The sequence below is a fragment of the Periplaneta americana genome, chromosome 1 (genome assembly GCF_040183065.1).
Source record: "Periplaneta americana isolate PAMFEO1 chromosome 1, P.americana_PAMFEO1_priV1, whole genome shotgun sequence".
Taxonomy (NCBI): Eukaryota; Metazoa; Arthropoda; class Insecta; order Blattodea; family Blattidae; genus Periplaneta; species Periplaneta americana.
The window spans coordinates 179,251,316-179,395,494 of record NC_091117.1 but is presented as its reverse complement, the minus strand read 5'-3'; the positions used below and the strand labels follow the sequence as shown (position 1 = coordinate 179,395,494).

The 144,179-nt window shown below is 35.3% G+C and overlaps 3 protein-coding genes and 1 non-coding gene across 8 annotated transcripts in view; 3 read left to right on the top strand and 1 right to left on the bottom strand.

The window, feature by feature from the left end:
- Positions 1-23,206, top strand: part of Egfr (epidermal growth factor receptor) — a 526,694-nt gene extending 503,488 nt beyond the window's left edge. For 4 of the 5 annotated variants that reach the window (XM_069833346.1, XM_069833326.1, XM_069833336.1 and 1 more), the window contains 8 exons: positions 348-487; positions 2,726-3,005; positions 4,532-4,817; positions 5,417-5,647; positions 8,073-8,365; positions 10,900-11,296; positions 15,612-15,797; positions 18,542-23,206. In XM_069833346.1, the coding sequence (XP_069689447.1) occupies positions 348-487; positions 2,726-3,005; positions 4,532-4,817; positions 5,417-5,647; positions 8,073-8,365; positions 10,900-11,296; positions 15,612-15,797; positions 18,542-18,873 (2,145 nt within the window). In that variant the 3' untranslated portion in view covers positions 18,874-23,206. The remainder of the gene's footprint in view (positions 1-347; positions 488-2,725; positions 3,006-4,531; positions 4,818-5,416; positions 5,648-8,072; positions 8,366-10,899; positions 11,297-15,611; positions 15,798-18,541) is intronic. The other variant, XM_069833364.1, reaches the window with a different exon arrangement.
- Positions 23,207-33,408: 10,202 nt separating this feature from the next.
- LOC138704913 (2-aminoadipate transaminase-like) lies at positions 33,409-70,258 on the top strand. The gene is made up of 7 exons (XM_069833316.1): positions 33,409-33,709; positions 55,998-56,113; positions 57,463-57,617; positions 59,952-60,113; positions 62,784-63,036; positions 66,454-66,568; positions 67,909-70,258. The coding sequence occupies exons 1-7, from the start codon at positions 33,539-33,541 to the stop codon at positions 68,227-68,229; spliced, it is 1,293 nt and encodes a 430-aa protein (XP_069689417.1). The 5' UTR covers positions 33,409-33,538; the 3' UTR covers positions 68,230-70,258.
- On the bottom strand, positions 67,075-67,147 carry TRNAN-GUU (transfer RNA asparagine (anticodon GUU)). Its single transcript has one exon. It is a non-coding gene; the product is annotated as a tRNA-Asn (tRNA).
- A 1,602-nt stretch (positions 70,259-71,860) lies between the features above and the next one.
- On the top strand, positions 71,861-104,566 carry LOC138704906 (2-aminoadipate transaminase-like). The gene is made up of 7 exons (XM_069833305.1): positions 71,861-72,189; positions 91,704-91,819; positions 94,128-94,282; positions 96,273-96,434; positions 97,828-98,080; positions 102,502-102,616; positions 104,207-104,566. The coding sequence occupies exons 1-7, from the start codon at positions 72,019-72,021 to the stop codon at positions 104,525-104,527; spliced, it is 1,293 nt and encodes a 430-aa protein (XP_069689406.1). The 5' UTR covers positions 71,861-72,018; the 3' UTR covers positions 104,528-104,566.
- The last annotated feature ends 39,613 nt before the right edge of the window (positions 104,567-144,179 follow it).

Sequence of the window (144,179 nt, the reverse complement as noted above, 5' to 3'; positions counted from 1 at the left end):
TTTTGTGCTCAGTGAACTCTCTTAATTTTGTGATATATTTTGTATAACTGATCTGAAGCACGAGCTTCTGTTTTTTCGGGTTGCAATGCCTAATGTAAATCAAGTGTAATGTATTAAATAAATAAATTTGAAATTTGAAACATTTTTCATGTGACAATTGCACTGCAGACTTGTTCACAAAAATTGTTACGAATAGAGCTGATCCTGCAACCCATGCCAACTACTGGTTAATACATGTAATACAATTTACGAAACTGTGTGATAGAGAGTTGTGATTAGCATTTTCTCTTATAGTCGTTAGTGCTATAATGAAGGAGCTCTACAAGATGTATTTGTTATCTTTTCAGGGTGGTACAAGAGGAGATAATGCAACGGCTTTTAACTGTACAGCTTCTTGCACTTCTGAAGTGCCCCACAAAATTTTCCCACAAGATGGCAATGAAGAACCATATTGTTCTGTGGAACCTGCTGGACAGTCTTATGTAATGTGAGTAAAATAATTCCGTAACATAGACTGATTCTTCAAAAGGTTGTTATAATATTATTTTCAAAATTCAAGTTTCCTGGTCTTATGTGGTTTAAACATTTTAATTATTGATCTCGTTTAGTAGTATTAATTTAGTCATTGGAAAGATTTCATACTATTGTATTAATTTTTATACTTCAGTATATTTCAGTTTAACTGTGTTGCTTGCTTAAGAAATTTTGTGCATTATTAAACATTGCTTTTGCATTACAATGAAGAATTACGCCACAGAAAGACTATGTTACCATACCCTCAAAATTACAACATAAAAAATCATTGTACATCTTACAGTTGAACACTTGGAAAATGTACTAAAATGAAATAATTTTCAATATCAGCATAATTCCATTTTTTTTTTATCTTAAGCTTATTTCGTTTATAGTAACTTAATCTTGTATTAAAAAATATCATCTTAATTTTTTTAAGTAAATGTAAGAGGAATAGTATCTCAAGAAATGTTGTTTCTTTAATACCGGTACATTTCAAATTAAAAAAAAAATGTGATATACAGGATGAAAGGGAACTGATGCACCAAAATTTAAGAGGTGATTCTACATTTTAAATGAAACAAAACTTTTATTACACTTTTCCTTCGATGAAACATGGTTAAGCAGGAAAAAAATAGTCTTTGCCCAATGTTTGCAGTGCTCTATTGCGGTAAAGGCCCGAGAGAAACGACTGATTGTTATACAAGCAGGTAGGTAAAAATAATCTGAACAGTTAATGTCTTATCTTTTTTTGCATATCAAACCATTTAGCCATGAATTTAAATTAAATAATTGCGAAAATCGTTAAAATAAATCTTGCAACGCAGCACACTGTTGCACATCACCGATTGAGTACAACAGAAGGTGAGGGGAAGGTAAGGAATGCAGGAGTGGTAGAGTTATTGTAGTAAACGTGATGTTGCCAAATGCTTCATAGAAACATAACGATTTCCTCTAAAACAGTGAATATTAAATAAAAAACTTATTTAGATTTTTTCAAATCTCTCGTCATGATCTATTACCAGTTTCATTTTGGTGCAGAAGTTACCATTCATCCTGTATATTGAAATGCAGTCATGATTACGTATAATACATATCTGAAATTATTACTCTGTATTTTTTTATATTATTGGTCACATTTTTTAAATACATAAAATTGCCATATCGAATAAAACTGTTCTTGTTAGTCATATTTATTTATTTATTTATTTATTTATTTATTTATTTCATCAATCATTGTTCACGTCATGGCGGATTAGATGTACTCCAGTTCTTAATCCGCCATCACTCTCTATACAAATATAACAGAAAATTAATACATTTGAACTTATAAGTTTCCTCTGATTACAATAATAATACTACTGATAATAAAAATAATACTAATAATGATAAAAATAATAATAATAATTAACTAATAAGTCTACCTCTTTTATTTAAAATTCCTACTCTCTTAAGAATTATTCTGTTACTTCATTGACTATTCTTCGTAGTTTCTTATCATGTAACTACTCCACATTTATAATTCCATCTCCATTAGAGCTTTGACTTTCTCTTCCCATCTAATTTTAACTCTAAACAGAAATTTTCCTATTTTATGTAGATTGCTTGCGTTTAGGTGACCATTAATTTTTTTATAAGCTACTATAGCGTTTATTTGTAGAAATTTTTTTATCCACCCAACTGTTTCTCAAATCATTCGTTGCCTGACACTTTAACGCAATATGCATTGCGTCTTCAGCTAGTCCACACAAAGGACATTTATCCTTCTCTACGTTCCCTCTTCTATTCTTGAATCTCCAGATACCTAATCTCCACCATGCCGCTCCCGTTCTCTCTTCCCTTGAATTTAGTCTAACATATTCTTCCTGTTCCCAAAACTGCTTCACCTCCCTATAGTATTTTAGTGATCCTAGGTCTTTCATATTACTAAAAATAGCTTGTCTTGAAATTTCGTTTGCCCTCTCTTTTACTATTCTTCCAATAGTTTTCGTGTTTATAGACCCTAGTTCTCTCTATAGCCAATTTAGACCTAATCTGTTTATTTCACTTTCCAGCTCTTTCAGCTAATTTGATTTCCAATTAGCGGCTTTCATACACAAGATACATGTTTTCATAACTGCCGAATCATTCCTACACAGAATATTACCTAAATATTTGATTTTTCTTTGTTAGTCATATATTAATGACAAGTTTTTGTCTTGGGAAAATGCAGTGGGGAAGCAGATAGTATGCCTGCCATTTTGGGAGGCGTGTTGGTGTGTGCGATTCTCTTCATGGTCTTCCTCATCGTGATATTCTGGAATTGGCGACAGCGAGCGAAAGCCAAAGAAAATGCTGTGAAGATGACTATGGTGTTGACGGGCTTGGAAGACAATGAACCGCTGCGGCCATCGAATGTGAAACCAAATCTTACCAAACTTCGTATAGTGAAGGAAGCAGAAATGCGGAAAGGTGGAATCTTGGGCTATGGCGCATTTGGTACTGTGTTCAAGGTGAGTTCAATTTTTTCTATTACATATGTTTGGTTAGCTTCCAGTGTCATCAAACATTACCAACTAAAACTTTTCTGAAATGCAATGATTTGACAGTCAGATTCAATACCCTAAGACAGCGTTTCTCAAACTATGGTCCGCAGATCACCTGTGGTCCTCGAGGTCTGCCCTTGTGGTCCTTCAAAAAAGGCAGAAGAAAAAATAAAATTCAAACGAATTACATATCACTCTATAGCTGAAAATCTCAGAGTTTGGAAGAGACACATGGCAGTAGCCTTTCACTTTTTCTCTCAGTAAGTTACTAACATTTTATGAAATTTATTACCCTATTCGTCTACTGACTTCCCACTCTACTCTCAACAACAAAAGAGGGATTTAAAGCACTATGAACGTGGTGTTTCCCGCCATATTTTCCCTGATGCCGCCCCCTGTAACCCAGCCAGGGACCACCCAAATTCATAACAGAGGACAGAACCTTTTCAAAATAATTTTGCCGACACCCAGTCTACACATTGAAATGGTCACATACTGTATGTCATACACCAATAATACAACTCTGAGGTCACAATTTTAAACTTATTTTCCAAGTAAATATGACGAATTTTCATGGGTTCGTGATCACTTTCATTGCGATATTGAAACTAACAAACCTTCATTGAGTGAAAGAGAACAGTTAATTGAACTCTCGAATGAGACCGGACTTAAAATGAAATTCTAAGCCGAAGATATGGTTAATTTCTGGACCGCATCACAAGTGAAAAGAGAATATAGTGAACTGTACAAGATGGTTTAGAGATTATAATTCAGTTTGCTTCTACGTATCTGTATGGGAAAGGGTTTTCATCACTAACTCTAATAAAAACAAAGTAGGCTACCGAAATCAACTCGATGTATGTGACGATCTCCGACTTGAGCTTACCAGCATATGTCCAAATATAGATCAACTGTGCAAGAATCAGCAGGCTCATCCATCTCATTAATATGAGTACCAACATTTATTTATTTATTTTTAGTTAATAAGTTAAAGGTTATCTAAGCTCTAATAGCCTCGAATTATTAAAGAAACAAAAATGAATTTTCTTCTATTAACATTACCGTAATTAGTTAATACTAATATAACATTAATTTAATTAAATTAATTTTAATTATTGATTCTATTTTAAAATATAACTATATTGATATTAAAATATACTACAAAAATGGTAAATTTGCTTTTGAAGGGAACAAAAGTAAGGTGGTCCGCGGAACTGTTCTGACTTAAAAAAGTGGTCCCCACTTCAAAAAACCTTGAGAAACGCTGCCCTAAGAAAATGATAGCTAGCAGAATTCAATAATTTGGATGTGGACAAGGAAAGGCCGGTAAATGCTATCTAGAATCATCTCCCCATTCAGGCACTGAATTCTTTTTCAGCCCTAAATCTATAAGAAAGTATCCTCTGGCTTTATTTCCATTCCAAGAGTACCTTGCTGAAGATTTTTAAATTCTAATATTTCTAAACGCAGGAATATTCTTGTTGTTTTTCCAGGGAGTGTGGGTGCCAGAAGGAGAAAATGTGAAGATCCCAGTAGCAATCAAGGTGCTTCGTGAAGGGACTGGTGCCAATACGAGCAAGGAGTTTCTGGAGGAAGCTTACATTATGGCAACAGTGGAACATCCCAACCTCCTAAAGCTGCTTGCCGTGTGTCTGACATCCCAGATGATGCTCGTCACACAGCTCATGCCTCTTGGATGTTTGCTTGATTATATCCGTACTAATCGTGACAAGATTGGGTCTAAACCTCTTCTTAACTGGTGCACACAGATTGCAAGAGGTAAAGTCATAACCTTTTTAAAACTGACATTTAGCCTACATGTTTTTTTTTAATTAATTTAACAATACCTTGGAACTGACAAAGTTTTTCAGTGTTAGTAAGATAATGTAATAACTGGAGAAGCTTTGAATGAAAACTGGTAGTAGAGCCCATAGTATGCGTAGGAAGCTCTATATCTTTCTTTCTTTCTTTCTTGATTCAGTGATCACTTAAAAATTTTAACCATCTCATTGATGCAGTGTTCTTCCACTGTCCGTTAAGCTACAGTGCAACTTGCTCCACTAGCCAAAAAGCTGTTCATGCCATAGTAAATCATGCGATTATGACTGTTTCTTTTCAAAATAGCTGATTCTCTTCCTTCCTCTCATCTCTAACTCCATAATTTTAACTTTCCCTCTGTTTCTATCACTCTAGTCGTCTCATTTTCTTCCTTCCCCCCTTCCTCACCCTCATAGTCACTCACACCTATCTGTACATAAGGATGAACGGAGGATTTCAGTTTCTTATTTCGTCACCCAGCATAACGCTCTAAAAGTCAGCCTAGTGTCATTGTATCTAACTTCTGATTGCATAAAAAATTAATTCTCCTCCTGTTGTAGGTATGGCATACTTGGAGGAGAAGCGATTGGTGCACAGGGATCTTGCAGCAAGAAACGTGTTGGTGCAGACACCGAACTGTGTGAAAATAACAGACTTTGGTCTTGCGAAGTTATTGGACATCAACGAGGATGAGTACAAGGCAGCAGGAGGGAAGATGCCCATCAAGTGGCTTGCTCTGGAATGTATTCAGCACAGGATATTCACGCACAAGAGTGATGTCTGGTCTTTTGGTAAGCTGTGCTTCATTTTCTTTAAACATTGTCCCTAGTTTTAATTAAGAGCATTTGGATAGGAAACCTAGTTTCCTTCCTCAAAATTTTTTATTTTTATTTCCCGATTGTAATAAATTATTGGAAAAACTGGATAATATGCACGGTAGACCAACGTCAGTAGTCTACATTGCTTGTTGGCCACTAATCACCAGGCCGTGCCGAGCCATGTTAAACAAAAGAAAATCGAAATGGTGGTAGTAAAATTCGCGACATATTCTTAAATAATTCACCCAATTAGGCAAGTGCAAGGTTTATGCAGTACAACAGCGGTGTCTTGGAATGCATTAAAAGAAAATGCAGATGTAGTAAGATCTTAAAATAGGTTATCACAACGAAATAAAGGGGGGAAAAGGTGTGTTTCAGGGAATATCATTCAAATGAAGGAAAGTAAATTTCTGGTTTATGTTCACCAAAGCATTAAGTACGTAATTATGACCGCGTTGTCGTTTTATTTGTGGTCTAGTGAAAATACCTCGGCTTTTACAAAGAAAACTTTTAGCGGACCTGAAATTATTCACCGTATTCATCATATTATTGTTTACCAATATTACGAAACAAAAGCTATCATAAGGGCCATGACCGACAGGATCATTTTGGCTGTCTGTACATGCGCGGACTTGGATAATAAAAACCTAAACTAACCAAATCTAACCTTCTTATAATATGCAGGATGTGTAACCGGAGCAAGAAGGGATTTTCTTGATTTGATCTGGAATGTACATGCGAAAATAAATTCAAGTAAGGATCACACTGCCATCACATGAGAGGTCCGCGCATGCACCATAGCAAAACTGTTCCTGTCGTGAGCCCCTCATCTAAGCCACGTAATCTACTCGCAATATTTACGTAAATACATCTTGTCACTAACAGTGGTTTATCTCTCAGGAATGTTCAGAACGAAGGAGGTAGGGGAAAAAAAAAAACAAACAAATTTCGCCTTCTAACTACGCCACACACCAACGTCATGTCCTTATGTTGGCGACATTGTGTATTTAGTTAAATTTGGTCGTAACTGTAATGGCATAGTTCAAAGCTACCGTAGCAAATTCTCCAGTTTAGGGAAATTATTTGTCCCTTCACGTGTGCTGTCTCTAGCTTTTCTCCTAAGTCATTGCCAGATGTCACACATATTATACAAATTAATTGTTGTAGTAAATATAATGTATTAGAATTTTTACTGAATGATAACAGTACTGTGTACTCACACGGACCACAAACTGAAATCATTGTCGACGACTGTGGGTCAGTATTAGCCATGGAACAACCACAGAATTGTCGCTGTTGGTGGTCGAGCGCAACTCACACAGTGCGACACCCCGACCACTTGCTGCCGTCATTGTATCCTTGGAAACAACAGATGCTTTCTTGGCAAATATCAAGCTTCAAGCGATCACAAAAAAGAAGTCCGCGTGTGGTCGGTTCTGCCGACAGCACAAACACACAAAAACTACAAAATAATCGCAAAGTTGTGGTCCATGTAAGTTGGGCCTAAATGTGAACAAAATGAATATACTGTATCTTCAAAATCCCTTGAAAAGATTTTCTTAATGATGTAGCAGTATTTGAAGGACTTATTGCAACATATTACTGGACCATATGCTGATAACTTTACAGAACATTTTAAAGGTTTCATACTATTTCATAAATTAATCTTTAATCGTTGTACAAAGTAAGAGGGAGGAATTTTCTTATGAAATTTCGGCCACTGTATGGGAGCAAAACCCACCCAACATTGTGATGAATTTGGGGAGCTACAATGTTAGCATAATTCAGTTATAACAGCTTGGGGGATCATTGATACCTTTGTAGTCTGTTTGATGATCATTCACGTATCCTGAGGTATGTGGACGTGAAGTCAGCTGGTCGATTTTGCACTTTCATGGACTGTTGCGCAACATATTACCACAGTCTAGTATATACAGCCACGAAGCTTGAGTTGTGAGGGTGCTAGGAACAATAGACTGTGCGGGTACTATTTCGCAATGTCTGTAATGAGGCAATAGTAGCGATCCTAGTGGTTAGCAACTATCTATGGATGCATATTTACTATGTATTGAGGTTCGTGACTGTATATACTAGACTGTGATATTACTACGTAAATTATACATTTATAAAGGAATGAATGAATACATGTTGTATCGTCTTCTCTTAGTGCATAGTAAATGACTTCGTTTATGTATTACATTTAAACAGTAGTTAAATAAAATGAACTATAAACATTAATATTAATCACAACGTGATGAAGCAGCTGAATTATTGCGAAATATGTAAGACTTATGTGGGAAAATGTCTCATCTTCGTAACGTCATGTTTTGCTTTTGATGTAAGATATGCCAAAACTCATGCGTCAGTTCAGTAAAAATATTCGTGATTCTGTCTCCAGGTGTGACTGTGTGGGAACTCTTGACGTATGGTGAACGTCCGTATGAGAATGTTCCTGCACGGGATGTGCCAGAACTACTGGAAAAGGGGGAGAGATTACCTCAACCATCGATCTGTACAATAGACGTATACATGATAATGATCAAATGCTGGATGCTGGATGCAGAGAGTCGCCCCAGTTTCAAAGAGCTTGCTGATGAATTTGCAAAGATGGCCCGTGATCCTGGTCGGTATCTTGTGATCCAAGGTGATCGTTTCATGCGTCTTCCATCATATTCATCTCAGGTACGCAATGTAAGTTGACCCTTCTTTACTATTGGTACTTTCTGGATTCACTTGAATGTTTCAATCTCTGATACCTGCTTCTCCTGCATTTTGGTTCTGTTTGCATGCACATGTTCCTTCATAGGAAATTGGTAGAAGGGTGGTTCACCAGATTGCACCAAATACAGATAAAATCTATAATTTTATTATACCTATGAAGAAGGCTGTTTTCTAGAACATCTTGTGCATTATTTCTGATATGTGAAATTATGTTTTGTGAGTCTTTTCAAAAAGGTTAATGAAGTACAGTAGAGTATCGATTATCTGAAACAATTGGGGACGGGGTGTTCGGATAACTGATCATTTACGAAAACAAATTGTGTCGGTGTCATAGGAATAGTATGAAACAAAGAAATACTGATATTAAACACAAAACTGTACATACAGTATAAATTTTGTATCACACGTCTTACAAATAACACAGAAAACTGACTAGCCTAGTTTGACAAGTTCAAAACGGCCATTAAAGTAGGCCTACAGTTTAGAAAAAGAAGTCCAAACTTCTTTTTTGCTTCAGAGTTGAGATTTTTTTTTGGCCGCTAAATCTCGCAAACAGCTCTAGCAAAACTTCTACATGGCGCGCGTGCAAATTCAAATTTGCCAACTGGAATGCTTTCGGTTAACCGATGTTTCAGTTGATTGGTATTCAGACAATCGATGATCCACTGTATATAATAAGTAATAACCATATAAACCAAAGACGAGTCTAATATAGTATTGAGAGCCTAAAAAGTTACATTTGTGATTAAGTTCATGAAGCAAAAAAATAATACCAGTGATATATTTGCCCCACTATAGGTTCTTGTAATTAGTGCTCGGATTTTTGGGTGCTAAAAATCGGGAAAACATTTAATTATGTTTGCATTATTTTATGTGAACATAAACAATATACAGGACCCACCAGTATAAATTATACTGTTTTGCCAACTTCTTAAGGATTACAGTACACAATTAAATTCATCCTCAAGTTGTTCACTACAAATGACTGGCGATTATCGCGGAACACTGCCTTGTATTCGGAAAAAGAGCACTTTTGCCATTGAGGAACAACATGTTCTTCCTATAGACATGTTTGTGATTGGAAACGGAAAAAGAAATAATTGCTTCCAGAATCAGCGTTATGATAACTTACAAGGCACTCATAAATACCTCCTCCCCTGTCCCCCACAAGTTTAAGAGTCAAGGTCATAACCATGCCTTTAGAGGCTTCTGCCACAAGCCTCCTCACTGAACTCTCCATCCTGAATGACTGCTAACAGTCAACTTACTATATGGAAGGAACGGAGTGAAACTAAGTGTTACAATACATCGTTATTGCGAACTTAGAGGCTTATTGTTACTAGGTATGATAACTCAAATTCTTTGGGTAGGCTAAGCCTCAAAAGCCCTTATGAGCTTCTGCACTGGTGATGATCAGTAATTTTCAATTAAATCTAGTTTGTGAAGAATGAACATTTTGGTGGCAGTTGATGTCAGATGTTTAAGAATTTTGCAAATTATTTGAAATGGAACGTTTTTCATACCTGATTTTGTTTATGGGCCATTTGCAAAATTTGTATAACAGATGGACGATAGAGAACATCAAAATTAAAGTACTATTTAGTGCATATTTTGCATGTATTAATATAGTACAATTCTCTGCCATAGTAATCAACCACTGTACACTCACCTTGCTTTACAGCACTGTTTTGAATGACGTAACAGACATAACATGGAGTAACAGATCTGACAGGTAACAGACTTGACAAAGCAAACAAGCATGTGCTAACCTAAAATTTTTTTGCTTAAAAATCTTCACAATAGCAACTGAACTACTGGATACATGTACTATTATGTCCTCTTGATCTTGACTTTATATGTTGTTATTTGTGAAAAACACAACACAAACAGATCTGACAGAGTAAAAATGCACGCTTAGACTAAAACATAAAGCACACAAACTCACCAAATCAAAATGGGTGAACATAGCGGTACAATCAAAAAGGGTCTTTGTGCATCATCTTGGCTTGTGCTTACATCTGTGGGATTTCTTTTTCAACTGTGTATCCATAGGAACAGAATGGTGTAACAGACCTGACTGACTTACTAGACTAGAGTAATTATGTAATCATATTTAAGGAAATATAAACTCAGACATAAATGAAGAAGTTTTGATAATATCAAATGTTTCTTTAATTTTTTTCTCAATTACATTTTTAAACAAACCTTTATCTGGACATAATAATGCTCCATTTTAAAAACTTAAGTAGTATGGACACGGCATTTTAGTTGTCACTATGAGAATTTTATTTTATTCTCGTGAAATATTTCACATGCAGGAAATAATTCTTGTGACGTTCACTACATTAGTACTGAAACTACTCACTGTTAGGAATTTATAACTCTATCGTTATAAATGCAATAATGGGAAGGGTAAGAATTGATGGACGTCATTTGTTATACAAATTCTGCAAATGACCCTTATAACTCTCACAGAAAATATAACAATTGTGTCTCTTGCACAGGATGAAAAGGAGCTGATCTGCAATTCATCGTCTGCCATTGACGGCCCTGAAGCCCTGGTGGATGCAGATGAGTACCTGCAGCCCAAGTCACGTGCCCCGCTGGCACCCACGCTTACCATGTCTGCATCCAGCACCTCATCGTCGCCACCTCGCACTCCCATCAAGACGTGCTGGCCTGCTGGCACCCCTGTACCTGCCGAATCTCCCACGCCACAGAACCAGCAGAACTGGGATCGAGAGTTGATGCGGTATGCAAGCGGACACCCTGAGGATCCCCGTGCTGCAGTGATGCGGCACCTTAATGGGCAGCCTGCACACCACCACCACCACCACCATGGATCTGACAGCAGCAGCTCCCGCTATTGCAGTGACCCCCTCAAGATGGTCGGCAACAGAGGTCAGTTGCTTATTGTGCTCACTTATAATGCAATTATTTATTTATTTATTTACCAGAGCTTCCTCAAATTAGAGGCTGTCATTAGACAAAGCATACAAAACAAAAAAGTAACAAATATATGATGACAGATAAGAGTGAGAAAAATGACAAACAAGTAAACAAACAAACAAACAAACAAACAATGGCAGTTAACAGAATAAGAAAGTTACAAACAAGTAAAGAAGCAATGAAAGCTAACAAGAAAAAGAAAATGAATTAGAGTCCATATAGATGGTTCCGTAAGAGTTTGACTGACTCTCTAATTATGAGGAGGGCCAGTTCATTTAGAAAAGATTTGTGTAGTCTTACAGAATTGAGAAGAGAAGTTAGGTATCGTTCCTCTTGCTCCAAACATCAATCCCGTGACACTTATATTGTGAAGTTGATATTTATCTTTATAATACAGGATGGTTGGAATGTAGATTGCTCGTTTCTCCTTGTGTACGTCTTCAGGCTGTCCTTTATATGTTTCAAACCTGATGGTGGGGTTGATGATCACACCCTGAGATAGGGATTTGCTATATGTTTCAAACCTGATGGTGGGGTTGATGATCATACCCTGTGACAGGGATTCGCTAATGGCGATTATGCCAATGTATCTGTTACTACCATTTTCGGCAGTTCTGTGGACTTCTTCATAGACGGTGTATTTTACTTTTCTAAGAGCATCGGCCAGTTTTGTTCTAATTGCATGGTGCCTATGTATACGCAATGTTTCACTATAAGGGCAGGCTCCCAGGACATGTCCAAGGGTTTCTATATGACTGAGGCATTGCCTGCAGTGGTTGTCCTGAGACTTACCAGGTATGGCTCTTATAGCACTTACATTGGTAGTCAGTTTGATAGCCTCCTTCCATTCACTGCTAGTCATTCCATCAGGCTTAGTTATCCATTTGTTAGAGGGTATGAATTCAGTATTAGTTTAGAAATTACAATTGAGGAAAAAAATTGTGATGTCACACTTACTATTACTGTTCTTCTCAGTAGTTGGTCACCATCACATTTGCTCCTGGATCCTGGATTGTCGGATTCAAACCTCGGCAATTGCAAAGGTGTTTTAATGACGATAGAAATCGGTCTCATAACTACTGTATATTGAAAGAGAAATAGAGCTCATATCGTAGATTTACAACATGTAAAAGAGTCCTTTCCCTAAATGACATGGTTTCAAATAAAATGTATCAGCTATTTGTCGGCCGTATCAAAATTAACAATTGTTAGTCAATATTCTTGCCTCTCATTTTACCATCGTAGGTAATGAATTCCGCTGTATAAGCCCTTACCTCAAAATTAGAATGCTTCACATTTTCAAAATAGCAAGTCCTGGAAGATATAAAATATCCTTATTTGAAGGTGGTAACAACCAATAAACAAATCAGTTTATCTTTGAAATCACAATAAAGTTGCCGCAACTTTCATAAAATTGTCTCCTGATGACAAGAAGTGATGTCTTATATAACTAGGTTTGGAATTTCAAGGCACTAAAATTTGCATATTTAGGCGCATAAATGGGTTCTAAAAATAATAATAATATATGCACTTAAAATGTTATAAGAGAGCCTCAATTTTTTTTTATTTCTACTGAAATTTAAATAATTAATAATAAACGATTGGAGTAAAAAATTTAGTCATATTATATTATTATTAAATCACCAAATAATAGAGGCACAAAGTATTATAAATTCTTAAATATTGAAATATTTAATAAAAAGGTAATGAAAAAAAAAAAATAAATAAAACATTTTCATTCACCATTGAGTTAAAGATTTATTCATATTAAATTATTGAATCACCAAATAATAGGATTACAAAACATTATCAGTTCATCAGTATTAAATTATTTCAAGAAAAACTAATACAAGTAACTGAAATAAAAAATAAAACACTACATTTACAATTTACTTCTCAATACATAATAATAAATCATCTCCAAACACTGCACTTTCATCTTTACAGGTTAGGGTGGCATGGCTAAACTGAATTATATTTATGATTTCAATTCCATTGGAGAGATCTAGGTTAAAAGATGAACTTCACAAAAAATGTTTCAAACCTGGCAGTGATACTAGAGATGGGGATCAATAGTAGTTTGGGAATTATTCTAGAGGGAAAAAATCAAATATTAGGGTAATATTTTGTCGAAGAATGATTCAGCGATCATGAAAAAATGTAGCTTATAATATATGGAAGTCACAAATTGAAAATAAAATTGGTTGAAAGAGCTTGAATTGGAGTTAAACAGATAAGGACTAAATTGGCTATAAAGATAATTAGGGATATTAAACATAAGGACTATTGGAAGAATGGTGAAAGAGAGGACACACGATATTTTGAGACAGGATATGTTTCATAACATAAAGGACCTAGGATCACTAAAATATTATAGGGACATTAAAACGATTTGGAAACAGAATATAGTAGAAAAAATTCAAGAGAAGAGAGAACAGGAGTGACATGATGGAGATTAGTTATCTGAGACTTAAGAATAAAAGTGGGAATGTAGAAAAAGATAAATTTCCCTTATGCAGACAAGCAGAAGACGCAATACATTTATATATTATCTTTAAATTGTGCGGCAACAAATGATTCGAGAATATTTTGCTGGATAAAATATGTTTGAAAATCAACACTACAGTTGCATACAAAAAAGAACGGTCCCATAAATGCTAACAATCAGAATAAATTAGAAAAATCCCTCTTTAGAGTTAAAATTAGATGGAAAGAGAAGTTTTAACCTCTGTCTGAAGTGAGATTATAGATCTGATCTGATATAAAGCTATGTAAAGTAGGCCTATACAATTAAAATATCTAAAGGTATCATTTCGAATAACAAAATAATTTTAATCTTGTTATGGAAGCGAGGTGTTTACCATAGAAATAGACTAGATAGAAATATGGAGTAGGCGGTAATAGTGTATAAGTAATTGAATTAATATTGAATTAAAAAAAATGCTAATGGTTTAAATGGAAGGATTCAGTATTTTTATTATGTGATGTTGGAGAGTTGTATAAATTGGTTAGGAAAATAAAGATATTAGAATAGTGACTAAAAAATTAATAGTATTATAATTTTAACCTAAAAATGTTAAACAGAGATACTTGTAATCTACCTGTACTTATAATAACTACTGACTACTTATAATAACTTCTCGGGTTTCCAGCCAGGTCATAAGTTGGTGATCCACCTGTTACCTGTACTTATGTTGTCATACTCATTACTCATTGTACAGTGAGTGATGGCCGATTGAGAACTGGACTGCATCTAATCCACCATAACCATCCTTACAGAATGATGAAGTAATAAATTAATAAAAAAAAGTCTAATTATTATTTTATTGTCGGACCATCGGATCTGTGCCCTTTCAATGCTGTCGTTATTCTTGGAAAAGTTAACGCCTGTACTCTCTTCATTCCACCAGCTTTCCTCCCACCACGTTAAACAGCAGGCCACGAACCTTGCCGAATAGGGATGATGCCAAACTTCCGTCAAACGGTGTCATAAATAATTGGTCTTCTTTCTGCATGGTATAATATTCTTGTATCTTTCTTCTTAAAATACATCGGTTCATATCATCTACAAGAAATAAAAGTTCCCTTGGTCTGTTCTTCTCTGGTGATTCTAGCTTTTCACCTCCTGCACAGACTCCCTCTCTCCTGATTTTCTTTATTAGGAGCTCTGATCTGTCTATATAAATTACATAAAATGTTGTATTATTAGTATTAGTTAAGTAAGTAATTTTAATACGTAATCAATTGAAATAAAATAAGCCTCACCTGTGATAGCAGCTGCTCTTTCCGTTGCCTTATTTATAGAAAACAGATATTGACCTGTTTGTTTCTTTTCATCGCAAAATGCTATTACGTGGATACTTGCTTAATAATATTTCTTTCGCCACTCCATGCTACAGTATTCATGTTGAGTTGACAACATTGGACTGCAAATGCAAATAAACTGTCCCGCAAGAAGGCCAAAATTATGAGTAATGGGGGAGAGAGATAGAAAAGAGAGAGATAGGAATGCAGGGAGAGAAATGAATTACTGAGGCTGAGAAGGAATCAGAGTTCAGTTCGCATATCTTACGAGGGCACAGATCCGATGGTCCGACAATATATGTACAGTGGACATAGAAGTCGGGAATGTCATGGAGATCAGAACTGAATATGCAGATCCTACAGAACAGTAAATTTTATAATCCTGTTCATGCAACCTTTACACTGCTGTGATACATTTGAGGACCGGTCTTCAAGTTTCAATTTCTGTGCTATCTAATTGCAGATTGTGACACTCTTCAAGATGATTGTTTTGACTCTGGAATGGTGAGCAGCAACAGTCGTGAGGCACAAGTTGGAGATCTGAAGCTGGATCTGCCTCTCGATGAGGATGATTACCTAATGCCTTCTGCTCAGCAGACCCAAAATAACACAACATATATGGATCTTATCGGCGACTCTAAACTTCCAGGTATGTTAGATGTTAGACTCTTAGCTGTGCAGTATGATTGAGTATTAGTGGTCTCACTAAGTTAACAGATTTTTATACTTGTGCTGTACCGGCATTTATCTATGCCCTTTAATAGTACATAGACACATTTTCTACAATATTGATTCAAGCGTTGTTTCAAAAGTAAAGCAATGTCTCATGTTTTTCTCGAAAATTACTTTAAGTATTAAATTTAAATTTGTATAATTATGTGTGTTTGCCTTTTCGACAAAGAAGCTTATCTTCACAATTTCGCGTATTTTTTTTTTTTTTTTATTTTAATGCACCAGTCCTGAAGAAAAATCAGCTGATTCATGTTCTTCTCTCATCATGGTCTTCCTGTAGTCCTCTGTCCTCCCGGATTATATAAAAAGACTACCTTAGCTGGTCGGGAGTCTTCCATTCTTGCCAAATGCCCAGTCCATCTCAAACGATCAGTTTTTATTATTGTAATGATGTTTGGCTCTTTATATAGTTCATACAGTTCTGCATTGTATTGTATTCTCCATTCATCGTTTATTTGTACTGGTCCAAAAATTGCTGTTAGTATTTTCTCTCAAAGATGTTTCACCATCATCATCATCATCATCATCATCATCCTCGTCGTCGTCGTCATCATCATCATCATCATCATCATCATCATCATCATCATCAAGGTTTGGGCCATTTGGTCCGTCCTTCTCAGAGAAATTGATCTTCCCATCTATTATAAGATCTACCTATACTGGGGTATAGTTCAAAAGTAACTTTGGGAACCTGTCTTCATGCATACGTTCAATATGTTCTTTCCAGTCTTCTTTAGATTGTAATAATTTGTCATTGAGGTTAAAAATCTTAAGTTCAGCACATATGTCTTCAGATCTTTTATGATCTAAGAGAGTAAACCCCGCAACCGATCTCAAAAGTCTCATCTCTGCAGCCTCTATCTTCCTTCTGTCTGATTTATTCAAAGTCCAGTTCTCGCTGCCGTATGCGAGCATAGGGACTGACATAACTTTATAAAACGTAAGTTGTGTGGACTTCAAAGTTTTACGTCCTAAGATCCTTCTTATAGTGCCACACATTACTTGGAACTTATTCACTTTATAAGTTATATCATTTTTCTGGCAGATATTTAATCTGTTTATATCTTGTTTATTAAGGGTCCAAGTTTCTGAGGCATAGGTAAGCACTGGTCTAATCAAAGTTTTGTGTATTATGATTTTACTTTTAGTAGTCAATACTTTAGATTTAATGTCTTATGAGGTCATGATAACATCTATTTGCACAGATTATTCTTTCCTTAATTTCAAGACTTATGTTATTTCTTTGATCAATCAAGGAACCCAGGCATATAAAACTGTTAACACACTCGAAGATGACTATAACTATGTGTGTGTGTTCTGCCTTTGCTTATCATACAATTAAATGGGGAAACTAATAAATCATATTTTCATTAACGTTTTCGGTACTTATGTACCATCTTCAGATGTATGTATATAATGCTAATTGTTAACCAAGCCTCTAGGTGCATGTGTCGCAAACTTAAATAATCAGTGGTTTTGTGCGTACTGTGCTATATCGATGAAGTGTTGCCATGGTTGAATAAATAATTACCTAGCTCTTATATACTAATTGTTGGTACAACATACTATCAAAATTAAAATTAAAAATTAAATGTTTCAGTCACTGTTAAAACACTATTTAAAACTGTTTAAAAACACATAGTTCGTGCATCACTTTAAATATATGAAGTTGGTGATCACTTGTTGTGCGGTGTTTGTCGATGTGAAGTTGAATGAGGCAGTTGTGGTCTTGTTTGTTAGCGTTGAGCTAGACGCGGTATCGTTGACATGGCTATGTTTGCTGAAAGTGATGTTGTGGCACTTCTATAATAGTTAATGGCATTGCTGTAATTTGTACCCATAGATGTATTGTTAAAACAAATTGAAGGTTGTCAAGTCCATGGATTTAGTATCGCCTGGCATGTCTGTAACAATGATTAAGTATTACTTTATGAATTTGAAATTGAGAATATTTAAAATTGTTAATTTGGAAATTCCTTTAACTGGTGTTGGTTTTGGTTAACTGCTAGGGGTGATGCCTGTTATGTAAGAAAAGTAACTTACAGTTTTACCGCGTGTTGGTCTGCTCGTGCTTGATGCTAGGCTGATACTAAAGCGGTGGGCTTGCTCACAGTACATTTAAGTTGTGTTGTCTGTTACCGGAAGTGGAGGGGGAATCGGCGAGAGCTGTGTGTGCGATTGTTTAGGCGGGAATAATTTGAATAAATTGAAAAGTGGATTATTTATGTTAGCTATTTGTTCATTTAGTAGGGGTTTTCCTGAGTTGTGTTCTTTTATGATATGAAATTGTTCAGCTGTTTCTATTGTGGGGTCATTTGTGATTTTTAGTATTTTCAGAGTGTCGTTGATATTTGCGAGTTCGTGGTTTTCATCTATGAGGTGTTGAGCGAATTTAGATCTGTTTCTATTATAAACGAAGTCAGAGGTGTGTTCACGGAATCTTATTTTGAAGTTACGCCGAGTCTGTCCTATATATGTTTTGGTGCAATTTTTGCATAATTTCCAAACTTGATATAGTCAGATGCAATGTTTATTCTTTTTGGAATAGCTATCATGTATTTCCCCTCATTAATTTGTAGTCCTATTTTCTTTGCCTATAGTGTTTATATTAGTACAAAAATAAATATTGCTGTTTTTAAAAAAGTTTAATTTTTATTTTAGACAATGCTGAGCCCAGGAATGGAGGCTTCAGAAATTACCCAGATTTCTTCCAGCTGGGTGGCAAAACCAAAACAAGTGTCGACAACCCAGAATATCACATAATGAACACGGATGTTCCTGTGCATCCCACTGCAGAAACCCTAGGAATACCAACAGCGGCAGATGCGACCCAGCCACCATGCAACGGGAATATAGTTGGACAGCGACCGTACGTCACACAACAGAAGTCATCAGAAGAGGAGTCAGACCACGAATACTACAATGACTTTGATAGGTTACAGCGCGAACTGCAGCCTCTGAAGCCTCTGCGGAGAAATGAGACGACTGTGTGACAATTAAGTGAACCTGTCGGGGAAGAACCAGCTATCAGCGAGGACACGCACACTCCATCTCAAGAATGTGTAATACATGGAGAACCGAGGGAGGTGTAACTGCCAGAATCCTTTGAAGGCAGACGTAAGACTGTGTTCTGTGTTATATATAACCAGGAAAGCGTCTAAAGGTGGCTCCATCTACTTAAAAAGAATTGTTGATATGTTGGAATTGTCATTACGTTCTCAAGACAGTTTTGGCTGAAGTGAAGTGATACAGACGTTGGAAAACTTGTTCTTGTGAAAGTAAATGTCCATTTATAACATTGCCAATTAGTGTGATGGACACAGAATAAGTTGGCAATGTGTCTTCCCCCCCAGGTTTTTTACTGGAATCGATCTGTCGTGTGATTGACTGAGAGATAAAGAACTCTCTAGTAAAATAATACAAAAGACTAAGGAATTGTTCCTATAAAGCTTCTCCATATTGTAGCAATGCAAACAGAAACAAAAAATAATTTTTAAGGGAAAGATTAATGTGTTGAAATTCATAGAACTTGGTAAGGCAAACATACTGATGATAATTATTATTATTAAATATTTTCAAGAGTATCAGTAAGGTACTCTGAAATTTTAAAATCAATTTATAGTTCAAACAAGTCCTATCGTGCCATTGTTGTGGCTTGTATATTGTTTTATATAAAGACGTAGAATTTTATGTGTTAAAGTCAAGATGCATGAAAATCGCATGTGAATTTGTTAGGATAAGTTTTTAAATCTCAAAAAATGTTCTCAGGTAAGGTGGTGTGCAAATGGAAATTTATTTAAAATGATAGTCAATAATAGTTACCTTTCAGGTATCGATATGTAATGTTGCTGTAATAATTGTGATGTTTTTTTAAAGCTTTTGCTGTATGTAGGTCTAATTATCAGAATGGGATTCTTACACTATCACATTTTAATTTTCATAATTTGTGTAGTAAATTCCGATAACTTGATAACAATGAAATATGATAAATAAAATCAGATTAATATTTCAGTTAATTTTTTCATAGTTTATTTATGAAACGTCGACCTGGAGATGGAATTAATATTACAAAAAAATGCTATATGCATTTATGATCATTAACATACCGATATGCTTTTCTGACCAAGGTTTTAATTAAAAATTTGCATGGAATTTTTAGCGAATATAGCTGAAATATCTCAGTTGTGGGTACAAGAATAATGAAACTAAGTTGTATTCTTGTTTTGTAAATAATTCCAAATTATGTGTTATCAAAGTATATCATCAAGTTCTTTCTGTCTAACTCCATTTTATAGCAACTTTATCTAGAAAATCTCCATTATAAAATAGACTAAATAACACTAGGAACAAAGAAATTGGAACAGAAGTGTTTGAACAAGTTCTGTCACACTAGAGATAGTTTTAAGCCTCATTCTGCATATCAGCAAAAGGTAAAGTAGTTTAAATTTAGCAAAAAAAAGTGTGTTTTAATTTACTTTATCCGTTTATGCAAACCAGCTATAACGGCTGGGGGGGGGGCTCATCGTGCTAACCTCACAATACCTCCATTCTGGTTGGATGATCGTCCACCTCTGCTTCGGCATGTGTCGGTGAGGCCAGCAGCTGGCTGGTCGGTCTTGGCCCTTTGTGGGCTGTAGCGCCACAGATTATTATTATAATTTACTTTATATTTTAAGATTATAAAGATTTATGTTGATAGTCACAAAATTTTTAATCAATGGCCCCCGCCTGTCTCAAACTATTTCTGTTGAAGCACACTGCCTTGCAATTGAGACTTTTGACTGTGATACTTTTTATATTAATACGATATGTAATATTCAGTTTGAAATATTATGTAAAGTTGAGAGAGCATATTGTCTCTCTCTTTCTCTCTCTCTGATTCTTTGGGACCAACATACTTAGGAGACGAGGGACTCTACTTCCATTCCATTTGCAGAGAGATATGGAGGAAGCAATGGAAAGTATGCATATAGTAGTATAGGGAAAATAATTCGAAATGTATAGGATAAAATGAAGCCCTTGTCATTACAAGAATCCATAGCAACCTGTTTGAGATTTGGTGTATTAGAAATAAGTTCGCATTTATTCACAGTACAACACTAGTAATATGATCTTTCATTGTAATTGGTAATAGTATTACGTTTGAAATTACTATCTTTCTTCTGATGTTAGTATGTAATGAAATAAATTTAATGCTGGTAAGTGAAAATAATTTTCTCAGATATTGCTATGAATGGAAAAAATATAATGTTACAATTAATGTTACAATTTTGTGATTTCTGGAATTATTGATTTGAAATCATTTTCCAGTGCCAGTTGTTATTTGGTTGGAAAAAATACAGTAATTGAAACAGAAGCTATCTATATAATATATACTTTTAAATACATTGTTTATTCTCTAGCGTCTATTTGTGCTTTCTGGTTGTGCTAACTGACGACTTTACACATGAATAATGTGACACTGAAACTTGTGTTCAGCCCAACGACAATCCTGATATATTATATTTTGAAGATTGGTTAATTAATAACCCAGCACACTCGCATCCATACAAATTTCCAGATTCAGGACATCCAGGTAACATTTCTTCTTCAAGGAAAATTCCCCGAGAGCTGAGCCCGGGAATCGAACTCATGACCTCCAGATCTAGAAGCCAGCATGCTGACCACCAGACCATGGGGGCAGTCAGGAGAGATATGATATAGTTAAAATTGAGAACATTATTTAATTAAAAAATATTTTCTGTACTATACTCATTTAATAATTACGAGTACCTGTAATGCATTTTATCCTGATTTTATAAATTTTAATGTTCTGTTCATTTAATATCTCTTTGAGCATTTTTTACTCCCCGTGTTATAATGTTATTTTATATTTTGCGAGATGCAAAAATATTTACGATTTGTGTAATTTACTATTGTTTTTATTATTATTAAGAATAAAATCCTTCTGTCTTCAGTGGTGTAGCTTACTCCACGTTGTATCTAGTGATTCAGAGAGTTTTCATTAATGAAGCTCAAACATGAGTCAAAAAATACTTTATCGAAAATATAATGTATTATGGTACTTCATATTTTTTAGAATATTCAGATTCGAACATAGGCCTTTAATATTTATATTATTATAACATGCTTAGCTTTTGATGTCTCGTAACAACTTTACAACAAAAGGAATCATTATATTAGAATTATAATTTATTTGTTTCTTTTATAGTTTTCTGAATTGTTTTAAAGTATGTTCTTGTGCCTTGCAGTTATTTGTAGAGGTCCAATATGCTACAGATTAATTTCCTTCTTCCTTTTTGATTTGTGTATCAGATCATTATTATTATTATTATTATTATTATTATTATTATTATTATTATTATTATTACTACTACTACTCCTATTATTATTATTATTATTATTATTATTATTATTATTATTATTATTATTATTATTATTATTATTATTATTATTATTATAGCCTACTGCTATTGTTGTAGGTTAGAGATTTACTTAGCCTACGTCAGAATAGATTAATTTTGCGTAAATTCTGGATCCAGTTTATTATCTATGTATGATCTTTTACTGTAATGGTTAATGGCCAAATCACTGTTATGTGCTGTATTAATTATTGTTCTATGGTATTTGTTAAGAAGTCGCTGCGATGCTTGTGATGCAGAGAGATATGGCAAGAGCTGTTATAATACACCAGATTCTTTGTGTGTTGCTGTGGAATTTCTGTATTGAGTAGGGTTTGTTTGTACAGTCTGAATTTTTAAAACGAAGAAAGTTTTGCTTCAAAAATGCTGAAATTTAAATATCATTCCATTTTGTGAAAGAGCGTTTTTTTATTGACTTTTTAAAATGGATAAGAATAGTGCCATTATATTTCCAATCGTAGTAAGGATTTGGTCTTGTACAATTTTTATACACAGTTTAGTTTACTTACTGAACCACATAACTTAAAGTACTCGTATATCATGAACATATTTTAAATAAAATTCCTGTTATAAAGTTAAGTATTGGAATATTGTTATTATGAAATAGTTTAAAGAAATAAACTGTGTATCTTCCACTATACAGAGGAGATGTTCATACATTCCTCTTTTGTTAGGATTTTCGTAGCAAGTGAAAAAGGGAAAGAAATTATGGTGATAGTTGCTGTAGTAGCATCTCACACCCAATGGGCCCGATTACCTGATCTAGTAGTAGCTTAGAGGAGTCATGTAGCTAAGAACCATCCAAAAAATACGACAAAAAGGATATGGCTGAGACTTGGCACTGTCTTGACATGCAGTACAAAGAGGTGATTTTGGCAAGAGGCAAAAAACAAAAAAACAAAAATGACATTATCTTTGCTATTGGAAGTGGTAGTTGCGTGTATTGAATCTCATTGTCAACCTTTATCCACCACGTGTTAAATTTATTTCCGTAAATTCCATGCTGATAAAGTCAAGTTTCCACGCGAACTACAAAAATTGAATAAATCATACGACTCAACATTCAAAGTTTTTAGTCCAATACAAATATAACACATGGTTGATAGAGATGAGTTATGACTATGAGAAAGCCATGTATCATGTAATTTTCTTTGTTTCTTCCACATACCAATCAGAAAATGTTTGTATATACCTATAAAGATCAGTCATTTTCATACTGTCAGAATGTTTGTAAAATAAATTTGAATCTTTGTAGCATTTATTTTGGTAACGAATTGCTAATATTTTGTACTCTTGTTTGTTATATGTTATGAACGCCAGAGTCGACAGCTGCATTTCAGGGTCAAAAATCTCCCTAAGAAATCATATTTCACAAAGATCATCAAATGTATCGGTTGTGGATTACTATATTTGTAATAAAGTTATGTTAAATAATTTATCTCTTTTTGTTATTTTGAGACCCTTATGATACATGAGTGATGGTAAGTATACTGAAGAGTTTTATTTTTCATAATGACTTCTTTGTTAATGCAAGATGGACATTTAATGGAATGGTTTTGGTTCATTTTTTATCCATTTCATAGAATGTTCATATTGAAAATTGGGAAATTATAATTCTGTGCCCATGTTTTGTCTTGCGGTTGTGTCCTCTAATCGTCTGAAAGCTCTAATAACTGATTTTCTTAGTATTGTTAGGAATGATTTATGTGTCTCGCATCTTTTTTCAACTTCTTCCTTAGAGAACTTTGAATGTGAAGATTGTTTTGATAATCTGGTAATTCATTGAATCTGAATGAAATACTTAGATATCTTAGAGTTCTGTAAGTAGTGAGCTGTTTTGTTTTGCAGCTTTAGAGAGTGCAAAATATTTTCTTTCATTGTTAAAAATCTAACACCACCTCTTACTAGTTTCGAGGATCCAGGTCCACCAAAAAGTCTATAGTAAAATATTTTCTTTCATTGTTAAAAATCTAACATCTCTTATTAGTTTCGAGGATCCAGGTCCACCAAAAAATCTATAGTAAAATATTTTCTTTCACTGTTAAAAACCTAACACCACCTCTTACTAGTTTCGAGGATCCAGGTCCACCAAAAAGTCTATAGTAAAATATTTTCTTTCATTGTTAAAAATCTTACATCATCTCTTATTAGTTTCGAGGATCCAGGTCCACCAAAAAGTCTATAGTAAAATATTTTCTTTCATTATTAAAAATCTAACGCCACCTTTTACTAGTTTCGAGGATCCAGGTCCACCAAGAAGTCTATAGTAAAATATTTTCTTTCATTATTAAAAATCTAACGCCACCTTTTACTAGTTTCGAGGATCCAGGTCCACCAAAAAGTCTATAGTAAAATATTTTCTTTCATTGTTAAAATCTAACATCATCTCTTATTAGTTTCGAGGATCCAGGTCCACCAAAAAGTCTATAGTAAAATATTTCCTTTCATTGTTAAAAATCTAACACCACCTCTTATTAGTTTCGAGGATCCAGGTCCACCAAAAAGTCTATAGTAAAATATTTTCTTTCACTGTTAAAAATCTAACACCACCTCTTACTAGTTTCGAGGATTCAGGTCCACCAAAAAGTCTATAGTAAAATATTTTCTTTCAGTGTTAAAAATCTAACACCACCTCATATTAGTTTCGAGGATCCAGGTCTACCAAAAAGTCTATAGTAAAATATTTTCTTTCATTGTTAAAAATCTAACACCACCTCTAGTTTCGAGGATCCAGGTCCACCAAAAAGTCTATAGTAAAATATTTTCTTTCAGTGTTAAAAATCTAACACCACCTCTTATTAGTTTCGAGGATCCAGGTCCACCAAAAAGTCTATAGTAAAACATTTTCTTTCATTGTTAAAAATCTAACACCACCTCTTACTAGTTTCGAGGATCCAGGTGTACCAAACGAGAAAAGGGGAATGCATATTTTCCGCGCAAAACCAGAGAGAAATAAGTTAAGCTTGTACTTGCAAACTCCGATACCAATATTATCATTGCTGCCAATCTCGTTGTAACCAGGCTTTGCAGCATGGATCTGTGCCAGGCACTACATCTTCTCCCGTCCATTTCAGCATCTGAAACGTACCAGGCACAGTTTACCGCTTTCGTTTGTAAATGCTTGGGTAGCTGTATACAACCCCATTTACTATCTCAATTCCTTACTGCTCGCACTCTTGTCTCTCCTCCCACTTTGTTGGAATAAGTTTCTTGGAGGGAAGGATGCAAAAATAAGTTAAAACCCCTTTCGGTTTCTTAAAATACTTTGTTTAAGAATGCTTTCCTTTCAGTATATTTCTAATTGCAGTGCGAAACTGTAAACCTGTCAAGTGTTATCGTGTTATGTAATGATGTGGAGAAATTAATTGAGGGGTTCTAACGACAGAGAGAGCTATAGCACTTTGATACGAAATGGAAATAAATTGGGTTTTCTAAATCATTGTATTGAGTCATTATTTGTACAATAAAGGGTAACTTTTTTCTTCTTCTTTTTTTTTTAGTTATTTAACGACGCTGTATCAACTACTAGGTTATTTAGCGTCGATGAGATTGGTGATAGCGAGATGATATTTGGCGAGATGAGGCCGAGGATTCGCCATAGATTACCTTGCATTCACATTACGGTTGGGGAAAACTTCGGAAAAAACCCAACCAGGTAATCAGCCCAAGCGGGGATCGAACCTGCGCCCGAACGCAACTTCAGACCGGCAGGCAAGCGCCTTAACCGACTGAGCCACGCCGGTGGCTTTTTTCTTCTTAACTTAGTGTTAACTGAGTGGGCTACAGCGTGGAAGAGGGCTAGCCTTGCATTCGGGAGGTCCGGGATTCCATCCAGCAATCCTAACCAAGATTTTTCATGGTTTCCTCAGTTATTTCCAGGCAAATGCCGGGATTGTACCTCTTCAAAGTCCGGCCATGGATGGCGATCCTTCCCTTAATCCTTTCATATGTGTGAGTGAATGGTGTGTAATGTCTTAAATGTTTGTGTTGTATCGGAGGTGGCCCTGGCATTGAGCTGATCCCTCATCCGGGGAGGCCCTCCACGTCCTTGTGTGATAAAAAAAGTACGTATGTGATCCATAGATTAATTCCTCTTCCTGACAGGTCACGACCTTGTAAGGCCCGTGTGGCGTGGGTCGTATAACTGAACCTAAAAGGGAGAGGTTAAACTAAGGTAAGGAAAGAAAGAAAAAAAAAAAACTTGTTAGGTAAATTATGCAAAAGAAAAAATATAAATGTCAATATGAATAGCATTGATTATGACCTTGGATGGTATACAGTAATTAATACAAAAATTAAGGAAAACCACAAATTTTATACTCGTGCATCATATAGTTTTATCCTGGTTAAATACTGTTGCCCGAGTGTAAATCATGCTAACAGGCTTACATGTCAACTACAGATAAACAACTTCATATCTCTTCTGTGTTATTGGTAAACACCATGAAAAATTGGAGGAATATGTGACATTATGCCATGAGATCTTTTAACTTCAGGGCTGATATGGGTATTCTGTGTGAATAGAGTGTGGTATATCCTCAAGAAGTTCAGTCATATAAGAATCATCAGCTTCGGGGTCTCTCGTGGTTTTGGAGCGACGACCTGGCAACTTCTTGTGAAGAGTTCCAATCCTTGCCACGCTTCCATGTCAGAATAGGTGTGTTTGAAGAAGAGTATGCCTGGTTGTTTATCAAATTTTACAGCACTTATTTTTCTAACATTAAAGCTAACACCAGTTACTGCAACATCACTCTTTACTATTTTACTGTTCAACTGCTGAAAATCCCTGAAATCTTCAGTCATCATTGGAATGATCTCAAACGAGGTTTTGACTCTGGGATTTTCACAACTTCATACCACAGGTCAGGTGTGTAAATATGATCTGTTTTTCAGATTTTCTTTTCTGTTGTGCCAAAATCTCGGTTACTGGGTAAATAGGTATGTCCAGGAACAAGGAAATAATGTCGAATGGAGTCATAGAGTCCTTTGACATTGAGTGAATAATACACATTAAAAACTATTATTTTGTTTTGTCCAGTGCAAGAGTCTGAGAAAAAATCAACTTTCTCTCATAATGAATATAACATATGTATTACAATGTGAGGACAAAATTCAAATGTAGGTTTACTAGCATAAAAGAAGAGGGATGTAAAAGCAACAATTACATTTTAAGTTATTTTCTTATAACTGATAATCCAATCTATAACATTTCTATATTGGCACGTCTGCAACTCACATAGCAGATATCAGTAAGTGAGCAGTTGAGAGCAGAAGTGGTATACGTCAAAAATGGGTAATGGGGGTTAAAGTAAACATTCTGTAAAATGCAGCGCAAAGTAGCAATTAATATTAAATTTATTTAAACTATTAGTAGTCAGTGGATAGTACGAAGGACATATTAATTGCTACTTTGCGCTGCATTTTACAGAATTTTTTCTTTAAACCTCATTACATAATGTTGGCTTACACCACTTCTGCTCTGAACTGCTCAAGTGGCATTGCTCCTTCGCTCACTCAAAATGCTGAGAAGGGCACATTCAAGAACTTAGAACAACTGCTGCAGAAAGAGCGAGAGTTTTGCCACGTGATTCTAGTTCATAGGATAGATGCAAGATGGCATGAGAATACTGAAAATTGCCAAAACCAGAGCCTTATTCAGTTACAAGCCGGAGCATGGGTAGGTTTGGCAACGCTGAGTGGAGCCGGGAGATTCTAAAGTGATTTTGATGTAATTGTGCTTGCTCATTGCTTTCGTTGTACGTAACGTGTATTTTTTCAATATTACTTTATGCACAAAAGTAAGATCAAGATTCAGAGTAGTGATGTAAATTATTACGGGTTCAAAAATAGTGTTTTATTGCCGCTATACTTCAGAATATGGCGTAAGTATGCTACTTACATACAAAGACTGCCACTTAAAATAATTACAAAAAACATGTTTTTTTATTGACAGTAAAAAGGTAAATAAATAAATAAAAAAGATATTCCTTGCACCGAAAATAATAAAATCAATAATACAATAAAGACCTAAGTTCCTACGCAGTATTCTTAAGTTCCATTCCATTAACAAATTTATGGCTAGTAAATTGACAATGTTTTGCCGCTTTATGTTGTTTCACCTCTGACGTGAAAGATCTAGGATATCATACACATTTTAATTTCATGTGATTATCTCTCGTGCTTTTTTTTTTTTATAAATATTTCGTATGCCCAGGAAGCCAGTTTTAGTTTGAACCTGCCATTCATCATAACAATACTGTTATCCTAAATTATTTGTTATAAACTTTTAAAATGTAATTTTAAATAAATATAACTACAGAAAACTAGCTAAGAATGTAAATTATGCAAATAAAATAAAAATGTAAACAGAGGAAACTATTGACATATTATAATAAAGTATAAGGATGTAGATACAGTTAGGCCAAGTATAAAGATCTATGAAAAAAAATGCAGAAACATACTGTCAACCTAATACGTAACAAATCACATCATTACCTATTAAATATGTGCCAATTAGCGTAAACTCGGTAAACTTTAAATCCTGTAAAAACTAAGTGAAAAGTAACAAGTTTATAACTAATTTATTACAAAAGAAATAATATTAATAAACAAACCTTGAAAACCAACAAAGCGAGTGTATGCATCTACAAATTCTAGGTAGTTCTGACGTATATCAGGCATTCCGAATCTTCAACTTACGGGATTACAAAACAGCTGTTTACAATGAACTTGAAAATCAACGGTGTAACTTTATTGATATAGCAGGCGAGACCCAACAATTTGGCTAGAATTCTGATACATCACAAACCACACGTAAGACTATAAAAATGTAGTTTATACAATATTTAATATTTAGAAGAATTGTCAATCACTTTGTCATTAATAATAACCGTAAAAATTGCCAAAGACTGCAACCATATTTTCATTTATTGTCTTGTTTTTATCGCCAACACGCATTTAGTTTATAATACATCAACAATTATCGTTTGATACGACAGCGAACATAATTCCATCGATACACACTTATAATGTAACATTAATTTACATTGAAAATCGACATTAGCACAAACATGTTCTGTATCGTAGGCCTCCGTTTGACAGTTAATTACAATGTTGCCGACATATGGCTCCGGATTGTAACTGAAGAAAGCTCTGCCAAAACTCAATTTTTCATGGTTTGTGGCATAGCTCTCTCTCTCTCTGTGTCTGTCTGTCTCTCTCTCTCTCACTAGACCCTTCAATTCAGTTATCACTGTTAAAACTTCGACTTTCAATATTAACAGATTATTACAAGCAGTGGCGTGCATTCTGGGTAGGCTAGGTCTGCTGCGCCTACCCAGACAGACAAGAAGAAATTTATTAAATTTGTATTTAAAAGTAATACTGTTAATTTAAGAAAGTCTGCAGAGTCCTTAACTAATTTCAGCAAACTTTGGCTTGGCATCCTATTTTCATTTCCTTTTGGCTGGTACTGTACGTCGCATTTGAATTATTGTCCGCTGTGTGCGCGCCCTCGCTTCATCTTTCGTCACTGGAGAGTTGGTCTGCTCGGCTTGCTGTGCCTACCTGGCCCTGCAGTGAGCGTAGTGTTTCCCTTCATAGTCAGTACATTAGAACAGCTGGCGCATGCGCCCTGATTTACGTGTCTTGTCCATTGCCGTAATACGCTAGGCTGGTAGGCGCTAATGAAAGCGCTTTTGGTGATGAAATTACTGTATTATAGTGTTTATTTGAACTTCTGGTGGTAAAGTGAGTGTGTTATAGAGTTTATTTAAACAAAGTGAGGTATAACTAGTGCGATATTGTTGTAATATGGCAGAAGATCACGGTATAATTGAACATATTTTTAAAAAGCCTTTCGGTTGTAGATCATTTAGCGAAAAAGTTGAAATTGTAACTGTGGGGGGAAGACCAGTGCCGGCGCTTCCGAACTTAAAGTTTTTACATAAAGAAAAGGGTAGAGAATATTTACGTTATTTCAATGTGAACCAATATGTGAAAACTAATTGGCTAACCGGATGCTGTCATCTTAATAAATTATTTTGTTGGTCATGCTTATTATTTTGTAACGAACAAAGTGTGTGGAACAAAGAGGGTTATAATAATTTAAATAATCTCAGCAATGCCATTGTCAAACACGAACGATCGCAGCGTCATTTGCGTTCGGTTGTTCAGCTTTCTTGTTTTGGAAGTGTTCGTATTGACACCCAACTTGATGAACAATTGAAATCGGATGTGGCGCGTCACAATGAAATGGTGGAGAAGAACAGAGAAATATTGAAACGCCTAATCGACACAGCGTGCTTCTTAGCCATGCAAGAACTGCCGTTGAGAGGGCATGGCGAAAGTGAAGATTCACTTAACAAAGGCAACTAGCCTATATAGAACTTTTACATTTGTTGAGCAGCTACGACACTACTCTTCGAGAACATCTAGAGTCGTCTACAACATTTAAGGGCACATTGAACAGAATTAAAAATGACCTGATAACTGCTATCAGTGGCGTGTTGATGGAATCTATTAAGAATGACATTTCCATGGCCCAGCATGTTGCAATTATTTTAGATGAAACATCCGATGTAAGCAACAAATCACAACTATCCACCACTCTCAGGTATGTCCATGACCAGACAGCACAGGTTCAAGAAACGTTTATTTCCTTCGTTGATGTGAGTGCAGATAGATCCGCTAATGGTTTATTTAATCATGTAATGGACATAGTGCGATCTTATCATATCAGAGACAAATTAGTTGGTCAAACATATGACGGTGCGGCAGTGATGGCTGGAGAAATAAATGGACTTAAAACCAAAGTTCAAGACATTTATCCTAGAGCTCTATTTGTTCATTGTTTCAGTCATGTCCTAAATCTAGTCTCATCTCAGTCAGCTATGAGTATTAAGGAGTGCCGGATTTTTTCAAACATTAAATGGACTAAGCAGCTTCTTCTCCAAGTCTATAAAACGCGCGCATGCTCTTACTGAATATTCCAACAGAATAATTCCAAGAAATGCACCTACAAGATGGAATTTCTCTTCCAGAATAGTCAATGTTGTAAAGGAGAACCGTGAATTGCTGGTGGACTTTTTTAAAAATATAGGCTACTCAGCAACTCATCAGATTGGGAAAGTGAAACTGTTGCTCTTGCGCGTGGATATTTGTCTTTCCTTTCAGAGTTTGAGACCAAATTTCTTCTAAATGTGTTATCAAAGATCTTTGCATACACTGACATTCTGTACAACATTCTTCAAACGAAGCATTTGGATATTCTGTATTGTGTAGAAAAGGTTAATGAAACAAAACGTATTGTTCTACATGAGAGAGACAGATTTGATGCATTATGGAGTGATGTTTGTAATGAAGTCGAATGTGAAGAAGTGCAGCGAAAAACAAAATGCCTGGAAAATGATGTCATAAAATACAGGAGAATATTTTTTTAAATAATAGACATTGTGACAAACCATATTACAGATAGGTTTGGAAATCTCCCTCAGTTGGAATTTATTTCATTGCTTGATCCAACCAAATTTGCCTTATAAATTAAAATTTCCTAATTCCGCCCTGGATGCGCTGAATGTAAAGTACAGTGCAATGTTTGACATAGTCCGTCTAAAAATGAATTGACAGTCCTATATTCAATGGAGGCGTTTCGTGGAAAATACCCTCATGAACTGGTAACACATTTAGAATCAAAACAACTCCACACAGCATTTGTCGAATTGTACAAATTGACCCTACTGGTTTTGACCATACCAAGCACATCTGCATCTGCTGAGAGGTCATTTTCTGCCCTTAAGCGGATTAAATCATTTCAAAGTTCAACTCAAGGGTAAGAAAGATTGAGCAGTCTAGCCTTGATGTCCATTGAGAAGAAAAAGCTGAAAGAAATCCGAAAATCCCCTACATTTCACAGCGATGTCATTGAGGAGTATTCTAAAAAGGAATGCAGAATGGAGTTCACCTTCAAGTAAATAAGGTATGATTTATTGAATTACTAATTTATTTTATCATTAGTTTCCGAAGGTTTCTGTTTTCTTACCCTCCTTCTGGCTGCTGCTCTAGTTTGGTCAGAACTCACTAAAATTATATCAAAATATCAATATGTTCGAGATATTGTAAGTTGTATACCTATGTAGCATGCAAACATGAAGAGCCTACCCTAATGCAATAGGATCCGCACGCCACTGATTACAAGTAACTTCGTGTTAAATAATTGACTTACACGGCATTTAAATAGCCTATTCACAAAAACGGCAAAGTGCTGAAGTTAACAGATCTGGCAAATTCAACTTGGATGTTTATTATGAAAAACAACTGGTTGTGTGGATAAGATATAGGCTATGGAGAATACCTCATTCTTTTTCCAATGTGTTCTGTTCTGAGGTAAACATTACGGATTTCGAGTAGATTTGCGTCCGCCGCAAGGAATTCGAGACCACAGCTCGAAACCTGGGTACGCTATAAAATGTTCCATAGGCCTATAAAACAATTCAGCCAGTGTGGGTTTGGGAATGCGCCTAGTTTGGGGGTTAGCGCAATATATCGTAAAAGGTCGCAGTGCTGGGTCATAGTGCCCAACTGTCGAAACTTCCATTCCATTCATAGCCTATTAAAAGGATGGCATCTGATCGCTCACCACGGCAAGGTTGGATGACGGAATATTGGACGAATGAGAAAAAAATAGATGGAGGGAATAAATGATAAAGAAAGAGTTTGGTTCAGAAAGGAATAAAACCCAGCCCTTGGAATGAGAAAGAAAGAAGAATTTGTGTAAATTGATGGAAAACAAATTTATTTATCCGATAACATTGCAACGTCACAATCCTTTAGCAACACGTAAGGCCCTCTTAAAACGTCATCATAGAATTCTGTTTTGATCGTTCGACTCGTACCCTGGTTCCACTTCAGTAATATGTTGTAAATTTATGATAGTGTCATACTGTCCAAAACGGCAGTCATATCTAGAAAAGTCTGATGTAAGATATCATGTTTGTGACAGCTGTTCCCTTTTTCCCATGTAGTTTTTCTCCCTCCATACTGATGTTTTATTGCTACAATAGCCATTAGTTGTCACTATCCAGTGGTATTTTTTTAGCCTATATAATCAGCTGTGGCAGCAGTGGGAACGCAAGAACGTTCGCATTTGTCGTAGCAAACCTACTCATAGTTCTGAAGACCGGCTCTGTGTGTAACGTGAAGCGACTGCTGTGGTTTTGTTTTCGTTATAGAAATAACAATGGCCGATGCTGACAAAATTCAGGATCCACACTTGTATCATTTGTTCGATGGCGAACCAATATATAACGTGTACAAAGCTGATATTACTAATTTATCAGCGGGAATGCCTGGCCCAGATCTACTGAAACACTGCATTGATATGTTTCAACAAGCTACTGCAGACAGAATGGTAAGTGAATTGAATCTACAGTACACTTGTGTTTTCATTTTCATTTCATTTATTATATTCCATATAGGCCTATCTTATATTATCGGTAATCCGCAAGGGACCGCGTCGGTCTTTTACAAGGTATCTAGTCTATGTGACGAGGTTAGTGGGTTAGTTGAGGGGATATCCAAGTGACGTCAGGCCGAGGATCTTAAATCGTTGAAATCTTTTCACATATTCCTCGGTCACACGTCACTTAGATAGCCCCTCAACTATCCCACTAACCTTGTCACACATCTTGTAAAATACCGGCGGTCCCTTGCTAATTACCACATTAGCATTGATGTGGAACAAGTCAAGAGTTATAGGCTACAATTTTTAGCGAGATGAGATGATACCGAGGATTACCTGATATTTGTCTTACGGTTTGGGAAAACCTAACTAGGTAATCAGCCCAAATAGGAGTCTGATCCAATGCCGAGCGCAGCTTCGGATCAGCAGGCAAGCGAGTCTGCCGACTGAGCTACGCCGGTGGCTCTGAAGATATGTAGTATTACATAGCAAGCAGATTCACCAGTTATGCTATACAAAAATGCGACACACAACAAGCAGATTAATTCGATTTATAAGCATGTACAGTTCATCAATTGAGATATATAAAATATTATATAATACATCAAATTTTTTTTCTAATATATGATTTCTATTTTTAACATATACATTTTTCTTTATTATTTAAACAATTACTTCGATTCACATTGTTGCAATATTGTTTGACACTTAGAATTACATGTAGGTCTAACTAAACTTGTTTTCATTTCGTTATTATTATTATTATTATTATTATTATTATTATTATTATTATTATTATTATTATTAATTGTATATTGTTCTTTTATTTCTGCAATTTTTATATTGCAATTCTAATACTGGTTGAGTGGAAGAGAAGGCTTTAAGGCCTTAACTATGCCAGTAGAAATAAATAAATGAATGAATGAATGAATGAATGAATGAATGAATGAATGAATGAATGAACGAATTAATTAATTAAATGAATGGATTAATTAATTGAATGAATAAATTAGTGAATTAATAAGTTAGTAAATTAATGAATTATAAATTAATAAAAAATAAACAAATTAATTAATTAATTTGAGGGCTTAATGTGAAACTAACTTAACTACTGTCGATATTTTATTCACAACAAAATTCTCAACAGCCACTACGCTTATTTCAGAACTATACCGTCATGTTTTGTAGACTGTTCGGAATTGAGTTACGATTTTTGTGACCAAGTCGAAGAAGGAATTATTATCAATTTGTGTAAAGATCGAAAAATGTCAATTTTTGTAGTTACGTTAGTTTCACACTAAGCCCTCGAATTAATTCAATTTATAAGCATAAACAATAAATCATTAGAGCTATACAAAACTATAAATACATAGCAAGTAGATTAATTCAATTTACAAGTTTAACCAATTCATCAGTTGAGCTGTATAACATTATATACAATACATAGCAAGAAGATTAATTCAATTTACAAGCAAAAACAATATTGATCAATTTATTGTGTAGAAGGTATGAGCATGTAGAAATTTGATTAATTCTGTTCTGAACCCTTTTTCTTGGATCTTTAGAGCTTTAAGGTAATTGGGCAGTTCATTGAAGATCGTAATACAAACAGTGAAGTACAGTTGTCAAAAGAAAAAGTGGCCGCTCTCTTGAAGCAAAGTTCTCTTCGGGTATATATATTCGCTACAATTCGGTGACAGGCGATGTTACATGTTGTTGGACCACGTTGCCTGATATCTACAATTATAATTAAAGTATTTTCCGTGTTACTTGATAGCGTAATGGTACCGTTGCGGATTTTTATTCGTGAGGTCCTGCGTTCGAATACAGTCTCGTTCTTTTTATGTTCTTTTTTGTTTTGTTTTTAAGACAGGAAAAATATACATAATTGCTCCTTTCTCTTTTACGATTATTTTAGTAATTAACATCAGGATCATTAATGTAGACTATTATGGCATGCCTTTTCATTATGACATTGTGACTGCAAATGGAAAGAAAAAAGATTTTATTCTCAGCAGAAATATCGTTCGTGGCATAAATAAAACAAATTTACTGGCGTCTGCCTTAGAACATTCAAACAATTAAGCGTTCAAAAAGGAAACAAAAAACCACACTTCAATATTTAATCTATTTTCCCGTTATCTCGATCACATCTTGCAGTCGAGTGGGCATGCAATCGACTAGTCTTTGCAAATAGCGACTGTTCTTAGACACGACATTGCAGGCATTCTGGACATACATAAGTATTCTGCCCATGGGCAGGTCTTTCATTGCAAAACCAGCATTCTCCACTCTTTCCTATTTTCTGCCTTCCTCTTAGTCTCTACATATGATTCACATATCCTAATGTTGTCTATTATTCTTCTCAACCAGAGACCCAACCAATTCCTTTTTCTCTTTCTAATTAGTTTCAGCATCATTCTTTCTTCACCCACTTTATCCAACACACCTTAATTTCTTATTCTGTCTGGGTCCACACCTGTGGAGTACCGGTTAGCGCGTCTGGCCGCGAAACCAGGTGGCCCGGGTTCGATTCCCGGTCGGGGCAAGTTATCTGGTTGAGGTTTTTCCGGGATTTTCCCTCAACCCAATATGAGCAAATGCTGGGTAACTTTCGGTGCTGGACCCCGGACTCATTTCACCGGCATTGTCACCTTCATCTCATTCAGACGCTAAATAACCAAAGCTGTTGATAAAGCGTCGTAAAATAACTACTACTACTATTCTGTCTGTCCACTTCACACGTTCCGTTCTTATCCACATTTCAAATGCTTCTATTCGTTTCTCTTCATTTCGTCGTTATGTCCATGTTTCTTCCCCATACAATGCCATACTCCACACAAAGCATTTCACTAGTCTCTTCCTTAGTTCTTTCCCAGAGGTCTGAAAAAGATGCTCCTTGTCCTATTAAAAGCTTCCTTTGCTCATGTTTGCAGTTTTTTTTTTTGGAAGGATAAATGCGGTAACTTCCCGTTGCTTTCCGCACACCACTGTCTCTTTCGCATCTTATTAGATCCCAGGGGGCCCAAGCGTGGAGATTAGGAGAGTGGATTTGACTAATTCGGCCCTCTGGACTTCACCGAAATTCACCGCAAGGGTTAAATATTAGTTATATCAGGATGTTAGGCCCTATCAGAGACCGGGAAATCCCAATTAGCCTTTGCCCCCTCGCATCCTGGATCATCAGAAAATCTTGTAGGGGGATTGGACCAATTTTTCCGCAAGTGTTTCCATCCTTGTGCCCTCGTAGCTCAGCGGTAGAACGTCGGAATTTAGATGTCGACGTCTCAGGTTTAATTCCTCGTTACTCCTTTTCATTTTATTGTGGTTCAAGATAGTATAATGTAATAATATAGAAAGAAAAACTAACACCAGTATTATGTAACTGTATTGTTCCAAACCTAATATTAAATTTATGTTATTTATATCGCTAAAGAATGATAACTGAATATAAATTATAACTTGAATATTATTTATGTCGCTAAAGAACGATAACAATATAAATAACTTTAATATTATTTATGCAGTATCACTAAAGAACGATAATAGAATATAAATGCTAAATATCGGTTTATTTAATTAATATAAGATATTGTATAATATATATTTAATTATCTAAAGAAAATAACCTATTTTACAAAGAAAAATGGTTATTTGTATTATAATAATTACTTTCTTAAAATACAGATTATTTACATCGTGACAGAAAAATAACAGAATATAAATAACTTGAATAATATTTATAACGCTAAAAAACGAAAACAGAATATAAATGATAAGTTGCATATTACTTATATCGCTAAAGAACGATAACAGATTATAAAAAAAAAACGTGAATGTTATTCATATCGTTAAAGAACGATAACAGAATACAAATGATGACTTTAATCTTATTTATATCTCTAAAGAACGATAACAGAATACAAAAAATTATAATTTGAATATTATTTATATCGCTAAAAGAACGACAACAAAATATAAATAACTTGATATCGATAAAGAACTATAACAGAATATAAATGATAATTTTAATATTATTTATATCGCTAAAGAACGATTAAAAAATAAAATGAAAACTTGAAGGCCCGAACCCACAACCTTCGAATCATTAAGCAAGAACTCTACTGCTACTCTACGAGACGCAGATAGGGAATTATTCCATAGTTTCGGAACTACTTCTACAAGCACATGCATCGTGAAACATCACCGTGATTCGAAGTGGACAGAAAATATTCGCTGTTCACGAGTGCGGCCACTTTTTTTTGACAACTGTACATATAGGCCTATAAAAGTTCAGACTAACAATGGTAGATGGAAATCTGACTTGTGTTTTGTATTAAAATTATGAATGTTTTGATTAGTACAAAATCTATCTTGGTTTTTACCCCCGCGGTGGCTGAGTCATCAGACCTCCAACTTGTCACGCAGGCTGCCTGGGTTTGAGTCCCGGTCAGGTCTGGGATTTTTCATTGATAAATCCTTAGTGACACTTGTGGCGGACAAGGTCGCGGTTCGGGTTTTTCTAGGGGGTCTCTCGTTTTTCCCCATATTAGGCATCTACATCATTCTGTCACCATTTCGCCACCATTTCATAGCATTTCCCGATCGTCGGCTAGCGACGCGACGTACGGAGGGGCTGGCCTAGGGACGAGAGGGGGGGTTACCTTCTCGAAACCTGGGTACGCAGCGAACCTTAGTGTAGTCAGCCGGTGTGGGTTGGGAATGCGCCTAGTTTGAGGGTTAGCGCAATAGATCGTAACAGGTCGCAGTGCTGGGCCATAGTGCCCCCTTTCCGTAAAATCCATTCCATACCGTTGATGTAAACACAAGTAGCAACGTCCGAAACACTGTGGAAGGAGTGAAATTGATCATTTATACTTCTCCCTCCTTGTGACTTACGAGTAATACAGTATATTCTATGTGTGTTTCCAGTTCAGATGATTTTTGTCCAACTCTAAACCAAGAATCTTTGTGCTTATAGAATCCTTGAGATCAATTTCATTTAATCTAACACTGTTGGAAAACTGAGCACTATTTTGTGTAGTACTAAATTTGACTAGACAGGTTTTTATCAGCATTAAGTGTCAGTTTATTTTCACTGAACCATTCATTCGTTAGATTTAGCACCGTGTTGTCGCAGATAAGTTGTAGTATACATTGTATAGTAACCTCGTTTAATTATTAGGCAGCGGCATTCCTTTTAAGATTTGTAGGTCTTTATTGCATGCACCGATAATAAAATGAAAATGCGACGTTGTCACGTCTTGTTTGTTGCTTGCTATATATTAATTTAACATGGAACAAGACACACTGCTAAAATTTGCAACTCTGGTTTATATATACACTCCGCGTGGAGTATTGGAGCGGCCTTCAAAAGACTTGACGACAATGGTCATAATGGTCATAATTAAAATTATTGAAACTACAAAGCTTCCGTCCATACACTCCGCGTGGAGTATTGGAGCGGCCTTCAAAAGACTTGACGACAATGGACAGCGCGACACAATTAAAATTATTGAAACTACAAAGCTTCCGTCCCCTTTGACACCGCTAGCCTACTAATTGAACGTGGCTACTTTATATACAATGTAGGCTCCGTATTCCAGCTACTACCTATAAACTGGAATGAGGTTGTCTGATTCGAAGTATATGTGACGTCACGGCGCTGGTACAGATACCGTGCTCCAACCACGAGAAAATCTCCAGGGAATGAAGGGAAGGGGGATGATGCTGTGAATGAATGTTGATGTCATAAGATCACACACGTGGATACTCTTGTCTCTATTGGCTAGCTCTCACAGCACAAACCATAACATTGATACAGACATATTGATACTACCTTAGTTACAAAATTAGGTCACAGTTAATCTCCTGGTCTTTTAATCTCTTCATACAGGAAATAACATATGCAGGAGAGCGCATGGTTTTTAAACTGGCGTTATAACGGTAATATTATTTATCTACTTCGTTCCAATAGACGACGCAATAGTAAGCACATTCCTTTCACGGTTGATCTCCTGGTTGGAGAACAGTACGTTTGTATACAGAACAGTTACGCATTCTCTGCCCTCTTCCTCTAGGTCTAGATACAAAGTCAAAACCGGATCGCAGTCATAATGAATAGTCTTATCGATCACTGCTCTTACTAGTCGTATTATTTAAGTAACTGCAACTCTGTGGCTGATTGAAGATTCATTGCAGAGGTAAAATGCCTTACGTAAGACGCTCAAGCATGTAATATTGCAGGGCATAGTTGAGGATATTTGAACTAATATTTTCACTGTCAATATAGACAATATTACATATTAATTGTGTAAAATTAACTTAAAAGTGACAATAAACAATGCATTGAAAGACACTGCAATACCAAAAGGCGCAGAAAGTGTGTTGAATGTAACCCAAAAGAACCAGTACCATCACAATCTGAAAATTATGAAGATATTAACTCGACGTTTAGCATGGATTTGTGTAGCCTACCATGATGTTTAGTGTCAAAATCCCACTCAATAAATGAAATAATCTACATTTAGGGAATTTATAGAAAAGTACATAGAAAATTAGTGGGTTTTTAGTGATGAGCGACAATATCCTAATGAAACATTAAAAAATATCAGACAATAGGAATATCTTGTACTACAGCATGCACCAATAACGTCATGTGCTATTGAAAGAATTTCTTGCAATAAAAAATAATTTCAAGTGACATCCGCGTATGTTCAAGTTCCGTAACTTACGAATGCACGTTATTCTCACTGCAAAGATCACGACGAAAATGAACATCACGGCTCAAGCATGTGTTTACTAGTAGGCCTATAGCTTCAGAATGTCGGGAGTTGACTGTACTCCACGAACATGCAACAATGAAGCGACGTGTTTGTTCATATCCTAAACCGTTGCATTACTTGTGTTCGGCGTACTATAGACCTATACCTAATGTGTCTTTAACTTCAGTCTTTAGGCAGCTAGAATACGGAGCTACTGGGTGTTCAGTTCAAAGTGTGTCATGGCTCGCTGTATGCCGTGATGTGGCTAGTCGATTAGCCTAGAGAATTCAATCTTCCTACACTTCCGCAGAGGTGTATTACTTACGTGCCAGAGAAGCTGCCTAGCAAGTACGGCGTTCATTCAGAAGAGTACTTACCGATGGGTACGGTAACGCCGGTAGTGGCAGGAATGTGAACTGTTTCGAAACATGTACTCAGGTGAGTTTTTCTTACTGTCGGGATATGGGGAGAGGGTTAAGACGATTACTTACGTATTTGTTGACATTAACTTCGACGGTCAACATGGACACGGAGCATTTGATTTGTGTTGTGGAATGTTGCCGTACGCAACCGATGATGATAAATACCCTGCGTACGACTTGGCCGCGCAAAACACAGTTCGAAAGAGGTTATGGTAGCACACAGACCGTACAGACCGCCATCTGTTGCTACGACGTTTAAGTTATATCGTACACGTTCTCAAATTCAGATTTAACGCCTTGATTAATAGGCAACTTCTCTGACACAAAATCTGAAACTCGCTTCAAATCGCTGACTCTTCAACAGTGACGTCATGACACACTTTGAAATGAACACTCAGTATATATATCCTTTGTTTCTTTCTTTGTATTGGTGTTGGCCGGGTTTCATTTGAACGCTCTAATATTGTGTTAGAGCAAGAAAGAAAATGGCGAAATTCTGTAGGGGAGATAAATTGCATCCATTTTTAAAAAAAGAATGCATAATTTGATATTCACTAATGGTCTTACAGGAATGAATGAATACAGACCATCTCTACAAAGAAAAGGAATTCTGGGAACATTTTTAAAGCGTTTGAGATTAATTTTTTTCGCAGAAACAGGTTTTCTAGTCTAATGATCACGAGCGATTAGTTACGACGAATGCCGTTTTGTTTAGAGCCTTACATAATTTATGCTTATTACTGAAAACAGAATCTTCGGCTTCCATCGTCTCGTCGACGAGAGTGATACTTGCGGTAGAGAAGACCGAAGGAGTATCGGCGGTAGTCGAGAGATAGCGAGCTTCGAAACTGCGCTTAATCGTGGGTTCGAATCCTGCTATGATGAGTTTTGACATAGAACAGGCATGTTCAGCGCATGCATTTGTAAGTCTTAATCGAGGTGACACAGTGACGTAGAATCTTATCTTGAAAGATATCCTACGTCAGGCATCGCAAAACGTTGCAAATTCATGACGCAATATAAATACTACAGTAGCCGCTACACACAAAGTGAAGACAGGGGTTGGGTGCATTGGTCGCAGTAAGTTAGACAGCAGAGGCGGTTTGTGATCGCCACTACCTTCCGAGTTCATAACAAATAAATAACAAGAGAAACAGGAAATGAATATCTTTTTAGGATTATATTATTTTCATCTGCATTCTTTTATTTTTTGACTAGCCGTACCCGTGCGCTCCGCTGCACCCGTTAGAAATAAATATAAAGTAATTACATAATTAAAATAGGACGTTTGATCCAGGGAACATTCGTGTTTGATAGAAGGATAAATCGTTTAATATGTTACTTAATTTAAATTGTATTTAAAATATTAAAATGCGATCATTTTGATCCAGAGACCACTCATTTGGTGCAATGACAATTCCTTTAACATGTTATTAATTGTTATTACTAATTATTTTTGGAAAAGCGAAAATTAACAGAAAAATTTTGGCTACAGATTTATTATTATGTTTGTATTATATTATATTATATTATATTATATTATATTATATTATATTATATTATATTATATTATATTATATTATATTATATTATATTATATTATATTATATTATTTTTTTTCCTCTATTGTGCTAAAACAGCATGTTCCATTGCATACAATATTTGCAATACTACATGCTATGTTTATGTTACGTATTACATAGTTCATAGTTGATATTCATATAGCAGTACACTATTGTGATATACAGAGTCGGTTAAAATAGATATTACAATCCAAAAATTAAAATAAATAAAAATTATCTACTCTACACAATATATGATGAAGTAGCAATTATAAATCTTATGCTTAAGTACATTACAAATCCACAATTAATTAATACATTACAAATACACATTACACATCCACAATTAAATTATCTATGTACTATATAGAATCAATCCGCTCGCCAGTTACAAAGCTTATGCCTGAATGCATTATCAGAAAAATTTTGTACAAGTGTTACAATATTACATACTATGTTTATATTATTAATCGAATTTGATATATGTAGAATAGTTCATAGTTATCTAGCAATACACTATTGTAATAGATAGAGTTAAATTTAAATTATACCTTGCAAATTAAAAATTTAACATATATACTACAAATCCACAATTTAAATTGTACCTTACAAATTCACAATTTAAAATATTATACTTTACAAATCCACAAATTTAAAATATGCATTACAAATCCACAATTTAATTTATACATTACAAATCCACAAATTTAAAATATGTATTACAAATCCACAATTTAAATTGTACCTTACAATTTCACAATTTAAAATATTATACATTACAAATCCATAATTAAATTGTACCTTACAAATTCATCCACAATTTAAATTGCACCTTACAAATTCACAATTAAAATATTATACATTACAAATCCATAAATTAAATAAAATTTTCTACTCTATACAATGGATGATAAGCTAGCTTATGCTTAAATACATTACAAGACAACGTTGTACAAGTGTTTTAACATATTTATATGCTATTTTTACGTTAAATACATGTTCACAGTCATTTAACAATACACTATTGCAACAGACGGAGTCATATTTGAATTGTACATCACAGATCCACAATTTAAAATCTTATAATTGTATGCTTATTTGGATTCATGTTTACAAAGTGTTGTACTTATTATATTATATTATATTATATTATATTATATTATATTATATTATATTATATTATATTATATTATATTATATTATATTATATTATATTATATTATATTATATTATGTAAAAAGTGTGTTGATAACGGATGTACTCGAATTAGAAAGTTTTTAATTTGTTGTGGGAGCTCTTGAATCTCAGGAGGAACAGCTTTTACAACATCGCAACATAATCTGCTTGGCTCATTACCCAATTTTTTTGCATTGCATTTATTGCATATATATTTTATGTATTTTAACACGATTCAATTGAGCATAGTTAAAATTTGAATTATAAAATAATGCATTGCTAAGCTAACGTACTATTACTGCATACTAAATCAATACACTCTCGTTGTTAGTTAATTCTCTGAGATAAAAACATTATTTTAAGAAATACAGGAAATGAATATACAGAATAACCTATCAAGTTTTCTGTGCATAAGAAGCTATTTTAATCTTACCTGTCCTCAATTCACTCACAAGTTACTGTAATAACATTATAGCATTATGTCCATCCAGAGAAACTACACTTTCCAATTATGAGATAATAATTAATTATACAAATCGGTTAATTTAGCTTCCTATATTACTTCATACAAACACAGAAACATTGTCTGTAGGCTATGTTTCATAGCTTTCGATTGTTGTGTCCAAGGCCCCTTATAGACGAAGTCATTTGTTTTTTATTTCAATACACCGCCTTAGATGGCAGTTATTTTAATTTTAAAACTCATTTATCTCATTAAATATCAGTCCTATCAAACTTTTTCAAAGAATAAAACTTATCAGAAATCATTTTTAAAGAAACGTTTGTTATTTAACATTTTTCACAAAAATCAATAATAAGCGAGATATTTCGATTTATTTAATTAAGGCCACCTTATAACACCCTTTTAAATAACGTATTTTGAATGCCATATAGCCTAAAGTCTAAGTTACAACGAACTTAATTTATATTCCAATTTTCATCGAAATCCGTTCAGCCATTATCGCGTGAAAAGGTAACAAACATACAGACAGACAGACAGACAGACATACATACAAAAAAAGCGATTTTCGGTTTCAGGATGGTTAATTATATATGTTAACACCAATTATTTTTAGAAAATCGAAAATTACCAGAAAGTTTTGGCTACAGATTTATTATTAGTATAGATTACAATACTGTATTTCTATTGAAAAATTATGGGTTGCCACATAAGTAGCCACTGCCAATTGTGCACGAAGGCTGATATCTGTTAAGCGTGTCGTCTTTGATTTTAATATGTTTAATTTTGAAAAAAAAAAAAATATATATATATATATATATATATATATATTCACAAATATACGTAGAACCGAACATAGCTGCGATTGTGGCAGCAAATAATCTAAGATGTGGATATTTAGAGCAGACAATATTTTTTTAATACATCTGAAGCAACACAATCCTTGTGCTTGCTTTTCACAAAGATGTCACTTTGGAGATCAGCAACCTCAAATTGTAAGTCTGGTCGTATTTTCAGAATGGGTGTGTTGAAAGAATTTGCGAATAGAGAGAAATCATTTTCCATTTGCTTAAAATCACAAAATCTTCTATCTCTAAATTCTGAAAGTAATGTTTCCAGGATGTCGCAGTATTTATCTGTTCTTGAATCAGAAACATTTGAAAGTGACTCCAGACAAGTAAAATGATGAAACTCGTTTTCTTTCGATTGCACTTTCCAAACATTTATCATCATGGAAATAGTAATATGCGTTACAAGTGCGGTATGTTGATGTTTTCATGTTCGAGGAAAAGATTGAAAAAGCGAAACGTAGTTGAGCTTTTCTTAATTTCCGAGAACATGAAAACAAACATATCGCTCGTGTATCGTACATTATTTTGTGCGAAGATCGTTTATTACATACCTGAAAGTGGAATTTCTAATTAGTTGCAATGAAATCTCCATCTTGGTTTTTGTTCAATGACTGCAATTTTGGAAAACAAAAATATCTCTCTTCAACGTTGTTGCTATAAAATGTTTTCTGTGTTTACTATATTGCAGCAGGCCGTGATATACGTCTGTCTTTTTTTTCGCCAGTCTATAAATGCGAACTTAAAACAAATGGTAAGGTTATGTAATGATTTATTTTTCATTTTAATATTTTAACAATATTATTTATATAACATATTGCAGTAATAACATCGGCATCTGGAATGTTGTTGATTTTTTCACAGCTTCCTTAATGTTACTTGCATCACGAATGAAATAACTTTAGTGGAGTAGTAGACTTTACTTAATTTTTGCAAATATTTAAAAACAACAATTAACAGTGCAATTTAGGTGAAATTGCAGTGGTAAGTTTCCAATTTATAATTATTACTATGTTAAACGTCTCTAAAAATAATATGTTAAAAGCCTAAAGCAGTAAAATGAATGTCGCGCTTAAGCGGTAAGAAGAGGGAAATTGTTATGTGTGTTACGTTGGGAATACTGAATGTGGTATTTCACACTTACCGCGTATTGGTTCTGTGCGGAAAACAAGCAAATACGCACGATCTCGCACAAAATATTTCACCGCGTCATACATGTCAACTATGTTCTGATCACGTCCTTGAAGTCGGCAGTTTAGTTTGTTCAACTGTTCCGAAATATCTGTTATGAACGCCAAATCACGATTCAGATAATATTGGATAACAGAATGAGGTTGACAGTACAGACAACGCTAGAGGAAGGAGTTCAGCGCAGAGAGGGGTGTTGTCACGTGGAACTTCCGTCAGAGTTCAGGCGCTATTTCACGAAACACAATTTTGCGATGCCTGTCCTATGTAGTGTTCCACTTCATTTAAAGCAGACCTGCACAAGGTTTGCGCTCTCCGAGCCGGCTCACAGCTCATGAGCGGAATGCAGACATTAGCTGCGCTCTGTATAAGGGTGGACTGGAAGAAGGGGTGATATCGTACAAAATATACACGAAACGAAGTACTATTACGAGGTTAATGAATATTTTCTGTCCACTTCGGATCACTGTGATGTTTCACGATGCATGTGCTTGTAGAAGTAGTTCCGAAACTATGGAATAATTCCCTATCTGCGTCTCGTAGAGTAGCAGTAGAGTACTTGCTTAATGATTCGAAGGTTGTGGGTTCGGGCCTTCAAGTTTTCATTTTATTTTTTAATCGTTCTTTAGCGATATAAATAATATTCAAATTATCATTCATATTCTGTTATAGTTCTTTATCGATATCAAGTTATTTATATTTTGTTGTCGTTCTTTTAGCGATATAAATAATATTCAAATTATATTTTTTTGTATTCTGTTATCGTTCTTTAGAGATATAAATAATATTAAAGTCATCATTTGTATTCTGTTATCGTTCTTTAACGATATGAATAACATTCACGTTTTTTTTATAATCTGTTATCGTTCTTTAGCGATATAAGTAATATTCATGTTATCATTTATGTTCTGTTTTCGTTCTCTAGCGTTATAAATAATATTCAAGTTATTTGTATTCTCTTATTGTTCTTTCCCGACATAAATAATCTGTATTTTATGTAAGTAATTATTATAATACAAATAACCATTTTTCTTTGTGAAATAGGTTACTTTATTTAAATAATTATATATTATATAATATCTTATATTAATCAAAAAACCGATATTTATCATTTATATTCTGTTATCGTTCTTTAGTGATACTGTATAAATAATATTAAAGTTATAATTTATATTGAGTTATCATTCTTTAGCGATATAAATAACATACATTTAATATTAGGTTTGGAACAACAGTTGCATAATACTGGTGTTAGTTTTTCTTTTTATATTATTACAGTATATTATCTTGAACCACAATAAAATGGAAAGGAGTGACGAGGAATTGAACCTGAGATGTTGACATCTAAATTCCGACGTTCTTCCGCTGAGCTACGAGAATACAAGTGTGGGAACATTTACGGAAAAATTGGTCCAATCCCTCTCCAAGATTTTCTGATGATTTGTAGAAGCTAGTCCAGGATGCGGGGGGCAAAAGATAATTGGGATTTCCCGATATCTGGTCGGGTCAAACATCCTGATAGAACTAATATTTAACCCTTGCGGTGAATTTCGGTGAAGTCCGGAGGGCCCAATTATTCAAATCCACTCTTCTCATCTCCACGCTTGCGTCCCCTGGGATCTAATAAGATTCGAAAGAGACAGTGGTGTACGGAAAGCAACGGGAAGTTACCGCATTTATCCCTCCCAAGAAAAACTACAAACATGAACAAAGGAAGCTTTTAATAGAAAAAGGAACATCTTCTGCGGATCTCTGGAAAAAGAACTAAGGAAGAGACTAGTGAAATTCTTTGTGTGGAGTGTGAGATTGTATGGGGAAGAAACATGGACATTACGACGGAATGAAGAGAAACGAATAGAAGCATTTGAAATGTGGATGTGGAGAAGAATGGAGCGTGTGAAGTGGACAGACAGAATAAGAAACGAAGTTGTGTTGGAAAAAGTGAATGAAGAAAGAATGATGCTGGAACTGATTAGAAAGAGAAATAGGAATTGGTTGGGTCTCTGGTTGAGAAGAATAATAGACGACATTAGGATATGTGGATCATATGCGGAGAGCAAGAGGAAGGCAGAAAATAGAAAAGATTGGAGAACGCTGGGTTTTCAATGAAAGACCTTCCCATGGTCATAATATGTATGTATGTATGTATGTATGTATGTATGTATGTATGTATGTATGTATGTATGTATGTATGTATGTATGTATGTATGTGTGTGTGTGTGTGTGTGTGTGTATGTATGTATGTATGGTTGTCCAGAATGCTGGAATATCTTGTCTAAGAACAGTCGCTATTTGCAAAGACTAGTCGATTCCATGCCCAATCGACTGCAAGATATGATCGAGATAAGGGGAAGATAGACTAAATACTGAATCGTGGCTTTTTGTTTTGTTTTTTAACGCTTAATTGTTTGAATGTTCTGAGGCAGACGTCACTAAGTTTGTTTCATTTACGCCACGAAAGATATTTTTGTTGAGAATAAAATCTTTTTTCTTTCCATTTGTAGCCACAATGTCATAATGATAGTCATGGCATAATACATTCATGAATCTGATGTTAATTACTAAAATGATCGTAAACGAGAAAGGAGGAATTATGTATATTTTGTCTCTCTATTTCTTAAAAACAAAACAAAAAGTACATAAAAAGCACAAGGTTGTATTCGAACGCAGGACCACACGAATAAGAGGCGGGAACGCTACCATTAAGCTATCAAATAACACACAGAGTACTTTCATTATAATTATAGATATCAGGCAACGTGGTCCAACAACATGTAACATTGCCTGTCTCCGAATTGTAGCGAAGATACCCGAAGGGAACTTTGATTCAAGAGAGCGGCCACTTTTTCTTTTGACAACTGTACAATATCATTTTGTTATATTTTTATTTATCAGTACATCAAAACGAGGTTTTATGCGGTTGGCAGCTGAAAGGAACAGTAGCTTACTGATCGTAATGAAACATCAGTTACAGATGTTCGATGTCTGCCTTTAATTAAAGTTGATTATAGAAAACAGTTGCTCACAAATATAAATGTTGAGCCAAACACAGCAATCATTTTCACAGCCAGCCTGTGTAGTCGTGGATATTATTGCTAATGTTTAGTCTTGTAAAACTCAACCAGGCTAGTACTATTATTCAAACGATCTTTAGCCCTTAGGTCACATTGAAGATCAATAAGTTCGAGCTGTAAATCGTTAAATGTTGTGTTCCGTCTTTTAGATTCCTCCATACTGTACTGTAACTGTAGCAATAGATAAGCAACGTGAACAGTCTGCCTTTATTAAAGTTGATTATAGAAAATAGTTGCTCACGAATATAAATGTTGAGCCAAACACAGCAATCATTTTCACAGCCAGCCTGTGTAGTCGTGGATATTATTGCTAATGTTTAGTCTTGTAAAACTCAACCAGGCTAGTAGTATTATTCAAACGATCTTTAGCCCTTGGGTCACATTGAAGATCAATAAGTTCGAGCTGTAAATCGTTAAACGTTAAATGTTATGTTCCGTCTTTTAGATTTCTCCATACTGTACTGTAGCAGTAGGTAAGCAACGTGAAACAGTTACTGAGGATAGGCCTACACACTGCACTCCACTAGGTAACTGAGTGGTCGTTTCCCTCTCGTCTACCTATAGCAAGTCTATGTCATTCTGACGTATCTTCCGCTCCGTTTCGGCGAGCGGTAAACACGGCTCTCCCGCTCCGAAGGAGCGCGCGCGCTCGTTGAACGCTGTTTGTGCAGGTATGATTTAAAGGTTATAAATTCCCGAGCTTAACATGCCTCACATACAACTATGTCTTTCTCCTCATAAGATATTGGGGGAGGGAAAAGTCGGCGCGGGAAGCTGCAAAATCGACTCATGGTCATTGCATTATTTCCTTTGTTTTCTGTCCGACACGGTAAGAGAGAGTTTCTCTCCAGATTTTCCTCAAGTGTAAATCGAATATTAAGTAATCTTCGGACAATCTTACTATTACCAATTGCAACGATGTTATATAGTCACATGTAGTATGATTCTGCGTCGTTAATAACAGATTCAACAAAGATCGGAGGATGAAAGTTTTGCTGAGGTTCTTCCGTTAACATAACGTCACAAATTTTATATCAACACTCCATAATATCACCTAGTATTCAAACTCGATCTTCTATTTTGGGTTGGCCTGTTAGATCTGCTACTGATTTTGAAACCGCATGGCCCAGAACTGTGGCATCTCCGGGCTGCAAATACATTTCTTGAGGTTCTTCAGCACTAGCACAATATCGTAAATTGTGTGCACTGGGAAGAAAGGATGGTGTGAGAGACCTCAAGGAATGGATTTACAGATACCACAAGTCTGAACTTGGGTATTGGACAGTAGTGGCAAAAAAACCGGACCGACCCTTGTAGCTGATTTTAGAGCCTTGTTCACAGTGACAGCACGATAGACTGGCAACTAAGACTTTCGTGGTTCGAATCCTGCCTGGGAAGAAACTTTTTTTTTGTTCCTTATTCAAATTTATTCCCAATACTTTTCGATTGCAGCGATATTTTATTACTTAATTAACTTATTATTCCCAGAACATGAATTTTACCAGCTTATTTTCTAATGGCTTTCGAAATGGGCTACGTCAGCAGTCGAAACTACAGCAGTTTCAATAGATTACTCGCCATCTTGTGAATGCGGGCGTGGCACGTTCAGTGTCTGATTTCGGGGACTTCGATTATTCCGTCGATCCGACTTTTTTGCCACTACTCTACATTAAAATATACCGTATTACATTATTGTCTATCTAATGTATTCGAATAAATTCTATTTCAACTTAAATATTGAATAGAAACAAAATTAATCTCATAAATACCATTAGGTCTATGTTATGGAACCGTTATTATTATTATTATTATTATTATTATTATTATTATTATTATTATTATTATTATTATCATCGTTAATATTATCATAATTTCTCAGAGTTTAGGTTGAAATTGAATTGGAATGGAATATACGGGAGGGGGGCATATGGCCTAGCACTACGACTAACCTTCAAACTAGGCGCATTTCCAAACCAACATTGGCTGACTACACTAAGGTTCGCTGCGTACTCAGGTTTCGAGCAGGCACCCCCCTCGTCCCTAGGCCAGCCGGCGATCGTGGAATTCTATGGTATCATGACGAAATGGAGAAATGATGACGAAATGATGTAGATGTCTAATATGGGGGAAAACGGTAGAACCCCGAGTAAAACCCCAACTGCGGTCTTGTCCGCTACAAGTATCATTATGGACTTTCAATGAAAATTTCCAGACCTGATCTGGACTCGAAGCCTGCGTGACACGTTGAAGATCTGACCACTCAGCCATAGCAGAGGTCCAGGGTTTAGGTCAATAAACAATTTTTTCCAGTTACAAATTGTAGGCCTAGTTGTGGGTTACACCTTCTAACTTCGTCGTTCTCTAGGTTAATAATTCAGGATTTTGAACTATTATTCTTCATTCTATATATGTTCCTTTGTTCTTCTATTTTATTATCATCATCATCATCATCATCATCATCATCATCATCATCATCAATTGCCTGTCGAGCAATAGGCCTGGTGGTCTGTTTTAGGGGTTTCTTGCGTACTACCCTCGCTAATATTCTCTCTATATATTGTACCACACGTGTTGAAATATATTTAACTATTTATTACTTACTTACTTCCTTACTTACTTACTTACTTACTGGCTTTTAAGGAACCCGGAGGTTCATTGCCGCACTCACATAAGCCCGCCATTGGTCCCTATCCTGAGCAAGATTAATCCATTCTCTATCATCATATCCCACCTCCCTCAAATCTATTTTAATATCTTCCCATCTACGTCTCGGTCTCCCTAAAGGTCTTTTTCCCTCCGGCCTCCCAACTAACACTCTATATGCATTTCTGGATTCGCCCATACGTGCTACATGCCCTGCCCATCTCAAACGTATGGATTTAATGTTCCTAATTATGTCAGGTGAAGAATATAATGCGTGCAGTTCTGTTTTGTGTAACTCCATTCTCCTGTAACTTCATCCCTTTTAGCCCCAAATATTTTCCTAAGCACCTTATTCTCAAACACCCTTAACCTATGTTCCTCTCTCAAAGTGAGAGTCCAACCATAAAGAAGAACAGGTAATATAACTGTTTTATAAATTCTAACTTTCAGATTTTTTTGACAGCAGACTGGATGATAAAAGTTTCTCAACCGAATAATAACAGGCATTTCCCATATTTATTCTGTGTTTAATTTCCTCCCGAGTATCATTTATATTTGTTACTGTTGCTCCAAGATATTTGAACTTCTCCACCTCTTCAAAAGATAAATTTCCAGTTTTTATATTTCCATTTCGTACACCATTCTCGTTATGAGACATAATCATATACTTTGTCTTTTCGGGATTTACTTCCAAACCTATCTCTTTACTTGCTTCCAGTAAAATTCCCGTGTTTTCCCTAATCGTTTGTGGATTTTCTCCTAACATATTCACGTCATCCGCATAGACAAGCAGCTGATGTAACCCGTTCAATTCCAAACCCTCTCTGTTATCGTATTTAACTATTGATTTCCTGTGGAAAATAATACATACATCCTAGATTCTATTATGTATGTTAAAATTCAATGCCAATTTCTTATGACATCTTCGATATGAAGGTTAAAAAGAGCGGTTGATAAGGAGCACATTTGTCTAACACCATTATATATTTGTGTGTCAGTATGAGAATATTTATTTTTACTCTCAATTTGTATAATCGTTTCTATATAAAGACTTTGAATTGCTCTTTATAGCATGATTGGAGAAGCCTCAGTTTTGCCACAAGTAATTACGATATACTTTATCACAAGCCTTGAAGTAAGTGTCATTCCATGGGAACTGATGTAACTTCAGAGAGCAATAAGGAAAATGTATGTTATTTCATTCTGTCCTCTGCAAAATATAATTTAAGTAACTGAAATTAACTGACGAAACATTTCTGGAATTCGTTCATTTTTTCAAGGTTTATAACTTTATAGTCTGCTTGTGACTGAATATATATCTACAAGCACGTGCGCACACACACACAAACACACCCTACCACTTTTGTTCAATACTTATGGTGCTTCTGAGGTCGTCAGAAGAATACGCCTACCAGGTTTCATACTTTTTTCTTGTTTCAAGCATGGTAGGCCTAAAGATAAAATCAGAGTAGGATCTAAGCTTACCATTTCTAAAGTCACCTTTTGCTCCGAGAAGGAAAATTTCCGTAATTTTTTTGTTCGAGTATCTAATATATGTTGTTGTTTTCTAATGCCAGGCGTTTGACAATAAATTCATTTGACCTCTTGCACTCCAATATTTTTCAAAGATATTATCATGGTCAGCCACTGAAGCACAGATTTTGAGGTGTTCCGAATCCATTTCTTGGTTTGAGTTGCACAATGGGCAGTTAGGGGACTGATATATTCCAATTCTATGCAGATGTCTGGCTAAACAATCATGGTCTGTTGCCAGTCTAAATGCAGCTACAGACGATTTTCGTGGTAAATCGGGAATTAACTGTGGATTATGATGCAGATATATATTAAACTATCTCATTAAAGGAATAATATATCTGTAATCACTAAATTCATTTTTTCGTCCTATTTTAAAATTATAATAGCTTCCTCCAGTTCCTGTTTTCCAACATTCATTTGAAAGCTGTGGGATTATATTCAAGGCCAGGTGTTTCACTACAAACTCAGCCTTCCTCTTACTTTCCGCATACGATCCATACACTAGCTTCTGGTAACCTATTTCTGCCCCGAACACCTGTTCACAGTTCCTTTCAGTGCATATTTCAGTAGGCAAATTTTTCTTATATATTATTATGATGTACCGAAGTACATATATGATATTAACGTGCAGATATTCTGCGTCATCATATGCTGAAAGATGAGTGGAACGGACATGTGTGTGGACATTGTGCCACTGTCATACATCTATGACGCAGTGCATAAGGGTAGGACACTAGAGGGAACCCAAGAGGTGGAACTTAAACTGAGAGGATTCGATCCGACATCGGGATTGGAATCCGGTGTGGCTTAGTGGATAGAGCATCAGTACGTAGAGCTGAAAACCCGGGTTCAAATCCCGTGCCGGAGAGAATTTTTCTCCGTTCCACTCATCTTTCATCAACTTTTTCTTAGCCTGTGACTTAGCTAATTCTTTTCTCTCCTCCTGATCATTTTCAGCATTATTCTTTCTTCATCCAATCTTTCTGGCACAGTTTCATTTTCCACTTCGTCCATTTCACACATTCTATTCTTCATATCCACATTTCAAATGCTTCTAGTCGTTTCTCTTCACTTCGCCGTTAGGTCCATGTTGCCTCACTCCACACAAAGCACATCACTAGTGTCCTTCTCAATTATTTTTCCAAGGATCTTACTTTTTCTATTAGAAGCTTCCTTCGCCATTGCTATCTTCTTTTTTGGTATCCTGGCATCAGCTAATGTAACTGCTTATAGTACACCCCAAATATTTGAAGCTGTCCACTTGTTACATCGTCATCATGATCGTGATCATTGTCTCTTCTTCTTCTTCTTCTTCTTCTTCTTCTTCTTCTTCTTATATATTTCACTGCTTGCTTGTTCCTTTTTACAGCATATTCTTCCATCTCTTTTCCGGTCGTCCCACGTGTTGTTTTTTTCTGAAGGAAATGCATGCTCATTCAAACATAAACAGATAGGCCTCATTGACTTCTCTGTAATTAATTATAATTATTAACTTGTTTGTGTTACTGGGTTGATTGAATCAGCGATTAAATGCTTTACATTTTATGCGCAATACTTGATGATATATGGAAGCGGAACGCGACAGAAGTTTTTCTTCTTATTCTTCTTTAAGCGCCTGACCAAAACGATCTTGTTTTGATCAAGAGGCAAATATAAATTTACACAAGTTGAGTAATTTCCATTTAATTATCAGGAAATATGTTATATAAATCCCATTCATTGAACGATTATGTCTTCATTTCTTTGAGTTAGTATTTTAATATGATGAAAGATGAATGGAGCGGAGAAAAATTTTCTCCGGCACCGGGACTCTAACCCGTGTTTTCAGTTCTACGTGCTGACGCTTTATCCACTAACCCACACCGGATTCCACTGTGAAAGACATTGTAAGTTGTATATTGAGCTATGGACAGGGAGCTTGTACTTATCTGATTTGTACGTCTATGCCTGCTGAACACGTTGTCACGTCTCTCACGCCAGAATATTAACAATTTAAGCATGCATTCTTATTTAATTTAACGAAAACCTTTTTGCTAGATGTATCTACTGATGTAATTGTTTTCGTAATTTTAATAACGATATAAGCAGTATAACGCAAATAAAATAAGGAAAGAAATATTTTTTTCCTTGGATTACTATCGAGTTTGGACCCTATGTTGTATGGACTTTTTTGATCCTGTAGTGTAGGCCGTCCCCGACGACTGTTAAAAGGACGGCACTTACACCCCTTACACCCTGTATAATGAACTGTTCCAAGTAGGTTATGTATATTCGCACATGCGAACTCCCTTTGTGAACAAGAATGGACTCATGGACAGTGTTACATTGTTGTTTGTTAATATGACGTAAGCATTTCCATGTTAACGTCAGTGTCATTTCCGTTTCACAAATTCCTTTAATTTTTTGTTAGCATTGGTCACGTATACATGTTATATTGATTTGCAGTACAGTACACAATGTTTTCTGTTGATTTATTAATGTTTCTGGTATTCATTATTAGTTTAATTTAGTTTAGTTTAATTTTAATGGCTATTATATCAATAATATGGTGACTTCTGTTGCAGGCGAAGGAAGAAAAGGACGCCTTCTTGTTCCAGTATGGTCTTACGTCAGGTTTATGGGAGTTTCGGGAAGAGTTGGCAAAGTTTCTTACTATCAAATATGGCGAAACAGTGCATAGGTATGTTAAAATTGTGTTACGGAACATCGTAATTGTTGTGCGAGGTTTTTCGGAATTTGCACCGTAACTTAGTTATAATAATAATAATAATAATAATAATAATAATAATAATAATAATAATAGTTTTATTTTCCCTGGCAGAGTTAAGGCCATCAGGCCTTCTCTTCCACTCAACCAGGATAAAATCACATACAAAAAAATACATACCGGTATACAAATATTAACTTAAAAATAATAATAAACATAATTAAGTAAAAAAGAGAGATTGAATACATATACACAATCAGTATTAACTTTAAAATAACAATAATAAAAAAATATATATAGGCCTATATAATAAAAAAAGAGACTGAATACATAATCTCAAATAGGAAAATACATCTAGTATATAGTATTAACTTAAAAAAAAGAATTAATACAATAATATAACAGAATTAATATTATGATATCAAAAGTTTCGGAGTTGCATATCTGCTCCATCATCAGGGAAGGTAGGCAAAGAGGAACGGAGAAACCTACCCAGTCCTGGAAAATAATTCTTGGTAACGGATTCAACAGATAGGTTTCTCTCTTCTATTTTCCCTGCCTTCCCTGATGATATAGCTGACATGTAACTACGAAACTTTAGATAGCCTATGTCAACATCTGTCACTCTGCCAATACCCAAAAATCCGTTCACAATGTGAATGTCTCAAATTATGCATCACCATAATTGTTTTCAAAATTGCTGTTCCCGAAAGTTGAGAATTAACAAAGGCTGGCATGAGCGTATAATCTGATTCGAGTCCTCAAGGGGAAGCAGTTTTCTCATGGAACTTCGTCCACTGCATGGGACTGGTCCCCATTTAGTTTCGTGATGAATTTATGAAACGACAAGTAGCGAAATCCGGTTTCGAAAACCGGCTGTACCGGCTAGAGAGAATCATCGTGCTGACCACACGTTACCCAGGTTCTGGTTGGATGATCGTTCACCTCTACTGAGGCACGTGGCGGTGAGGACAGGAGTCAGCTGGTTGACTTTGGCCCTTCGGGGGCATATTATTATTATTGTTATTGTTATTATTATTATTATTATTACTATTATTATTATTATTATTATTATTATTATTATTATTATTATTATTCTACTCATGGGTAGAACGCATGGCGGGGGTAGAACGCTTCAGATCGCGCAAGATAAGCGCGGAATGAAATCTCCGCCATTGTTACAATAGCAATTATCCTTCCTCCTCTGCTGGCAATGTTTACATCTCCTGTCAGATATTATATAACGAAGTATAGGCTTAATATGACTGATGCTATTTGCCAAGCTGGGTTAAAAAGCCTGTTTAATGTAACTTTACTTGCAGGCAGAACCTTATCCTGACTTGTGGTGCAACACATGGTTTACTGATGGTGCTAACAACTCTTCTTCAACCAAACGGCATTATTTTTGTTGAAGAAGCAACTTATATGATTGCTTTAGACGTACTGAAGCAGTTTACTGGAATGAAAATAGTTACAGGTAACTTTTAAATAATTGTGAGATGTGAATTTGAAGTGTAGGGAAACTTATTTGATTCATTAAAGTATTCACAGAAACTCATGACTGAAGTTTCAGTTAAGTTTGACTTGCCCTAACAACACATCTGTCCTCTTAAATACTTTGAAAGCTGTGGTTTTTGAAGACCTATTCTCTTCTGTTATCCTATAATTTTTCTTGCTTTGTCTGTAAGGATATGTACACGTTGGAGCGACGATAAACGATAAAAGAAGCAGCGATGCTATATCAGAGAGAATTGAAGCATGCATTGTCATTGAGGTGTGCATATTGGAGTTACAATAAAAGCAAAGATACACCATAAAAACGATGAAAAAGAACAATTCCATTTCCTTCGCTCTTGTCGTTCATATGATCTCTGATTAAGATAATATTAATCTGTACAATGACCGGTGGTTATCAATATATCCTAATATTTATCGATTTATTATTATTTCGGCATATTAAATTAATTATCATAGATATTGACAAATTGTTCAGATGTGTATTTATTCGTGATACGTTATGTGATCACAAGAACCAATCACAACACAGTGAATTTATACTAGCTTTGGGATGAGTAACGGGTTCAGTTTTGTACGTATTTAAGTTATATTAGCCTTGACCCTAGCAGCTGATATTTCCTGTCTTCTTTCATTAAGTGGATGTATAGAATATCTTCTACTGACAAATAAAAATGTTCGCTTCCCGCGTCCTCGTTGCTCCGATATGAACACTTGATTCTTTGATAATACCAAAGCGTCGCTAGGTCATTTCTTCTATCGTTTATCGTTGCTCCAACGTGTACCTACCCTTAGAGATCGCTGTGATCTCATGAGACACCTGAAGTTTCGTGCTTTTAGACTCTTAGGGTCGTATTCATAGACATTTCGCAGCACGCGCTAGGAGCGTACTAAGCTAGCCCCGGCTATCCACTGGTTACTATAAAAAAAAGGTCCCGTCGCTCTAATTTCCGGCAGCCAATCGCGTTGCAGGTCGGCTGCATTTAAACGTGTGCGTCCTGTGATTCGCTGATTCATTTCTTAAGGCTCGATAAATACTTAATATAATCGCCCGCCATTTTAGCTCTTTCGTTGGCGTTCGCAGAAAGCACACGAAGACGTTATTTGCCGCTCAATTATTTGCTGAATTACATTGCGTTTGATTTATTATCATAGGAGCTACGACATGATAATGTTTAACGGTGTGGCAAATAGATTCCTCGTATGGTAGCTCGGCAACGTAAGAACAAAAATGGCGAACGATACTACCTACCTAGACTTTATAGAGCCTTCACTTTCTAAGACGTAAGCAAAGAGGAGGAGTCACGCCGGAAATAACAGCGTCGGGACTAAAACTCAAATCATGTCCTATCGTTAACACCGGTTTATGAATACGAAAAACGCTGACAATCCACCCAAAGCCCGCGCTAAAAATGTCTATGAATACTGCCCTTGTGGCTGTGTTGTGAAGAAGAAGTTAGGACTTCCAACCGTGTATGGAGATTTAATATCTCTATTTTTCTAACTTTCTTTTTGCTTTATCCGTCAGAGATCTCTGCAGTTTCAAGATTTTAGGCTTTAAAACTGGTTGTATTTTGTGAGGAAGAATTAAGGATTTCTAAACGTGTTGAGTGAGATTTAATATTTTCGTCCCAACATCAGAGATCTCTACTGTCTCATGAGACTCCATAGTTTCGAGATTTTAGGCTTTGTGTGTTTTGTGTGGTAGAGTTTTATTGAAGATTTCCAAACGTGTGTTGAGATTTAATATTTCCACTCCAATGTTGCATGCTTTCTTGTTTGTGACACATGTCATATTAGCATCCTGTCTCCTAACTTAATCGGCGCATTGATTTCTGGGGTAAGTTAAACATTGTCGAACATCATCTACACGATTTTGAGGCATTGCAGACCTATATTTACTGTACCACTATCGTCATCGGGTTGTTTCCAGATTTTTTTACTAACGACAGAATTGTAAGCTTGCTTCGATCATCACGGCACGTCAAATTATTCTTTGAAATGCCATTTGCTTTTCAACCAAGAAATTTGTAATTCAGTAAATTTTAACCAAACTGCACAAGAGTCTTTGCTAATTTATCACTACATAGTCTGCATTAAAAAAAGACGATAATGAACAGTCGACAGTCTTATTTCAACTTTGACCATCTAAACTGATTCTTCCGGAACCACTACGATAAAAAGTATAATATCAAGTTTACACGGACTTCCGCATGGAAGTTATAACTGATGACTTTGTATAATATACCAAAGTTACGAGTACATTTCAAACATTAATGTTGTGTTTTTATTTCAGTTCCCATAGATTTAAAAGGACTTGATGTAGAAGCTATGGAGAAGATCGTAAGAGATGAAAAAACCAAGGGTTCGTGGACCGAAAGTGAGGAAAAACCATTCTGGGCCATGTTCTACACTGTAACAGTATTTCACAACCCTACTGGAAGAACACTGCCAAAAGGTAAGATTTTTTTTACAAAGTTTATCATGAACGAAAATATAAAATTATGATATAAGATTATCATATACATGTCCCTATTGAAATGTACAGCAGGCAGTTTGTTCAGATTGTGATTATGCAGTACAAAACTATGTGATTTTGGTCTACGATTCTGATATAATTTACTAAGAAACAAATACAATTTCCACTTTAAATAATTTGACTGACATTTTCTATGGTCACACTGCAAGGAGATAACAAAATAGTACAGTATTTTACAACTGGAGAATATTCTTTTCAAATACACCCTAGTTTACACTCATAAGTAATTATTTCATTGCCGTTGAAGTCAGTGAATGTTCATTTCGTGCAGAGTTAGCGAAGTCTCCCAATTTTAATACTGGTCAGGACAATGTTTGTTGTTTATAATCATCAACACTGTCAAAATATGCGAACTTTCATATTTAAAATGCTTCAACAGTTGCCTAATTGAAGACACCATCTTTGTTGAAAATTATTTAGGTATAAAAATGAATAATACGAGTAACTGATCTTTCTTGATATTAGTAATCAGTTTTATGGGTGAGGCCATGGAAATGTAGCGAGATATGAAAAGGATTCGATGAAGTGATAAGTGATGACAAACTGTGACATGTAGGCACTAAATTAATAAAAATAGGCTAGCAAGAAAGCAGTAAAATGCTTGAAATAGGCATTTATGTAGGCACTAAAACACAAAAGAGGCTGCTAATGGGCACTTATTACAATTCAATAAAACTATTTTCAAGTTAATCTTTGTTAGGCTCTTTACAATGCGCAATGCTACTGTCATGAAAACCATGTACAGCAATATATTTTTCTAAATTCTCCACTGCAAAGGATCTTCTATCACTAAGAATGTTCTGAAATACAGTGCCCTGCAATGTTCAACATAAGAGAGGCAACCAAGATATTATAAAATTCATCTTATTCTATATGAAAAACTAATCGCAATATATCGGCTAAAAACTTTAAGCGGTTAAAACATGAAGGGGTGGGAGTGGAGGACTGCAAATATTTTCATAACAGGTCCGAACAAACAAGATAGGTCTTCTTTTGCAGAGCGAACATCGGTGAATATCGAACTTCGCCATACTCGACAAACTTGAACCGAACATATACTGTTTTCGCTGTAAGAAAAATCCTAATCTAAATACAAGCACATGGCTGTCATACCCGTGATTGGCTCACAGTCGAAACACCCACACGACGCAGGAAAATATTATCCGTATTTGGAAACTATCATCTTGTATTATTTGAAAATAAAAAATTGAATTCCAGTTGTTAAATACAATGAAACTAACTCATATGTAAAACGATATGTAAAAGAAAAGCTACTTTTATATTTTGTTATTTAGTATGAACGCGGGTGAATACCAACAGTAATACCGAGATAGTCTGTTCTTGTAACCAGCCGGCGTCACTTAAGCTCGTAGTTATTCACGTAAGCACGTGGTACTGTAGTATGGCTTCTGCATCCTCGGTGTGTGTGGTTATTAAACATAAGAATGGAAACCCTCTAAAAAGCGGAGAAAAAAACAAATAGTCTTAAATGTATGTAACAACTTAAATGTATGTAATAGGCTGCAAAACGGTATTTGTCGAATACAGGGGGGAGAGCCATTAATCCTTCCCATTGGAGGCTTTAAGGAACCAACCTGGACAAATACCCAATGTCCCATCCCTACCTTCCCGTGGTGCAGCTGTTAGTAAGCATAATTTTACAAGCTGAACTAAAGGGAGGGGCTACTCATCAATTAGCACTGGTCAGCTTGATGAGTTAATGACCGAATTTGGTATAATTTTCCTCTATTCAATACCTAATTCTCTCTTTACCCTTTCCTATCCAGTCCTCTGACTGAACTCTACTTTCTTCGACCCCGACAGTATTAAAGCATTCGAGGCCTAGGGGTTCATTACACCTTCATTCCTACCCTTCCTACTTTTCTGTTCCCAGTGCTGACCTGCTTTGGCACTAAAATCGTCCTCCAGTGGCTTAAGGAGGGAAAGTTGGTGATCAACAAGATCTCCCAACTAGGTCCAGTGGACCCGTCGACCAACAGCAGGTGTGGTCCTCCAGACATTCTGGGTGTTGTATGTGAATGAAGTAGCCACCAAAACATTAAAATATGGTGTTCACTTAAATCGGCTACAACCTGCCATTTTCAATATCTTTGAAAAATATTGGAGTGCAAGAGGTCAAATGACTTTATTGTCAAATGCCTGGCATTAGAAAATAACAGATGTATGTAATAACTAAGCGTTTCCGATCATTTCTTTCTTGTCTGAAATTGTTTATTTTGGTCTATTCTACCATCATTTAGGGTCGAATAATTACAGTAATTATAAAGTAAATGTTTCCTAAGCAAATGAATGCATAGTAGTGAGGTTAGGCCTACTTGACGAGTAACGGGAAATGTTTAACATGAAACAGAATGTACAACAGTAGGCGGGAATATGTACTGAGAATCTACGGCGCCAAACAGCGGCCAATGAAGCCTCACTTCAGTCACGTGCTATTGTTTATATTAGGATTTTTCTTACAGCGAAAAGATTATAGCGCTGTAATTCACGAAGCTGGTAGGGACCGAAAATACGCCGTCTAATCATGATTCGGTTGACAGTTTGCAACTCATGCTGCTTAATTTTCAGACCGTTGTGATGCACTGGTTAGAGCAGCACGCAGTCTGGATTTCCTCGTGGTGTGTGACGACGTGTATAACCTCTTATACTACGGGAATGATCCACATCCGCCCAAAAGGCTGTTTTCTCACGATGCGGTTTTAGAGGGCTACTCGGGAGGCCATGTCATATCCAACTGTTCCTTCTCCAAGATAATGGCGCCCGGGGCGAGGGTTGGCTGGATTGAGGCTCCTGCAAGACTTGCAAATATTTTTCGTTCTTCGTAAGTAATAGTAGACTTACATTCTGGCTGTCTATATATTATGTTACCATCAATGTCTGCATAATATTTAATGCATTGCTTTAAAAGTAGATGCATTGTGTGATCACTTATTCTGGTCTTAATGTTTGAATGTTTGCTGAACCTTGTGTCTTGATGGTTCATGTACATCTCTGGTTTTACAATATTCGGTTTTCTGTAAACACGTTTCAAATTGAAATCTCTATAGACTGCGAACACTTTTCACATTCAATGTGTATATTTTCACAGTCTGTAAACAAGATAAATATTCCATGTTGAATCTTTCGTACACTACTTTTAACACTTGAATATAAATAATTGATTAAATGGCGATCTTACTCGTGTTAATTATGTAAGCATGTGTGGCTTACAGCTGTTTCGGTGTTACTCGACATCATCCTCAGAGCCTACTAGATCTCGGCGCTATCTCAACTTCGCTGCCTGTTGTGTGGGTGCGTTCGTGTGATGAACACTCAACACACTATAACAATATGAAATATACAGACACACTAAAACACACCCTAATCAAATTCTCAACACAGAGATCAATTTCAGAACACACACACTATTTGACACAACTCATCACACGAACGCACCCACACAACAGGCAGCGAACTTGAGATAGCGCCGAGATCTTGTAAACTCTGAGGATGGTGTCAAGTAACACCGAAACAACTGTAAGCCACACATGCTTACATAATTAACACGAGTAAGATCGCCATTTAATTAAGTATTTAAAATAAATATGTATTTCGAGGTTACCTGCAGTAGATTGTAATAATGAACAAAATATTGGCATTTTAATTGTGCCAGTTTTGGCAAATATCGCATTTCCAATTGGCCCTACTAAAGTAGTCTTGCATTATATTCTTACAGAATCCACAACGATTCCTTCATAGTTCCAACTCGAGCCAGTCAACTCTGACACGTCTCGAAAGACGGCATAGCCTTTCTCTTTCCGTCCCTCTTTCATAAACAGATCTATTACTATGTCAAAAGACTCGCTTACATTACATTAACCATTAATTATCCAAATAATGTATGAGTATTACAGCATAATAGACATGTTACGAGCATATTTCTATTAATAGTCTTATCCATATTATTTTGAAAATAACAGTATCATCATATTCAACATGTTCACATTCAGATATAAAAAGTGAAATATAAAAAGAAAACACAACGAATAAGGTAAATGGCAGTTTTCTGGCGCTACCGCTATTCATACGATAAATGTTTAAATCGCATTATTAATTGGAAATCCAAACGACAATTCTACAGTTACCCGCGGGACACGTAAACACCCGATACATTATTATTTTGTAACGTAGCTTGGGCAGCATTTATTGCACTAATTTCGAAGTCCGGCAAGATGAATTGTGGAGTTAACTCCTAGTTCATACCTTGTGCTGCAGTTTTAAAAATATTGGAATGTATATTTCTACATGTACTTTCATCTTTTCTAACGGAAAGTGTTATAGGGCCTACACTTGTAAGTGGGAAAAGTTCCTCAAACGGAATTCCATTGACTATGTTTGTTCAGTTGGCAAAAACTGACGGGGTATTTTCGTATTTATATACATTAGGCATAGCTAATAAAATGGACGAAATAGTGGACCAAATTTGTTGCACGTAATAATGTTGGACGACAAAATATAGACAAGATATCCTTGGATGTAACATTTTGGACGTAATTTGTAGTGGACGTTGTACCTGTGGACAAAATGTCTTTGAACACAAAAAAGTGGGTGAAATGTTAGTGAACGGAACGTCCTGGAGCGTTATTAATTGCAACATGTTACATACAGACAGAAACAAACGAAATACATGTTTATACTTTTCTCAAATAGAATTTATATTGATTGAAACTCTGCTAAGAGGCAATGAAATATATTATATAACAATTTATTGTGGATTGAGAGATAAAGAAAGGCATTTTAGATTTTGTAGGAAATCGAATCCTAGTCCTATTTGTGACGAGCTATCAGACAACTGACCAGAGATGTGTTTGGGTAACCGTCAGGATATATATATATATATATATATATATATATATATATATATATATATATATATATATATATATATATATATATATATATATATATCAGTAGCAGCTGGTGGTCAAAATATTGAGTGTGCTACAATCTCTACATCGGCCTACTGTATACACTTATAGGCATTTATCTTAATTTGAGACTCGCCTAGTGACGAAATATGAAGTCCATACAATGTTCCTTCCTTCTGCAGAACTTGTCAATAATTACCCTGGTGTTAAACGTTAAACCCCTCCATCTTGGACATTATACTCTTTTCTATTGACAGTATTGCAAGAGCAGTGAGGCGATCCTGGGACACAGTGTTCCTTAAAAACGTTTTTATGCGTTTCAAGCAAGAAAACCATCTCTCTGGCTCAACAGTGGTCATTGGTATTGTAACAAAAATATTTAACAACTTCGTTACTTCACAAAATGGATCCTGTGAATTGTTGGAGGCTATGTATTGTAACAATTGAACAGTTCCATCTATATTTCGGAAGTCGAGTCTTCTGTATAGAACGCCGTGTCTTTAAATTCTTTTGTTCAATATAGTATAGCTGTTGACGGCAACTTCAAGTTCACGTTCAGGAAAATTATGAAAAAAATTGCCAAAAAAATTCGCTGTTTAACAATTTTGTTGCGTCTAGGTAGCTTAAAGATTGGAAACGATGAGCAGTTTCCTGAATTATACGGTCACATACTTCCTTGGCTTCAATTTTCGGATTTCATTTTCCGTCGCTTGCTGACTGATTCAGGAGGAACCTCAAAAAACTGGTAGATGGCAGCAGCAGTCGGACACTTGAATTACCAAATACATACTTTGTATATAGTTCCGAGTTCTTCCACAAGCAAGCATTCTTTCATTACGCTTTACTTTTTTCAATCTCAAAGCTGTGTTGTGCTGAAGCTGACTACAGCACTTCCCCGATTAAAAATAGCCAATCAGAACAGTTATTTCAGCTTCGCGCATGCGCATTAATTGTCTACATTCTCATGTAGAGTTTTGAGTAGCACAACGTACCCCCTGAGGCACCAAAGAGCGAAGAGCGAAGACTAAACATTCTATAACGCGTCATGAACATAACCACGGGAAATTGTCAAATGACAGATCAGATACTATGGTGGTATTGCAAATACATTATTTGAGAAAAAATTATCATTGTGCTGTAGCACTGTAGCACATAAGGACGGGCCGCCACTGGTATATATGTATATGTATATATATCACCTGATAGAGGTAAGGCCATGAGGCCTTCTCTTCCTTTCTACCAGGGGATTACAACTAAAAGTATCTTTGTAACATAAACAAATGTATGCTAGAACTACTATAAATAGAATATATTGCATCTTTTATTTGCAGAGGATACCTGAGGAGTGGAGGAGGCGTGAACCAGTACATGGCAGGTGTTATAACTAGTATACTAGAACTGGGATTGGAGGAAAAGTTATTAGACCGTTTTGTGAAGACATTAAAGGTATTGTATAATAATTGCATTTTGTCCAAAAAACCTGTTTTGAGATATAAACATTTTTACTTTCACTATAAAAATCATAATTCTAATTTTCATACAAATGTGAATGAAAATAACGTAAGATTAGATGGAGATATCACGGCTATACCAAACGGAAGAGAACTGTTTCTTATTTAGAACTGCGCTTTCAGCTAAAAAAAAAAAATGCCGTTTTTGGAGTTATCATGTTCTGATGAAACACTATAGAAAGGTCTAATCATATTCTTTCTCATCAGCCATGAAATAATAAAGTACACAGTGCGGAAACTGGATAGAGGAACTGATGCTAATAAGAAATAATTGTTCTTTTTTTATAATAAGAATACATTTGTACTGTCTGCAGAATTTCTTCAAATAATATTTCGTGAAAGACAACGGAATGAAAATAAGTAATATATAGCCTATGCAAATCAAGATTTCAGGTATAACTCCCTGTAAAGTTGATTTGAATAATTTCGAGGGAAAAATTCTTCCGGGGCCGGGTATCGAACCCGGGACCTTTGGTTTAACGTACCAACGCTCTACCAACTGAGCTACCCGGGAACTCTACCCGACACCGATCCAATTTTTCCCTCTATATCCACAGACCTCAAAGTGGGCTGACAACCGTCAAGCAACCAACTTCGAGTGCACACTAACTCCGTGTGACTTAAATTGTGGTTTTCTGTTAACGAACAGTGACGTGTATTATGCAAATCAAGATAACTCCCTGTAAAGTTGATTTGAATAATTTCGAGGGAAAAATTGTTCCGGGGCCGGGTATCGAACCCGGGACCTTTGGTTTAACGTACCAACGCTCTACCAACCATATAGCCTATAATATATAGCACGTATGGGCGAACCCAGAAATGCATATAGAGTGTTAGTTGGGAGACCGAAAGGAAAAAGACCTTCGGGGAGGCCGAGCACAGGATAGGGACCGATGGCGGGCTTATGTGAGGGCGGCAATGAACCTTAAAAGCCATTTGTAAGTACGAGTAAGTAATAGCCTATTATCTTTAATATACTATTATTACTATTTAGAAATTTCTGTAATGACCTAATTGCAAAGCATGCTGAGTTTTGTCCATTTCCCAGAGTCGTTTTATTTCATTTGATAATGACATATTTATTAGTTTAATGCATATTTTAAATTTAATTATCACTATTACTTTTTATTATTATTATTTTCATCATTGTCGCCATGCTCATAATAATCATTAATTAATTTATCGGAGAATGTAACGTCAAATTTGAATCCATTTTGCAGTTGAATATACCAGCATTCCTCTCACATTCTCATTTTGTGTTATCTGAATGTTTAGGAACGAATGGCTGTAGTATGTTCAACGCTGGCCGAATATCTTCCAAGCAACTGTTCCTTCATTAAGCCAGAGGGCGGTTATTTCGTGTGGGTCACCGTTCCAGAACATGCAGATATGGACATATTTGTTCCTTGGTGCCAGAAGCATTATAAGATATCTGCGATTCCAGGCACAAAGTTTTCTGTGAATGGAAAGTGCAAGAATTATTTAAGGATTTCAATTTCTTTTCATAAGAAGGAGGTATTAAAAGACTCTATTAAAAGGCTCTGCACTGCTCTTTTACATTATCTAACTACAAATGAAATTACAGCCGGTGTATAACGTGCATAATCTTGGGAAGAATGTTTCTGAAATTATTCTTCCCAGTAGTCCTATTAGGGGTTATCATAATTATTATAGATCCTAGGTTCTTGGGTTCATAGTAGGCCGAGAGCGGTTTTTAAGGGCGTATATCTTCTTGTAGCATTACATTCGTAAATGTAATTCAACTCTTCCAAACTAAGAGAATTTCAGAAAATTCTTACTACTGGAAATAGTCAACTAAATATGAATATAAAATAAATCTTGGAAAGATTGACATTGATTTTGCAATTGTTGATGTCGAGTTTTAGTATGTTGGCATAATTGTTGAAACTCGTCAGAACCAAATTTCGGACTCTATATATATGTATATTGACGACATAATAACAGCTGTGCAGTCATGGTACTTTTTCTCTTGACCGTACACTTCCATCCCATATTTCTCTCACTTAAAATATATTTTACTCTCCTCTTTTTATTCCTCCGACAATCATTTAATGGATGTTTCTATGTTAAGGAAAAAGTAAATAAATTGTTTTGATTCACCCTTCAATTGTAAAACAAGGTTGATTTATTTAAAGAAAACCTTAATAACTTACCTCAACCTCATATCTCCATAAAGATTCCGGTATTTTTCCGAACATTAATTTTCGACATAGATGCCTTGGCTTAGCTTTTATACATTACCCTCTTACATGAGCGAGTTTACTCGACTACGAAAGGACAAAGCACCTTTCAAAGTGCAGGCTTACATCTTACGGTGTTTCTTCTTCCGATCCTGCAGTGAAACGCCTCCTCTAGATTCTTACCCCCTTACGTTGTAGCTATTAGGTTACGTCATTTTCGACTTTTCCTCTTTAAAATTTGCTAGAGCTTCTTCAGTGGAGTAGCGAAACCCGGAATGAGACAAATGGCCAACAGGCTTGGAGCTCACATATTCAGTTTTTCTCGGCCCCGAATTCCCTTGAATTGAATTGAAAGAGGTGAATTGGGAGGACAAATTTAAAAGGTACGCAAAACGCGTCCTTGCAAGGGTTCGGGGCTGCAAGAAACTAAATATGTGAGTTCCAAGCCTGTTGGCCACTAGTCTCACTCCGGGTTACGCTGCTCCACTGAAGGAGCTCTAGAAAATTTTGAAGGGGAAAACCGAAAATGGATGTAACCTCTTAGGTACCACATACGCGAGGGGGACGGAAATGTGATCAAAATGATCACGGGACGGGACGAGGATGAGATGGCTGGTGTAAATCTCCACATTGAAATGAACTGTGTCATTTCGCAGTGCAGGAGGAGTCGAGAAGACTCTGTCGTCTGTTGTTCGATGACAAGGCAGGTGAAGACCGTCAGGAGAGACGCCTTGAATTCTGAATCTGCAAATTGAAAGGTTCCCTGTCCTTTCGCATTGCGACTACATGAGTGACGTTGCACATGTATTTCATAATTTTATAGACTCTGAACTAGGGCATTAAGTTGTTTGTTAGAAAAAGGGGAACTTATGGGGAAGGGCATATAGGTCCGTGGCCCATTTCTCTGCAAGGACGCGTTTTTATGTATCTTTTAAAGTTCCTCCTGCTATTTTCCTCTGTTTCAATTCACAAACTATATACACACATACAGGTTGAACTGTAAATAATATCATTCATTTCAGGGGGTTAGTCTTTGATATATTTCAAACAAAGTTTCATACAATTTTGCTCGTTTTTGCTTCCTTTTTGAGATAAAACTGTGAAATATTTTATAGCGTGTTTTAGGAAAGCTATTGATTTACTTCCCAATATGCTCAGTTAATTTAAGAGAGCAATGTATTATGATAATAAATGATTAAAAGGATTTTAATTTTGTCTTTCAAATGTGCAGTAATTTCATCCGAATAAATGTAACTTTTCATTCTAAAAGGTATTTTTTATATTTTATATTTTTTCGGATTAAATTGCTACACATTTAAAGGAGAAACTATATTTCCATATGTATTAAAATGCTACTTAAGGAATTCAATGATGAAATAAATAAAATTACGACTTAAGAACATTATTTCAAAACTTTTGTTGCTGTTTTCTGTCCGTTAACTTGTTAATTCTGGGATGAATTGAAATGAAAGTCAAACAGAATTAGTCAGAAAGTTGCAGGCGGTTTCTGTGTTTAGTTTTAAGCACAGTGATGGCAGATGCGATTTCACAAAGATATGTGATGAAAAAACAAAGAAGAAATCTGATTGCTATTTCCCGTAAATTTGTTGCTGAGCAACTGTGGTTTATTTGAACTTTATAGGATGAATATAATTATAATTCTATCTGTCGTTCTTATAGTAAACACTATGAAGCATTAAAAAATATTGTGATTTGCTTATATGTGTCTTCCTGTTAATGTTTTATCATAATTTTGTAAAAAAAATTATCTGAACTTACAACTATATTGAACTTCACGAGATTTGTTCTAAAATCCTTACGCATTTAAAACTATGAAGGGTTGGAAGGGGAGAGTGAGAGAGGCCAGCGAGCTTGAAGAGGCTAATTCGAGCGAGATGGACAGATCCGCTTCTTCAAAGCAGACTTCCGTTCTTGTCACGCTCGACAAACAGGAACAGAATATAGCTCTTGAAATGCAGATGTTAGTAGGTCTACAAACTTCAACGCAGTTTTTCCATTTGAGACCTCGCTCTTCAATGGAACTATTTATAACTTTGAAAATGTCATTGCTGGTAGTGTAAGTAATTCAGAAATGCTTAAAATTTTTTGATTATATCATTTTGGTCACAATCAATATATCGTACCTACGTTAGTAAAACGCTGTTCTGGGATGTCTATAGATTCATCTAATTGTAATAAACAAAAATTTCGATTCTTCAACTTTTTCAGTAAGTGCGTTTCTGTATCTTTCGCTATATCAGATATTCGCCTTTCAGTTTTATCATTCGACAGTGGAATGTTTTTTTTTTTTTTCATTTCACTTTTCCTAGCCTGTCCTAATTACAAGCAGCAATCAAAGAAGCTTTAGTTCTTCGCCAAGGGAATACGATTTTTTTTTTTACAATTGGCTATTTTTAATTATATTAAATAGGATGCCGTCATAAGTGAAGTATCAGTGGTTGAAACTTGAGGAAATAGTTTTATTTTCTATTTTAAGTGCATCTTTTTTACTCATGAAGAATTCAATGTTGACTAAATCGGAATGTTTTATGTTGAGATGCCGAAAAAGTCGCGATGGCTTCATTGCTCCATTTCCAGAACAGCAGCACAAATGACACCTTTAGGTCTTGGCAATTGGTCAGTATCAGGGCATTATTTCATCGGCCAAATTTATTTCTGTTTCAGTATATATTTTGTATACCTAGATTTATTAATTGTATGTTAATGGAAGTTATGGTTGGATTCAAGCAATCAGAAGGAGTATGCTCATTGTCTCAATTCTTGCATTGAATATTATTATCGAGAGACTATGTTTACAATAATTAAGAGTCCCTCGATTATTCAGTGTAATATGACAGTCTGATAGATATTAATATATTCAACTGTGATAGTGTTATCGAGAAACTCTATTTCCACAAGGTCTTTCCGCTGTAGCTCTGCTGCCCTCTGTAGTGATGTTTCATTACTATAGTAGTGTTTTATGATATCTGTCGTTAGATGTCACTATCCAGTTGGTTTTTTTTTTATTTATGTAATCAGCTGTGGCAGCAGCAGGAATGCCAGAACATCGGAAGTGCAGTCTACGTAATTTTCTAGTTATATTGCGCATTCGCCATAGTTCTAAGGGTCGGCGGTGTTACGTGAAGCGACTGCATGTGACTTTGTTTTCGATATAGGAATAACAATGGCCGACGCAGACAAGATTCAGGATCCACACTTGTATCATTTGTTCGATGGTGAACCAGTGCTTAATGTGTATAAAGCTGATATTACTAATTTATCAGCGGGAACGCCTGGCCCAGACCTACTGAAACACTGCATTGATATGTTTCAACAAGCCACTGTAGACAGAATGGTAAGTTCATTGAACCTGCACGATGTTGTTATTGCAGACAAATAGTACTGTTTATTTAAATAAATGTTTATGTAGCAAAGTAATGATTTGTGGTGAAACTTTTCGCATGGTAACTGTTTATAGGAGACCTTTCTTACAAGTTTTAAGTACATAAAACTAATAATTATGTGTTACGTAATACACAGTTTACATAAAATAATGCAGGTAACAAAATTCTCAATCTAATTGTTAAACAGAACAACGTAATAATGTTTTCGTAACATATTAGCAAAAACCGGTGGATTTTTGTGGATTGGCTGTACGTAGGCATTGTTGTCAAGTGTGTGCGCGTGCGCTACTTTCAGTTTTTGTTTTTATGGCGAGTATGCAACAATAGGCTCGTTGCAGAGTTGGGTAAGTTATTTTTTAAAAGAGTTAAAGTTACCAGGAAAAGTAACTTAGTTTCAGTTACCAGCGTTACAGTTACTTTCATATGAATAAAAATTAAAATATATGTTCCCTATAACTTGTATGTGTGAAATAATGGATGCCTATCAATTAGGTATGCAAAAAATGAACTTTAATAAATTGACAATATTATAGTTTATTTTATACGAAACTTAAAAACAAATACAAATCTAATTTCTTTGATATTGCCTAATAATGTGACTACTTGTGGATGAGATCTTACAGTAAGTTAAACATATCTAATCTAGAAACAATGTTTTGGTAATGAGTTGAAGATTTATCCCAAGAGTTAAGGGTGGCTTGTTCTGAGGTTGAGTCACTACTGATATTATCTGGGATTCGAAAGATACCAGTCAAGACATAGGCTGATTGTGAGCAAAAGCGTTAACAGTCGCCCGAGAGAAGTCTGCGCGGAAAGTTACAAAATCGATTCATTGTCATTGCATTAGTAGCATTCTTTGCAGTCCAACATAAGAGATTGGTATAAATGTACTTGTCCACGGAGCTAGTTTTCTGTCCATTGCAATGAATTTCCAGCGCAAGGTCACTATTGCACCGTGTAAACTGCACAGCGGGCTGCTAGATTGCAGAGGCTATGAGGAAAAAGCGCACAAATTACCTCTGGCTTGCAATACGATCCTTGCGTCATGTACACAGCGTTAAGGAAAGTGCGGCGCTACCTCCTCCTGGCATGATCAAGTTAGATAATATTGCAGCTGGCGCAGCAAGTCTTCTTCTGTACGGTGCTAGATATTCCGTTGTGTTTATTGAAGAAAACTGTAGAAGAAATGGAAAGTATTCTAAGTATTGATATAAATGATAATATATATATTGTATTATTTATACAGGGTGTCCACCATGAACCTGACACATTTGAAATTGCTGTATAATTCATACTGCTTAGGGTAAAAAGAAAAGAATGCATGCAATATCAAGAGTAACTCATCAAGTTTTATTAAAAAAATTAGTACACCTCAACATGAGATCCTCTCGTTGCACGAAGAACATCTAGCCTGAATTCAATTTCCTGCCGGTCTTCTGAAGCATCTCGGGCGTAACGGAATTGACGGCATCTCTTATGCGGCCGCGTAGCTATTGAAGATCACGAATTTTGTGGCCTGTATACACTTTGTTCTTGACATATCCCCACAAGAAAAAGTCTAGAGGGGTAATATCCGGTGATCGAGGTGGCCATCTTGTCGGTCCATCACGCCCAATCCAGCGACCGGGAAATTGTGTGTCGAGAAATTCTCGAACGATCAGCCTCCAATGTGGTGGGGCGCCGTCCTGTTGAAAGATGACGTTCGGTTGCAAATGCATTAACTGAGGCACAACAAATTGATCCAACATGTCGAGGTAGGTATTGCGCGTAACGGTTTGTTCTGCAAAGGAAAAGGGGCCGATGATCAAATTGTGCATCAATCCGCACCACACATTTAATTTCGGGCTGTCACGAATGTGTTCCACAATGCAGCGTGGGTTTTCTGACCCCCAAATACGCGCATTATGTGTGTTGACTTTGCCCGATAAATGAAAAGTGGCCTCATCAGAAAAAGCAATGCGAGTTAAAAATGTTGGGTCTTCATCAATGTGCTGTAACATGTCGATAGCAAATGCCTGCCTCTTATTACCGTCATCTGGTTTCAGTTCATGAACCAACTGCAATTTGTATGCATGAAACCCAAGAGAGCGATGCAGTATCTTATGTACCGTGGACTTCGGCATCTGCAGTTCTCATCCCGCTTGTCGAACTGACTTGCGTGGACTTCGTTCATACGCCTGTCTCACTGCTGTTACACGCTCCTCTGATACGCGCACATTACCGCCACCATGCAATTTCACCACACTTCCCGTTGCCAAAAAGTGCTGTTTCCATGTCTTAATGGTGTTCCGTGATGGTGGGTCCTTCTGGAACACGCGCCGAAAGTTGCGTTGCACTTGAATCACCGAATTTGTTTCAGCATACCACCAGATCGCTTGTGCTCGCTCTTCCGCTGTCGCCATTTTGACTTAAGCTACCGCAGCGCCACGTACAACCTCTCGCGCGGGTTTTTAAAAATAGCCAACGAAATTTCCACAGTTTCTCTACATATTGCAATGCATGTTACCAACTTATTTCCATTCATTGATTTTTGACAGCCAAATGAAATGTGTCAAGTTCATGGTGGACACACTGTATAATGTATGACCTAAATCCTCATTTATTATAGTGTATGATATATTTATATATACAGGGTGCTTAAAAAGTGTCGCATATTTTATAGGAGGTAGTATAGGTCGAAACTAGAAAAAAAGTTTCTCTAAACATGTGTCCGGAAATAAACATCTGTTGAGACATGGCCCATATATCACATTTATGATTTACATCAACACACTCCCAGGTCCGGACGTTTCGCCTCTCTCTGAGCGCTACTGTGCGTTTAACCCGCAATGGGAGGGACAATATTTTCTATGATGCGTTCAATTGCGGGAGTAGGATGAGACAGGTACCTGTAGGTCGCTCAAGCTAACACGAATCGCCCAGCCCTGCACTAACCCATTAATATTAAATATTAGAGGTTCATATACGTATAATGTGTAGGAATGGTTCTAATATTGTGAATTGTCATACAGTATAATCAAGAATATTTCTTATTTTATTGAACAGTTTGTCTTACATTTTCACTTTATTTGTTTACTGTCAAAATGCAAACATTACAATGGACACGTGAACGAGTAGTCTACACTGTGACTGTGAGTGCTACAAGATCAAATAGAACGCTCTTGCGCCAGAGAATCCAGCGCGAATTTAATAGCAACATGTAAACATGTGCTGGAAGATCTTCCTGACAGCTTCTAGCGCTATACAAAAAATTGCAAATAGCGTGCTATTGTGACCATGTGTGTAAACGTGATGTGATATTTCTGTTGCGCTATTAAAAATAGAGAGTTTCTCTCGAGAAATTCCTCAACTGTAAGACGAAAATCAGGTAATCTTCAAACCTACTTGCTATTACCAGTTGCAACGACGTTAGATAAATAAGTTCAACAAAGGTCGGAGGATAAAAGTTTTCCTGGGGTTTTTCCGTTTACCATACATCTCAGATTTCATTTCATCAACACTCCATGTCAACTCATTTTCCTCATTTCGTACCATTTCATGTCACAACACATGGCGTCTAAGCTTTGATGATAGGCCTACTGGATGGAGATTGCAAACCAAATAGGCTAAACCTATCTCTGTAACCTTCATTACGATGGACTGATGGATGCCAGTGGGGACATCTACTATTGACACTCGATCTGCTATATTGGATTGAATCGTAGGTCTGCTGACTGATTTTGAAAACTGCATAACCATCATCTTCCCTCACATCATATCTTCTTCCCAAGAGTCAGTGTACACAGTTTACCATATTGTTCCAGTGCAGTTTGGCCTCTGTTGTCCACTTCTCTTTTAGAATTATAGAATTTTTTTGTGTAACTTTTCTGTATAATATTTGAAACTATGCTTCATTCTAATAGGTTTTATGCGTAGGCTAAAGTTATTGTTGGACATTCCTTGTCGAAACTGTGTGATTGCAAATTAAATTAGTAGGCCTAAATACTGAATGGCCGAGGGCACCAATCTCGGTTAGAATGAGTGATTAGATACCGATGGTTAACTAATAATAATAAAAACCGATGCACCATCGATTTCGTTTGGTTACGAAACCGCGGTTAGTTGCCACGTGTTTATTTCGCCATTATTCCTCTCCGAAGCAATTCATCATAGTATTCAGAGGGCAGTAACTAGTTGATTTTTCGAATCGGTATTATAAAATATTGCATAAATTGTATTTCGTCGTTGTTCCTGCACTAACTCCTATGTGACATATTTATCGATTTTCAGATTTTTGCTCTATAAAATAACTTAAATAGTGATATAGCAAATAATAAAATCTCCTATATACTACTGCCATAGAATGAATAAATGTGTTTTTCTTCCTACTGAACAATTTTATATTTTGCAAACAGGAGATATTGCAGGAACAACGATGATTTATTCGTGTACATATGAACGTATTTTCTATTTATAATCCCTTGAAATAAGTAGTTACGGAAAGATAATAAATGAAAGAGGGAGAGCACCAGATTTCAGCGTATACGGCAATTAATTTCCACTCGATCTTGTTGAGAAATACTATAAAGGGATAATGGAAAGTAAACAAACTGATCGCATGACAGTGATACAAAAAGAAGATTGTTGGAAAAAAGTGTCGCTTGAATCCTGCTGCGTGCCTCGCAAGTTGCTCGTAATTCCAAATGCAGTATACGTACAATTTTCTCGTGTGCTTTATACGTGATGCAGCAACATTTTAAAATCCTATTGTTTGTTTATGCGTATTCTTTAGGCGTTAAATACAGAAGAAAACCCAAAATAACTTGAAAACGGGCTGTGAATGTTTAAAGAGAAAATGTACGGAAAGTCACCAAACCATAGTCCAAAATTCACTAGATTCCTTAATATCAATGGATAAAGTTTTATTTTTGTCGCTAGAGGATCCTGTAAAATCGTTAAATCACTATTTAAGCAATAGAAAAGTTAAAAGAAATTGTCTCCGAAAAACCGTTATAAAATCGCTAAATTAACAACGCTGACTATAAGTTTAGACGTAAGTTAGAGTTCGTGTGAACATAACCTCAAAGACTATATCTTGGCATTCTTCATCACTTAATAGATTTAAATAAAACCTAGGCTTCGCTAAGTCTCGTTCCTGAATGTTGTTTCTTCTGTGAACATTATTTAATATCATATTCTCAAATAAACAATCTTCAATGCCTCCAAATGCTATGGCTGACGCAGTTATTATTTTTTTTTCTTTACCGTATTCAACCGCTCAGAAGTGGGCAAAAACTCTCTCGTACTATATATACCGTTATTATAGTCACCTTATTCTGTTACGTGGCATTAGAATATACCGTATCAAGAAACACGTTATTGCGAAAAATCCTCTATCACCATACTTCATCTTGGATTCACTTTCACGGTAGCTACTTTACTGCTCGCATACGACCGGCTAGTAAATTCTCATGATTAGCGTCGTTTAACTCGTAACCGAGTTTGGTGCCACAGAGAAAGAATAATGCATGGTTAACTAATAGCTATTACTTAAACGGTCCTAACCGAGATTCGTGCACTCGGACAATGTATTAAAATGTCATTTTGAATATTGGACACAAACAGAATTCATCTCGTAAGTGCTATTATGTTATGAAACCATCATCATCATCATCATCTGCCAGAGTTTAAATTAATAAATTGTGTTTTCTTCCTTGACTTCATCGTTCATTAAGTAAACATTTTGAAGTGATATAAATCGTCATTCGTTCTATATAGGCTATATGTTCGTAGCAACTCCTAGGCCTATATTGTTCTATTTTATTGTAAGTTTAAAATGTTTAATATTCTTATTATTTCTTGAATATCTTCATTTCCTTGTCTGTACATCAGACTCTATCCTGCAACAAATCTTTAAGATTTCATTTCTACCACTTGCAATATTCTTATTGAACCTTTATGCAGAGTCCGACATTTGAAATCCTACAACAGCACTACTGAAGCTTCTTAGAATATAAGTAGGGTTTCCTTACGTACTTCCTTCGTTAATATTCTCCCGACTGTGCTACAAATGTTGAAATATAGATTAACCTATTGATCGACTGTGAAAAGTAATGCATACGTTTTAATTTTTTATTATGTATTTCAAAATTTGTTGCAATGGGATACAATGGGATTTAAGAGAAAGGTTGGAAGACTTAGAATTTGCAGATGATATTTGTCTGTTGTCATCAACAATTAGTGATGTGAAAGGAAAGTTGATGGATCGCCCCCCCCCCAAAAAAAAAAAAAAAGATTGCTGGTCTAAACATAAACGTAAGGAAAGCTAAAGAAATGAGGGTAAATGCAAAAACAAATGAGAAATTTGTTTTAGTAGAAGAAGAGACAGAACAACGGAGAATTTTTTTACGTACCTAGGAAGTATAGTTACCAAAGATGGTGGGTCAGATGAAGATGTTAAGCAAAGAATTATAAAACAAATGGAGCTTTCAGACAGCTATATCCAGTATGGAAGAACAGAAACATCTAGGCCTATAGGATGATTAAATTAAAAATCTTTAACACAAGGTCAGTACTTCTGTATGCATGTGAAACTTGGAGAGTTACCACTAATATCACCAACTTTTTACAGACTTTCATAAATCGCTGTCTAAGATGTACAGGGACATAATTTTATTTTTACTTACATTTCTAATATTAACCTGGCTATACCTTTGAATTAACGGTTGAGAACCGGAAATACCGATTGCTACCCCCTTCCACGACTGGAGTTCGATGATACTGCGTAAGATACAAACAAATCACTGTACTAGGTACATGAGGGAAGAAAAGTAGTTCATCTATTTACGTAAACAGAGAAATATGGCGATTTTGAGTTTGATAATTTTCATTAGGTTTTTGTTTAATCAAAATACAGTACTGTATTAACAATAAGTGTTTTTACTCACGAATTGAGCTATCCATTCGGACGTATTCATTATGCAGAGTATATATTATACTGTTTACAGCACATTAGCGTACAATATAGACAATGAAGTTAAATTGAAAAATAATCATAATATGGATATTTAAACACATTTTTTAAAAATGTTGGTCGTTCATTTCGATACAGGCTTCAGTTCTTTTGTGCATATTATCGCACTATAGACTATTGCACCTAATTCCAATTACCAGTTTCGGCCTTCGTACCAGTAACTCATGTTGAAATAATTCTGTACCTACTCTATAAAAGAGTACCTTACGTACTGTAAATTCAATCTTCACTTCTGCCCGATCCGAAAAGATAAAATTACTCAGACATACTGTCTATATTGTCCGTCCAAGTGGTTTTGTCGTAGAAAGGGAGGAAATTACGTGACAGTTAATTACTTAACGAAGCCCTTTTATTTAAGTTATTTTAAACAGTTGTATAATATTACGTAGACGTCCAATTCCTAACAGAAATTAATGTTCTCAGGAAAGAGCTGAGACAGCCCAGCCACTAGCTGGCGAATAAAAGCTGGTGGGGGAAACCGGGATACGACGTAGGTAAATGGACGACAGTACCTGTGCGAAAATGATTCAATATTGAAAGCTCTTTCGTCACTGGAAAACGCGAACATGTTTTTGGAACGTACTGTTTACTATGACCATAAGGCTGCTATGACTGTATATGTGGTCTTGGATCTGTATGGAGGACAGTTGAACTCCATTAGTAGAAGGGGTGGGAGTGAAGTACATTCAAAAACCTCAGATACTATAAAAATCGAAGTAAAAATAAAATGATGCCCCTGTATAATGAACATTAGGCGGCCAGATACTACAGTGACATCAAAAACGTTTTCCTTACATTTTTATTGTAGCTTGCTTTTTGACTACACCATGCAGACACGTGCTTATAAACCGAGGTAACCATCTCGCTGTGCTGTGTACAGTCTGAAGCGGCACAACATTCAGTTGCTGTGTGTCTGTTGCCGACGTAACGTAGAGTGGTATAGTGTGTTTCGAAGAAATGGTTGCTTTTCTTATTGAAGCATACTTCAAGGATGGAGATGGAAACTGGAAGTATAATATTGAAGACTGTGAAGAACAGTTTGTTTCTCGTTTTCCGCAGATATCTTAATAATTTGGTTAGTAAATTTAGAGAAACCGGATGCACAGAACGAAAAAGATACGTTGGAAAGGCTACAAAACAAACACAAGATTTAGTTGCGAATGTAAAAGAAAAAATGCAGAATAGTCCTCATAAGTCTTTAAGGAGATTGGCTGTAGAAATGGGCATTTCTTGCGAAATTCTTAAATAAAATTATTAATTTTTAAATTTATATCTCGAGAGATTCATTTTGTTTCTTTTATTTCATATCTACATGTCGGTATTAGGCACATAGCTTTTTCGGTTTCTCCAGACTTAAGGGTATATGTACGTGAATGACCGCAAATATTATCAGAAAATACAGGCTATAAATTTCTAAAATTTTATAAGAAAATGAACTCACAATTGAACAAAAATTACAAGGTACCACATCAAGACTTATTAGAACTTAAATATCTGATGAAAGTATAAAAAAGGTTACTAATAATATTTTTCAAACCAGTTTTATCAAAGTATGAAAAAAAAAATTTGCAGTTACATCATTTGGTAACCATAACATTGTTATGGTCTCTCTGATATCTTTAATATTTTCCCTGCATGTAATAAACACTTATTTCTGAAAAGTAGACTACTCTCAGACATGTAGAGTTGTTTATTTTAATACAGTTAATTTTTCATTTGTCCTATATAAAATATATTAAAATTTACATAATGTTTTGTGACCTAGTTTTTCTATTTTCAAAGAAAGAGCATTATTGTAGTCTACCTGTTGCATAACTGCATGTTAAATCAGTGTACAAAATTTCAGAATTTGATCTCTAATGCTTATGGAGTTATGAAATAATATGTGTGAAAATTTTCAAATTCTGGAAAATTTAATTTAAAGTAAAAATTGAATTCTAAAAAATATTATTAGTAACCTTTTTATACTTTTATCAGATATTTAATAAGCCTCGGAATAGGACTGATTCTCTGGCATGACCACAGCAAAGGAATAAGGTTTTGAGATTTGGCACTTGGAACGTAACTAGTCTTTATAGAACAGGAGGGGTAACATTAGTAGCAAAAGAACTAGCTAGATATAGAATAGACTTCGTGGGAGTACACGAGGTTAGGTTAGATGGGAATGGCATATCACAAATAGGAGATTACTTGTTGTATTATGGGGAAGGAAACAATAATCACCAATTAGGAACAGGATTCTTTGTTCATAAAAGAATAAAATCAGCAGTAAAAAAGGTCGAATTTATCAGTGACCGGTTATCATATTTAGTGCTTAAGGGTAGATGGTGCGACATCATAGTTATAAATGCTCACGCCCCTACAGAAGAAAAAGACGACCATATAAAGGATAGCTTCTATGAGGAATTGGAACATACTTTTGATCAGTTCCCTAGATATCACATGAAAATTTTATTGGGGGATTTCAACGCTAACGAAGGACGGGAGGATATTTTTACTTTTAGACCAACTATTGGAAAAGAGAGCCTACACGCAATTCGTAGTGACAATGGAGTTAGATTAGTCAACTTTGCCACATCGAAAAATTTAATTGTCAAAAGTACAACATTCCCCCATAAGGATATACATAAATATACTTGGACTTCTCCAGATGGATTGACACACAACCAAATAGATCACATCTTGATAGATAAACGGAGACATACTAGTATAGTAGATATTCGAACTTTCAGGGGTGCAGACTGTAATCTGACCATTATTTGGTGATTGGAGAATTAAGAGAAAGATTATCAGTAGCCAAGCGAGTAGAACAGCAAGTTAATATTACTAAATTCAATATTTTGAAATTAAAGAACGGGGAAGCTAAGCAAAATTATCAGATCGAAATTTCGAATAGGTTTGTCACTTAGAAAGTTCCGACGAAGTTGAGAAAGAATTAGATGTTAATAGTCTGTGGGAAAATATCAGAGATAGTATCAAAATTGCAGCTGAGCAGAACATAGGTTATTATGAAAATAAGAAAAAGAAACCGTGGTTTGATGAAGATTGTTGCATGGTAGTAGAAAGAAGGAAACAGGCAAAATTTAAATCCTTACACGATCCAGTAGAGGAGAAGAGAGATAATTATTTCAATGAAAGACGGGAAGCAAGTCGTACACTTAGGTATAAAAAGAGAGGTTACTTGAAGGAAAAACTGAATGAGATAGAAACAAATAGTAAGAATAAAAATATTCGAGATTTATATAAGGGTATAAAGGGATTTAAGAAGGGATATCAGCCAAGGGTAAACGTGATCAAGGATGAGAATGGTGACTTGCTTGCAGACTCTCCATCAATCCTAAACAGATGGAAAAACTATTTTGCGCAACTACTAAATGTACATAGGCCAAATAGAAATGATCGGGACGAAATTGAAATACAAACTGCTGAGCCATTTATACCCGAACCCACGCTTTCAGAAGTCGAAATTGCGATAGAAAATCTGAAAAAGTACAAGTCTCCAGGTATCGATCAAATTCCAGCAGAATTAATACAAGAGGGTGGAAGTGCATTATATAGCGAAATTTATAAACTTGTACTTGCTATTTGGGAAAAGGAAATTGTACCAGAACAATGGAAGGAGTCCATAATTGTACCTATTTTTAAAAAGAGGGACAAAACCAACTGTGGTAACTTTCGAGGAATATCACTTTTGTTGACGTCGTACAAAATTTTGTCCAGTATTCTTTTGAGAAGATTAACTCCGTACGTAGATGAAATTATTGGGGATCATCAGTGTGGTTTTTGGCGTAATAGATCGACTATTGATCAGATTTTTTGTATTCGACAGATAATGGAGAAAAAAATGGGAGTATAAGGGTACAGTACATCAGTTACTCATAGATTTCAAAAAGGCATATGATTCGGTTAAGAGGGAAGTATTATATGATATTCTTATTGAATTTGGTATTCCCAAGAAACTAGTTCGATTAATTAAAATGTGTCTCAGTGAAACATACAGTAGAGTCCGTATAGGTCAGTTTCTATCTGATGCTTTTCCAATTCACTGCGGGCTAAAGCAGGGAGATGCACTATCACCTTTACTTTTTAACTTCGCTCTAGAATATGCCATTAGGAAAGTTCAGGATAACAGGCAGGGTTTGGAATTGAACGGGTTACATCAGCTTCTTGTCTATGCAGATGACGCGAATATGTTAGGAGAAAATACACAAACGATTAGGGAAAACACGGAAATTTTACTTGACGCAAGTAAAGCGATCGGTTTGGAATTAAATCCCGAAAAGACAAAGTATATGATTATGTCTCGTGACCAGAATATTGTACGAAATGGAAATATAAAAATTGGAGATTTATCCTTCGAAGAGGTGGAAAAATTCAAATATCTTGGAGCAACAGTAACAAATATAAATGACACTCGGGAGGAAATTAAACGCAGAATAAATATGAGAAATGCGTGTTATTATTCGTTTGAGAAGCTCTTATCATCCAGTCTGCTGTCCAAAAATCTGAAAGTTAGAATTTATAAAACAGTTATATTACCGGTTCTTCTGTATGGTTGTGAAACTTGGACTCTCACTCTGAGAGAGGAACATAGGTTCAGGGTGTTTGAGAATAAGGTTCTTAGGAAAATATTTGGGGCTAAGAGGGATGAAGTTACAGGAGAATGGAGAAAGTTACACAACACAGAACTGCACGCATTGTATTCTTCACCTGACATAATTAGGAACTTAAAATCCAGACGTTTGAGATGGGCAGGGCATGTAGCACGTATGGGCGAATCCAGAAATGCATATAGAGTGTTAGTTGGGAGGCCGGAGGGAAAAATACCTTTAGGGAGGCCGAGACGTAGATGGGAGAATAATATTAAAGTGGATTTGAGGGAGGTGGGGTATGATGATAGAGACTGGATTAATCTTGCACAGGATAGGGACCAATGGCGGGCTTATGTGAGGGCGGCAATGAACCTTCGGGTTCCTTAAAAGCCATTTGTAAGTAAGTAAGTATCAGATATTTAAGTTCTAATAAGTCTTGTTGTGGTACCTTGTAATTTTTGTCCAATTGTGAGTTCATTTCCTTATAAAATTTTAGAAATTTAGAGCCTGCATTTTCTGATAATATTTGTGGTTGTTCACGTACATATAATACATATTTGTGAATTTTGCTAACATAAAATAAAATGTGTTTTCTTGTTTTCTTAATCTCACTGTATCATTGCATTTTTATTCCAATATCAGCGACATGCCTTTTGCTCATCCTATACTTTCATCAGACCCACGGCCGCCGCATGCTCTATCCACATGCAGTTGGACAGTATTCGCTGTGTTAAAGAGTGACACTGTATAGGTACAATAAGGACATAGTTAAAAATGCAAGGAAAAAGTTTTTGATGTCACTGTATAACCAACGAAGATCTTTGGAAAACTTCAAATCAGCTCCACATTGAGATTGAAATCAAAAAGAGAAAACGGAACTGGATGGGACATATACGTACTGAGAAAATTAGATGGATCCATTGAGAAAAGTGCATTGGATTGGAATCCTCCAAGAGTTCGAAAGATAGGCCGCTCAATAAAGACTTGTAAGAGGACAGTGGAAGGTGAAGTTGCAGAAATAAGAAAAGTCATGGTTAGAAGTTAATGGGTTAGCAGGACGGAGAGACCATTGGAAACGTTTCACAAGAGGAATTAAGTCAAGTAAGTCGTCACTCATGAGGCAACTAATACAGGAGATAATGGGGTACAATGTCCAGTCGTTCCTGTCAAAATGCTTTGAATTCCTCTTTTATAATATGCTTGAGAAAGCCTCTGTACCACACCTGTGGAGTAACGGTTAGCGCGTCTGGCCGCGAAACCAGGTGGCCCGGGTTCGATTCCCGGTCGGGGCAAGTTACCTGGTTGAGTTTTTTCCGGGGTTTTCCCTCAACCCAATATGAGCAAATGCTGAGTAACTTTCGATGCTGGACCCTGGACTCATTTCACCGGCGTTATCACCTTCATCTCATTCAGACGCTAAATAACCTAAGCTGTTGATAAAGCGTCGTAAAATAACCTACTAAAATAAAAAAATAAATAAAAAAGCCTCTGTTTTGTCATTGTAAAAAAATGTACGGAAATCGATATTGAAAAGCAACTCATGGATGTTGAAATACAAAGTTGCTATCGGTTTGCTTTACCGATGTACCGGTGCGCGGGTCCTCGGAAAGGACTACGGTTACTCTCGGGCTTTTGTAACAAGTATAATTTATTTATGATTTTATTTGATACCGTTACAAGACACAAAAATGTCATTTTTTATTATTTATTATTTTGTTACTTTTTACTGTTGGAAGTTTAATTAAGTCAGTTCACTCATTATTTCTTGTGAGGGTGCATTGGAGAGAGCTTAATGCCAAGTGCATACAGGGTGTAAGGGGTATAAGTGCCATCCTTTTCACAGTCGTCGGGGACGATCTACAGGATCAAAAAATGTCCACACAACATGGGTCAAAACTTGATAGTTTTCCCAGAAAAAAATATTTCTTCTTTTATTTTATTCGCGTTATACTGCTTATATCGTTAGTAAAATTACGAAAACGATTAGTAGGTATTTCTAGCAAAGAGTTAATATTAGTTTAAATACATATTTGTATGTTCTATTACGTTTTCGTGAAATTAAATACATTTGCATGCTTAAATTTGTTAATATTCTGGCGTGAGAGAGTGGCAACGTGTTGAGCAGGCAGTACTCTGCACAGACGTAAGTACGTCAGCTGAGTCCTCTCTGTCCATAGATCTACTGCAGAGCGGATGACAGTTCACTACAGGGTATTCGATAAACAACTTACAATGTCATTCACAGTTTAGGAACATCATATGTTATTAAATTATGGAGAAAGTCGTCGTAATTCTAGTGAGGCAAGAACATGTACCGTCATTGTTTTCCGCAATTGAAGGCTACCTAATCGGCGAACTTTTGTAGCGGTTTCTCAATGATTATTAGAAACAAGGAGTCTCTTACCCCGTTTCGAAAATCACACAAACAGAAATTTCTTAAAAAATGGCACTACTTTATGGAAGCGGGAGAGATTAAAATGTTACATTAAAAAAAAAGTTCGTGTGGTTTTGTGCAGTAAACCATTATTGTTTATTTTTTAGACGTACAATAAAAAATGGACCAATATTGTCCATATTGTTAAATAAAATGAAAATTTACCATCAAATTCTATTAATGAGATTTTAAGTTCGTATTTGCTGTTCGTTTCATCTAAACAACGGTCCTCCCCTGCATTAGAATAGACCATCTGTTTTGTGCCGGTATGTCTGTATCCGCTTGAACTGTACTGTGTAGTTGTAAACTCCTTCCTTCCCATCCAGCAACGTTGCCAAACGCCTAATATTGTAAACTTTAATAATAATTAGTTAAATATTGCAATTAGAAACAAATTGTGAGGGCATTTTTTCTTCCTTATGACATGAACAATCATCAGTTAAAATAATGGCACTTAAACCCTTTACACTCTGTATACATAGCCTACACACATACCCACCCAAGCACGCACCCACACACACAAACACGAGTCCGACTTTGATCTAAAATACGTAAAATCCTTTGTTTTGAACTTATTTAATTGCTAAGTGAATTATTTTGGCTGTTCAGTGTGAAATAGTCCGCGATTTTTTGCTCTGCTACTACGAATTTTCATATATTGCTTTCACTAAAATAATTTCAGATTATGATTTTGATCACTTCCAGTCAATACAGTTACACCTTCAATGATACAAACTTTTCCTGTACATGATCAGGCTGTGCGCGTCCAGAAACTCTCACTATTTAAAATGTGTTGATTTTTCTTACAAATAAATACATCGTTGTCTGTAATGATATGGTTTACTTTGTCAGAAACTCTTTCTTGAATGTCCGTTGAAAATATATTCACCATCTTATGAATATTATCAATCTGTTTGCATTCTGTTTGATTTTTATATATAAAACACAATGTGTGTCTTTATTCTAGCAATACATTATTATTATTATTATTATTATTATTATTATTATTATTATTATTATTATTATTATTATTATTATTATTCAAAACACCGTGAAATACTACTCAGTGAAATGAACATAATTGCTGCGTTCCAATGTTACTATTATGAAATATAGAAAACGAAATATAATAATGTTCTCTATTAAAACCGCTGTTGAGTTTCAATTGATAAATTGTATCCCTTTTATATGACCGTGTGCCGTACAAATATATGATGTTGTCTCAATAGACAACTTACTTTTACAGTAACTGAACTACAATAACATAGAACGATCTTCTTCGTCTGAATGCATGCGTTTTACTACTCATCCTTACAGCTTCTCCCCCTCAAACGGTACACAACTTCACGCAACTTCCGTGTACCTCCGCTAACAGCTGACAAGGCCAAAGATAAGAAAAATGCAAGTAATCCCTAATTTACATCGTCCTACAGATCTATAATGCGTTGTACATTGCAGACAAATTAGGAACAGAGAATCGTTTCCTTGGGGAAGGAGCAAATCAAAACCATAGAATCCCCATATAACGGAGTTATGAGGGACAACATTTACCTCCCCCCCGTTATAGCTTGACCGTGGTACAGTATATCGGAATATGATCATTTATTAAAGCTATTTTCGGAGAGCATTTTTCTTATACACTTACATCCATATCCGCGATGTTTCGGACCTAATTGTATAGGGCTTGAACTGTAGGTCTACTACAAATTATAATAGGGCATAACTTAAAACAATCTCCCTCTTTTTCTCTCTCTTACAGAAACACATATACAGTGCATCAATAAAACTACGTAACAGTGCTAACAGAAACATTTTTATATTAAGCTTTCCTGAAGATATCATATGAAATGTAAACTCTAAATTATTTTATTTAATCTCGTCATTAAGTTTACACAATATTATACCAGGATCACTTTTCTTTTTCTGCATTGTTGTGCAGAATGTTATTCATATTTCTCCAAGTGGCGGCCTGAACACCTGCAGACATCTAACACAGGGGTCGTCAGCACAGAGCACCCTGGAGCTGGCATCCCTTACCCGCGGAGAACACAGTGCACCATGGTGCACTCGTAGTTGCTAGCGGGTATGCTCCCTACCTCTTCCTTCTGCACGACGGTGCACACGGGACGGCACCGCTTACTCTTTGCACATTTCAGCGAGTGCTGACGACCACTGATTCTAACACATGAGTAGGCCTACAGGCTGTTACAAAAGAAACATTACAGTGCTTCCATTCCTCAAATGATGTATAGAAATTCCTATACATTCAGAAATTTAAAATAAATATTATAGTCCAGACACATGATCTGAAGACATTAATTCATCAATTTAAGCACGGAAACTTATAGACAAAAGCAGGAAAGATCTTTTGAATTCAATATTTGCTAACGTTAATACAAAAGAAAAAGAAAAGAATTCAGACAAGTTTGGGGGGCAGTGCCATAACTCCGTCTATGAATAGTAGTAGTGATAGTGGTAGTAATACGAGTAACAATACTTGTGTGTGTATTTTTAATGCCATTGCCATTCTATTTTCCAACCAAGCCGTTCTGTCAATCCATTGGTATTCTTTAATCTAATTCTTCTATTACTTCATCATTATCATCATATTCTTCTTCTCCTACACTTACAGTATAAACAGCTTCTTTTTCCGTTTTTACAGCATATCCTTCTATCTCTTTTCCGGTCATCTCACGCGTCTCTTTCCTGATGGTCATTACTTATGACTTTTGGTAGACTTGAATTTTATAAGTCCTGTCTATATTATACACCCAATTGTTATGATAGTGTTTTATTTGTAAGTAATTAAATGTATATGTAATTCTTCTCGTACTTCTTCAGTTTTAATTTTGTCCATTTTTGTGCAGCCTTTAGTTCTTTTCTGAAAATACATTTATGTAGGTATTACTCGACCAAGGCCAGTGTAGTCCTGCAGCCCGGAGCCTTGGCGCTACTGCTCCTGCGTTCGTAATTCCGCATCGATATAGTTCACATGTCCCCCATCATTCTCCTCACATAAAATAATGCGGTGCCAGGTTCGGTTTGACATTCTCCTCAGTGCTGGTATAGTCTGTTGGAAAGCGCTTCGGATGGCGTCCTTCAATTCACCAACGGTGTCGTACCGTTCCTGTGCAACAGTGCTCTTGAAACCCCACAGCTCATTGTCACAGGTTGTGAAGTCAGGGCTGCGAGGTGGACAGTCGAGAGGAGCTGGTAAGATGGGTGACCCACGGCCAATCCAGCGTTGTGGAAACCTGTGACAATGCGCTGTAGGGTTTCATCAAGAGCATAATTTTACTGACCCTTGGGACACTTAGGACACGCAGTTAGTGTAAAGTGGGTGTATGTCTGCATTATGACCGGAATTACATATATTTGAGGTATCTATAGGATGTAACGCGACTTTGTGCCCATCCTGTTCAATACTTGTTCGCTTATCATTTTACTTCATGGGAAAACTCTTCCCCTTACTGTATCTGTGATATTGTGAATGCATTCATTTTTATCACTCACTTATACGTACTGTACAAGGTCGTTCGTTCTTATTTACATATTTATCATTGCTGTGTAGAGATAGTAAGTAATTCTAAAAGCTTGATAGACATGTATCGTTAATATTCCTTCAGAGTTTTAGCCTACACTTAACCCATTCTCTTTGACATTTTCGATCTCATTTATTTTATTAGACTTGCACGTGGTTAAACTTATGTGATATGCGAGTTGGCGCGCCACTGGGACTTTCATTTAAAATTAGAGTCCTGCGTTTGGTTACGGTACCTAAAGCCTTCAAGCTACCCGCAACAGTGTAGATATGTATGGAGTACAGATCGGCGGAACCCGACTCTACTACACAGTTCAGGTCTGCTGTTCAGTGAACATACGAAAACAAGACAAAACTGGGTGCTTGGAGATCAGTGCTCTAATAGAAGAATTTGGTAGCCAGCACTTCATTAAAAAAGAAGAACATGTATTTTATTAGAAAGAAGAAGAAATGTTTCATTTGAAACACTTAAAATGTTTACAGTCATTTATCGTAATGTGTATAGATTCGTAAAGCACGCACTTATATGCCCTAATTTGTTTTATTTTAAGTTTGTACTGATAATTATGTGTTTATTTTTCATTTGTTAATTCCAACCTTTATTCTGAAAGTACTACGATATTTGCACACAATAGAATAGTGTCATCTTAGTGAAACCCACTATTCCCTTCGGATTCGCTGTCATACGCTTTGTAATCGACAGTCAGACATGTTGATGTAGGTGATAGTAATGATGATAATGTAATGACGATAGTTACGATAATGTTGACAGAGAAGGGAAAGGTTGCAAATTACCAGTAACTTTAACCTAATTACGTCCTCCATGTATATGATTATGAAAACACTAAGCTCTAAAAAATAAAAAATAAAATAAAAAAATAAGAGAGATTAGGAACCTTGGTTTCAGGATTAAAGTTGAATAATGTTAATTATTATATTCCCTATTAAAACAACTTTACCTAGGTATTAAATTAAACTATGAAACAGTGTTATTTTCTCCATTTGAGTGCATTATTAATAGACTGAGAATTAATTATCTTTCTCTTCATGTTTTCTTTTCCTATAAAGTTTCATATATTTTGCGCGACTGCTTTCTGTAGATATGTTTGTCTGTGCATAACGTCACTCGCTTGTAATTAAGTTATAGCGCCATGTTCTCAGGTTAGCAGTTGTGTAAGTCAAACAAAAATGGTCCTAACTCTTAAACCGAAAGGGATTGACCAAAGCGTATTGCATTTTTCAAAATGTCGCATTTATTGACGTATTTCACTTTCATTATGTTCAGATCTATCTTTACTATTCAGCCATAGCAAACTGTTGAATATTTGTAAAATTAGGAAAAATGTTATATGATTTTGGGTTTTTGTTTAATGTTCAGTTTTATTTTGTGAATAAAATAAACATCATTTTATAATAGTAATCTTTATTCTTTGATTTACATGTAACAAGTTCCTATAAATACGCTAAGTTATTAGTAAAGATAGGAATTTACCCACAGAGACTACAAGATTAGGTATGTATAAAGTGTTCGTTGTATGTACGTCGTACGAGAAACATATCCCCATTCAATTGCTGCGGTACAAAACGCATTTCAGTTGTAACCTGGCCATACTTCAGGCTTCACGTCATTCATGACGTAACGACAGTCTAAGCAAACCTATATGTGGTATAAATTCCTGTATTTAGTTATTATCATCATCCAAAGACGGAGTATCGTCAGTGTTACACAAAAATCTTTCCGTTTCATCTTAGTGATCCTCGAATGGTAACATTGAAAAACGTTAGAAATGTGAAGGATGATGGTACTATTAAGTTTCTGATATCCATTTCTAGTTTAATTTTAACGTAAGCCTACTATATCAATAGTATGGTGATTTTTGTTGCAGGCGAAGGAAGAAAAGGACGCCTTCTTATTCCAGTATGGTATTACGTCAGGTTTATGGGAGTTTCGGGAAGAGTTGGCAAAATTTCTCACTGTCAGATATGGCGAAACAGTGCACAGGTATGTTCAAATTTTATTGCGAAATATAATTTTTAGCTTGCGAGGTTTTTGGGTAATTGCATAGTGCCTGGCTATATCAATGGGTTTGGAAATGAAGACCAGGTTTAGTCTGAGATGGACTTCCGTATCGATAGACTCATATAATATTGACCATTATGAAACAAATTCTCTTTCTGATAGCTCAGTCTTTTCCCTCTCGTACAGCTCACATGCCAGGCCTCGCCTTCTCATCTGTACATTTCGGCTGCATCATCAGGGAAGGTAGGGAAAGGAGAACGGGGAAATCTATTCTATTCCTGAGACTAGCTCTTGGTAATGGATCCAGCAGATAGGTTTTCGTGCCTTCCATGTTGATATAGCCTACATGTAGCTACGAATCGTTGTATATCTCAACATCTAGATCAGTGATGTCAACGAGAGCGCAAGCGTGCCTCATCGTCGCGTATGCTCTGTTTAGAGCATGTACAGTACGGCACGCAGGTACAAGTCACAGATGAACTCAAGGGTTGTACATAAGACATTGAGGAAGAAGTCGTTCAGTAAGTTTTAGGCTGACTGGACTCCTGACTTCTTATGAGTGAAAGAGGCGAAAATGTTCTTTGTCTGATATATGGAAAGTATTTAGTTACAAAGAGGAGCAATGTGAAACGCCTGAAATTATTAATTGATGTACATAATGGTGTATTAAAATGTTGTTCTTTTATTTAAATTAAATAGTAATAAATTCATATATGTTTAAATGTACTGTAGAGGTTCTTCCTCGCTGCATTTCATTTAAGTTTACAGAAAAAAGTACAAAAAGTATATGATGCTAATAGCGTAGACACGTTATGAATTCTGTCTAAAAATTGTGAAGATATGTCGTCCATAGATTTTTCGTTTGACAATGGTCCTTACCATTGTGATGTCCTTTTGTCAAGCCGAGGAAAAGTTCTCTCCAGGTTCTTTGAATTGCGTGAACAGAGTCAAGTTGGAAGTTCGCTTTGCCTGGTAATATATCCAGGGTAGGAATATTTGCGGCGCAAATTATTTCTATATTTTGCAGCAAGCACGTATGTCAGCTATTTTCCTCACTTATAAACCTCACAAAACCAAGATTAATACCAAGAGTATCAGAAGATAATAGGCGTGCTATGCTACGTCATGCTGCAGGAAACATAATTTCGCCGGACATACGAAGGTTGGTGTCGGCAAAAGCAAGAAAAAACACTTCTGTATTAGACGAGAAGTCAGGAATTTAAATTTGTTTCTAGAAATGTGCTGTCCATATAATAAGTACATTATTAAGTATGTAACAGTTGCATAACAATTAATTAGGTAGGCCTCATTATCTAAAACCTCTAAGATAAAAAATATACTATGTTTATTATTTGCTGCAAACCTATTATTTCATTTTCCCGTATGCACAATGTCCTGTAATTTCTTTCACTTTTGTATTGGTAATTATAAAACAAGAAAACAGTGTTTTTATACTAGTTGGATTATTAGATAATTATATAAAATTAATTATATTCTAGCTATTATCTGAAACTATGTAAGTTAAGGAGAAGTTATGTTTATTATTTATTGTAGCCTACTATTTTATAATTCATTGCATTTATTAGAGAGGTACACTTTACAAAACATGCTCTGATTTCTGTTGTCTTGTATGAATGTAACACGTTATCTATTACTTAAAAACAGTTTAACTCATCTTGCAGTGACAGGCCAATAGAGTTCACTTTGCTCACCTCTTCTTATTCTCTGCTGCTGCCTGCAGAATAGATTCATTGCAAGCAATGAGTACTTGATCGCACGCAGAACCGTCTACATGCTCTTGACCTTGACATCGCTGATCTAGATCACGGTACAAATACACGAAAGGCCCACACACGTGTACATCTCAAATCATGTATGACCATAATTGTTTTCAAAATTATATTTCGTAAAGAAAATGATGATATAATTAATAGAGTCCACACCTGTGGAGTAACGGTCAGCGCGTCTGGCCGTGAAACCAGGTGGCCCGGGTTCGAATCCCGGTCGGGGCAAGTTACCTGGTTGAGGTTTTTTCCGGGGTTTTCCCTCAACCCAATACGAGCAAATGCTGGGTAACTTTCGGTGCTGGACCCCGGACTCATTTCACCGGCATTATCACCTTCATTTCATTCAGACGCTAAATAACCTAGATGTTGATACAGCGTCGTAAAAAAAAATAACCCAATAATTAATAGAAATCTGTACAAGGTCTTGCATCGGCTGAGAGGGTAAAGTGCAACTTTACGCGCTGTGGTAGAAAAAAAACTGTTTAATGTAACTTTACTTACAGGCAGAATCTTATCCTGACTTGTGGCGCAACACATGGTTTACTGATGGCGCTAACAACTCTTATTCAACCAAACGGCATTATTTTTGTTGAAGAAGCTACATATATGATTGCTTTAGACGTACTGAAGCAATTTACTGGAATGAAAATAGTCACAGGTAAATTTTAAATAACGAGATCTGAATTTGAAGTGTAAAGAAATGTGTTTGGTGTTTTATACTGTCCACACAAACTCATCGCTGAAATCTGAGTTAAATGAATTTGTCCATGGCCTTAACCTCTCCTCATAAATACTTTGAAAGCTGAGGGCTTTCTGCTTGTCTGTTTGAGTGTTTGTGGTCTTATGAGGCACTCGCAGGTTTGGTACTTTTAGACTTTTAAAGTGGTTGTATTCTGAAGAAGAATTGAGGATTTCCAAACATGTATTGAGCTTTAATATTTTCATCTCAGCTTTCCTGCTTTATCTGTCAGAGATTACAGAACAGCTTTATGGACTCGTTGGATGTGTTGCTTTTAGCGCTGTCTACTGGAAGTAGTCCGCCGTCAACTTGTTCAACAAATTCCGGAAATATTTGTTGTAAATCTTAGTGCTCGTTATAGCTATCGTCGAAGAAAATGATATCAATATATTCTTAAGGCAGACACTACGCACCAGACCCCAACCATTTCTGGAATTTGATGGTGTTTGGTGGATAAGATGGCGAATTTCGTCAGCCCAGTACCTTCTTTGAATGTTAACATATACTCTTTGGTGATGAAACCATGCCTCATCCGAAAACCATGTTATGGGGAGAATGGACTTGACGTAAGAAGAGCCTGGAACCATCGGTGGTATTGCACTCTTGTTTCCTTCAATTGCCGCACTGTATGTACTCTGTACGGCGGTATGCACGCTTTCTTTGCTCTTTTGTTGCACGTGTCATATGATGAGTAACCTGTCTTAATCGACGCATTGATTTCTGTGATGAGTTAAGCGTTGTCGAACATCATCACCCACACGATTTTGAGGCATTGCAAGATCAATGTTTATCACTTTCACTGTCGACGGCCGGATGTTTCCAATTTTCTTACTAACGACAGAATTGTAAGCTTGCTTGGAACATCACGTACACCAAACTCTTTCTGAAATATCCTTTATTTTTCAACCAAAGAATTTGTAATCCAGTAAGTTTTATCAACAGTAATCTCGCTAGAGGTTTTGATTTATCTAGAGAAAATCAAAACTCGAGTGAGATTTAATTGGCTATTACACGATTAGAAGAAAGTATATAAAGATTAGAAGAAATAAAATTTTAATTGACTTACAAAAATTCTATTTCACTAATGTTAGCCTCACCAAAACGTTTGAACGGAGCCGCCATTTTCATTTGACTATCTATGCGGTAAACAGATGACGATAGCAAAGCATGTTTTATACAGTGAACTCTTTCGTCATTTGTTTCATAGTACCGTAAAGAATTTGCAGTTTGAAATGTTGGCAAACAAATGGTAGGGAGGTGATAAAAACAGAAGAAAGTATGTAAAGATTAGAAGAAATAAAGTACTCTAATATAATAAAATTGGTATTAAAATTGACATGCTAAAACTCTCTTTCACTAATGTTAGCTTCACCAAAACGTTTGAACGGAGCCGCCTTTTTCAGTTGACTGTTTATTCGGGAAACAAATGACAATCGCAAAGCATGTTTTATAGAATTTGCATTTTTAAATGTTGGCAAGCAAAGAAACAAATGCTAGAGAAGTAATAAAAACAAAGAAACGCTAGGGAAGTGATAAAATTGTAGCGATAAATAGACATGATTGGTTGAAACACGTCCTTTCGTACCGTTTTAGTGGTCAAAAGTAGTATGACGTAGTAAAAGTGTAATCGTTCAAATAAATACTCTGCAGAAAGTTGTTTGCTGACTTATAACTACATATATTCTACATTTAAAAAAAGATGATAATGGACAGTCGACAGTCTTGTTACTTTAGCCATGAACACCTACATTTACTCCTACGATAAAAAGTCAAGTCTAAAGTTTATACTGAATTTCGAAAGGAAGTTATAACTGATTAGTGATTAAAATGATAAAGGTTTATAGGTTCGCTCTGTAGGTATAATATACCAAAGTTCAATTTTAAACATTAATGTTGTGTTTTATTTCAGTTCCCATAGATTCAGAAGGAGTTGATGTAGAAGCTATGGAGAAGATTGTAAGAGATGAAAAGTCCAAGGGTTCCTGGACCGTAAGTGAAGAAAAACCATTCTGGGCCATGTTCTACACTATACCAATATTTCACAACCCTACTGGAACAAAATTGCCCAAAAGTAAGAATTTTCTACAAAGTTCATAACGAACAAAAATACAGAATTAGGATGTAAGATTAATTGTGTTGAGGTTATGCGAATAAAAGCTATGTGATATTGATCTACGATTCTGGTATAAACTATTCAAAATGGAAGTTGCAACACCATGAACGGATTATATTGCCTATGTTCTCTCTTTATTCCTTTTGTAGTGGCGAGATGGGTTGCATTTTTATGTGACTGTCGATTCCCAAACTCCCCTCTCCTTTGCATAGAATTCGTTCTGTTGTAAAATATTTTAGTGTTTTCTGACGACGCTGTGACAACTACGAGGCTATTCAGTGTCGGCAAGATTGGTGATAGAAACTGGGTATTTTGCGAGATACGTTCTAGAACATACCTGCACAAACAGCGTTCAACGAGCGCGCGCGTTCCTTCAGAGCGGGAGAGCCGTGTTTACCGCTCGCCGAAACGGAGAGGAAGATACGTCAGAATGACATAGACTTGCTATAGGTAGACGAGAGGGAAACGACTACTCAGCTATCTAGTGGAGTGCAGTGTGTAGGCCTATTCTCAGTAACTGTTTCACGTTGCTTACCTACTGCTACAGTAGAGTATGGAGGAATCTAAAAGACGGAACGTAACATTTAACATTTAACGATTTACAGCTCGAACTTATTGATCTTCAATGTGATCTAAGGACTAAGATCGTTTGAATAATACTACTAGCCTGGTTGAGTTTTACAAGACTAAACCTCAGCAATAATATCCACGACTACACAGGCTGGCTGTGAAAATGATTGCTATGTTTGGCTCAACATTTATATTTGTGAGCAACTGTTTTCTATAATCAACTTTAATAAAGGCAGACATCGAACATCTGTAATTGATGTTTCATTACGATCAGTAGGCTACTGCTCCTTTCAGCTGTCAACAACATAAAACCTCGTTTTGAAGTACTGATAAAAATAAATATTTCTTTATTAATTAATAATAGTCCAAGATAGTTTTGCAAACACTGAACGGGAATTCATTTCATAAACACTCGTAATAGTACTTCCTTTTGTGTACATTTTGTACGAGATCACCCCTTCTTCCAGTCCATCCTTATACAGAGCGCAGCTAATATCTGCATTCCGCTCATGAGCTGTGAGCCGGCTCGGAGAGCGCAAACCTTGTGCAGGCCTGTTCTAGAATTTGCCATAAAAAGCCAACTAGCCCGAGCCCGAGGAATTCGAATTCAGATCCAAGTGCAGCCTCTGCTAACGAGTAGAGTTCTCAACGTTATGAGCTATGCCGGTGACTAACTTACTTTCTTTTATTGAGTACAAATGTAAATACTCTTATATTTTGTTAGTAATCAGTTGTGAATTGTCATGAGTCGGCTGACAGTTGCAGTATGCTTAATTTTCAGACCGTTGTGATGCACTGGTTAGAGCAGCCCGCAGTCTGGACTTCCTCGTGGTGTGTGACGACGTGTATAACCTCTTATACTACGGGAATGATCCACATCCGCCCAAGAGGCTGTTTTCTCACGATGCGGTTTTAGAGGGCTACTCGGGAGGCCATGTCATATCCAACTGCTCTTTCTCCAAGATCATGGCACCCGGGGTCAGGGTTGGCTGGATTGAAGCTCCCGCAAGACTTGCAAATATTTTTCGTTCTTCGTAAGTGACACTAGGCCTATATTCTCGGTTGTCATATGTTATGTTACCATCAATGTGTGCATAATATTTAATGAATTGCTTAAAAATAACATGTATTGTGTGATCACTTATTCTGGTCCTTACGGCTGAATATTTGCTGATGCCTTGTGTCTTGTGTCACATCTCCGGTTTTAAGCTACGGTTTGGCTACGGCGATCTTCGCCGGATGATCATAGCGCTGATACGCTACTATGAGCCAGTGTTACCATAGTCTAGTATATATAGTCACGAAGCTTGAGTTGTATATATGTATGTATTTTATTAACACTACAATTGGGTATACACCCGGTGGTAGTGATATATAATATACAATAATTACAATTACGTGAAATAAAATAAAATAAACGTAAATGAAATAAAATAAAATAAACGTAAATTTATAAATAGTAGATGCAATAAACCTAGGACTGTAAATAAAAACTATTCTATAATAACGCCTACGATAAGCAAAAGTAAATCCAACTTATAAGTACTTCTATTTCACCCAACTATTACCAATTTAAGTAATTACATATCACCTTAATTAATTACATACCAACTTAATTACATATCATCTTAATTAATTACATATAACCTTAATTTATTTACATATCAACTAAATTACATATCATCTTAATTAATTACATATCAACTTAATTCATTATATATCAACTCAATTAATTACATGATACAACTTAAATAATTACGCTGCACCTCCAATTAAATGTTCAGTCTAATCTTCTCAACCTTTCCTTAGGCTGGGTCTCCACATTGCGATTTTGCAGGTCTCGTTTTATTACCTCCTGCCTGACGGGATGCCCTTCATCGGTCTACACATTTCCCACAAAAACGCAATCCCTCGTTTGGATGATCATAAATTTGAGGCCCAGCCGAAGGTCCGTTATTATAGTCTGACAGCTAGTCATTGAAAACTGCAAGCTCTGTGTGTGAAGCTGCTAGTTTGCGTAAAGGACTCAATAGAAAGAAGATCCTGGGTTCATTCTTTTTTGTGTCAATGAAGGGTTTGTTAAATTTGAAAATTACTCAGATAAAACAATATGAAAATAAGTTTTTTCTTTAATTTTATCGAATATCCAATTTCTTCGACGAACTCTTGATCATCATCTTTACAGCATTATGTTTCAGAATATCGTTAAGAGTTCTGGTCATCCTATTATCAGCAAAACAATCTCGAAACACATTTTAATTAGGTTCACAGATTTTAAATTCTATAATGTTTGCAGATGAACAAGTGATATTTGCCAATTTAAGATGATGAGTTACAGATAGCCGTTCAGTATTTATGCAAGGTTACTGTAGAATATAGTTTATGAAGCTCAGTTAAAAAGACAAAAGTTATGGCATTTTTTAGGAAAGTATCCCATACGATCAAAGATAATAATTATGAATACAATAGTCAGCCATTTCAGTTACTTGGGCTGTAGTATAACATATATAATAAAAATTTACAAAATAAACTGAATAAATTTCAATATAACTATGTTGTTGTTTAGCCAACTTGCCGAAGACAGATTGGAACTTCATAAGTGACACCAATAAGGCTTTACTCATGAGTAGAGTTCAGTATTTGGTCACATCTTCCACTTGAAGAAAAAAATACTGAATCTGCTCTCGTCTGTGAATTTCGCTTTGTTCCAGAACGGATTAGAGGTGTTTTCCATATATATAATTTTCTCCGCGAATTTTAACCTTTCTTCCTAAAGATTTCATTAACAAATATTTTCTTCTAACTATTACGATATTCATTGTTTTTCAAATAATTACGAACTGTGCTGTCACACTTAGTTGTAGTTCAAGATCACAGGCAATTTTCGGTGTACTTAAACGGCATTTTTTTTTTTTTCTTAAAATTGCTTTTGCATTTGCTTTAGACATTTTTCTTGAGCGGCAAGTTATTTTCATGTTTTCCAATTTTTATCTTTGGCCACTGGAGACTGAACCCCATTGTGATAAGAAGTTCCCATGATCAGACGCGTAGGAGTCACAGGTCTAATCGTCACTGGAGTTTAAACTGTTCGAATACTTTTTCAATTTACACAATTACACATCTTCCGTCATTTGTTGCCATGATGGAAACATATTTTCCCCCACAATAATCCAGCTCTTCTCCCTCACATTTTTGTCCATGTAATCTTTACACCCTTTCTCCCATAATGATGGGTGTTCTTGAACACACTGAATAAATCTGCCTGTGTCGAATATCACGCACAGGACCACAAACAAACAAATAACAACTGAACTGTGTGAACGTCACTACCTGAATGCTTGAGTTGTAGTTGTAAAACTCCCCGTGCGGGATCCTGCAAAACTGCATTGTGTAAACGCCACCATTTGAAACCATGTGTTGTAGTCGTACATCCCGCCGTGCGGCATCCTGCATAACTGCAGCATGCTGTAGTCCTATCCCGCAAGTTCCGATTCTGCGGCAATGTGTATATCGTTCCATTTAAACCAATGTGTTGTTGTCGTCCAGCAAAATCGGTCCCACAAAATCGTTCCTGCAAAATCGCAATGTGTAAACCCAGCCTTAAATGTATTGATTTTAAGAGGACCACCCTGAAAGATTGCCGCAGGTAAGCTATTCCAGTCTACTATTGTGCTGTTAACAAAGGAAAATTTTGCCACGTCCGTTCTTTGTTTTCTACATTTAAACTTCCTAATATGATCAGTCCTTCCTAAGTATGATGGTGTTGCTAATCTAGCATTGATATCGGTCCATGGTTTGTGTCCCATTTGTGCCTTGAACAATGCGGCGAGTCTGGTTTTTCGTCGCCTTGACTTGAGAAGTTCCCACCCTAAGTCTTTTACTATCTCCTCACCATGTCCCTTCCCCATTTTGACATATTTTTCTGCCTTGCGTTGGACCTTTGTGAGGGTACTAGGAACAATAGACTGTGCCGGTACTGTTTCGCATTGTCTGTGATGAGGCGATAGTAGCGATCCTAGTGGTTAGCAACTATCTACGGATGCATATTCCCTACGTATTGAGCTTCGTGACTCTATATACTACACTGGTGTTACCAACTAGGAAAAAAATGTTGCCACAACTAAACTTTTTGAGTTTCTCTTTCCATTGGTGCTATTTTCATGCACCTCAGATTCATAGAACGTAAATTACATGTTTTCGAAACCGGAAAGATCGTTTGTAGGAGTCCTGTTTATGATACACAAACAAACATGCGAATTACATTTTTATGCCTTACTCAGGTAGAATTTAAATTGACTGAAACTCTATTCAGAGACAATTCATTATGGAGTATACTGGTGGATTCAAAACAGCGATGGGCGTTTGAGTGCATTTGCCCTCCGTGCGCACGGGGTATTCCAAGTGCGAGCGCTGTAGTGTGCCAGCAGCTGTAACAGATCTTACAGCTTTTAAATGAGCTAAATTTAGGGCTTCAGGGAAAAGAAATTCTTAATACACAATTTGCAGATAGAATTGCAGCTTTTAAGGAGAAATTGCTGTTATGGATACGTCAAATGCAAAAGGGCGAAATATATCATTTACCATCCTTATCTAAGCGCATAGAATTTTGAACAATGAAAATTTCGAAATGTACGCATGTATTCTATCCGGTCTATTAGAGGAATTTACATCAAGGTTCCACGATTTAGATTGCCTGGAAATGGATTTGCGTATTTTTGCTACATGTTCTGATTCCAACTGATTATTGATAACGTCCCCTCTTCATTATAGTGTGAATTGATTGACCTGCGATGTGATCGAGAGATGCGAGCGAAATATGATTCAAGGTCGAGTCTTATGCAGTTTTATGACGGATTCCCAAGAGGACGCTTTCCCTGTGAGAAGCATAAGCTGTGTGAGAAAGTTTTGTGTTTATTTGGTTCCACTTATAGATGTGAACAGTTATTTTCTATTACGAAACTAAACAAATCTCAAACAAGAAATGATGGGCTTTTAACGGCAGTTCATCGCATAGCTTGTGCTAATACACTTTCTCCAAATCTTGAGAAATTGAGTAATATGAATTAATATGCAACAGACTTGTTTTGTTTTGTGTTTAAGGAAGTGTTTCATTAGTTTGTGTTCTTATTTAGTTTGGTAGAATAACATTTTCTTTTGAAACATACAGTACGTACCGTATCTTAAATAAACCGGTTTTCGTGCACTCTATAAGCACACTTCTCTCGTAGTACACCGTGCAAGCACAGAGTGCATAATTCTGCCCAACCCTGATTTAAAAGGTAGAGAAATCCGTTTCAGAATTTGTAGTGAATCGAATTCAAGTCGTTTTTACGAAAAACCGTCAGCCAACCGACCAGAGATGTGATTGGGTTACTATTACAAGCAACTTTGTGATATTATGAAATGTATGCTAGAACTACCATGAATGGAATATGTTACAACTATTATTTTGCAGAGGATACTTGAGGAGTGGAGGAGGCGTGAACCAATATATGGCAGGTGTTATAACTAGTATACTAGAAATGGGACTGGAGGAAAAGTTATTGAACCATCTTGTGCAGACATTTAAGGTATTGTATAATATTATTTTGTAATCAATTTAAGAGTGTTATCCCAAACTCACTCCATTTGGCCATTTTTATGATATATATATATATATATATATATATATATATATATATAATTTTTATTTAGACCTCTGTCATTATATTTTAAGCTTGTTTTCTTCCAGAACAACGCCAATCCTTGTCCAAAAGTTTGTGTTATTGTGCATGCCACTTGAAAACTCGCTCAGTCCGTAGATCAATGGATAAAAATCTAGCCCAGTCCCTTCGTAAAAATGGACTCAACCCGTTTTGGGTTCACACTCTTTAATAATTGCAGTATTATGATAATTAATCATATTTTGTCCCATTAGCTGTGAAATAATAACATTCACAGTGCGGAAACTGGAAAGCGAAACTGATGCCAAAAAAAAATAAGGTTTCTATATTTCAATAATCTTAGAGTTGTTTATTCAAAATAGCTTCCTCCATCAGCTTCAAATTGTATACACCGTTCATGAAGCAACTGGAAGGGATGTCAGAATGCATTGTCTGGAATTCTGTTCAGCTCTCGTTGCAGCTCTTTGAATAGTGTCCACATCGTCAAAATGACACCCTTTCAGTGGTGCTTTGAGTTTCAGGAACAAAAAGAAGTAACACAGTGCTAAGTAGACGTGTAGTTCAGCTCACACTCCATCCTCAAATATCGACGCTATGATCTTAAGTGTAGCACTTTAGACGCAATCAAGTAAACCCCGAAAAGACAAAGTATATGATTATGTCTCGTGACCAGAATATTGTACGAAATGGAAACATAAAAATTGGAGATTTATCCTTCGAAGAGGTGGAAAAATGCAAATATCTTGGCGTAACGGTAACAAATATAAATGATACTCGGGAGAAAATTAAACGCGGAATAAATATGGGAAATGCGTAATATTATTCAATCGAAAAGCTTTTGCCATCTAGTCTGCTGTCAAAAAATCTGAAAGTTAGAATTTATAAAACAGTTATATTACCGGTTGTTGTTTATGGTTGTGAAACTTGGACTCTCACTTTGAGAGAGAAACAGAGATTAAGAGTGTTTGAGAATAAGATTCTTAGGAAAGTATTTGGGGCTAAGAGGGGTGAAATTACAGGAGAATGGAGGAAGTTACACAACGCAGAACTGTACGCATTGTATTCTTCACCTGACATAATTAGGAACATAAAATCCAGACGTTTGAGATGGGCAAGACATGTAACACGTATGGGCGAATTCAGAAATGCATATAGAGTGTTAGTTGGGAGACCAGAGGGAAAAAGACCTTTGGGAGGCCAAGACGTAGATAGGAGGATAATATTAAAATGGATTTGAGGGACGTGGGATATGATGATAGAGACTGGATTAATCTTGCTCAGGATAGGAACCGATGGCGGGCTTATGTGAGGGCGGCAATGAACCTGCGGATTCTTTAAAAGCCATTTGTAAGTAAGTATTATTATCATTGTCGTCATGATCATAATCATCATTAATTTAATTTATTGCAGAATTTAACATCAAATTTCAATCTATTTTGCAGTTGAATATACCAACATTCCTGTCATATTCTCATTTTGTGTTATCTGAATGTTTAGGAACGAATGGCTATAGTATGTTCAACGCTGGACGAATTTCTTCCAAGCAACTGTTCCTTCATTAGGCCAGAGGGCGGTTATTTCGTGTGGATCACTGTTCCAGAACATGCAGATATGAACATATTTGTTCCTTGGTGCCAGAAGAATTATAAAATATCTGCAATTCCAGGCACGAAATTTTCTGTGAATGGAAAATGCAAGAATTATTTAAGGCTTGCAATTGCCTTTCATAACAAGGAGATGCTGAAAGACTGTACTAAAAGACTTTGTACTGCTCTTTTACAATATCTCACTACAAATGATCTTGTAGTCTGTGTCTGACGTGTACGATCTTGGGAACAATAAATGGTTTGAAAATTATTCTTCCCAGTATTCCTACTTGGGGAGGAAATGTAAAATAACCTATCCTTTATATTCAATTGGTTATCATAATCATCACAGATCCTAGGCTCTTGGGTCCAAACTAGGCCGAGAGCGGTGTGTTTTAAGAGCGTACATTTTCTTGTAACATCCAATTCAGAAATGTAATTGGAAACTTGTCAAAACTAAACATGAATGTAAATAAATCTTGGAAAGACTGACATTTATTTTGCTACTGTTGATATCCAGTTTTTGGATGGTGGCATGATGTTTGTTTACTTATTTTGATCACTGAAACTTTTTATAAACTTATTTGACTATTGACATTTCTGCCTGTATATTATTTATATTTATGTACTAGCTATATCTGTGAGCTTCGCTGTACTTGTTGCACATAAATATCAGTGCTGGTGATTGATCAAAATATTTAATCGATTAACTATTTGAATTTAATCGATTAATCGAGTTTTGATCGAGTTGAAAAAAAATGTTTTAATATACTGTAGTACACAATTATTGTTAAATTTAACTTGTATTCGGTGATAAGCATAATTATTAAATTAATGTTGTATATCTGTATATATTGTTTCGTTATATTACAAAACAACTATTTTAATTACTTACTAACATATTTATTATGAGGCTTATAATTTATTGTGTCAATTTCTCCGGGAATTTTTGAGACAAACATAAATAACAAAAAGTTTGAAGACTCACCTAGTTAATACTGCTTCATCCATGATTTTAAACTTGTGAGTGCATTCACATGCTCCGAATTAAGTGCCGCTCTGCATTTAGTAACAATGTTTCCTGCATCACTAAACACGAAAAACCTTTTTTTCTGTCAAGCACTTCTTCACGATCGTTCAATTTAAATCCAAATGTTTCACCGAGTTTACCTCTGAAATTCTCATATGACATAATGGAGTTTTCACTTTTCAAAAACTACAGAAAACTGGTTTTTTCTTTATCAAACTAAACACACAACCTTCATACAGGCTACAAACTCAGTACAGAAACTGCAACTGCAAAATTACAGCGGTCGAAACAGAAGACTGGCCCCTATTGTAATCGAATTACCAAATTTTAGAAAGAGAAGAAGATAGTTACGCTCTCACTTGCACACAGTGTAGACATGGCTATTTTATAAGGGTTGAGGGGGATGAATCCCAGATAAGTATGTATTTCATATGCTAGGAAAGTGAACTGACAACAGAGTGGAAGTTTTCTTAGAAAACCATAAAACTTGTGTTTCAAATTTCAATAGAGGTAGAGTAGTCACTGTCCTCATATCTCCATCTCTTTTTGAAGTGTTTGTGCAAAAAGTGTTCCTTATGCTATTTGGTTTACAGTTAAACAATAACAGTACTTTTGTGCTTTTAAGTAAGAAATTTCCGAGAGAGAAATATTGTCGGAATTTTTAGTATGAATTTGTATTAACAAAATAATAATTAATAACTACAACCGATTAATTTTAATCGACTCGATTATTCGATTAAATATTTTTGATCGATTAATCTTACAACAGAAATTGATCGATTAAATCCTACAACACTAATAAATATCATTGACTTAGAGCTATTATATTTTCAAATATAGCTTTGTTATTACTTAGTGAATAATTAGTTTATTATAAGTTGTAAGTCCTTTGCTCCTGAACTATTTTCAAATTTTTAATTAGAACTTTCTGGAGTTGTTCAATTAATTTTGCTCGTACTTTTAAGCTTGGTACCATGTTAGACCTAGCAGACAATTGGTCAGCGTCTAAAACAGAACATACTTGTAAGAACTGAGGGTTCTTACTCTCAGTTGGAGGAAGACTTTGTATATTTGTTGCACCAAACGATATCATTTGAAATAAGGTGTTGTATTGCCTTATATTACTTAAAACGTGTGTTGATAACGGATGTACTACTGAAAGTAAGTTTTGAATTGGTTGTGGAGTTCTTGAATCTCAGGAAGAACAACTTTTCCAGCAGCGCAACATAATCCGTTTGGCTCATTATTCCATTTTTTGCATTACATTTATTACACATTTTATCCATTTTACCTATTTGGATACAATTAAAATGAGCATAATCGATATTTAGATCGTAATGTGCTGTAGTGAACAAAACATAATCGATTGCTGTTCTGTGCATTCGGCGATAGGTGGCAGCGCGATGGTTTCACGGAGAACAGGCCAGAGTCCGTCTGAGGACCTTTCTCCTTGAATAGTGCTGATGGATTTCTCTTATACTCACGAAAGATAGCCCGTACATTATAAAGACATGCATAAAGGAGTGCAGAACACGCTGATAAGAAAATCTTATTTTCGTAAAAATTAGACTGAGGTCCTTCCTGCATGAAGCGATTCATTTAATAAATAACAGACAAGTGAAAGCTAGTATCTCAATAATTTTGTCCAGTGGAACGAATATCTTTACTTTTTAAGTCTGCAATCTGGTTTTGTGGCGGAAAATTGTAGTGTCATTTCTACTTCTGCATTTTGTCTGTTTCGGTATTTTGTTTTAGTGGACACATACGCAGAAAATCGAGTGATCAAAGTAATAAGTATTATTTTCCGTTTTATATAACAGCGATAGTGGTAATTACTCCAGTATTATGAACAGTAAATATTCCTGCAATGGCGTAGCCGTAGGATAATGTTTTCAGCACATGTATGCCTAATATGCTACCGTGCCGCACGCTGCAGCTACCGTGACGGTCCGAGCAGACTGAGGCGTGGCTATAAGCAGTAGGGAGCTTTCGGCTCAGGAAGTGAGACCAGCGAATAGGGATTATAAAGAATGGACACTGAGCGTATTTTCCTATGTTTTGTTTCTCTGTGCGCCAGCGGTTAGTTCCACATTCAAGCGCTAGAGGTAGTGTAATCGAGCATGCGCTAAGATAATAATTGAGAATGGAGTTGGGGCACAGGATCCAAACATCGCCTACCTTATTGCATAATCCAGTAATGCTTTGCTTCAAATAAATTCAAGTTAACTTTTCCTTATTTCTCAGTGACAAACTAGTTGTAATAATAATATTTTATATTTCAGATATAATACATTATATTATAAAATAGTATAATACATTATAAAATTAAGTATCGAATTCGTTTAATATTTGTATAATAATATAATATAGGTATATGGTTTTACTTCTCGTAAGAGTTTTGTTTTTCCATTTTCAGCGCTATCAAATCATTACATATTTTAATTATTGTTAGGGTCAACGTCTCAACTCTCATTATAAAGGAACTCTAGAGTCTAGACATTGCAGTTAATGAAGGATTTATTATTTTATGGATTCAATTTATTTTATTTGAGTACATAATGTACCTAGTTGTATTAATTGTATGTGTTATATTTCCGCTGTGTGGACTGCTAGCTGGTGTGATGTCAGCGCCAACTCTAGGGAGAAAGCAGAATCTGACGCTTTAGCTGGCTTGAAGGTCATTGAAATCAGTCCGGCTACATCAAAGGTACCGACGCGAAGTGTCCATTTTTTATAATCCCTATTCGCTGGTGAGACACTCCGTGGTTTGTGCGACGGTTATCATTGGATGCTTCTGCTTCATTTTTCGATGTCCAATTGGTCAATGAGCACCAATTTTAAATTCTGGTTTGTGAATATGTAATAATTAATAAAAAGTTGTCGGTTTTGGGATTTTCAAAGGAACCATTGTTGAATATTGAAGATTTGCTATCATTATTTGTTAAGACACGGCATATTATCCGATAATTGTCTGTTTGCAAATTGTGGAACTATGGAATAAGTGAGTTTTCGTGTGCAATTTGTGGGACTATGGAATAAGCGAGTTTTCGTAAGATCGAGAATTGTGATAGGTTAGGTTTAGTTCGATCAGGCTTCGGTATGCCTTTCATGTACGTTTCTGGTAGATACAGTTGATAGAAAGCAAGTTTTTGTAAGCTCGAGGATCAGTGACAGGTTTGGTTTATGGAGACTTACAGTCTGCTTTGTGTATATGCTTTTTTGGTAGATGATATCAGTATCGTAAGCGGCATCACACCTTGCGCAGGCTCGAGCAGCAGTACCTCCACTCAAGCAAAACGCACCCCTACCTCCACTCTTAACTTAGCTACTGTACACGTACAGGCATGGTAAAAATTGATACATACTGTAACTTCTTATCATTTAATATCCCATATAAATGAAGTACATAACATACATTAGGCCCACTGCTGGACATAAAATACATATGGATTTGTTTGTTCGATGAACTTAATAACAAGAATCACGAACATTTCATTAACATGTATTAGGTATTCATGTAAACACAACTACTCTACAACAACATTAAACATGATATTAATGGAAAACATAAGTATAAAATATCTCTCTCCATCTTGCCACTTGTAAGGCTTGTTATGCGTAACATTCTAACAGCTATATCTATACACCCAGTGAAAATTGGACACATGTTTATATGAACATTTTTACTCAGAAAATTCCATACTACCACTTCCTAAAGTATTTACTGGAAGGAAATCCTAGAGACCTTGTGAGGAGGTTATAAAGCAATGATGTCAAAGCAAGCGCATTTTTCTGACCTTGACGTCGTGCGCGGGCATCAAGCGCTAGGTATGGAAGGAGGAAGGATTATGTACGAGTTTATGAATAAGCAGCCTATTAGATTAAGAAAACAGTGGTCCACAAACTTCAAACGGAACGTGAAATTTTATGTCGTTACTTTTATATGGTTTCTTTCTGTTTGATATTATCAATGTCTGTAAAATAAAAGTACTAACACCAATTTCTTAATATTGCAGTTGTGTTTTAAACGTTAATAACGTAATAAAAGTCATAATAAAAAGTTAAGAAGGAATATTCACATAAATTTCATAGTAGTACAAGTATACTGTATTAATTAATGAAACAGCATTCATGAAGAAAGTGATATCCTAAAAAAAAAAAAAAAAAAGAGATTGAGTATTATGTGATAAGTTGGAGTTGATATTGATGGCATCTTTAGCCTTATAAAAGTAATCAACAAACTAATCAAAACAATATTATACTACAAAGCAAAGTTACCTAGGTACTGTATATCTTTAACTGTAACTAATATTACATAACAAAACTCTTATCGCATTATGCTTTTAAGGTGATATTGTTGCGCAACTTCCAATCATCAGAATATTAAATTATTTTCTCGAAATTTGCTGAAGCTATAGAGCTGACGTTTTTACAGCACATGGACACATATCTTTTCTATATGATGTAACAGTAGTTGCTTTGTTAATTCATTTCCTTACAAACATTTTCCATGCCAATATTTTAAAAATTTTGAACACATTATCTTCAGTAATACGTATTTACGATATATTAGATTTACGAAAACATTGTTTCAGTACCTGCAAGGCTACTAAATAAACGTATCTGAAAATTTCATTTTTCTGTAAAATGAAGTTGAGACAATATTCCTTTTGAATAAAAAGCAAACTTGTGAAAAATCAGCATTAAAATTAAAACTTAACCTGTAACCCCCTTCCCCTTTCGTATGCCCCTGGTTTCTAGACAGTTGTGTTCAACTCGCTGAAATTCCAAAAAATGTTTAGGAAAATCTCATTGGAATATGTACGCCTATTTAATTATGGAATGTTGAAACTATCACCTTTACTTTATAACTTCGCTCTAGAGTATGCCATTAGGAAAGTTCAGGATAACACAGAGTGTTTAGAATTGAACGGGTTACATCAGCTTCTTGTCTATGCGGATGACATGAATATGTGAGGAGAAAATCCAGAAACGATTAGGGAAAACACGGAAATTTTACTTGAAGCAAGCAAAGCGATAGGTTTGAAAGTAAACCTCGAAACGACGAAGTATATGATTATGTCTCGTGACCAGAATATTCTACGAAATGGAAATATAAAAATTAGAGCTTTATCTTTCGAAGAGGTGGAAAAATTCAAATATCTTGGACCAACAATAACAAATATAAATGACACTCGGGAAGAAATTAAACGCAGAATAAATATGGGAAATGCGTGTTATTATTCGGTTAAGAAGCTTTTGTCATCTATTCTGCTGTCAAAAAATCTTAAAGTTAGAATTTATAAAAGTTATATTATCGGTTCTGTATGGTTGTGAAACTTGGATTCTCACTTTGAGAGAGGAATAGAGATTAAGGGTGTTTGAGAATAAGGTTCTTAGGAAAATATTTGGGCCTAAAAGGGATGAAGTTACAGGAGAATGGAGAAAGTTACACAACTCAGAACTGCATGCGTTGTATTCTTCACCTGACATAATTAGGAACATTAAATCCAGGCGTTTGAGATAGGCAGGGCATGTAGCACGTATGGGCGAACCCAGAAATGCATATAGAGTGTTGGTTGGGAGGCCGAGACGTAGATGGTAGGATAATATTAAAATGGATTTGAGGGAGGTGGGATATGATGATAGAGACTGAATTAATCTTGCACAGGTTAGGGACCGATGGCGGGTTTATGTGAGGGAGGCAATGAACCTGCGGGTTTCTTAAAAGCCATAAGTAAGTATGTATGTTGAAACTATAGTTTCTAGCAGAGTGTAGATCAGTTTTGGATCAAAAATGTGCAAGAATATCTCGAGTTTGCAAACAGAACTCTTACAATTTTTATAGTATTTGCAAAGTCGTATTATGCAAAATAAGTTTCTAGTCTATGATTACCATCAGAACAAAAACGAGAAATCTCCTTGAAACTGAAAATTATATCACTGTGTGTATAGAATATATTCAAATTTAAGAAGCTGTTTTCCCACTTTCTCAAAAATAGGAACATTCATCTCATTAATTTTATTTTATTTCATAACTACTGAAATGTATTTTTATTCTTATTACCAACGCCGTTAATATTTCTACTCGTAAATAGGAGGTAAATATGTCTTAAGAAGACATTTTTGTTACATTTTGTAAATCATCTCGCAAACCTTCTCAGCTCTTTACACGACCCCATGGGGTCGCGACCTACACTTTGGGAACCACTGTCTTACATGGTTTGAATTAACACAACAACGTAAGAACAAATAATGCCAATTGTAGTGAACAGGAAAGGTAAATTTATCGTGAACAAACCACACGCGTGAAATTCAGGTTTGGTATCTCTCAGCTGTGATAGTAAAAGTTTCAATTCTGCCACAACCTCTACTTCAAGATCGCTGAGAAGTAACAACTTTTGTGTATGGCTTACTGACAACATAGATTCAGCAGCAGCCAAGTGACAGGCAGTACACATTTCAATAAAAATAACGAAGATTATTACAGGTAACATCAAACTGGCGACCAGACGGAAATGTATAGTATTGTCAATGTAAACATACCTGAGATAATATATATTCAAGTATAGTGTGCATAAAATAATGACAAGTACACAACATCCAAAAGCAAGGACGAAGAATCCGAAGGCTGAATTGATTACGACAACAATGTCATTAAGTTTACTTTGAATCACTCTGAAGTTTCGAATATGCTGCAGAAGTTCTGTCTTTGGTGTCCAAAAATGTATCCTTTCGAAAGCTTTCTCTAAGTCTATCACACAAGACTTTTTTACTTGATTTATCATGTCATGGTTTCCATGGTACAATTTCAACAGAAGGACATTGATGTGTTGATATCTGTGTCTGATGTGCAAAACAAACGTAATAAATAATGTTGAAATTACAGTGAAATTAAAGTAGTAAATGTCTAATATAAAGAATTTAATATTTTTGAATGTTGAGAATAATTTGAAGATAAATGGAAGTTGCAATATAGAAACAGAAGCAACGAGATGTACAGTCGTGAATTTTGACCACCGTTTATACATTTTCTTTCTCTCGTGTTTTGTAAATAACTTATCATCCACTTCTGAAAAGTATGAGAACATTGTAGGAATAGTATGTATTTTTGTTGTAGAAAATAATATGTATGTAACGACATTTGTCCAAACCATGCTTGAAACGTAAATCATTGACGAGTAATAGCTAATAGATAAATAATTTGTGTCAGATTTTGTGAGAATAACAAAATACGACAGACATATTAGCATAAAAACTATCCACACCGCAGTCCAACATATGTTAACACATCGACGAGAGCTATTATTTCTGCTCCAGTGATCTTCTTCGAAAGTGTAAGGTGCCAGTCCAACAACTTTGCAAGTGTAATACAAAGATTTGAACACCTTTCTGACTGATTCTGCCATCATGGGGCAAATTATTTTGTTATTAACTCACAACACTTCCTGCTATAAACCTCTCTCGGCACTAATAAACAGATACTTTAAGATGTCTTTGATGGAGATCTAGAATGTATAAACAACGTAATTATGAAATTACTTGATGGGTGTACTCTTTCAATAGTAATTTGCCTTAATTGTAATATTGAGTACATAAACAATGTCTTCGTAATGAATGAAAACATTGTCGAATTAAGGCTGGGTTTTAACATGTCTGTTACAAGCATGTCCAACGTTATGAATCTTCGTAATGAAATATCAGCTATTCATCATAATTTTTATGTAGACTTTCGTAACTAATTTAATATTTTCTCCGAAATTTATGTACATAAGTTGATCGAAAGTGTTCGAAATAGCAAGTCTGTTGCTGGTACCTTGTTTTTTTCTGATATTCTCTCGGGAGGTTTGAGAGAAATGGGCCCAATTATGGCCCGTAATACTATTACAGGATTTGAAAATAGGTATTTATTTTATGCGAACATAGTAATTAGTAATATGACATGTCGTGTACTGGGTTAAAGCAATGTAGTTTCTCCTTTCAGTTTATTGATTAAAATTTAAACACAAAAACATCTTGAGCCCGTGTTTGTAGTTATTAGGAAGTTACGATAATATTAAAACGTCTGAAATATTATTGAAGATGATATCTATACAAAATGAGAACGCGTCATACATCCTTGACCTTTCATCAGTAATGACTTGGAAACACACGAATCACTATAGTTTATTAATGGTTCTGAACTTCTCATTTTTACATCAGTTATGTTACGTATTTGAGGAGCATCGTTTCAAATTATATTATGTCCAAAAAAACACAATTTTACAGGAAGAACGAAAAGCTGATTACTCTTAATCACGGTAATTTTTCATAAAGTGAAAAAAATTTTGAGTCATTATGCTTGACGTATACTTCTAGGAACTTGAAAAAATGAAATCACTTTTCAATTGTGTTCTTAAAATTGAAGAAAAATGTGATGTACGTAGGCCTAATCAAAAACCCTTAATGAGGCAAACACATAAAATAACCAATCATTATTGTTATTATTAAAGGAAAAGAATATCTGTTACTATAAAATTACAATTACCACATTAAAGATTTTGATATACAGAATGTTCATAACTTCTTCCTGCTGTCCTAATATTTTTAATGAGATAATGAGTGCATAAAAACCATTATTGTTGTTATTATTAAATGAAACATTATTTTGTTAATAGAAAAAAGAAATCTACACATTAAACAAATTTAGATGTAGACCTACAGCGTGTTCATAATATCCATCCGGCTGGATTCATGGTGTTTAAATCTTTTTCACATTTTCTTTTCGAATCCTCCTTCTCCTTCTCCTCCTAATCAACCACAAGTTGCCAAACTACCATAAACTTACGAGGGAGAAGCACATTAATTCAACAACCTTGTGTTTCTTTATACATCAGATACAGACTCTTCCAAAACTATCAATCAATGAAGCATATTATTCACGGCAAGTAAACTATCATTCTCTTTGTATAACAGATAAAGACTGTATTGTCAGTATTGAATATTATGTAGCATTGTCGAGAAAAATGCGTCAGATTGTCAGCATAATGAACATAAGAAATCAATTAATTAATTTTATTTATACCAATTCTATAACATGAATACTGGACGTAATACGTTATGAAACAGACACTAAAAAGGACTGAATATGATTTGAAACAACCGCTAGTTTTAAGCAGTCATTTACACTGTTAGCGAATACGATTTGATACAATCAGATTTCACAGCGTGAAAGATCGCATCCGAAACTATACGAAAATGTATCAAACTCAATTTTGTCTACCAGTGGACATAATACGATTTGAAACGATGCTCCTCATTTATTCACAAGCAAATGGATAAACTTCCGATTGGTAATGGTAACAAATTATTATTATTATTATTATGATTATTATTATTATTATTATTATTATTATATCTAATTATATCTAATTTAAAAGAAGCACTATAAATAAATGAAGCATTATTTGAAGTTAACCGATATCATTAAAGTGAACGTAATTTGTCAACCTAATTAAGTAACTGTTAACTTAATATATACCGTAATTATTAAGTTCATTTGTAAGTAATTAACTTAACTACAGTTAAAGTGAATAATTACACATAGATTCAATAACACATCAGCTACATTACAAATTGTCTTCATTCAATACATATTAATTTAATTACACACCCTAACTACATGTCAGATTATTAATTACGTGCAAACTTAATTAGTTATGTATCAAATTATTTAGCTAATTTACGTGATACCTTAAATTACTTCTAAATTTCCCAAGGAAAGGACAGTCCTCGAAAGTCATTGCAGGCAGCTCTTTCCAATTATTCAATAATAGAAATAAAATAATAAAATAGAAATAAAATAATACAAACAATATAATTTTACAATTATTTACATTTATATTTAGGGACTAGCCATACCCGTGCGTTTCGCTGCACTTGTTAGAAATAAATATAAAGTAATTACATTAATTAAAATAGGACATTTGGTCCGGGGAACATCCGTGTTTGGTAGAAGGATAATATGTTACTTTACTTGAAATTGTATTTAAATAATTAAAATACGACCATTTTGGTCCAGAGAGCACTCATTTGATGCATGGATAATTCCTATAACATATTTCTTAATTGTTATTAGAAGCAAGTAATTAAAATATAATCATTTGGTTCAGGCAACATGCCGGTAGCATGACCATCCGTTTTTGGTGCAAGCCCAGTATATGGGACCGGTGCCCACCCAGCATCGTGATGCACTTGGGGAGCTACGATAGGTAGCGAAATCTGGTTGCGAAAGCCAGCTATAACAGCTAGGGGGATCATCGTGCTAACCACACGATAACTCCATTCTAGTTGGATGATCGTCCACCTCTGCTTCGGCATGTGAACGTGAGGACAGCGGCTGGGTTGTCGGTCTGGGCCTTTCAAGGGTTTGTCGGATTAGGCCTATTATACGACGATATCAAAAGCGCTATGGTATGGATGTGGATTTATTCAGCAGCTACACATGCATATAAAGTAAAATCTCGTTAATCCGGACCCCGATAAGCCGGACTTTGCTTAATCCGGACAGGCAAAAAAATGGGTTGCAAAAATTAAAGAACCTTGTTTTAAGACTTATTTTTATACATTAGAATTATGGCATTACAATAATTACAATATTACACCTACAGTATTAAAAATAAAGAAAATCCATGAAGTTTGCATTAAAGTACTGTAATTAAACTATACAATGATTTACGTTTCAGTGTACTATATAGTGCATAGTGTATTTAGGCCTAAGCCTTTTAAATACATCATAATAAACGTGTTTTGTTGCTATAAATGGAGTTTTAATACACTTTCTAGACTACTGTTCTTTTAGGTTATTTCAGTTAATCCGGACTTTCGTTAAACCGGTCAACTTATCTCCCCAATTAGTCCGGATTAACGAGATTTTACTGTATTACACTTAGGCTACATAATTTACACTTAAATCCAGTGCACGGATCTTTTGACCGTACATGCTTTGCACAACCGGCGTTAGCTTGCGCCCCCCGTCCCTGGAATTAAAATCCAACCACTCTCCACAATACACATAGATTAATACTAGTGGCTTGTGCAGCAAATGCTGCTGCAAACTAAGTTCGTTAGACGTTCAAATAAAAATTTTTCAGATTCATTTCAATGAAGACTGCTTGTCTTTTTGATAGTTATTTACTTCCATAATAATTAAACATACTCCCTCTGAAAACACCACCTCATTCTAGTGCCAAGGTCATGGAAAGCACGGGGCTCTACCTCCATGCCCCCCCCCCCAAGTGCCTTCATGGCATGTTACGGGGATACCTTTACCTACTCCCTCTGAATGGATTTTTTAGGCCAAATAATTTTCTTGAACCTATCCAACTTCAGTTTTTGAGTTTCAACGCGAAAACGCAAGTATCAATGTCAGGACGATAGCAGTAGCTATTTCAGGTCATTGTGGATTGTAGGCAAAAGTTAAAAAAATGTCAGGTTTGCTAAGCTTTCGAACAATAGCATTTTCGTATAGCTGCTGCATGTAGAACTTGAAATGTAGAGCGTAAAATCATTTTATCCTACTAAGAGATCTTGCTGACATGATATGGAGACTACAAAATTTTCTAGGCCTCTTATTTTATCAGTAAGTAATACCTTTTTATCTTTCCTTAGGAACTGTAGTTTTTGCGCTCTCTCGAACCAATACTGAAGACAATGACACATATCAATATCTACACTACACCGCCATTAAGTATATGAAAAAGACCCAACCCCACTGGGTTAATAAGTATAAAAATATTTGATTTTTAATAACAATATTATTATCTTACTTAAGTTTCGTAGTTATATGTAGCAGCCACTCAGTAAATTATAGAAATGAAGATCTAAATTAAGATATTCTCTACATTTACTTACATAACCTCAAAACGTTTCACTTTCATATCATCAATATAGCATCAATATTATTTACAATTAATGAAAAATAGATGCATCATAATATTAACTATAATAATATTTAATTTCTAATGGTAATAATGTCATCAAACCACCTCAAGTTTCGTAGATTTGAATATCCAATACACAGCTGTACTCAGAAAATTATACACTGCAGAATCAGTTTTTTATAACAAATTGAATTGAGCTCTAAATATATCGGCAATCCTGCAGGTCATGGCCTTCGTGTAATAGCCTATTGTTTATTGTAGTGTGTGTTTTGTTCTGAAATTCAATCAAGTCGGCCGTGATTCAATAAAATTATTTCTCCAGACTGACAACAGATGGATTTCGGAAAATAGAAAAATTATGTAGGAAAATTGACATTTCACTGAAAACTACTACTTTTCCGAAAAACTTTGGATGCCAGGCATAAAAATGAGGGGTCACTCATTAAAATCCGTTCAGCCGTTTTCCCGTAATTTCCATTACCAGTTCAAATTATATATATAGATATAAGTGACACATACAGAACACATTATAACAACATATACCGGTACTCTAACCAAACTTATTAACAGACATAGAAGTGTAAGCTACTATTCCATAGTTATATAATTTGTGCCTGTAATACCTTCGTCAATTCGTGTCATAAACTTCAGTAGCTGATGTTCCAAAGTATCTCGCCTTGAAGAGGAAAAAGTCCAATACTTTGTTGCTATGTTCAACTCCCCACGTGGTCAAAACATGCAACCGATCTCCTATTTCGACCTAGCATAGAGGGTGGTAGATATTTTCTTTGAAGATGTTCTGTTTCCTTGCAGTGCGCTAGAATGTGCTACATACAATGCTCGACACATAGGCTAATCTTTTCGCTGTAAGAAAAATCCTAATAGAAACAATAGCACGTGATTAAAGTGAGGCTTCATTGGCCGCTGTTTTTCGCCATAGATTCTCAGTACGTGTTCCCGCCCACTGTTGTACATTCTGTTTCATGTTAAACATTTCCCGTTACTCATCAAGTAGTCCTAACCTCACTACTATGCATTCATTTGCTTAGGAAACATTTACCTTATAATTACTGTGATTAAAACTCACATAATTTATTATATACATTTAAGACTATTAGTTTTTCTCCACTTTTCAGAGGGTTTCCACTCTTATGATTAATAACACACACCGAGGATGCAGAAGCCTTGACGTGCTTACGTGAACAACTACGAGCTCAAGTCTGTTACAAGAATATACTACCGCGATATTACTGTTTGTATTCATCCGCGTTCATAGTACATAACAAAATATAAAAGTAGCTTTTCTTTTACATGTCGTTTTACATATGAGTGAAATTATATGTTTCATTGTATTTAAAACTAAAATTCAATTTTTTATTTTCAAATAATACAAGATTGTGGTTTCCAAATACGGACTATATTTTCCTGCGTCGTGTGAGTGTTTCGACTGGGAGCCAATCACGGGTATTACAGCCACGTGCTTGTGTTTACATTAGGATTTTTCTTACAGCGAAAACAGTATAGATGTGGTTTCCTTCTGTGACATATTTATGACCCTTCCATGTACCCCTCCTTCATATCTTTCGAGAGTTTTTCTAACATCTTCCTAAGATGCTCCATTACTTCACTACACCCCTGTACACTGCACTGAACACTGCCAGAAAAACACGTCCTCTCCCACAGACGTCGAGAAAGACACTCTGTTTCATAGAAAATCCACAGAATGCCATATTGTGTCGTGGATATGAAGTTGAAACAACTTAAGAAATTAAGAAGTATCCTGCAGGAGAGTTCATACTTCAACTTTTCCTTGTTCTTGTGGTAATATTCCTGTGCATTGACGATATCTGGAATGCGAATATCTTCAGTCCGAGACAATGCATCAGCTACAAAATTATCTGCTCCTGATATATGCCTAATATTGGTGTTGTACTGAACGATGAAATCTATCTGTCTTATTTGTTTGTTGAAATAAAATATTTTTGTTGATTTCCTGTAAGCAATTAATTTGTATGTTTTGCTTATGTTTAAGTTTTGACTGGAGAGGATAATTTTTTTTTCCGTTGGAGGAGGATGGAGTTCTCGTACGCAGTGGGTACACACCTAGTTTTAGGATATGGCAGCATTCTATGGCCGTGTTCGGTGAGTTAGTCTATAGCGACAACATCGGTAACGCCAACCTATAATCTTTTCGCTGTAAGAAAAATCCTAATGTAAACAATAGCACGTGACTGAAGCGAGGCTTCATTGGCCGCAGCTTGGCGCCATAAATTCTCAGTACGTGATCCCGCCCACTGTTGTATATTCTGTTTCATGTTCAACATTTCCTGTTACTCGTCATGTAGACCTAACCTCACTACTATGCATTAGTTTTCTTAGGAAACTTTTACTTTATAATTACTGGAATTAAATTATTTTAAACTTACGTGTAAGCTCAATTGTTGCCGAACAAAGGAATTATTCCTTCCAGGATGCAGAAGCCATACTACAGTACCACGTGTTTACGTGAACAACTACGAGCTCAAGTGACGCAAGCTTGTTACAAGAACAGACTATACCTCGGTATTACTCTTAGTATTCATCCGCGTTCATAGTAAATAACAAAATATAAAAGTAGGTTTTCTTTTACATAGCGTTTTACATATAAGTAGTGAAGTTATATGTTTCATCGCATTTAACAACTAGAATTCTATTTTTTATTTTCAAATAATTCAAGATTATGGTTTCCAAATACCGAACTATATTTTCCTGCGTCATGTGAGTGTTTCGACTGGGAGCCAATCACGGGTATGACAGCCACGTGCTTGTGTTTACATTAGGATTTTTCTTAACAGCGAAGACAGTATAGTCGAGTTGTACTGTTGATTCAAGCGCTTCTAGTGTGCCAGTCGATTTATTTGCAGTATTCTTATAATTTTGTGGCTTCATTGTGTTTAAGGAAAGTAATGTATATCTGAGTAATGTGGATCTTATGTAATGTGTCCTAATTACCTGCTAACTTAAGTATAAAGATCTTCTATTACTTGCTTCCTTGACCATTCACAGTTAAACAATTCTAATGGCAACAGTTAGGGTTTTCGCACGCTTTTGTGCCTCCCAGTACTCTTCCTGCGTTCCGATATTCAATCAGAAAAAAAATGATTCTAACAGTAAGTGTCTTTTTTTGTGGTGAATTCGGTAAAGACAATGAACTCTAATATCGTATCCTGTGTTCAAGATGGGGTCACTCAGATTGCAGTGCTGCTGAAACTCCTCAAAATTTCATTTATGACTTTTGCCAATCCACGTGAAAGAAAATTTAGTGTTAGGTTTCTCAATTTTTGCAAATTGTTGATAAATGTTGATTCTATATCTATTAATACACATTCCAATTCCATTTGTATCTGCTTACTACTACCCCAACCGCCTGCGTCTCATTTTCCACTTAGTGGGGTAATGGCACGCATTGTAGCTTTTTCATATATCAATAGAAAAGAATATTGTTTGGAAATGCATTTCGTAACTTGTAAATATTATTAGAATGTAATTGTTTTATTATCCTCGAAAGTTTCAGTTTAACATTAAAATTAACTTGGAATTTATAACAATAGTCTGCTGTCAAAAAATCTGAAAGTTAGAATTTATAAAACAGTTATATTATAGGTTGCTCTGTATGGCTGTGAAACTAGAACTCTCACTTTGAGAGAGGAATAGAGATTAAGGGTGTTTGAGAATAAGGTTCATAGGAAAATATTTGGGGCTAAGGTGGATGAAGTTACAGGAGAATGAAGAAAGTTACACAACGCAGAACAGCACGCATTGCATTCTTCACCTGACATAATTAGGAACATTAAATCCAGACGTTTGAGATGGGCAGGGCATGTAGCACGTATGGGCGAATCCAGAAATGCATATAGAGTATTAGTTGGGAAACCGGAGGGAAAAAGACCTTTGGGGAGGCCGAGACGTTGATGGGAAGATAATATTAAAATGGATTTGAGGGAGGTGGGATATGATGATAGAGACTGGATTAATCTTGCACAGCATAGCGAACGATGGCGGGCTTATGTGAGGGCGGCAATGAACCTGCGGGTTCCTTAAAAGCCATTTGTAAATTGTTGTAAGTAGGGATATTAGGTGCGTGCAATTACCCCACTCTGCCCTACTATATTCCTTTCATAAACTTTTTACACCATAATATTGATGTGTGTGTCGTGTCATGTAATGTCATGATGTGACGTAGTGAGATGATTTGATGACGTAATATGACGTCTTTGACGTCATTCTATGTCATTTCCGGTAGTCTAAAATTTGTAGTAACCGTATTCTGTCTTCGTTCGAATTGTTTATATTTCTCCAAAAATATGAAGAAATTTTGAGCATTTTGACAGTAATTTCACTTTTTTTTTTTTTTTTTTTTTTTTTTTTTTTTTTTTTTTTTTTTTTACAGGTTTAGTTTACCAGAATCAAAGTCATTCCTGTCACTATATAAGACAAAACTAACATCACAGTCTAGAATATACATTCACGAAGCTCAATATGTAATAAATATGCATCCATAGATAGTTGCTAACCACTAGGATCGCTACTATCGCCTCATTACAGACAACGCGAAATAGTACCTTCACAGTCTATTGTTCCTAGCATCCTCACAACTCAAGCTTCGTGACTGTATACACTAGACTGTGCTAACATGTAAGAAAAACTAATTTTCCGATTATATTTTGTCAGGCTACGGCACAAGGACGCCATGGTCTACAGTTTGGAATTTACTGCACTAAAATTAGTTTATCCACTCACGATTTTACAGTAATGAATTACATGCCAGCTAACAAGCAACGAAAGTAATATTGTTTAATTTCATAATACTATCTTAATTGAATCTAACAACACAGGTATAGAGTAAGTCTTCAGTAATCGATTTACTGCATTGCAGACGCATCTGTTCCAAGGCAAAAGCTTGTTGTACTAACTATAGTGAAATCAACTTAACAAAAATTAATCCATGCTGTCAAGAAAGGAAATAAGAACTGAAATGTTGAGAGTCTTTAAACCCATTTATTACATTAGCAAAACTATAGGTCTGGCACCTTATTGTATTGAAAGAGAACAGTGCTATGGAAAAAGTTGGACTTCTAGTCGATGTGTTAACTTGAGTTGGTCTGTACTGTGGATGACAATTTTTTTTGTTTCAGTCCCGTATATGTTTGTTGTCATCAATAGAGATTTAGATACTTCATCTACTTACTACTGTGTAAAAGTTTTGTATACTTCAATTTCATATGTGGCTGTTATTATTTCATATATATTTTCTGCAACAAAAGGACGTCACATACCTAATATACTTGAAAAGCTTTCTGAAGCTGATGAAAATTTGATTCCAACCGATGAAAGAAGTAATATATATGGACAAAAGTTGAAACTGACGATTGCGGCTATCTGTTCACATATATCTGTGGCGGAAATTTCATTTATTTTAATATCTTTTAAGTTGGGAAAGCATGTTTACCTTTTTATATATAATATGCAATATTTGGTTATTTTGCTTATGCATCTCCTATTTGTGACATTGGTTTTGCACGTAAGAAATTGTTATCAATATGTTAACTCCATCCTGGAAAGAATGTATTCTGCAAATCGCGATGAACTACTACTTAAAGTAGACAGTAATTGTGTGATTGATGTAGGTAGTAATTTCAGCGGAATTAATTTTTTGCCACCAAGAACAAATCTCTTGCATCGAATTTGTAACTTGAGAATGACTCAAAAGAAACTTCATGATATCGTTCGCCTAATTAATTCAGCTTTCGGACTATTCATTTTTGCTGTAAGTTCTTGGGCATTCCTAAGTGTGATATGCGCTTTCTACTTGACTATACATGTTTCGAAGTCTGCGGATACCTCCAATGGCAATATACTGACATATTTTTCCACAGTTGGTACTTCGTTGTTACCAATTATAGGCTTCTGCATCCTGGTTGAAATATGTGTGTGCTGCCACCTGACAGCGGAGGAGTCTCTGAACGCAGTGAGCCATACACAGACTTTGTTACTTCGTACTGATCTTGAAGAAGAAGTTGTTAGAGAAGTAAAGCTCTTACTTTCACAGTTTAGAGATACGAAAGCAGAATTTACTGCGTGTGGTTTATTTAAGATGGATTTACCTTTCCTATACACCACTGTAGGTGTTATATGTTCGTATTTTGTGGTGCTGATTCAAACAATGTAAATAGGTGTAAGTGTAGGGCGGATTTCGTGATAGACCTACTAAGGTTTTGGTGCAAAAATAACATCCCAATTTAAAAAGTGTTTTTAATGTACGCATTTTTTTAGATTTCAGTAAGTTACGAGACGCATCCAGAAAGTAAGTTTCCCGATTTTTTCCCCTTGAAAGTAAACATAATTAGCCGTGTCAATTGCGCATGCGTAACAGATCTATGACGTATCAATCATATGCCAACCGGACAGGTCCCGCCTGGTGCCAGTAGCGTGGTAGCAGTGGTCCGGAATGGAAGCTCTTATTCCTTCTCCCGCCGCCTGCGAGGTTCCGTCGGTGATAAAGTTCTTTAATGCACAAAGCATTGCGCCAATTGAAATTCATCGGCAGCTCTGTCAGGTCTATGGGCCGAACATCATGAGTAAGCAGATGGTGCGTCGCTGGTGTAGGCAGTTTTCCGAAAGTCGTCAAAGTGTCCATGATGAAGAGCGCAGTGGGCGACCGTCCCTCATCAATGATGATCGTGTTGAGCTGGTGCGGCAGTGCATCATGGAGAACCGTCGCTTCACGATTACGGAGCTGAGCAGCCATTTTCCGCAGATATCGCGATCCTTGTTGCATGAGATTGTCACTAAGCACCTGCTGTTCAAAAAAGTGTGTGCCAGGTGGATACCGAAAATCCTGACACCCGAACACAAAATGCAACGTTTAGGAGCAGCACTGACATTTCTGCAACGGTATCACGATGACGGCGACGAGTTCCTCGACAGTATCGTCACGGGCGATGAGACTTGGATTTCACACTTCACCCCGGAAACCAAACAGAAGTCAATGCATTGCGGCATAGTGGATCTCCGGTCAGGACGAAATTCAAACAGACGCTGTCGGTACGGAAAGTGATGTGCACGGTGTTCTGGAACAGGAAGGGCATTCTGCTCATTGACTTCCTTCCAGGAGGTGAAACAGTGAACGCTGACCGTTACTGTGAAACACTGCGAAAATTGCGACGTGCCATTCAAAACAAGAGGCGTAGAGTGCTTACTGCAGGTGTTGTGCTCCTCCATGATAATGCTCGTCCACATACGGCTCGGCGCACAGCAGCTGTTTTGACGGAATTTGGCTGGGAGTTGTTTGATCACCCACCCTACAGTCCTGATCTTGCTCCCAGTGATTTTCACGTTTTCTTGCACCTCAAGAAATTCCTGTCCTCCGGTGAGCGTTTTGGAAACGACGAAGAGCTGAAGATGTCTGTCACACGCTGGTTCCATTCACAGGTGGCAGAGTTCTACGACAGAGGGACACAAAAGTTGATCCTACGACACGACAAGTGTCTCAATTCTGATGGTGGCTATGTTGAAAAATAGCTGAAACATTGCTGTACCTGTTGCCAATAAATGTTTTCCTGAAAGTGTGTGTTCTTTTTTTTTAATAGGGAAACTTACTTTCTGGATGCATCTCGTACATGTTAGCAGTTTTGCCTCAAATAAATTTATACAAGGACATCATTTTATTTTTACTAACATTTCTAATATTAACCTGGCTATACCTTTAGATTAACGGTTGAGAACCGAAAACACCGTTTGCTACCCCCTTCCACGACTGGAGTTCGATGATACAGGCGTAAAATACAAACAAATCACTTTACTAGGTATAGGAGGGAAGAAAAGTAGTTCATCCATTTAGGTAAACTAGGAAATATCGTGATTTTGAGTTTCATAATTTTCATTAGGTTTTTGTTTAATCAAAATACAGTACTGTATTAACAATAAGTGTCTTTACTCACGAACTGAGCTATCCATTCGGACGTATTCATTATGCAGTTTATATTAGATTAAATAAATCATTATTATTATTATTATTATTATTATTATTATTATTATTACTACACTGTCTACAGCACATTACTTACTTACTGGCTTTTAAGGAACCCGTAGGTTCATTGCCGCCCTCACATAAGCCCGCCATTGGTCCCTATCCTGTGCAAGATCAATCCAGTCTCCACCATCATATCCCACCTCCCTCAAATCCATTCTAATATTATCCTCCCATCTACGTCTCGGCCTCCCCAAAGGTCTTTTTTCCCTCCGGCTTCCCAACTAACACTCTATATGCATTTCTGGATTCGCCCATACGTGCTACATGTCCTGCCCATTTTTTTATGTTCCTAATTATGTCAGGTGAAGTATACAATGCGTGCAGCTCTGCATTGTATAACTTTCTCCATTCTCCTGTAACTTCATCCCTCTTAGCCCCAAATATTTTGCTAAGAACCTTATTCTCAAACACCCTTAATCTTTGTTACTCTCTCAAAGTGAGAGTCCAAGTTTCACAACCATACAGAACAACCGGTAATATAACTGTTTTATAAATTCTAACTTTCAGACTTTTTGACAGAAGACTAGATGACAAAAGCTTCTCAACCAAATAATAACACGCATTTCCCATATTTATTCTGCGTTTAGCACATTAGCGTACAATATAGACAATGAAGTTAAATTGAAAAATAATCACAATATGAATATTTAAACACATTTTTGAGAATGGTGGCCGTTCATTTCGATACAGGCTTCAATTCTTTTGTGCATATTATCGCACTTAAACTATTGTACCTAATTCCAATTACCAGTTTCGTCCTTCGTACTAGTAATTCATGTTGAAATAATTCTGTACCTACTCTTCTTCCATACGTGCTACGTGCCTTCCCTATCTCAAACGTACGTGGATTTAATGTAAGTACAGTACTTAACAAAAGTTTAAGACCATGAGCAAATTTCATATAATTATTTCCTGGTCCTATATTTTTGTTTCTATTTTCCTCATGAATATTTTCTCAATTATTTGCACTCTGAGACATCTGTCGAGGCAAAGAAAGTAGAATTATGATATCTAGTTTTCGAGATATGATTTTAATAAAATATTTTGTTACTGTAAAAAATGCTATATTTATAATGACGGACTAATTTAGTGATGCTAAAGCAACACGTTTATTGTAGTAATGATTTTTTTCAAGCAATTTGAAAAGTGTGAGAACGTATTGGCACCAGAAAGAAAAATAAAAAGAAAATTAATTTCGTTTTACAATTTTTTTTGCATATTTTTCCAAAATAAAGAAAATAATTGTAGAAATAATGTTAAGTATAGGCATTCATAGCTTCACTGTCGAATAAGCTAACGTAACCGGACCTGCGTCGTTCCGCGCTTAGTAGATGGCACATGGTTATATTTTTCAAGTTTAACTTCCGTGGCCGGCCTAGGCCAACCTCTGTACGCGATAACAGGCAGATTTCCAGGATCTTGAAAATGAACATTGCAATTTATTTATTTATTTATTTATTTATTTATTTATTTATTTATTATTTTGCTAATAATTGTAACATAAAATATAATATATACAGAAAAACTTTAGCTCACCCCTGAAAGAGTAGAACTCGTGCTCAGGGGCGGATTCCTGAATTGAAATTAATAAGTATACAATACAATTTGTCTTATGTCTACTGTGCAATTATAGTATATAAATTTAAATTTACAATTTTTCAATTTTTATAAAATCCATACATAACTTTTTAAATTTAATACTAGAACTATTAGAATTGACAAGATTAGGATATTTAAATATAAATTTGTTATATATTCTTGGGCCTAAATTACTACTATGATTAAATACTGTAACAGTGTTGCATTTTGGTTCAAACAATCTTAAAGAATTCATACCTTTTGTTTCATAACTATGAGAATACAATTCAAAATTATTTCGATTTTTATGTATGAATTTTATTAATACAATATAATAAATTTGTCTTATGTTAAGTACATTAAAGTCTAGAAACAAATTTTGAGATGGAAAATCAATAGGTTTATGAAGACATATTTTAATTATTTTCTTCTGTAATAAATAAAGTGGATTAAAATTGGATTTAAATGAGCTACCCCATCCTATAATTCCATACATAATTACCGATTGAAATAAAGTTAAATATATTGTAGCCTACGTAATAAACTTATTGACAAGTAATTCCTCAATAAAACAAAATAATGTACTATTTTACGTAATTTATTACAAAGCTAATTAATGTGTTGGTTCCATTTTAAATGATTATCGAAAATTATGCCTAAATACTTAACTTCAGAGGACTCTTTAATAATCGGACATTTACACTGTATAAGACAACAATAAGAATTATGTAATTTAATACTTAATAAAGATGTAGGAGGTTTATTACATTTTTAAGATAATGAGAATGGAATAATTATGGTTTTATATTCTTACATGCTGCTTTTAAAACCACTGTTGAGCAATAAAAATAAGCAGAACAGAAAAATTGGTGCCGAAGAAAGAGGAACTGGTACACAGAACATGGGGGGAAAGTTCTGTTTAGCGATGAATCGCTTTTCTAGCTTTACAGTTCCCGAAAAGTCAGAGTTCGAAGAACTCCAACAGAGAAATTTCTTCCTGACTGTCTCGTATCAGCTGTTTAAGGAGGAGGCGGCGCGGTTACGATATAGGGTTGCATGTCAGCTGCAGGTAAACGAATTCTGAAGAATACATAACTACGATGAGAGAGAAAATGCTACCATCCGCCCAGATGCTTCACAATGGATATTTTGTCTGTCAGCAGGACAACGCACCCTGTCACAAATCAGCAGTAACAATGGAATTGTTGCAGTGGCCAGCCAGGAGCCCGGATTTAAATCCAATCGAAAATTTGTGGAACATCATAGGTCAGTCATGTCAATTGATGCCCATAGGCGAAAGCGCGCGCTTTAGAGGAGAGCCTGAGCGCTTTACAGTGGAAAGGAAAGAGACAGACGAAGGAGGTAGTATGTATATACCGCTTGGTCGAGCTATATACTAGGATGGCCAGCACTGATTGAATAGATAAAGGGAAGACAACTTATTAAAACAGTACCCATGTTAATTTTTAGATTAGTCTGAGATGTATAAATGCATTATAAGAATGTAAGAATGTAAGTTTTAATTTTAATGCTCATTTTTCACAAGTTTGTTTTTTTTTTTATTCAAATGGAATATTTTCTCAACTTTTTGTTTATAGAAATGTTAAATTTTCAGATATAGGCCTATTTATTTAGTAGCCTTACAGGTACTGAAACAATGTTTTCGTAAATCTAATATATCGTAAATACGTATTACTGAAGATAGTGTATTGAAAATTTTGAAAATATTCGCATGGAAAATGTTTGTAAGGAAATGAATTAACAAAGCAACTACTGTTACATTATAAGCAAAAGATATATTCTCATGTGTTGTAAAAACGTCAGCTCTATAGCTTCAGCAGGTTTCGGGAAAATAATTGAATATTCTGATGATAGGAATTTGCGCCCAATATCACCTTAAAGCATAAGGCGATAAGAGTTTTGTTATGGGTTATTAATTACACTTAAAACAGATACAGTATCTAGGTAACTTTGCTTTGTACTATAATATTGTTTTGATTAGTTCTTTGATTACTTTTATAAGGCTAAAAGTACCATCAATATCAATTCCAAATTATCATGTCATACTCAATCTTTTTTTTTTTTTTTGATATCACTTTCTTTATGGATGATGTGTTTAATCCACTTAGTATAGTATAGTTATACTACTATGGAATTTATGTTAGTATTCCTTCTCTTAACTTTTTATTATGTTATTAACGTTTAAAACACAACTTCAATATTAAGAAATTAGTGTTAGTACTTTTGTTTTACAGACAATATAGATAATATCAAACAGAAAGAAGCCATATAAAGATGACGACATAAAATTTCACGTTCCGTTTGAAAATTGTACACCACTGTTTTCTTAATCCAACAGGCTGCTTACGTATTCCTCCTTCCATACCTAGCGCTTGATGCCCGTGCACGACGTCAAGGTCAGAAAAATGCGTTTGTTTCGACATCACTGTCATAGATGTTCGTGTAGCAACTCGCCAGCCGAGGAACGTCTACGAACTTCGGGAGAAAATTTCTGATGTGTGGAATGAAATTACGCCCCAGGAATGCAGAAAATTAATTCTGAGTAATGCGTAAACGTATTATAATGTGTTTGAAGAAAAAAAGGAGGCCCCATTGACTACTGAACTTACAATTTTTGGTGAACAATAAGTGAAAATTTGATTTTAATAATTGAAATAATATTATTTTAATATTATTATTGATTTTAATTAAAGAATGTGAAAATGTGTCCGGCCGTGTTTCATGGTTAAAAGAGGCTCCAATGATTATTATAGACTCAATTTTCATTGACTTTTGAAGTGGAAAAATGATTTTGCTTAATTTTATTTCCAACTTGATTGTCAAATTTTACCTTCAGGTGTACGCATTATGTAGAAGTCTTCAGATACGCCCTTTTACCATAGATGCATGAAAAAACGCTCAGGAGTAATGAACTATAACACTACGCATACTACAAAATGGTTTTTGTCGTGAAAGTGTACAAATACGTTTATATATATATATATATATATATATATATATATATATATATATATATATATATATATATATATTACAATTAATTGTATCTGATAAGGTGGTTTTAAACTTTTGCACGTACCATTGAAAACAATTTGGACCACAAAACACAGCAAAAAACTCTTCTTTTAACCCAGATCACATATAGATTACTCATTCCTATGTTAAAATCGGTTGCACTGTGAAGAGAACAACCGTCAGGATCGCCACTCGTCCGCCGTAAACGAACACGAGATGGCAGTACAGTCGCTCATGCAATTCAAATGGGAGTTATGATGTGAATCCTTATGTAACAACTAGATGGCAGCATAGTAAATGTGACAAAAGTTGTTACCGTCAAAGCCTATAACCCCAGATCACATATAGATTGCTCATTCCTATGTTAAAATCGATTGCATTTTGAAGAGAACAACCGCCAGGATCGCCACCCGTCCGCCGTAAACGAACACGAGATGGCAGTACAGTCGCTAATGCAATTCAAATGGGAGTAATGACGTGACTCCTTATGTAACAACTAGATGGCAGCATAGTAAACCTGACAAAAGTTGTTACCGTCAAAGCCTATAACCCCAGATCACATATAGATTGCTCATTCCTATGTTAAAATCGATTGCACTTTGAAGAGAACAACCGCCAGGATCGCCACCCGTCCGCCGTAAACTAACACGAGATAGCAGTACAGTCGCTAATGCAATTCAAATGGGAGTTATGTCGTGACTCCTTATGCAACCACTAGATGGCAGCATAGTAAATCTGACAAAAGTTGTTACCGTCAAAGCCTATAACCCGAGATCACATATAGATTGCTCATTCCTATGTTAAAATCGATTGCACTTTGAAGAGAACAACCGCCAGGATCGACGAGATGGCAGTACAGTCGCTAATGCAATTCAAATGGGAGTTATGACGTGACTCCTTATGTAACAACTAGATGGCAGCATAGTAAACCTGACAAAAGTTGTTACCATCAAAGCCTATAACCCCAGATCACATATAGATTGCTAATTCCTATGTTAAAATCGGTTGGACTGTGAAGAGAACAACCGCCAGGATCGCCACTCGTCCGCCGTAAACAAACACGAGATGGCAGTACAGTCGCTCATGCAATTCAAATGGGAGTTATGACGTGACTCCTTATGTAACAACTAGATGGCAGCATAGTAAACCTGACAAAAGTTGTTACCGTCAAAGCCTATAACGCAGAGTAATCTGGGTATATTATATGCTCTAGGCTTTTAACAAATGAAATCGCGTGGTGTATTCACTCACAAATTCAAACCTGTAGGTCTCACAACTCTTCAAGTAATTTCCAAAAAATCCGCTCACGATACTGCAAGAGCGCAGTGAACAAAATCTGTGTTATGTTATAATACAACTTCTGCCATTTATACTATACCAGCGGAAGACAGTTTCAGACTGTGTGACGTTCGTGGAGGAAGAGCACATCCCTCATTTCGTGTGACGTCAGGTGAGAGCATCTTAATGCAAAGTTGCCTACATAAACGGCGTTTCTTTGAGTTAAGAGAAGAAATAGCATTATTCATGACTAGTCTAAATCAGCCTGTCCCTGAGTTGCAAGAAAAAACCTGAATTTGTGACTTGGCTTTCCTTCCGGATTTAACAGATCACTTAAACGATTTAAATACCTCACTTCAGGGCAAGGGTCTCATCGTAATAGATATATACTATAAAGGTGACGCTTTCAAATTGTCATAGGCTCTATGGATAAATCAACTGCTGGCTGGAAACTGTGCATTTTTCAAAGTTATCCGGACATTAGTCTCTCTGAAGAATATGTGCAAATTCTACAAGATCTTCTTCGCCAGTTGAGTCGAAGTTTCAAGATGTAGAACAGTTTCTACTATATTTCAGCTCTTTGCAACCCCTTATTCCCCAGATGTCAGATGTCAAAGATGTTCCTAGCAAGTACCAATTGCAACTGTTAAATTTACAATGTGACGATTTGTTGAAGGACAAATATAAACACAGCAAGGACTTGGTTGACTTTAACAGGAATTTCTACCAAGCCAGATTCCCGAGATTGTTTGCATTTGCTGCACAGGTATTATGTATGTTTGGTTCATATGGTTGTATGCGAACAATTTTTTCTGTAATGAAACTTGCTAAACCTAAATCAAGAAGTACCTTGTCAGATCACAACCTAACATTCAGTCTTAATTATATATTGCCCAGTCATTATGTCCCAATATTGATAAATTAGTTAAAGAAAAAAGAAACAAAAATGCAGAAAAATGTCAACATAATTAATCGTCTGTGCCTTCTTCCAAATTACAGAGAAAAGAAAATGTAGTTTGTCTGTATTTTTTCATAAAATACAGCAAATGTTTAATTATTTCTAATTATTTTTAAACACGTTGTGTGATTGCAGTCATTATAAATAAAGGATATCTTGACGTACAAATGAACGGGCATAACAAAAACTTGTATTATTTTACAATATGTTTCGCCAAATTAACTGAAATGAAATACTACGTGACTATTAGATACAGGAAAGTGTCCAGCTCTGAGCCATGGTACCTACTTTGGTCCAAGGTTATACAACAAAATAATTGATAAACACCCAAATTTGGAAAACTTTAGTATCAGGAATTTCAAAAATAGCGTTAGGAAATTAATTTTTAAAGAATATATATTAATTTAATATGTATATGTATTTGTATGACTTAAATTGTTAAAATTGAAATTGTATTTTTTAATTTAATTTATTCCTGTATTTTTTTTCTTGACCCAGTTTGTGTCAAAAAATTATCTTTGCGTTTAGATATCTCCCTGAGCACGAGTTTTTTACTCCTTCAGGGAAGAACTAAGATTGTATTTCTGTCAATGTTATTTTATTAACAATAAACAATATGAGACTGTCTTTGCTATAGATTGATTTTCGCATAATAGAGCAGAAATTGAATTATTTATAATCAGAACACAAGATGTGCAATTGAGTTAACATTATCATTGGGATGTCCAGGCATTAAACTGTGTTATGAACGCAGATCACTTTTATTTATCACCTAAATCACTGCTACCTGCACGCCAAATACCTGCAAACTGCTGTCCACATTTCACAGACCCTGCACAGACGTCGAATGCGAGACGGCAGAGCGGAGAGAGGTGACGTCACAGTGCTGTATCCTGACCTGTCTGTACTATACTATCAAAGTTACATTTGTCGCTAGTATAATTTCGTGGTAAATATAAAAAGAAATATCGCGAAATTAGCCATGTCACGAAATTAGCCAAGTTTGCCCTATACATGGGTCATTTGGAAACTAGTTGCATCACTTGAAACGTGGATTATTATTTCTAACTTTAAAGAGATAATTGGCAGGCATGTAATTTAACAGGAAAAGGAGATTTCCTACGCAATAAACTCCCAATGACATGATAATAATTGTGAAAATTGAATTTGATAAATTTTAAAATCATCATTGACAATCTTGCATTAGGCCTTCTAGTCTGTTCCGCTTCAGGTTGAACGCTGGTTGAAAGCTCGCTTCTCCACTGCGTTCTTGGTCGTCCAAGGTCTCTCTTTCCGCAGGATTGTAGTTCCGTGATATATGTTCATATCAGTTATTTCGGTACGTTGATATGGTATTGCAGTCATTCCAGTTGTCACGGATGTTTCATTTTTACTATTTTCAAACTTTACATAATGAAAGTGAAATGACTTTTATCAACTTTTATTATTAGAATCAGTTTATAAGATCAGTATAATTTTACAGAAAAATGTATTATTATTGCAGAAAATAAAGAAAAGGTTCCGTCACGGATGTTACAGGATTTGAAGAGTTAGCGGGAAAAACGATGAATGTCACAGTTTTGTTACGATTGATGTCATTATCTAATTCAATGGATCACTAAGAAATTTAATGTTGTTCTTATGAAAAATGGTAAAAAGGAGAATTATCACCACGAATACAGTAATCCTTTCCTTTATTTTCTATAGAAACAGCACTACATCTTGCAGTTACAGACTCAAGTAGATCATTATCTAATCCTTAATAGAAATGTGACATTCATCGATTTTCCCGAGAACTTTTCATTTGTGAACTCACTTTACACACAGTCACGAAGCTTGAGTTGATGAGGGTACTAGGAACAATAAATTGTGCCGGTACTGTTTCACATTATATGTTATGAGACGATAGTAGCGATCCTAGTGGTTAGCAACTATTTATGGATGCATATTCCCTACGCATTGAGCTTCGTGACTGTATATACTAGATTGTGCTTTACACCTTATTAACAAAAAGTGTAAAACACAGGTCTCTACCTTAAGCAAAAAGAAATTCATTCTCATAGTGTCCATTTGAAAGCTATGCAAGTCTCATGGCATCCAATTAGTTCACAAAAACATAATCGGTAAATATTTTGTAGCTGTTTAATCCATGTCACGGATGTTACATACATTTTTTCACGGATGTTACAGATGAGTTAATGTCTTTCATTTATCCAGTTTCAAAACAACTGTGACATTTCTAAGTCAAAATATTCACTTGAACTATAACAGTGCTAATGGTTATTAACCCATTCTACTTAAAATAAATGGCAGAAAGAATATAGTACAGAGTGAAACGTTCCTTGAACCTGGAGCTCTGGAATTAACAGTGCAAGGTCTCAAAATATTTCTTCAACAATAGCTCCTTGAAAAACATACATTAACAATTGATCTCTCTATGGGTAAGTGCTGCAAACTTTAGGGAAACAAAAAGTACCTTAACCGAGACAAAAATTGTAAAATATTTTCGTTTTGAAATTAAAACAATAAAATATTTAAGTTTACAGCCTTATCTATGTCTTACATTAATAATAAACAAATATTTCTGAAAAAAAAAAAAACTTTTTCATTGAAAATCCCAGTTTGCCTGGAATAACTGATCGGAGGTGATGGCAGTTTTGACCTAATAAAATTAAAACAAATTTTACTTCAAAATATAAATTAAAATAAAATAATTTCCACTGAAGATATTCCAAAGACTGAATGTGATGTAGTTTATATAAGATTCAGGAATGAGTTGAAAAATGATTTAACTTACTTATAAACAGGGAACGGATTTATATGGACTAAAAATATATGAAATATGTAAATATATATGTAGTTATTTTTACCAAAATATGGAATTAAATATGGATTTTTACCAAAATATGGAATTAAATATGGACTTAAAATTATAAAAAAAAATGACTATGTACGTTAAATATTGGTACATTTTAATCAAACTAAACAAAAAATATAATGGACGTACCTTATCTTCCAATGTAGTTTCAACAAAACACAATTTTTATTGTCTGTTACCATAACAATAGGTTACAAACATTTCTTTCAAGTGCTGAAAAGTGAATCTTCTTCTATTGTCTCTGAGGATAGATTTATACTGACTAAAAGAGCGTTCGACGTCACAAGAAGTAACTGGTACATAATTCAATTTCACAATGTCTGCTGGGGATAAGTCCAAGTTAATCTTCACTGTTGATTCACCACTCATCACAGCAACAACCTTTTGTAGTTCTTCATATCCAGGGTTTTTTGAAAGTACAGTGTCCACCTTAGCTCTTACTGCATCTGCAACTTTACCTCTACCACGATTCAGTTGTTCCACAGTACTATTTATAATTTCAAAACTTTCAGATAGTGAAAGGTGCCTATTTTGGAGACTTTTGAGCGTTTTTATGATGCATGAAAATGTATGCTGAATGTGAGCTAAGTCATTCTTCACACTTATGTCACAGGTAACTGTTTTCGCAGTATCAATTGAGACTGCATCTTCAGAGTCCAATGCAAGGAGAACATTGTTAATAGAGTCTATATGTTCGGCATAATATTCAACTGCTTCTAGCCATGTACCCCATCTAGTTAAAATTGGCTTTGGTGGCAATGGAATTTCAGGGTACATTTCTTTCAACACGTTAACTCTACTGGGAGCTTTGAGAAATACTTTTTTCACTGATGAAATCAACAAATCTACTTTAGGGAAATTGTCTCTGACCACTTCTGCCACACGATGAAATGCATGCGCCACACAAGTAAAATGAGTCAATTTAGGATATACAACAGATAATGCTTGTCCAGCTTTGACCATATAAGGGGCAGCATCGCTAATAAAGAATAACACATTATCGTACATAATACCCTTTGGCCACAGGATACCCATAGCTTCGTTGAACAGTTTAACTATAGTTTTGTTATTGCACTTTTCTAGAACATCACAATGTAAAAGAATTCGTTCAGAATATTGTTCACTTAACAAACCGATAACTACATTACCAACATTCTTTGTCGGGAGTCTCATCAATGGAAACCCAAATTGAACTATCTTTAATTTCATCTCTTATCTTCTGTATTGTCTCATCGTAGATGGATGGAGCATACGTCTTCCTAAGTGTTGACTCATCCGGGATTGTATGTTGAGTATATTTTTCAAGGAATTCCCTGAAGACCTTATTCTTTAGTTTGTAGAGAGGAATATCAGCAGAGATGAGAGAACGGCACAGGTCGATGTTAAACTCAGATCTTACATTCGATGTTGTTGTTGGAATTTAGTTGTTTGTTGGCCTGATGTTTACTAGTTGTAATGTGTTGTTGCACCAGGAACTTTTGTGTAGATGATACTGCACACTGACACAAATTACAAAATAATATTTTATTGTCAGTTGATAAACCATCTTCTTTAAATTCTGAAATGTAACTTGTTAGTTTTGATTTTAAATTGACTGAATGACGTACTTTTGGCATATTTACCGTCTTTATAGTATGATTTACAAAACTGAACCTATGTGTACTCTGACTGGCATTTAACTGTTGAGCTGCACAACTGAAGTCTGTTAAAAATTTTAAATTAAATTAATACAGTTTTGTAACTTACTTTCCCATTGTTGATAGGACTGCTAATTTTCAAATAACTCTGATGTTAAAGGGATTACTGAACATGTGTTTAAATCTCTATTGTTGAAATGTATTTTTAAAAGTTAATGGAATTTTGTTTTGTTTTATTGTTAAACCTAATATAATATGGACTGTTTTATATGAAATATGGAAAATATATGGAAATTAACGAAAATATGTACTAAACTCTAAAATATGGAAAAATATGGAAAATAAAAGTAGGATTTTTCAACCCTACACATTGTGAAACATAAAGATAATGCAAAATATAAATTATATTAGCTTTATAAGTAAATATGTATTTACATATAAATCCTTTCCCTGCTTATAAATATTGATACTTGTGAAAATTATCAGGGAAATGGCATTTCAATGCACAAAATTAAGCTGCCAATTTGTATTGCTAATTGTTATAATTTTACTAAATCTTAAAACAGTATACAGTTGCAGAAATAGCGCATATTGAGCTTATAAAATGTCAAGATTACAGAGTTCTTCATTGCTGAGAAAATAATACTGAATTTCACTAATTTTCCAGTAGGCTACTCAAAACAGTACGTCCGCTCTTAATGTTGCCCATAAAATAGTTACGTGCACATTATTATATGCCTTCTCCAAATCTATATTTTATATAATTATGTAATTAAATATTTTAATGTAAAATTGTCTATTCGGACTTCATCCGGCCAATGAGAGATTATCGATTTCTGTTATTTATATGATCTTTTATTTAACATCAACTTTCATTATTCATGTCGGTGCAAACATTTAGGTGTAGTGTGCGACAGTAAGTGTCACTGAAGTGTGAGTAGTAAAAATAAATACATAATAATTGTAAAACAAGTTTAGAAGGGTGCTATTCATAGACATTTCGCTAGTCCGCGCTACGAGCGTGCTAAACTAGCCCCGGCTATCGACTGGTTACTTGTACAGGATTCATATCATATCATACCGCTAAAACTGGTTTATGAACACGAAAAACGTTAGTTCGCTGATCATCCACCGGAAGCCCGCGCTAAGAATGTCTGTGAATACGGCCCTAAAAGTTTGACATTTAATACATTGTGTTTCTGTTTTTCACACATTTTTTTTTTCATATAAAAATTCATTTTACATTTAAAATATTCAGTTCAGATTATGTAATTCAGATGTAACTTATGTAATTTAAAAAAAAATAATAAATAAATCTTAACGTTCAGAACAGCATTATGCAGTGCAAGTTGGCTATTGACAAGATTATTCGGGTGAAGTCAGCATTGAGTTTAAAAGAAAATTTACTCGTAATTCTGACGTTAGCCATGCTGTTTGGATAATGTTAGCATAATCTGGATAAACTCGACATTAGCCGTTTTCGGTCATTAGCCGTAACATATACAGGGACAGGATTTTATTTTTACTAACATTTTTAATATTAACCTGGCTATATCTTTGGATTAAAGGTCTAGAATCGGAACACCGCTTGCTCCCCCTTACAAAACTGGAGTTCGATGATACTGGCATAAAATACAAATCACTTTACTAGGTATAGGAGGGAAGAAAAGTAGTTCATCCATTTATGTAAACTAGGAAATATCGCGATTTTGAGTTTGATAATTTTCATTAGGTTTTTGTTTAATCAAAATACAGTACTGTATTAATACTTAGTGTTTTTACTCACGAATTGAGCTATCCATTCGGACGTATTAATTGTGCTGTGTATATTGTACTGTTACAGCACATTAGCGTACAATATAGAGAATGAAGTTAAATTGAAAAATAATCATAATATGGATATTTAAACACATTTTTGAAAATGGTGGCCGTTCATTTCGATACAGGCTTCAGTTCTTTTGTGCATATTATCGCACTATAGACTAATTCCAATTACCCGTTTCGTCCTTCGTACGAGTAATTCATGTTGAAATAATTCTATACCTACTCTATAAAAGAGTACCTTAGGTACTGTAAATTCAATCTTCACTTCTGCCCGATCCGAAAATATAAAATTACTCAGAAATGCTATCTACTGTCCGTTCAAGTGGTTTTGTCGCAGGGTCGTAGCAAGAGGGGGGGGGGAAATCACATGACAGTTAATTACTTAACGAGGCCCTTTTATTTAAGTTATTTTAAATAGTTGTATAATATTACGTAGACGTCCAATTCCTAACAGAAATTAATATTTTCAGAAAAGGGCTAAGACAGCCCAGCTACTAGACTTTACAAAGGGGCGAATAGAAGCAGGTGGGGGAAATCGGGATGCGACGTAAGCAAACGGACCACAGTACCTGTGCGAAAATATGATTCAATATTGAAAGCTCTTTCGTCACTGGAAAACGTGAACATTTTTCTGGAACGGACTATACTCACTAACTCAGTACTGCATACGCGGCCTCGGTTCTGTGTGGAGGACGTTTGGAGTTTACTAGTATAGGGGTGGGAGTGAAGTACATTCAAAAACTCAGGTACAATAAAAATTGAAGTAAAAATAAAATGATGTTCCTGTACAATCAATAATTGTTCTTCCTCTGATACATAATCGTCAAGTAAGATGTACTACCTGATAACAGATGTACTGCAGATTAACCAGAATCTCAATCAGAGGACGCTTCATTCCTAATAGATGTAATTTTTTTTTACATAGTTTGAATTAACACTATAACATAAGAACAAATCATGTTAATTGCAGTGAACAAAAAAGGCAAATTTAACGTAAAGACACCATACGCCGTGAATTCCGGTTTGGTATCTTTCAGCTGTGATAGTAAAAGTTTCAGTTCTTTCACAACCTCTACTTCAATATCGCTGAGAAGTAACAACCTCTGTGTGCGACTGACTGATTCCAAGCATTCTGCAGTCATCAAGTGGCTTGAAGTACATATTCCAGTAAAAGTGAAAAAGATAACTGTAGGTAAAATAACACTGCAAACCCTATGAAAATTTATCCCACTATTGCTAATATAAACATATTTAAAATAATATATATTGTAGTAGACTGTGCATAAGATATTGACAAATACAAAACTTCCGAAAACAAGCATGAATAATCCGAAGGTTGAATTAATTACGCCAACAGTATCATGAAGTTTGCTTTGAACCAATCGAATATTCCGCAGATGTTCTCTTCTTTGTCTGAAATATTGTATTCTGTTGCAAACTTTCTCTAAATAAATTTTAGAGATATTTTCTGTCGTACTTGTATTGTTATGGATTTCATCGTACATTTTCAGCAGCATAAAATTAATTTGTTGATATCTCTGTCTGACGTGTAAAACCGATGTATTGAGTAATACACAATTTACAGTTATAGTGAAACAATGCATATAGAATATTAAAAATCTCACATTAATCACACTAGTAAACACTTGGACGATAAATGGAATTTGCAGTATAGAAAGTGGAATACAGAGATGCACAATGATGCGTTTCATCCAAAGTTTATACCTCTTCTCTTTCTCGTCTCTTGTAAATAACATTTTATCCACTTCTGAAAGGTATGAAATAATTTTAGGAATCTCGTGTCTTTTTTTAATAGAAGACATGTATGACACGAAGTTTGTAATATAAATGCTTAACCCACCTGTAAGCGATAAGTAATATGCAACAGATGAATATTTCAGATCAGATTTTGTGAGAAAAACAAAATACGACATACATATTGTCATAACAACGATCCACACTGAAGCCCAGCATATGTTCAGACATCGACGAAAGCAATTATTTCTACCTCTATGATACTGATCCAAAGTATAAGGTGCCTGTCCTATGACTTTGCAAGTGTAATATAAAGGTTTGAATACCTCAAACAAATTATTTTTTCTTGCAGATTTTTCCATTTCGGAACAAAATACTTGATCGTTTTGTCTTACAACACCTCGCGAACAAATATCTTATGATACTAGTAAACAGAGTTCTCAACGTTTCTGTGACGTCGATGTAGTGTGTATGAACGAAAGCATTAAGAAATTAAACGAATTAACGTATTCACTCAATTATAATTTGCCTCAATTGTAATAGCTAAAATAAACATTTCATTTTCGTAATGTATAATTAATTCGCTTGTTGCAAGTACAGGCTATCCGGTATCTCGTGAAACTTAACTGAGCGTCAGGGGAAGAAGAAAGTGGACTGAGAAGCTTCCCTTCCTCGCTACTCTCCAACTCCTAGCAAACGAGTTTACTCCACTACAAGGTTCTTACTAGTATCACATTTTAGTATATACAGTCACGAAGCTCAATATGTAATAAATATGCCTCCATAGATAGTTGCTAACCACTAGGATCGCTACTATCGCCTCATTACAGACAATGCGAAATAGTACCTGCACAGTCTATTGTTCCTAACAACCTCAACAACGCAAGCTTCGTGACTGTATATACAGACTGTGCTATTATGCTAGCGCGCAAGGAACCATTTGGTTTCACGAGATAACGAATGACCTATACATGATTAATAAATGGAGTTTCATAATCCATTTAACTGATAGTATACCAACAAATGGGACGCGAATTGATTTTCTTCAATGTCAATGAAATTACTGCGAATTAAGCCATTTAATTCCTGTGAGGAATCCATATTACTGCTGAGGAATTAAGTTTCACGATTATATTAAATTTTCCTTTGATATTTTCTTTTCATCATAATCACTTAAGGTAGTCTTCCACAATGCAACTTAAATTACCCGAAATTTTAGTTTCCAACATGTTGCGCATCTCGTTTACTTGTAAGTCAATAGTAACCCGAAATTTGCTATTTCCTTAGTTGTGCAACTTGATAAATGGCGCGACTAAAATATGTGTGTTGAAAGTTTACACACAATACGCCATTTATGTGACGCAACTTAGTTATTATACAGTGTAAACTATATAAACTGCCAAAATGATACAGACTGTTAATTGATATGTATGTAGAGGGTTTGAGGGAGGTGGGATATGATGATAGAGACTGGATTAATATTGCACAGTATAGGGACCGATGGCGGGCTTATGTGAGGGCGACAATGAACCTGCGGGTTCATTAAAAGCTATTTGTAAGTAAGATGTGGATTATCTCGTGTTTTATATTTATTATATCATCTGAAATCTAAAGTATGAAAAGAATATCTTACACAATGTTACTTTGCTTTCTTTCATAGTATTATAACTTTCGGTATAGAAATTTGGGGCAATGGTGCCAATGTTGACAGAATTCTTGTTCTCCAAAAGAAGGCCTTACGTATTGTTTCCGGTTCCTCTTATGTAGTACATTATCACCTTTTATTCAAAGATATTAATATTCTCACAGTTGTTAATCAGTACGTATTTAATTGTCTTGTAATTACTAAAATTAATTTACACAATTTGGACTTACAATCTCTATTCTATAGTTATCCAGCCAGGAATGATCACCTTTTAGTTGCTCCCTATGTTAGGCTAAGTTTATATATTTAAATTTAAATATACAGAATAAAGAATATAATTACAAACAAACAAGAGAAATAGAAATAAAATAATACAAACAATATAAAACAGGAGATACAGTAGTATTAACAAAATTTGAGACCGAATGAGCAGCGCTCGTGTTCGGTCGCAGTTCAGATATAATATTATTAAGAGAATATAAAGTAAAATAAAATAGGAAATAGAATTAAAATTACAGTTACAGAAATTATATAATACAATATTAATATAAGAGAAATATAGAAGATAAAATAATAATAATAAAAATAAATAAAATAAAATAGGAACTAAAATTTAAATTACAGCGGCAATGGAATTATATAATATAATATTAACACTAGAGAAGAATAATATCGCACGTGAAAAGTAGGATATTTCAAAATTATAGAATACAAATATAATATAGGTTGATTAATTCATACACATAGGCTATAAATTTATTTAATCAAATTGAAGATATTAACACGTTTCTAATTTTCTTGTTGTATGTTAGTGGGTTATATGTTAGAAGTTCTGGGTGTAATTTAGTTAAAGCATTGTACAACCGAGGGCCAAAATTAATGCTATGCTTTGGACCAGCAGATGTGAGACATTTAGGTTCTACTAATGTTAAATTAATATTTCGTCTTGTGTCATAATTATGTGTCTGTAATACAAACTTATTACGATTTTTATGATAAAATTTTAACAGCGTATACTTATAAATTTGTTCAATATTAAATACATTAAATTCAGAATAAATTAATTTAGTTGGATAATCGAAACGTTTCTTCAAACAAATTTTAATTATTCGTTTTTGTAGAAAATTTAACGGACTAAGATTATACCAAATATGTCCATACTACGAGGCTAAATAAATTTAAATCTGTTATTAAAATATGACTTCTTGATAATCCGTTTTACATTATTAATGAGTTTGTAAATTCTGACGTAAATCTTGTGTATTAATTCTAGTCTTACAACTTCAGGCGTCAGAAGTTCTCGGCAATAAACTCATTCAAATTGATACATAAAATTTAATTAAATTGAATGATTCCACAATTATGAAGGTACATTTATTTGCACTAAATTAAGTTAAATTAAATTAGACAGACATTATGAAATAAGTTTATAGTACATTATGCAACGAGCCTATAATGATAGTAATTAAGAAGCGAGTACGGATGTTTATGAAACGAGCGCAAGCGAGTTTCATAATTTTCATACGAGCTTCTTAATTACCATTATAGGCGAGTTTCATACGACTTTTTATGCTCCACCATATTTCTAACTTGAAATTGTTCATTTTATTTGTATCTAACTGACCTTGAGCAATACCTCGTAAATTGTGAGATGTGCGCAGACGCGAAAGTATTGATTTTTTCCGAGGAACAGATGTCCACATTGACCTTGATAGCCTATAAGAACCTACAGAGTAAACTAAATATTAACTTTGATATAACATTGAAATTAAATTAGACATTGAAAAACGAGATGACAAATTGAATTTATTTGAATATTATTTACAATTAACGCTAATTATTATAGTAATAGAACATAACCTTCTGCGACAGTATTGGATTTCCAGCCTCCGTGACTTTTCGCTAATTCTCTTTCGATTGCATATCCGAGAATAATCGATATAACGGTACAAAGCTGACTTGTCATTGGCTGAACACCTGAACTTTAATGAGTAGGTGTACTTTAACGACATGCATTAAAGGACTGCTACCAGGTGTATAATTACTACATTTCGGCATGGTCGAGCATAAAATAAATTAAATAACACTGCATTAATGTAACTAAAATTATGCCAAATGAAATTATCAATTAAATTAAATTAAGCTAAATAAAATACAATGTTATATTAAATAAAATTACATTAAATTGCGCCAAATTGAATTAAATTATGTTAAATTTAATTAAATTAAGCAAAATTAAATTAAACTACATTAACTATGTTGTTTAGCAGTGG

Coding starts and splice junctions, on each gene's coding strand:
- LOC138704913 (XM_069833316.1), top strand. CDS start 33,539: ATGGCCGATGCTGACAAAATTCAGGATCCACACTTGTATCATTTGTTC. Junction 56,114..57,462: donor TATGGCGAAACAGTGCATAG/GTATGTTAAAAT, acceptor CTTTACTTGCAG/GCAGAACCTTATCCTGACTT. Junction 60,114..62,783: donor TGGAAGAACACTGCCAAAAG/GTAAGATTTTTT, acceptor CTTAATTTTCAG/ACCGTTGTGATGCACTGGTT.
- LOC138704906 (XM_069833305.1), top strand. CDS start 72,019: ATGGCCGACGCAGACAAGATTCAGGATCCACACTTGTATCATTTGTTC. Junction 94,283..96,272: donor TGGAATGAAAATAGTCACAG/GTAAATTTTAAA, acceptor GTTTTATTTCAG/TTCCCATAGATTCAGAAGGA. Junction 96,435..97,827: donor TGGAACAAAATTGCCCAAAA/GTAAGAATTTTC, acceptor CTTAATTTTCAG/ACCGTTGTGATGCACTGGTT.